This window comes from Barbus barbus (assembly GCF_936440315.1).
Source record: "Barbus barbus genome assembly, chromosome: 14".
NCBI classification, from domain to species: domain Eukaryota; kingdom Metazoa; phylum Chordata; class Actinopteri; order Cypriniformes; family Cyprinidae; genus Barbus; species Barbus barbus.
Window position 1 is genome coordinate 12,131,045 of NC_136742.1, and position 144,103 is coordinate 12,275,147.

The window sequence follows — 144,103 nt, forward strand, 5'->3', positions numbered from 1 at the left end:
TTCTGTATTGTTATTAGCTGTGGCATGAACGCGCGATTTTCTTAGACGGAGATACATTTTTCAAACTTTATTGGGAAATGTATGTTTTTGGTGTGACCAATCCTAGCAATGAGATAAATGAAACGAACTAAATAGCAATAACTTTATGTTTATGTGTTTTGAAAGTTGTCAGGGGCCCTAATAGCGCCCAAAGTCTGCTTCTATTCTGGGTTTAGGGTCCGAGTGGGACTCGAGCACACTCTTGACGGGCCATTTAACAGCAGCCAAGTGAACACAAGAAGCTCATCATGAATGGAGAGGAGCGGGAACACCTCCTCAACCCCATTGTCCCAACGTAAAAATCCACTTAGGCACCCGGCGGTAATCAATTTAGCCGCAGATGCGCGAGAATAAAAGATGAATGCGATCTGTAATCCGCAACACCTGCTCCGCCGCCGGATCGGTAACGGCACTCCAAACAAAGGCTCGAGCTGGAATTAAAGTGCTTAATTAAAGGCCACTGATCAGTGCGCTATTTATAGGCGCACGGCGGGGAGACTCTCCTGGGTTATTTCGGTTTTAGCGAGTCGAAAGGAAAACATCGTTCGCTCGTTTCATAAACGCGGAGGCTGCCCTACCGCTCGCCGTTTTCCCATTTAAGACGAGCCCTGTCAGAGCTGCTGCTGTCTTGTCTTATCTTTTTTGAGGACTGGAATACGTGCCTGGGTTCTCAATCTCGCGCTGACATTGCGCATGCGTGATCCGGCCGCGGCGCCGAGATGCAGCTGTGGGATGCGGAGAGGGGAGTCCCGACTCTGCGCGGTCGATGTTAACCTCTTTCTGGGGCCGAGCAAACGCAGCGGGTGGTCTGTTCCTTGGAGACCGCCTTGAGGAGGGAGGAGAGAGAAAAGCGAGGGAGAGAAAAGAGGAGGCGCTCGTTACAACAGTCACCAACCTGTGGATAGTGGCGGCGCGTGCTGCGGATTAGAAACAGTCTCGCGCTGGGGTCAGTGCGCGCGAGCCCGTCTCGAGGCGCGACGGTTGCAGCCAGGACCGCGACCACAAGTGCCAGACATGCGCTGCTTGTGAAGAAGATCTCTGGCTGTATGAATGGCCCCGCTATGGACGAAGTTCCGTTTCCCAGAGTCCGCACGCGGCGGAGGAAAAGTCGCTGCCTGGCCGGATCGTGCGAGCGCGAGTTTGACTGCAAGGAGCTCGAGACTCTCTTCCAGAAGTACAACCTGAAGCTTGAACAGACCGCGACGCTCAAAGCGCTGGCCATCCTCATCCTCGCCGCGTCCGCGCTGGCGCTCGTGGAGCTGCTTTCCGCCGGCTCGCGCTTCACCGTGTCCAAGGGCTCGCACCCGGTCCACTGCGTCATCTTCACCTCACTCTTTATCGTCACCAACGTCAAATATCTGCAGGTCACGCAGCTGCAGCAGATCGCGCGGCTCGCGCTGCTCTTCAGCTTCACGTTCGCGTTGCTCTGTTGCCCGTTTCCTCTCGTGCTGGGTCACGGGACGCAGGGCGCACAGGGGCCTGACGCACCGAGCGCAACACCTGAGCAAGGTGTCTGGCAGCTGATGCTCGTTACGTTCGTTGCCTACTCTCTGCTACCGGTCAGGACGCTCTTGGCGGTTTTGTTCGGCATTCTTGTGGCTGCGTCGCATTTAATCGTGACGGTGACATCGGTAACGGCGCGTAGACCTCGCGCGTGGACACCGGTAAGTTGTGTCATTGCACGTTCCATCCCTAAAAAAAATCGCATTTATTGCTTTTGGGGTGTCATATGCACTAGCGATTAGCGCGCTTGGTGGAGCATGAGGGCTGTGGGCGCACGCACTGCACGTGCACACAGGTGGCGTGAAGAATGCGCAAAGACCAGTCTGACTTAAGCACCACTGAGGATGGACAGCTCAGAGAGAGCAGTCAGTCAGAAACCCATCAGAACTTATTTTATGAAATATATACCAGAAAAATCAAACAGAAAGTCAGTCAGTGGTTAATTCAAAAATATGTGAATGTGAAAATTATCTGAATTGTGTGCATTTTAAATCACTTTACAACATTGATTTAACCATCAATTAACAGCCCCCCCCCCCCCCCCCCCCTCAAAAAAAAAAAAAAAAAAAATTTATTAAGAATATCAGAACTGAAATTATTTGGATGTTTCAATAGCTTGCACAGCTTCTGTGCCAAAATTAGCATAATAATACTGTAGTAAAAACTAAACATGTTTATCATCGGCTTTAACACTCAGAATTTTACTGCGAGATGACATGCTATTTTATTTTCTGTCCTGACACAAGAAATGACTCTAAAAATAGTGGAATAACCTTTGAATTATTTATTTATGTATTAATTACATGCTTGGCCAGTTGGACATTTATGAAGATGTGTACAAAAAAAATATATTCAGAATAAATAGAGCTTCAGTGATAAAGCTGTAAATTGTTTTCATTTAAAGTTTCCCTCTAACTGGGACTATATTCCTCTCCCCCTTAAATAAATTTTGTTCCAGCCAGTGTAATAGTGATACAATTAAGCAGAAGCATGTGCACAAGAGTGCTGTTGTGCTAAATGTCAGCACAGCTTTGACCATAAACACAAGGCTGCAGGTCTGATATTCAGCACAACTCTTTTAAACAGTTCAGTATGTTTCAGACAAAAATCGGTAAGGAACATCATGCATGAGTGTAGCTACAGAGATGTACCTTTACTACAAAATTGTTAAGAATCCATTGTAATACTCCTAAACATTTTAAATGTTGTTTTACATTTAACATTTAATGTACTGTTTGGGGTTTAATTGTATGCAGACCTTTCAGACAGACCTGAAAAACCTCTTCTTTTTAGTTTCCATTTAGGTAATTTTCATATCTCAATAAATACCCCACATTTTAAAAAAAGAAGAAATTCTGTCATCATTTATCCATATGTCATTCCAAAACATTTACTTTTTTTCTTCTATGGAAGATAAAATAAAGTTTGGAAAATGTCCGTACTATGTCAGTGCTGACCAAAACGATTTGATTATCTACATTCGGCAAAATACTTTATTTACTTTTGTGTTCCACAGAACAAATAAAGTGATACAGGTTTGGAATAACATGAGCGAGTAAATAATGACAGAACCTCAATTTGTGACATTCTTCTGCCAGCTGTTTATGTTTGCTATGTGTTTTTGCTGAGGTCAGACTGATTCAAAACAGAAACAACATTACTGAAATAGATACCAGTCACAGAGGGATAAGGCTCCACAAACAGAAGCGAGATATGATTAGGTTAGAGAAACATAATTAAAGAAATTGACATGAAAATAAGAGGCTAATTTCAATATCACTACTGATATTGTTATACATACATCAATGGTGTCTCTGAGAACAGCGTAAATCTAAACAGAACAAGAAAGATCAAATGAAAAGAGTGAGGCTGTAAACAAGATATTAATCTTGATATCAATATGGAGAGTGACCTTTCATTTAATCTGGCAGACTGACAAAATGACACATTTCAGTTCAGCTTGTAACCTCTACACCTCTGATTTACTGAACGCCGTGACAGTTGCACGTCTCGCTACATCCTCGCTGGATGCTAAATGATGTTTGTGACAAACGCTCACACAGGAATTGCAGCTTCCATCATCAGAAACCAAACCTGTGAGAACAGGGATTTGGTAACCTACTAAGCCTTGATTTCATCAAAAAGACTGGTAGAGTGCCTAAAACCAATCAAAATAATCCAAAGACTTTAAGCAAACAGCATATACAGTATTTCATTATTGCTCTCCAAACTTCAAGAGCACTTCACATCTAGACACAAGTTCACATGCTGAGTTAATGAGGTTTTTTTCACACTCTCTCACTCAGACTGTCACAGCATAACCTTGATGCACATCACACATTATATACAGGACGGTCAGCCGTCTATAAGCCAATAACATGACTTTAAATCCTTGATCAATGATAACTAATCAATAGCCAAAACCAATGATCAAACTGGCTACTATGGAAGATTGTTTCCACCACTGGATAAAAAATAAATAAATAAAAAAGGTAATTGTGTGACTTTTTAGCTCACAGTTCCGACTTTTTTTGCCCAATTCTGAGGAGAATTGTGAGATATAAACTTAGAATTGTGAGATATAAATGCAGAGTTATGAGGTATAAACACAGAATTGTGAGATATAAATTCAGAATTGCAAGATATATAAACACAGAATTGTGAGATATAAACTCAGAATTGCAAGATATAAATGCAGAATTGTGAGATGTAAACTCAGAATTGCAAGATATAAACAAAATTGTGAGATATAAACTCAGAATTGCATGATACAAATGCAGAAATGTGAGATATAAACGATAAATTGCGAGATATAGTCTCAGAACTGTAAGATATGAACACTTCTGAGAATAAAAGTCTGAATTGTGAGATATAAACGTGCAGTTACGAAAAAAAAGTCTGAATTGTGAGATAAAAAGTCACCATTTTTATTTTTTATTCTGCAGTAAAAACAACCAAAAAAAAACTGAATTGCAAGATGTAAACTCAGAATTCTGAGAAAAAAAGAGAAAGTTGGAATTATTTGTTTATATCTTGAAATTCAGACTTCTAAAACTCGCAATTATTATAGAAAAAGTCAAAATTGCAAGTTTTATATCTCTGAATTCCCTTTTCTCAGAATTGCAAGGAAAAAAGTTTTCTTTGCAAGAATTGCAAGATATAATTGCGAGGTATAAACTCTCCATTTTAAGGATTGTGAAATACAATATTTGCAATTGACTTTTTTTTAAAACAACAACAACAACACTGAGGGTATGCTTACACTAGTGCTGTTTTCTTTTTAAAACACATTTGCTATGGTAACGCCAGTCGTTTATCCTCGAAAACGGAGACTTTTGAAAACACTGCAGACCCTGTTTTTGTTTGAAAACTCTGTGGTTGTATTTCCGTGTAAACGAACCAAAACGGAGAATTTTGAAACCGATGGCATGGCTGCCCACGTTTGCTTTGCATATCCTTGACGACCGTGTAAACAATAACACCATGCTCATTGTTTTACTGGCACAAAGTTTTCTGTTGTGTAGTGTGGATGGATATCAGGATCATTTTCATTTTAAAAGGCGGTTTTAAAACAAAAACACACTAGTGGATACAGGGCCTGAGTTGCAAAATGTAAGGTCAGAATTCTGAGGGGAAAAAAAGAAAGGAAGCTTAAATTCTGAGGTTATATATCTCATATTTCATATTTCTTTTTTTTTCTCAGAATTGCATGGCAGAAACAGGCTTCCATATGCTACATTGCTTATTAGCCTTGTTAGATAATTTGTAAACCTCATAACCTTGCTAAGGATTTGTAATAATGTCACTGCTTTGTGCTATTTAGCAAATGGCCTTCACTTTAATTTACAAAGGGCCTGTTAAAAGAATGCATAGACCAATTGAAGGGATTCTGGGTAATCTATTTTTCTGTTGCTTATTGAATGAACAATACAAAGCCCTTAATAGGTGCCCATTTGAAGTGGCGTGTCTCAAAAGCCAGGCAATTGCTGATTCTTCAGGTCACAGAGGCTAATCCGTAGAGATTCTCAGGCTATCTAGCATGGGGGGTTTGTGTCTGTCTTCGTGCTCGAGTTTATCATCTCAGGATGGATTGAAAAAGTTAACTCGCTTCCCCCGTTCTCGTCATCTGTTTCTGTCTCTCCTTCAAAGTAGTTTCACTCTTTGGCCCCGTTTTTCACTCTCGTTCACACACACACACACACACACACACACACACTTACCAGTACGCCATTCCTAATCACCAAAAGTTCATATTCAGTCGCCGAATGTTGTTTAAATGTCAGAATCCTTCAGCATGGTCTGATAAACAGAGATGGTCACACAAACCCTGTTATTTTTCTCTCTCTCTGTGTTCGTAGCTGGTAGCAAATGCAGTGTTGCTGGTCGGCGTGAATCTGTCGGGTGTGTTTGTGCGAGTCCTTACTGAGCAGGCCCAGAGGAAGGCCTTCCTACAGGCCAGAAACTGCATCCAACAGCGCCTGCAACTAGAGGACGAGAATGAGAAACAGGTCAGACTTTCACGACACGTGCACTGGCATACACGCAAACAAACAGCTTCATGTTTTCGATTAAATTATCAGCTGTTTCATTTTCTCCCACAAGTTAAAGTTGCAGTTTTGACAGGTAATTTACCTTGCAAGATTGCTTTCATTACCCCCCCCCCCCCCCCCCCCCACCCCCCACCCCCCCACCCCCTGACTAGCTTAAAGGTCAAACTTTCTCTGCAAACACATACTACCACGCACACAAAAATGCATGTATGCTAAGACACACAAAACAGTTGTGAGATCGGGTCTCAGGTCAGGTGCTTGATTTAGTTGGTACATTACAGCCCACCAAAAACACTTCAGAACAGGCTCTCAATGCTACTGAGTGTGAGTAATGGCTTAGCGTTTTAATTCGGCTTACTAGCTGCAAATGTAAACTTCTAAGTCAACATGAAATCATTATAGATCCTTTTTAGTTTCTTAATGTATGCTTTATTGTGTATAATTTAACAGTAAATGTTTTTGCAAGAGAAAAAATACAGCTTGACTGAAAGTTGATTGGAATTTAAATTGGAACTGGAATTCAATGAATTGCAACTAAACAGGTAATGGCTTTCTGGAAATCAAGTGTTCTTTTGTCTGGTCTAAAAGACCAAAATTTGTGGTCAGTAATTTTTTTTGAAGAAATTAATATTTTAATACTTTGATCAATTTAATGCATCCTTGCTGAATAAATGTGACAGTAAATTGATGCAAAAATGTAAATAAATGTTTCTGAACTTTCTTTACCACAAAAATATTGAGAAGCACAACTGTTTTCAATGTTGTTGATAAATGTTTCTTGAGCAGCAATTCAGCATATTAGAATGATTTCTGAAGGATCATATGACACTGCCTTACATAAAAGAAAAACATGCATTTTGAAATACTGTTGTTACATATCTGTGGTTTTCTGTCTATGAGTTTTCCCCGTTCTATTTAATTAGTCATTCAGTTCACCTGTTGTCTGTTAATCATCTCATAAGTTCCCCTTGTTTTGTTTATGATTATAAGCCCTCAGTTCTCCCTTAGTCTTGGTCCGTTCTCGTCTATGTTAAGGTGGTTTACTTGCCTTGTCTCCTGGATTTTCTAATTAAAATAATTTTTTGTTGATCTCCTTCGTCACCGTGCGTATGTATATCACCAACATGTGACGCTTGCTTTGCGTTTTACATCTCAAGCCTCAGTGAGCGGTCTAAGGCAGGCTTCCCCGGGAGTGGTCCTCAGGACAATTTCGCCGCATGTGTGGAGTGGGTGCTGGAGAATAATGGACTATACTTCTCCGTCTGTCCCGCTGATGAGGACATCTCCAGCCCCACTCCCAAACCAGTAACCAGCCAGCTGTCATCCCGCTGCACGGAGGTATCGCCTGAGCCCACTGCAGACGGAGAGCCTCAGCCTGCTGTGACATGTGAGCCAGCGCAAAAACCCTGAGCCTCAAGAATGTCCTGACCAAGTGAGTGAGCCGGCAACACCGTCCGTTCCTGAGGGAGTTTTAGTGGAGAGGGTGAGCTGCAACTGGCCACTGGACTACTGTATATATTGAGGAACTTATGGACATCTTTGATATGGATTTGATTGAGTGGGTTGGGGAGGTGATTCCCAGTGTTTCTGTATCTCATGAGCCTCCGCTGGTCCCGTCCAGCTCTCTTCCGTCTCCTGAGTCTCCGCTGGTTCCACTCAGCTCTGAATCTCCTGCATCTCCGCTGGTTACGCCCAGCTCCTGTTCTCCTGTGTTCCCTCCCAGCCTCCCTCTCCCACCTCCTCTTCTAAATCCAGCCAGTTCCTCAGTTCTGTCTCAGCTGGTTCCTGCCAGTCCCTCAGCTAGCCCTCAGTCAGCGCCAGCTGGGCACTCTGATCCGCCGCCTCGGGGCTTCCAGTCTCCAGCTCCGCCTAGGTGTGAGGATCCCCTGTCTCCGCCTCCAGCCTCCGAGCCCTGGACTCCACCTCGGTCCTTCGGCTCCGCCTTGGCACCTAGCTCCATCGTCTCCACTGTGGTCCGTCATCTCACTGGCTCCACCGGGCTCCCTCGTCCCTTCGGCTCCGCCTTGGTCAGTCGTCGACCATTCACCGCCTCGGGACTCCACTCCTCCGGCTTTGCCTCGTCACTCCGTCCCTTTGGCTTTGTCAGGCTCCTCCTTCCCTTCGGCTCCGCCTTCGTCCTCAGTCGCTCTGGCTCCGCTGTAGTTTTCCGGATCCCCGACTCCGCCTCGGTCACCTGAGCCTTCAGCTCCGCCTTGGCCCTCCGGATCCTCAGTGTTGCCTTGGCTCTCTGTCTGTTCCGCTTCATCTAGGGCTCTCCTTCCATCGGCTCCATCTCCGTCAGTCGTCCCCAGGGTATCGTCTAGGCCAGGGGTCTCCAACCTTTTTTACACCGTGGAATGGTTACGGTTTGAAAAAAATCTTGCGGACCGGGTGGGGGGTTGTGGATGGGGTCTTTAAAACAGGTCAATTAATTTATACTGTTATCAGCACGTTGAAGTAAATTCGTCTCTTGTCTCTGAGAGAATATGCGCTGTTAATGCAGCGCTAGTAAAGTTTTTTTTTTTACTTTCTCTTTCTGTATGACTGAAGTTAAGACGTTCACTGGCATAACTATTGAGCACGTTGCTTTTGTGATATCCATTGGCTCGCCTTCATGGTTTAAAACAGAAATATTTCCAGTATTGCGACGTGACCGCAACCCCCATGCATATATATCTTAAACGCAGGTATACATGAAAGAGGAATCAAATCGGTATGCAGCGTTGTATGAAACACGTCTATATGCTTGTGCGCGCATCGGGTGTGTGCGAGAACAACAAGTAACGAATTGAGTTCTGTTTCGTTTCTTCTTCTTGTGGTTTTAAATAGCTTGAACATGTAAATTGGCAAATTAATCTGCGAATCACATGCCGAACGGTGGGGTCTTGACCTGGTCTGTATATCAACTGCGATCCGTTTAAAGCCCTAGCCATGACAGATGAGAGCAATCTTTTATTTACTAATTTAACATGAAATTGTCAAATTGTTACTCGATATCAATTGCATACAACTAAAATACAGAATAATTAGAAAAATAATTTACGCACAATAAATAACAGAGCGTCATATCTATTCACATTTTCCCCAGAACTTTCTCACGACCCGGTAGTCCTCTGGTCTAGGCCTTCGCCACCATGGCTCCTCCCTCCCTTGACTCTGCCCTGGGGTTTCATCCTGGCTGGTCTCTGGACCAACATCTGGCTCCTCCTGCTCCGGGTTTCCCCTTGGCCCCTCCCACCTTCCACTCCCCTTTGGACTTCTTTGAACTCTTTCTATTTCTGCCCCCTTCCTGTTTCACGTCCTCCTCCAGAGCTTCCACCCTCCCTCCTCAGTTGGAATATGTTGCGGCGCAGGGATGCGCCTTCTCGGGAGGGGGCGAACTGTTACATGTCTGTGGTTTTCTGTCTCTGTGTTTCCCCTGTGACCTAGTTTTCCCCGTTCTGTTTAATTAGTCAATCAGATCACCTGTTGTCTGTTAATCATCTCATTTGTTCCCTTTGTTTTATTCATGCTTATAAGCCCTTAGTTCTCCCTTAGTCTTGGTCCGTTCTCGTCTGTTAAGTTGGTTTACTTGCCTTGTCTCCTGGATTTTCTAATTAAAATATTTTTTTGGTGATCTCCTTCGTCCCCAAACATTTTAACGGTAGACTATAAAAAAAAACTAACAACTTTCAAACAACGCTGTCACACTAAAATTTAAAGTGTGTCTTGATATTTAATTCTACTTCATTCAATTTTAGTGTAAATTCCAATTTGTTCTTGCTATCTCAGATAAAATTTTAATTATCAGTAATTGAATTAGAACTTTAAAAGCATGCAGTTCATTTCTGAATGATGCAGAACATTGTTCAACATCTACAGCAAACCAATTTGATTCAATTTCCACCCCACATTTCATTTTTTGGAAATTTATTCTACAGTAAAATGAGTTGCAAATGAAATTCATGTTGATTTTAAAGTCAAACAAATTTTTTATTTTTTTTTCTCTCCCCTTTATTTTTGATTAATGCCGCCGTCTAAAAAAGGTTAATTAATAAAAGTGGTAAAAAACGGTATTTGTTTTTCTGGCAGAATAAATTTTAGGGCAGCATAACAAACAGTTAAGCCAAAGCCTGAATATATTAAACAACTTCCATGCCTCTGTCTAGAAACACAGCAGCACCTCTACTGTATAAGCCCAATCCTGCATGAAACAGGACTTTCTATACTTAGAGCAAACTCTTTGTCTTATCTGTTGGCGTATTTGCGGGATGGACATTTCTGGAAAAAAAATGCACACACAGCAGATTGTGGTGCACTTATTCAAAGATTCTTTTGCAGCGGCAACCAACTGGAACAAGCCAGATTCATCATCTCACTTTATTTCTCAGTGAGACTGCTTCATCTTTCGCTGTCATTGTGGATTATATCAATGATAAAGAATGTGAATCAAATAGCAACATTAGCATAACTTATCTCCCTTACCAAGCAGGTAGATTGCAGTGGATAATTACTGAATGGTTTATAAATGAAGTGGAGAGGGGCATAAGACGAAAAGATGCAAAACACACTCATACAAACTAAAGCGAAGAGGACACTTTCCCCTTGTTCCTTAGCGACTGAAAATTGGTTATAATTGTTTGCACATGACTCATCCACCTCCTACCCAACAAACTCCCTGAATAGAAGGTAACACCACCCACTCTATACATCACACCAAGCTGTACCGCACAACTCTCTCTCTGACACACAAACTCTCACACACGCGTGTGCACTCACTGCATAGATATGGACCGGTCTGTCATCTTTCCATTTGGACATACAGATGATCTGTAATTTATGTGCACTAAAGTGCACATTCAGCAAGAATGCCATATGTATTGATTTCAAAAGTTTGAGAGTTTCTTGCAAAGATGAATTAAATCACAAGGAGGGAGAATATTTGAGTAAAAAAAAAAATATATTTTTTTATTAAATGGAAAAGGGGAGGCCAGAGAGACAACCTCTATGACGTTTTTTGTACTTTGAATAATAGTAAGTATTATTTATAATACTAACAATGCTAATACTATTATTACTACAACTACTTCTACTGTAATAATATACAGTGGTGGCCAAAATTATTGGAACACTTGGCATATTTAAGAGGTTTCAGTTGTTTTTGTTGAATTGCAATGCCCATAAAATGAACTATTGCCAGAACTACCTACAATGAAGGGAATCTGCTGGAACATTGAAAATGATGGACTGGCCTCTTAAAAGACCGGACCTCAAACCCATCGAGCAAATTTGGGGCGAGTTGGAAAATAAACTGGACAGATCTATTGTACATTCAAAGGAAAGCCTTTGGCTTGAGTTTCAGAAGGCATTGGATAACATTAGTCTTGAAGTTCTCAGGAAATATATTGACACTATGCAAGAGAGATGTGCTGGTGTAATTGCTGCAAAAGGTGGACATACCAAATATTAAAGTTAAAAGTGGATAAAAGCAAACTCACTTCATCTGATATTTGTTGTGCTTAGAGCAACCATCTACATGTTTCATGAACATTATGAAGTGAAATCATGTTTTGGATGCAAAAAAAGTATACAGTGCCCTCCAAAAGTGTTGGAACAGTAAAGACAAAATTGCTCTGTTGGCAGTGGAGTCAAGACATTTACAAATATGATTAAAAGATGAATATGAGACAAAACTACAGAAAGTCACATTTTATTATTGGGTGATTCAACACATGGATGTTTTACCAGCTAAGAAGTTCAGCACTTTTAGAGTTTCATCTCTCTATCTGATGTGAGCATAAGTATTGGAACAGTTGCCTCACAGGCCTTTCTAAGTGATCAGCTGTGTCCTGTTGCATTAATTCTTCACATATTAAAAGCAGGGAATGTGTCGTATCAGTTATATCCATTACTTCTGCATTCTGAATCTTGCATTGGATGATGACACACACAAACCAGGATGAATATGAGGGAGCTGACTCTGAGAGAAAAGCAAGCAATTTGGATGCTAAAAGAAAAGGGGAAGTCAATTAGAGCTCTAGCAAAAACAAAGGGCATGGAGAAATCAAGAGTTTGGAAACCACCAGCGACACCAGCAACCAACAACAACCTGATCGGCTGAGAAAACAACAGTAGTTGATGACAGACAAATCATAAAAGCTGTGAAAATGAACCCCAAAAGACATGTCTGTAAAATCACCAACAACTTCCAGAAAGCTGGGGTGATGCTCTGACAATCTGTCCTCAGGAGACTTTGAAACAGAATTACAGATGCTACACAGCAAGATGCAAACCTCTGACCAGATTAGAGATTAGATTAGATTAGAGTTTGCAAAAAAGCACAAAGGTGAGCCAGAAGAGTTTTGGAACTGTGTTTATGGACTGATGAGACAAAAATGAACCTTTATCTAAGTGATGGGAAAGCAAAAATGTGGAGAAAAAAAAAAGGGAACTGCAATGATCCCAAGCATACAGCCTCATCTGTAAAGCATGGTGGAGGTGGTGTCATGGCATGGGCATGCATGGCTGCCTCTGGAACAGGCCCTCTCAACTTTACTGATGACTTAATGTAAGATGACAGTATCAGAATTAATTTGGAAGGGTACACAACCACCTTGCCTACCAATATTCCAAGAAAATGCCACCAGATTCATTGGGAAGTGCTTCATATTGCATCAGGACAATGACCCAAAACACCCTGGTAGTTCAGTCAAGGAATTTATAAGGGCAAAGAAATGGAAAGTCTTAGATTGCCCACGTCAATCTCCAGATTTAAATCCAAATGAACATGAATTTCACCAGCTGAAGAGGAGAGTAAAGGCAGAAACTCCCCAAAGCAAGCAACAATTGGAATTTGCTGCATTAAAGGTTGGGAAAAAACATTTCAAAGGATGAGACCAAGAGTCTGGTGATGTCTATGGGTCACAGACTCACTGCTGTGATTGTGTGCATGGGATCTCCAACTAAATAATAGCTTTTAATCTTTTATATCTGCCTTATGTTCAACTGTCCCAATACTTATGCTCACATCAATGAGTGGGATGAACTCTAAAAGTGCTGTTCTTTTTATTTGGTAAAACATGTGTTGAAACGGCTAATAATAAAATCTGACATTCTATAGTTTTGTCTCATATTCATCTTTTAATCATATTTGCAAATGTCTTGACTCCAGAGCCAACAGAGCAATTTTGTCTTTACTGTTCCAATATTAAGGAGGGTACTGTATATATAAATATTTGTACTGCTTTTTTTTATTGTACTATTTACAAGGTATCTGCAGACTTCTTAATTTAAGGCAATTTGAAAAATTATTTCTTATACCATTTAACGTATTTAAAACTGTCTAAGGCCTTAAAAACTCTTCAGTTTAGTTGTATCAAATTTAAGGACCCGTGGGGGCAATGTTCCCTCTCATTTTTTTTCTTGCTGAGCAAAACTTTTCTCTATTGGGCGGACATTTCGGGCACCTGAGCAAAAGCATTCTTTATACCAGACCTGTACAGCATGCACACAAAAAGTGTGTAACTTTTAACTTTAATGTGCTATTTATATTTGATTTGACCCTTGATGTAACTAAATGATGTACATTTTAGGTTACCTGAGAAAACATTTTACTGTACAATACACTGCAGTTCAAAAGTTTGGATCAATAAAGTTTTTTAAAGAAGTTTCTTATGCTCATCAAGGCTGTATCTATTTGATAAAAATACTAAAAAATATTGTGAAATATTATTGCAGTTTAAAATAAATGTTTTCTATTTTAATATACTTTAAAATGTAATTAATTCCTGTGAAGCAAAGCAGTATTTTCAGTGTCATATGATCCTTTAGAAATCATTCTAATATGCTGATTTTTAATCAATGTTGGAAACATTTGTACCGCTTTTTTTTTTTTTTTTAAAGTTAAAAAGAACAGTGTTTAGTCAAAATAGAGATTTTGTTACAATATAAACTATTCAAAATTTTGGGGTCAGAAATTTTTTTCTTTCTTTTTTAAAGATACTTTAAAAAAGTTTAAAGAAAGTTAAATAAACTTTATTCAGCAAGGATGTGTTAAATGGATAAAATTGATAGTAAATACTTCTATTGTTAGAAAATATTTATATTTTGAATAAATGCTGTTCTTTTAAACTTTTTATTGATCAAAGAATCAAAGAAAAAAGAAACACAGGTTACAAATAAATATGAAGCAGCACAACAGTTTCAACACTGATAATAAATCAGCATATTAGAATGATTTCTGAAGGATCATGGGACACTGAAGACTGGAGTAATGATGCTGAAAATTCAGCTTTGATCACAGGAATAAATACTATTTAAAAGTATAGGTATTAAAATAGGAAACCAATATTAGAAATTGCAATAATATTTCACCTTATCACTGTTTTTTTCTGTATTTTTGAAATAAATACAGCCTTGATGAGCAAGAGACTCAAAAGTCAAAGACTCAAAAACAAGGACAATTATTTATCAGGTTTATAATATAGCCCTAACATAATATATTATCAAAACAAACTATTTAAACTGATAGAATAGAATAGAATAGAATAGAATAGAATATAATAGAAACTGAAGCAAAACTTAAGCTGAGATCTGTAAGTTAAATGTTAAAAAAACGTGAACATATGAATTCTTCTATAGCTGTCTAAACATTGTTATGAAGTATAGTTTGTACAATACATTTGTGTGTGAATTTACGTGTCTTTGTTACCGTTCTTTGCCCATTCTCTGCTATTTCCAGCACTTAATCAAGCCACTCTTCTTTAATACAGAAGGACGTTTTATTTCACATGTCATTGTGTTTACGTTGTCTCTCGTGTTGAGCGCACTTCAACCATTGAAGTATTCAGCTTCTACAGCGACTCATTTGGTGCATATCGTTCTCTTTCTATAAAACCGGTTCTAACTCTGTCGTGACATCAGCTCTATAGCGGTTTGCCCGAGCATTGCTATTCTTTCCCTTTCATTAGCTGCATTCAATCAAATGGCTTCCCAACTCATTTTTGTGTGCGCGAAGCACATTATTTATTTTCAGCAGCCGCGGTGGAAGAAGAGTGCGGTCGCGCACGCGCTCAGCTTAGAGGGAACACTGCGTGGGAACCCTGTATTTACGGTAGCCCATCGGGCAGGGCAGTGATACATTTTGGTAGCCCGACTGGAAAACACAATAGCCCCGGGACGTCGGGCTAGCGATTTTGCGAGCCCTGATATATAAAATAGAGCCAAGCCCGAGCCCACCGTGACCGACAAGCCATCGCCGAATGGAGCAACAGAGCTGAGGATCGCTGCGGAGCTGGAGCTGCAATTAACGTCAGACCAGGTGTGAGTGCTGGTGACAACGCCCTGCCACAAGGGGAAAAGCCGTGAATAGCGAGAGAGCGGAGAGAAGCTCCACCCACTGCACCATGGATGAGGGTGAGCTTATTGTGGATCTGGGAATATGGAACGCTGAAGGGGATCCTGATTGGATTTATGGGCCGACCTGCCCTCTCTCTTCCCTCCTTCGTCAGAGCCCTCTGTAAGTCCTGTTCCCACGTCTGGCCCAGGGAGGGCCTCAGTTCCCGAGTTCAGCCCGGAGAGGGCTGCTGTTCCCGCGTCATGTCCCTGCAATGCGTTCTCAGGTACCAAAATGTGGTACCGAATGTTTTAATGTGAATCGGTACTCGGTAGTACAGACGCAATTCGGTATGTACCCTTAAAAGTACCGAGTTCAGTTCCCAACCCTAACTCACCCTCCTGCTCCTGCTTCCTCCAACGCTGTGAGCCCCTCTGCTCACCCTCAGCCCACCATCTGTTCGGGGTGAGCACTGCGGGTCTGCCAGTCTCCATCGTCGGCGTGGCTGGAGAACCCCTTGAGTCCCGGACTCTGCCTCAGCCCGTCGACCCAGCAGCTCCACCATGGCTTTTAACTCCATCATGTCCGCCATGGCCCATCAGTCCACTGGCTCCACTGGACTCCCTGGTCCCTCTGGCTCTGCCTATGTTTGTCGTGGACCATCCGTCGCCTCAGGACTCGACTCCTCTGGCTGCACCTCGTCCCTCCGTCCCTCTGGGTCCATCAGGCTCCTCCTTCCCTTCAGCTCCACCTTGGTCCTCTGTCGTTCCAGCTCCACCATGGCCTTCCGGATCCATGCCTCTACCTCATTCGCCTGAGCCACCTGTTCCGCCGTGGTCCTCCGGATCCTGCTCGTTACCCTGGCGATGAGCTCTCCGTCTCTGGCTCCTCCACCACCTGCTCCGCCACCGTCGATCAGCCCCTTGAGTCGTCAGCCCTTCCTCCACCATGGCTCCTCCCTCCATCGGCTCCACTGTGGTTCGCTGTTATGGCTGTGGCCTGGGTCCTGCTTGGCTCCTCCTGCTCCAAGTCCCTCCGGTCTCTTCCCTTGATCCTTCCTCTGTCTGATCCGCCCTGGCTTCTCCATCATGGACTCTGTCTGCAAGAGGTGAGCGCGTTCGTTTATCTATAACAAAAAAGCATCGGACGCATTTGTTAAAACAATAAGATATATTTATCAAAATCTATGTCGTACTTTTTAAAAAAGTTTGAGTTTATAACATATACAAAGTTAAATATAGAATTGTTTTATCTTACCGTGATGTGAAATAAAAATATCAGAGCGTTAAAACAATAGTATAAGATACTTGTAAAAATCTTGTAACATTACAATTTAAAACTAGTTGTCACAACACAACGGTAGAAAAGTTAAACAAATGTGTATCTTATGGCGATCGTTAAAACACCAGCATAAGATACTTGTCGAAATCTATCTTGTAGTCTATCATTAGCTACACTGACAGAAAGTCAAACAAAAATGAAAAGCCCTGACCATCCGTCAGATAACCTCTCACTTCTGTGTCAAACTGAGAATGAACTCACGAGCGCTGCGGTCAGGCCACACCTACATCACCGCCCCTAACGCTGTAAGGAGAGACCAGCGTGAAGATTTAAAAGAATTAAACAAAGTAACGTTTTTAAGTTATTTTTAATAAATCTTTAACATTTCTTAGTTAATGAAACCATTCAGTATTCATCTTAAAACTCTTCACTTTAAAGGTTACACAAGTTTTCTTCTAAACAAACGCCCACAGGAAAAATGTTGTTTGTTTAGTCTTATTTTATTTAAGTGCCATAAGTCCTTTTTTTACCCTTTGATTTTTGTGAAGCTTAAGACTTATATCGCACTATATAACCCAGACATTTTTCGTTTTAAAAATTAGGTTACACAAGTTTTCTTTTAAACATTCACCTCTAACCCACAGGAAAATGTTGTTTTATTTTATTTTAGTTTAGTTATTCACGCTTATGATCTTTTATTTACTCTTTGATTTGTCAATCTTAAAACTTCTAGTGTGATATGCCAGTTAAAATGCACGTGCGAGAACAAACTGAAATGAAAGCAAATGTTTTGGATTTTCATACGTAATTAGACGCCTAAACGTTTTTTACAACATCTTACGAAATGTAAATATTTGTCTCACGCAGAGCGACGAAATGAGAACGGTCGCTGCGCGTCTGGCCGTATGATCAGTGAAACGTCCTTATCTGATCAAGAAGGCCGTTGTAAAATATCTAAGTTTCTGGGATTCGACTCATTTGCAATCTAATGAGTTTTTGAGGGGATCTGGCGTCGTAAACTTTGTTAGAACGTTAGGTAAAAAGTTCATTGATCAAAACAGAACATCTTTCAAAGATGTTTGGCGATCAAAGGACAAAAATGCAAAATGGTTGATCTAGTTGTCAAACTGTCAAGCATATTTTCTACACATTTCTATTAGACTTTTTATAAATTTGCCATGAATGGTTCAAGTGAATCTTGACTTTCACTAATGAAGAGAATATAGATCAACCAATGACAAACCAGTTCTCTGAAATAGCTCAAAGGTACATCTCATGAACCTTAGGTTGTAAAGCATATATAGAAAGAGGACAACACAAGACTTACAAATTCTGATAGTGGACTTTCTAATTTGTATTTTCGTCTTTGTGCACATATTTCTTTTTCTTTTCTATTCACAATGACGTTGTAATGTTTTTTTGTTTTTTTTTGTCAGATCACTAGTAAAAGTGTAACTGTGAATCATATCCAGTCTTTTTCAATCAATATCCCACATACAGTAATGTGTACATTTGTACTTTTGAAAGGATATATGACATACATAAGAAGTACAGCCTTCTGTATTTCAGTACAGTAACCGTCATCCAAACTGTTCCCATAGTTTACATCAGGTAATACTAACAGAGTGCACTGTTATATTGACAACATGACAAAGCATTTTTCCTATCTTGTTTGTGAACAATGACACAAGTACATCAAGCATGCAAGATGATTTTACCCCCGCTGCCTGTCCAGGGCCAGTATAGCCTGTGATGTTGAAGAGGTTCTTAGGCCTGTCCCAGACCAAAGACGGGATACTGGGGCAGAATAATTATTTTTGTTGTTTGCTGTATTGTACTGTACTCTACATTACTTTAAATTGAGGAATCAAACATTTGGGGAGTACCACAAGCAACACTTATTACCGGTTTTTGTAGTATTGTTTTTAATTTATCTCATCAGTGTGTAAAACTCTGCTGTAGTGTGTGTGTTTTTGACTGTTTGTGTGTCATGTCTGAGAGCAAAGTTTGGTTTTTCAGCACGATTGAATTGTTTTGAGTGGATAGCTTAATTTTGACCTGAATATAGGAAGTTTGGGGAATTGAATTAGAAGTTATGGATTTGTGTTTACTGTTGGGGCATAGTTTCAAGAAATGTGTTTAAGCAATCGAGAAAAACTGTAATTCACCAGAACTTAAACAGTCTATAAATACAGTGAAAATGATATCTCTTAAATCCTTCCAAAAAGTTCTATAAAATTCAAATGGCAAGCCATCAGGGCCAGGACTTTTATTTAAAGGAGTTTTAGATAAAATACAATCTAAATCTTCTAAAGTTATGGGATTTTCACAACTATTGAAACTGTGGGAAGATATTTTAGGTATAAACGGATAAACTCTATCAAAAAATAATTCACATCCACAATCATTGAAGGATGAGGAGTAAAGGTTTTGATAAAAGTTAGAAATGTATGAATGTATAATTTTGCTGTCAGAAGTAAGGGTGTTATTTACGAAAAGATTTAGGATTTTTTTGAGAGACCACGATTTTTCTCCAAATTAAAAAATAATTGGAATTTTTTTCACCATATTCAAGCCATTTGGCTCTTGATCTTATAAAGGCTCCTCTTGCTCTTTCTATGTAGAGTTTATCAAGATTCTCTTGTAAAGCATGAAGATTTTTTAATTCCTCTTCACTAAGCAGTGTTTTTTTGAGAAGGTCATTAATTTTACCTAATGTATTTTTATGAATTTGTACTCTCTTTTTAGCCTGTTCTTTTCCATATTTAATTGAATAACTTCTACACTCTTTTTTTAATAGCTCCCATTTGAATGATGTAGATATATCAGTAAATTTTGTATTGCCACAATATACGGGTCTTGCTCTAAAAAAGAACAATTCAATTTCCAATACCCTGAATTTCTATTTTTTGTCTTCTTGGCATTTGAAAGGAGCAAAGAGATTCCAGCATGATCTGTTAAAGGAGCCGGAGAGATTTCACAAGAGTAGATGAATGGAGATAGACAATCTGAAATCAACCACAGGTCAATTCGAGACTTTTTAGACATATCAGATTTGAACCAGGTGAATGAATCAAGTGAAGAAGGGTGAAGGAACCTAAAAGGATCCAACAGTGATAAATTATAACAAAAATCAGTAATGATAGGGTTATAATATGACCAGTGGTCCTTGAGGGAAACCTGTCAATATTGTTATTAGGAGCCTCATTGAAATCACCACCCATAATCAAAAAAGCTGATGGGAATTTACCTTTTAACTGTGAGATCTTATATGAGGGCTCTTGCAATAGGGCTTTATTTGCAGCAGAATTATTGTAACCATACACATTTCCTAATATAAACAAAGTATCATCAAACTCTGTTACAGTTACAATCCATCTACCCTCAATGGAAAAATGAGATTCCAGAATATTCCCTTTAACATTTCTTTCAAAAAGAATAGCAACACCACCAGAATGATTAGTATAATGACTGAAAAGGACTTTGCCCCCCCACTGAATTTGCCAAAATCTTTCATCTGTGTTACTTGAGTATGTTTCTTGAATAAAGTAAATATACTTTTTTAAAGAATGACAAAATAAAAATAAGGCTTTTCTCTTTGTAATATCTCGAATCCCTCGAACATTAATTGAAAAAAAGACAACGAAAACATTAATGTAACTGCTTATCAAAAGAATAGAATGGTCTGTTAAACAAGTGCAAAATCTTAACATAACCGGCATTCATCGATGGTGATGTCTATGGTGCGTAAATATAGACTACCATTATTAACTTTACCCCTCCTCATTTATTGTTTAAACCCTTGTTTGTTTTTAGTGGACAACCCACTAATTAAAACTAAAGTGAAACTAACTGAAAAATTAATAACTCTGCTTCAACATTCACATAACAAAAATGTATTTTTATAGAACGTTTTATAGAGGAGCGTTTCCTCCACCAGAGGCCATAGCTTGTCTCTTGCATCTTTGACATATTGTGTCAAATCCTCAGTATTTTAATGTTCTTTTGTTTGAGAACCTCGTCGATCCAAATACAGTCACGTGTCGTGCGCGCCAAGAATTGCACAATGATACGGTGTGGTTGTGAGGAACCGAAACCCTTTTTTGGTCTAGGACCCAAGCGATGAGCAACATCCACAGAATTTTGCAGAGTATCCGCAGTGGCAGGAGAGGTGCGTGATAGAAGATCAATTACCGTCATCTTGACATTCTCGTCGTCCTGTTCCGGAATTCCAGAAATTTTCAAATTCCAGCGCCTTTGATAGGATTCAAGTTCATTCACCCTGTTTCACAGCATCTTATTCTCCGCAGTTATCGTTGATAATTTCTCCTCCGTCGTATCCATTCTGTCGTTTATCCCACTCACTTGTTCTTTGATTTCTTTCACAGCGCTCTCTACAGACATTCATTTCTCAAGAAATGACTGTTGTGTTCCTCCGATTTTGTTGATTGCAGCTAGAAGGGTCTTGTTAGAGACCGTATCAGGTGTTTCCACTCTTATTGCTTTTTTGCTGGACTGTTCACCGGAGTCTCTCCTGACTGTTCTCCAGGCTCGAAGGTGGATTGTTTCATATAATTGTGGATCCGTTTAATTCTTTCCCCCTCAATTTCCATTGACGTGGGTTTCTGTAGATTCTCCCTCGAGTTTCCGACACTTGCCTTCACCTTTCTATCCGAGAAAGTATCTCAACAGTGATCACGATCAATTCGACTGAACTTTAAGTTCTCATCAATAAAGTCACAAAATCAATAGGGGAGTGGGTACTTCCTTTTTTTTTTTTTTTTTTTTTCTCTCGATTTAGCAAGACATTAATAAGAAAGTCTTTCAGCACCTACAAGTGTAAATTTTAGTAACCGAGAGCTAAATTTTGCACAAAAAAAACTATGTCTCTCACAACACGACTTTCCTCGGTGCCATCTTGGAAGGTTATATAGGTTATATAGTGCGGCAGAAGTCTTAAGCTTGACAAAAATCAAAGGGTAAATAAAGGACTTATGGCACTTAAATAAAATAAGACAAAACAAACAACATTTTTCCTGTGGCAGTTTGTTTAGAAGAAAACTTGTGTAACCTTTAAAGTGAAGAGTTTTAAGATGAATACTGAATGGTTTCATTAATTAAGAAACGCTAAAGATTTATTAAAAATAACTTAAAAACGTTACTTTGTTTAATTCTTTTAAATCTTCACGCTGGTCTCGGGGCGGTGGTGGTTTAACGATCACCGTAAGATACACATTTGTTTAACTTTTCTACCGTTGTGACAACTAGTTTTCAATTGTAATGTTACAAGATTTTTACAAGTATCTTATACTATTGTTTTAACGGTCTGATATTTTTATTTCACATCACGGTAAGATAAAACAATTCTATATTATTTAACTTCGTATCTGTTATAATCTCAAACTTTTTTAAAAAGTACGACATAGATTTTGATAAATATATCTTATTGTTTTAACTAAAGCATCTGATGCTTTTTTGTTATAGATAAATGAACGCACTCACCTCTTCTTCTTTTTAACTTTGTCAAACTAACTAGTTTTAAATTCTAATGATAGAAAAAAAACTGACGAATTAACATGTCAATGCTTTTTTGTTTTATTTTCTAAGTTTTTCCTAAAACTGTTTTAACAACACTAGCACGTCTTGACTTGTTGGGAAAAACAGTCGTTGTACATTTTACGTACATGTTTGATCTTTTTTCTTGATATGAATGAACACTTTAATAAAAACTTCCCTTCCCTTCCCTTATCCCATTTAACACAATTTCACCATTTCAAGTTTAAACAACATAACATTGGCCCCACACACATTGCCATAAATTCCTTAAGATCACTGGGGTGGATGAAACAGATGGCCACTTAGATGGGTGGGGGTGTACAAAACAGGTGTCCAGTTATGGGAGGGGGGTGGTATTTTTAAGAGGGGCAATAAATCAAATTTTGGACACATAGTACACTACTTCCTCTCTTCAATACACAACAGTAGTCTAATTTGTTGGATAAAAAAATTCTCATATTGAAAAAAAAAAAGTTCCAGGTCAAGTTGGTTGAGCAAATGTCTTAATCTAAAATATGAGAGAGAGGTTATTATAATTTGTTGGTTATTTTTGGTCACTGCAGAATTCTCCTAATCACATTTGTGTTATTTCAGTTTGGTAACACATTAATATAGGGACCAATTCTCACTATTAACTGCTTATTAGCATGCCTATTATTAACATATTGGCTATTTATTAGTACTTATTGTCACGGTGCTCTGGGGACGAAGGAGCGAGGACATGAGGAGTTCTTCAGAATACAATATATTTTAATAACAATCAACAAGGAACACAGGAAGACATATAACAGCAGACAAAGAACAAAGGGAGAGCACAGGACTTATAAAGACAGGGAAATCTAATGAGCAAATGAGATGAATAGTACAAGACAGGTGATATGAATGAACGAAGATTAACTAATGAATGAACACAGGAAACTGACCAAATAAGGAAAACCAGGAAACAAAACGGGAACATACATGTGACAGATCGGGTGGGCGCCGATTGGGGACATAGAGGAGGCCTCCAGGGCAGATCAGGCAGACTCGGGAGGCCATGGTGGGTCAGGGGATTCAGGAGGCCATGGCGGGTCAGGGGACTCAGGAGGCCATGAAACACGAAACCGGGGTTGTGTTAGAAAGCTCGCGGGGCGAGTGGAAGCACTGTATGTTAGCAAGGGTCCCGTCTCGCCGATTAACGGGGAGTGTGAGCCTGCTGCTGAATATGTGGGCGACACGGACGTGCGTATGTGTGAAGTGTTGAGAGCGAGCCGTGGCTGCGGGGTTCGACACCTTCCACAAGGGCGTGAACATCGCCAGATACACAGGGAAGCTGCCAGCCCGGCTCTATTAATCGTTTCATGGCCGAGCGTGAAGCCGCTATTGCTGGAGGAGGAGAAAAAGGCTCTTTTTGTGAGGGTGTCACAGACTTTATTGCATTCTGAACATACACAACACAAATGTTCTCGTAGTCGCCTGCAACCGCTAAGGGGACTTCGTGAGAACATCTCGGGCGCTTCGTAGCGGGCCCACTGCTCTGCGCCCTCCTCCTCTGTATCTCCCTGTCAGAAACGATGCTTCTGCTTCGACGGAGGAGTTCCTGTCTTCTTTGTGGCTTTAAGTGCAAAATCCGTCGCTGCGCGAAGATCCTTAAACGCCTCGGGATCTGCCCCACCCTCTTCCAGGGATTTCAGGAGCTGTGTCTGAAAAACCTGGAGCACTGCCATCGTGTGGAGCGCCGAGACCGCTTCTCCCAAGGCGGCATACGCTTTGTCCGCGACATGTGCGGTCTGGGCTTCCGCTCCGTCGACTCTGGTGAAAATCTCCGGCCCGCCAGCGTGATTGCGAGCCGATTGGGATGCAGCCCACACCTTAGCAACCTCGTCGTGCAGGTCCGGGAGGAACGGGGCTTGCTTTCTCTGCGCGGCAGCTTGGCGGCCCGAGTGAAGGAACCACGAATCCAGCTTGCTCTTAGTCGGGTCGTCAGTGGACTCTCACTCTAGACCGAGATTGCTCACGGCCTTGGTGAGAATCCTAACGAGTCATCCTGGAATGCGGCATGTCCCTAAACTTCAGAGCGCTCCTCTGAAATGTGGCCCCAGTCCTTCTCGGACACCGTTAGGGACAACGCCTCATCGTCCCCCTCTGCACCGAACAAGATAATCTCTGAAGTGCCAGGGGCGGGCCGAAGACTCTCTTCCGCAAAGCACACCGGAGAGCGGGGGGGGTGAATCGCGCCTTTCTGCGTGGTCGCCCACGTGAGGCTGTCGTCCCACCAGCGGCTCATTGGCAGCGGTGGGATGTTGCAGAGGGAAATCACCGAGGGCAACACTTCTCCAGGCCCTAAGCGAGGAGTTCTCAGTGTGGGCAGCTCGACCCGTTGAGTGCTGCCTCCGCATGGGCAAGACCCAGGCACAGGATGCAGAACTCGTGAGTGTCCGGGGCCTCGATGGGACGAACACAGCATGCAAATGTTGGACATGCTGGAACGTCTTGGCTGGCATTGGCCAGTGAGAGTTGCAGCTTCACTGGCGTTGTGCAATAAGATTTCAGGTAGGTTAGGAAGGAAGGTCCCCAAGGCGTTTACGCCGTGTAGAGAGACCGCTCTTGAGAGGGAACCAGGAAACAATACGGGAACATACATGTGACCCTTTTAAAGCACATATTCTGCATGACCATATTCTACATCCCTAATCTAGCCCAACAACTACCTTACTAACTATTAAAACTAGGAGAAAACTAGGAGTTTATTAAGGCAAAAGTCATAGTTAGTGGCTTGTTAATAGCGAGAATTGGACCTTATAATAAAGTGCTATCCATATTGTTAACAACTTTATAATGTTTTAAATTATGTGGAAATAGTAATGTTAAAGAATGAGTAAAGTAATTCTGCAGGGTACTAGAATAATTAATTTTTTTTTTTTAGTTCAGTTTAACTCTTTTCCCACCACTGACAGAATATGGTTATACAGTAGAGGGCGCTATTAGACATCTTCTGAAAGAGTACTGAATCTCCGGATCAAAACACAGATGAAGAAGAAGCAGAAACAAGTGATCGCATATGTAAGCAGATGCATACGTAAAATAACATGATTAAACGTTAAACATCATATAAAACTGCCCAGCGTTAGCAAATGAAATGTTGACCCAGGAAGTAGTATAGGATTGTGTAAGATTTGGGGCAGGTTTTGGAAGCGATCTACTCCATCTATGCTTTGATGTTTGATCTGAATCCCTTTCGGGCTTAATCTGAAAAAATGCAAATTTTTTTTTTTTAATGAAACTTACCCACAACTTACCAAATGCATTAAAGGGATAGTTCACCCAAAAATGATTTTATTACTCACCACCACGTCGTTCCAAACCCATAAGACTAATGAAGTTATTGAAGACTAATTAAGATATGTTTGATGAAATCTGAGAGCTTTCTGACCCTGCATAGACAGCAACGCAACTGCCCAGGCCCAGAAAAGTCCATGGGACATCGAAGACTGTCCCGGAAGAGAAGAAATCGTTGAATAAAGTTAATTTTGTTTTCTTTGCACACGAAAAGTATTCTCATAGCTTCATAAGATTAAGGTTGAATCACTGATGTCACATGGACAATTTTAACAATGTCCTTACTACCTTTCTGGGCCTTGAACATGGTAGTTGCGTTGATGTCTATGGAGGGCCAGAAAAGTCTTGGATTCCATATTAAGAAATATCTTAATTTAAGTTCTGAAGATGAACGAAGGTCTTATGGGTTTGGAATGAAAGGAGGGTGAATAATAAATGACATAATTTTTGATGAACTGTAAGCTAGAATAAAACTTTTTTTGTGTATTTTCTGTTGACACTGGTTGTTCAGATATTAATACATTTTGTGAAAATGATCAATAATGTTGGTGGTGGCTGGCAACCTTTTTTTTAAATGCTGTCAGGGAAAGAGTTAAACTTGACTGAAGACATTCAGAAACTTGCTGTTTATCCTAAAATGTAATGGAAACATTACAGGAACGCCTTCTCATGAGCCTGCTGCCCAGAAATGTTGCCATGGAGATGAAGGAGGACTTCCTGAAGCCACCAGAAAGAATCTTCCATAAGATATACATCCAACGACATGACAACGTCAGGTACAGAAAGAACAAGAGAGAGTGTGTTTCAACAATCAAGCCATTCATGTTGAAAACCCACACTTATTCCATGAATGAAAGATGAGAGCACTACACATAGTTTTTTTCCAGACTAGACAGACAGTGTCAGTTCCATTGTACTTAAATTGTGATTGCGAATACTGAATCAGTGAGTCAATAAGAGTCAACAACTCTCCACTCACGCACAGTCGTCTAAGTTCCTGAGTCTGGCTGCCAACCAAAGCTCGCACAGCGTGTATGGCTCCCACAGCGCTAGTGCTATCAACTCGAGCTGCTCAATAACCCACACTTCCCACACACGCAGAGAGACGGAGAGCGAGAGATGGAACAAGGCAGTGCTGGGGGGCAAATTCACACAATAGCACATACACACTTATACACACATATGCCATCTCAAAGACCCATTCCAGCCAAGAGATTGGTGAGTGAAAGATGATGCATACAAGTACCTTTTCCATGACTAACTGACTGTCTAAAAAGATGCAGGCCCAGCTCCAAATCAAAGATGAAGAGAGGACTTTATCTGTGAGCACTATAAAAGCTATATGTTTGTACTCTCATTCATATCTTGCTGCCATGTTTGCTTACTTTCGAGATATAGGTTTTATTGACTCCATAACCTGAGTCAGAATGTCATTTAACTAAAGACTCTGGAGCCATTAGTATATTACTGTAGTTTTGAATTTAGATCCACTATAAAATGCACTATATTTTCTAAATTCATGTAATCTGTCTTTTTTCTTTTCTTTTTGACCTTGTAATTTTTTATCAAAATCTCATAATTCAATCTTCTGGTGAAACAATACTTCTCTCTGGTGGCGTGCACTGAAAAAAAAAAAAAAAAGTGTATTCACTCAGAAATTGCAAGTAAATTTCATAAATAATTACAAAGAAATGACAAATGACACGCTGAAGTAAACATAAAATGTAAAAGACTGAAACAGTATTTTCTTCTAAAAACTCCTCCAATAATCTTTGTTTTGTTTTACAACTTTGAAAAATCTATATACCAACTTCTCTAATTATTTGTCTGCTTAAACTCACACTTTTCTTAGAGTCGACTGGAAACTCGCATTCAGATTTGCCTCCATCTAATCAACTAACAATGTAGAACCAAGTCATTGCCCTACTGTACTTTTTTTTCGAGAAACTGTTTCACTTAAATGTTCATCAAAACATAGTATAAAAGATCTGTTGCTACTTCTGTCATTGTATTTTTATTAAGTTTTTGTTAATATTAATACCTCTACCAACATGATAATCGAATGATACCATGCTGAGTGTTTAATTGGACTATACTAACCAGCCAATCCTTGACCCCTCAGTTGGGTCAAGCTAAATACCCCATGGACCCCTGGCCTGGGCTAATCTGACTGACTTTAATGTTTTCATTAAAAAATCCAATCGATTTAGTAGACCCAATATACTGTATGTTTATTCAAAAGCATGTTTCTGATAAAACAGTTTTTGAGTCATTCACATGCTGTTACAAAGAGCAGTGTAGGTGTAACTGTGTAAGATCTCATGTGAATCACCATTATCTGTTGTCCTCTCGTTCTGTGCAGCATCCTGTTTGCAGACATTGTGGGCTTTACCAGTCTAGCTTCACAGTGCACGGCACAGGAGCTGGTCAAACTGCTGAATGAACTCTTCGGGAAGTTTGATGAACTCGCTACAGTAAGTAATGCTATTGACACGTATGTGTGGAGAGAATCTTAAATCACTGGGCATATGCGGTAACTTATATGATTGCTCACAGTCTGACTGCAAAATGCTAATTAACATTATAATTATAATCCCCATTAGTGGCCACAGTTTCTCATAAAACCCCTCTGTCCCTCTGTGCACTGTGGGAGAGAGGAAGCGCTTGAGCTGTATTAGCATCGTAAAAATCAAAGTGGACTCAAGACTTCTGACTGAGAAAAACTCAACATGAATTTACATACACTACTGTTCATAAGTGACAGTCAAAACATTTACAGTATAATGTTACAAAAGATTTCTATTTCACAGTTAAATGTGGATCTTTTAAACTTTCTGTTTAATCACACAGAATCCTTTAAAAAAAAATCCACAAAAATATTAAGCAGCACAACATTGTTAATTATAAATTTCTTGAGCAGCAAATCAGCATATTAGAATGATTTCTGAAGGACCATGTGATGTGAGAAAGAAGACTGACGACTTACCAAAATCCAAAATTTCTGAACTCTAGTATATGTGAAGTGATTTAGTATAACCACTGTACACCAATCCAGAGTGTGCAGTTGCTGAGATTAGAATTGCTCAAATCAACTTAACGACTACAAAACAGAGCATTATATGTACACACACACACACAAACAAACAAGTACAGTCTCTCATTCATTTTATTGTCTGCGACATACAAATCATAAATTTGATCATTTAGAAAAATGTTAGCACACCTTATCCTGAACGAACTGCATTATTTGAAGTGATATCTGGTGTCTTTAATGTTCACAGAACAAATTGTGCAAGACAGGTTGTTCACAGAAGTTTAATAAAAGCTTAAGAGTTTGTTCTGATCCCTAACAATAGTAATAGAGATACTTGTCTTAGCAAACACTAGTAAATATTTCAGCAGCCCCTGACAGTAAATGCTAAATTGCCATCCTGACAGCTATGATTGTGTTTGCACTTTTCAAAGGTGCTGTCTGAGATCCTACGTGAGTGTCTTTGATGTTGAATACCTGCAAATTACAACTGCAGCTTTTACTAGAGGCTTTTGCATTATTTGGATCTTTGTCATGCATTGTAATTATCAATCCTCCAATAAGTAAAACTGTGGTTTCTCGTGTATTAGAAAGAGATAAAAGTGTCACGTGTAAAAGCAGATTAGCTTCAAATTTTCACCTTCGTAATTTTAACCTGTCTTCTAACACTTTCAAAGCTAACTTTGTGTTTCTGTATCCCCAAATCAGCAAGTGTAAATCTTTGGCTAAATACAGTCTGTTCCAGAAAAAAGTTAAGCTTTTTGTGAAATGCAGCTCTGTCACAAAAGCTAAAACTTTTTTCAAGTTTGACATTAGTTTGAAATTCAGACAACAGTTGGAAATGATTGGCACAGATGGTGTGTGTGTGTGTGTGTGTGCTGTGACAGGGGGTTTCCCACAGTCTCATCCTGCCCTGTGGTGCCAGATGGTGCATTCCTAATGAAATAGAGCAATCGATCTGTAGAGTTTCTTCTTTTCTGTCTTTCTGTTTGTCTTGCTCTCTTTAGTCTAAAGTATTTTATTGTTGTGTTTAATCATTGTGAAGGGTCTAATCCTGATAATATATTTGCAGAAGGTTATGTTTCAGTATCTGGGTGTGTATGTACTTAACTAAAGTTTAGGGAAAAAATGTCTAAATCTGACAAAGTGTTTCTTTTGGACCCTTTGGTCACATGATCCTTCAATAATTAGTCTAACATGCGGATTTGGTGTTCAAGAAGCATTTCTTATTATTATCAATATTGAATATATTTGTGCTACTTGATATTTTTATTAAAACTGATTTTCCCCCTAGTATTCTTTAATGAATAGAACATTTAAAAGAACTGCTTTAGATCTTTTGTAACATTATAAATGTCTTGGCTGTCACTTTTGATTAATTAAATGCATTCTTGACGAATAAAGGTATTTCATAAAATAAATAAAATCTCACTGAGCCCAAACATATTTATTTTAAAAGTGTAGAAAGTTTAGTTTGGTTTTAAAGTTAAGCCACATAAGCAAGTCAGTGACCATTTTAACAGTAGTGCTGCAGGGTTTTTTCCCCTCAAAACAGAACACATTGAAAACTCACTATAAACCTGTTTATCAATAAATCATTTTGCTGTAGGCATTTTGTGACTTAACGCAAGCTCCAAATTAAGTGACAAGCACAAAAACATAGAAGTGTATATAATATTTATTCATTTTGATAGGTAAGTAAACTCTCATCTGCTCATTTATTAACTGTCAAAATAGGGGAAAATCCTAATAGTTTGTTTCAGCAGTGCTATAATCATTCTTTCATTCACTCATAAACTGTGTACATATGTAAGAAATCAGATTCTGTATAACCTGGAGGATAAGTGACATTAATCATCAGACTTGCTTTCAACTACACATCCAATTTATTGGCTTTGTGTGCTCTCTTAAAAATCTCCCATCGTGCTTTTGTGTGTCTGATTGGCAGGAAAATCATTGCAGGAGGATTAAGATCTTGGGAGACTGTTATTACTGTGTGTCCGGCCTGACCCAGCCCAAAGCGGACCACGCTCACTGCTGTGTGGAGATGGGTCTGGACATGATAGACACCATCACGTGAGTGTTTGTGGCCAAATCTCATTTTGTTTTAACAGCAGTCACTGAGCCGGCCAGCAGCAGCAGCTGCGATCACCTGACAGACTGTATTTGAAAGCTATAGTGATTTTATTTGTGTGTGTGTGTGTGTGTGTGTGTCTGTGAGACCTGCTCCACTATATTCATTTCTCTGCTCTGAATTCTAAGGCAGCTTTCACTGCTGCAGTCTCTTATCACCTCACACAGGTGCTAGAATATGCACACACACACACACACATGGACCAGAACTCACACTCACACAGAAACATCTCTCTCTCTCTCTCTCTCTCTCTCACACACACTTTCTGTCTCACATTAGTGTAGATCTCCTGCTTTGTGCTGGTAGCAAACAGAGAAGAAATCTGTCCTGCCAAAGCTCTCTCTCTCTTCAATCATCAGATCCGGCATTATAATAAGGGATGAGGAGAGAATAAGGAGCTTTTGAAAAAGAGGCAAAAAACCTGACTCTAGTTTTCTAGATGGGAACATATAGTGTTCAGGGTTTTCATCAATGAATTTTTCTAGGACCATTCTTGTTATTTGTGATTTTGTTTGTTATGGTTATTGTAACAAAGTTCGTAGAACGGGAAGAAGGAGGTGGGAACCGGCAAACATTTAAAGAATTTTATAAAAATAAACAAACACAAAAGTAAAGCGGCAGCCCCTCACGGATGACTGCCGCACACAAAACACAAAATAAAGTCCAGGCCTGGTCCTCTCTCCTCTTCCACTGTCGTCACTCCTCCTTTTATCCTTCCGGAGCTCCTCCGTGGGACTCGAGACCGGTGAGTGTCGCAGGTGTCGCTCATTATCATTAGCTCCACCGGCCTCGCTCCGTTCCCACGGCTCTCGGCCCCGCCCCACTCACTACAGTTATTTTACGTGATTATTTATAATATTTAATATTTATATAACATTTAAGATCTGTTTGCTACAGAACTGATTGTGTATGATTCATCCATGCATATGTTTAATTTTTTATCAAAATGTCAAAACTCACTGGACATCTCCAATCATTGGCTTAGTTCACAATGCAGGCTAAAGTGGCCCAAATCCGATTTTTTTGCCCAAATGTGTGACCCATATCTGATTTTTTAATGACAGTCTGAACAGCACAAATCCGATTTTTTCAAATCAGGCCCAGGCCACTTTCATATGTGGTCCTGAATTGGATACATATCCGATGTTTTGCAATGAGACTTCAGTCTGAACGGCCATGTCGCATTTCATGCGATTTTTACGTCATTGAAATGTGACAGACGTCACAATTCTGTGCTGGAGGAGGTAGGAAGATTAAAATCACAATGGCTTATTTAGGCTCCGATTGCACATTGACTTAAAAATTGCTAAACACACGCAAACACAGTGCGCTGCACCTACGGTTCACACATGAGACTGATGGCAGTCGCATTTAAATGACAATGTGAACAACAGCGCAAAACAATGTGAACAACAGCTGCAGTGTGAACTAAGTAATTTAGTCCATATAGTTTTTAGAAATGTTTATTTTAAGGGTTAGTTCACTCAAAAATGAAAATTCTGTCATTAATTACTCACCCTCATGTCGTTCCAAACCCATAAGACCTCATCTTCAGAACACAAATTAAGTTCATCTTCAGAACACAAATTAAGATATTTTTGGTGCATCCCGTGAGCTCTGAGAGATCTCTGACCCTCCCATAGACAGCAAGTGTCTCAATCAAGGTCCAGAAACGTTGCAAGGTGATCGGTAAAATAATCCGTGTGACATCAGGGGTTCAACCGTAATTTTACGAAGCTACTAGAATACTTTTTGTGCACAAAAGAAAACAGAAATAACGACTTTATTCAAAAATGTGTCTCCTCCGCGTCATTCTGGTGCCATTTTGGAGAGTATCCACTGAACGCAAACAGCATATGCTGTTCTGTGTCTGTGTTTTTTTCGTTTTGGTTTTTTTATTGCACAAAATGTAATCTCGTAGCTTTGAAAAATTAAGGTTGATTGCCTGATGTCACATGGATTATTTTACCGATGTCTTTGCTAGGTTTCTCGACCTTGATCGTGGTAATTACATTGCTGTCTATGGGAGGGTCAGAGATCTCTCAGATTCCATCAAAAATATCTTAATTTGTGTTCCGAAGATGAACGGAGGTTTCTTACTTGTTTGGAACGACATGAGGGTGACATAATTTTTATTTTTGGGTGAACTATCCCTTTAAGTTTTAGGTATTTTAGTACATTGAGTTAAACAAAATGAATATGATATAAAAATGAATATAATATAAAATATGTTTTAAATTATTTTATTTTATTTCATTTAAAGTGCCCCTGTTATGGGTTATTATGATTATGAAAGGTTCATATTTTGGTTTTGGGAGTCCCCAACAACAGGTTGACATGCATTCAAGGTCAAAAAACACATTAATTTTCTTAAAATATGCATTTATTTTTACCTTACTCGCTCATCCACTCCCAAACTATTCACTCAATGATTAATTTTTCCAAACCCCTCCTCTGTATGACCCTAATCTGAGTGATTGGTCCGATTGGTCGATTTCAATTAAAGCAGTGTTTGTGAGCACACTGCTGCTTTGTGTAGACTAGAGCATTACCGGGGAAACCGCTATTTTTACCGCTCCAAAAGCAGCATCTAGTGGCAAAGAATGAATTTGCATTTTCATTCAGACCAACGCGAAAAGACCAACTAGTGGGCGGGTAATCTGCTAATGTTTCATTGTTGACATCAACATGAAACGGTTTGGGATTCGTTTTAAAAATGACTAATTTCAATGATTCAGAGTTGACTCTTTCTTTTGAGAGACAATAACTTTATACATGGTGCACTTTCAGATTTAAAACTTACAAATAACAGTTTGTTCACAATTTGGACATCAGTATAGTTTACAAGCAAATTTTATTTTAAGTAATATTTAGACAATGAGATATTGTACAGCAGATTATAACAAAAATTATAACTGAAATTTCACTATTTCAATGACCTTTCCAGTTGCTTGGTTTGGAACAATTTCTTGATATTTGCACATTTTCTTGTAAATTAGTTAATTTACTTTTCTTTTTTTTAGTTTAATTTAACATTTATTTATTTATTTAGCACTTAAAGGGGTCATCGGATGCCCATTTTCCACAAGTTGATATGATTCTTTAGGGTCTTAATGAAAAGTCTATAACATACTTTGGTTAAAATTTCTCAGTGGTAGGGTTAAACAACACCCTTTTTACCCTTTCAAAAACAGCTCTGCACACAGCAGCCCGTTTTAGTGCATGTTTTTTTAAATGCTAATGAGCACTGCTCACCCCGCCCCTCTCTTCTGTGTGGTGACGAGCCATTCTCATGAGACTGTTTACTTTAGGGGCAGTTTACACGACAACGTTCTCAGCCAAAAACGTTTTGGGGACTGAAAATGCATAAATTTCAAAACGGGTTTCAAAGTGGAAGTTTTTGAAAACGTCAACGATATTGTTTCCGTGTAAACACCCAAAATGGGAATCTTTTAAAACGGTGACGTCATGTGCGTGCATAGTACGTGTTAGGTATGAAGACATGCGCAGTACGTGTCGATTTTAAAGGCAAGCGCGAACAAGCAAACACAACAATGCCGGAGTACATGGTACTGTTGTTGTTGCTGCTCAAGAGTTTGCTAACGCTTCTTCAGCAAAGTGTGGATTTACTTCACTAATATTAAAACCAACAGCGGAGACGCATCATATACATCAAATAATCGTCACAGGTGCTGTTTGCTAACAAGGTGACAGCACCAACTAGTGGCCTGGCATACATAATACAGTGTTTTTGGCCGTTTTCACAGATATGTGTAAACGCAAATTGTTTTGAAAACGTTGTTGTGTATACATGACACTTTTTAAAAAAGCAAGGGAAAAACCTTTCCGTTTTTGACTACATCGTTGTCGTGTAAACATAGCCTTAGCCGCATTTAGCCATGAAACTTGCTAACTAGCACATTATTAGGAAAGGCAATTTCATAAAAAAAACCCTCACTGAAAAAATGCTTTTTTTATGCTTCATCCAGACCAGTAGGTGTCAGCATAAAAACCACTCATATATTGAAAATGAAAAGTTAAATTTTTTTGTGAATATATGTAATCAGGTCTGTTGTGGAAGCGACTGAGGTGAACCTAAACATGCGTGTGGGTTTGCACACTGGCCGTGTGCTGTGCGGGGTTCTGGGACTCCGCAAGTGGCAGTATGACGTCTGGTCCAATGATGTGACACTGGCCAACATGATGGAGGCTGGAGGACTGCCTGGGTCAGTCAGTCATCACATTTAACAACATATTCAAATATTTATGCCATTTCTTCCTAACCTTCATATAGCGAGGACTATATGAGCAGAAAGGTGAGAGTGTGATTGTTTGCCCCTCCCCCAACAGGAAGGTTCATATCACCAAGGCAACGCTGGAATGTCTGAATGGAGATTACGAGGTGGAGCCAGGATTTGGCCACGAGAGACACGCTTTCCTTAGCAAACACGCCATAGAGACGTTCTTCATCGTGCCCTCACACAGACGCAAGGTACAAACACATCATCATCACGTCATAGACAACATGAAACCACACTATACTAAAGCATTTCACTTCTGGAATGTGGTGTTTTTTATTAAACTAAATTAATAAAGTAAAAGGGAAACTTGATTTTATCCAGAATTTGACTGGATTGTGAAAAGTCAGCATATTTTAGGCAGTAATATTATTGGGTAGTATTATATTTCTCTTCCTACACGACTACATTGGCAGTAAAGATTTGGTCATTTTAAATAAATTACACAATAAAAAAGAGCCATTTAGCTCTGTTAAAGCAGCTCTGAAATCGGTTGATGAGCAGCTGTCTTTCCTCTATTGATATATTATGATATGTAGTAGTAATAGGGAAGTATTCATTCTTAAAGACGTTCTTAGCATGCAACTGGACAAACATTTGTTGTGAACTTTGAAATTTGTATTCATCAAATAATCCTGAAAAACATCTATCATGGTTTATACAAAAATATTAAGCAGCACATCTATATTCAACATTGATGATAATAATAATTATAAACAGTCCTTGAGCAGCAATTCAGTGTATTAGAATGATTTCTGAAGGATCACGTGACTCTGAAGACTGAAGTAATGATGCTGAAAATTCAGCTTTGATATCACAGAAATAAATAGCATTTTAAAATATATTAAATTAGAAAAACATCTATTTAAAATTGTAATAATATTTAACAATTAGGGTTTTGATGCATTTTTTCATCAAATAAATAAAAAGAGACTTTTTTTTTTTAAAAACATGAAAAAATGTTACCAACCCCAAAGGTTTAAATGGTTGTCTATACACAAGTCTCTCTCAGGTCTGATAACCTTAACACCCATGAGCTGTCTATTTCTGTTAAAGGTTTGAGATTCTATTTTAACTGTATCTTCCAGATCTGAGAGATGAGTGCAATGCAATAAAATGATCCACAGATGCACAATCAAAAGCCTTACAAACATCCTTGTCCATCTGGAGTTCTTTACAAATGGATTAGAAGCGTCTTCTTTCTATCACTTTTTTAAGTCAGTTCTTTTTTTCAGCCAACAGTCACTGCAGCCATTTGCTCACATTCAGTTAATCTCTTCTCTTTCCTCATTCCACATTTCTTCCCACCCCCTCTTTTTCTCTCTCTCTGCAGATTTTTCCTGGGCTGATCCTATCAGACATAAAGCCAGCGAAAAGGATGAAGTTTAAGACAGTCTGTTACCTGCTGGTGCAGCTCATGCACTGCAGAAAGATGTTTAAGGCTGAGATCCCTTTCTCCAATGTCATGACCTGTGAGGATGATGACAAGGTGTGTGATTATTTTAGTAGATTTTTTTTAGCTTAGAGGATATTAAACATGTTTGATATTTTGAGACAATTTTAGAACACATTGTTTTCATTTGTCATGTGTCTCCCAGCAACAAGGCGTAAGTTTCTGTGTGAATTTGTTGTGCTCAGAACAACTGAAGTGTATGATGCCTTGTGTTTTAAAATCTTTTTGATTTTGAAAGTCATGTAATGTATTCCAGCCTTACAGTTGTAACATCTGATATTACTTCAAAGAGCTAACTATTTAAAAAAGAAAATAAGACAGGTGTCTGAACTAAGCATCTACCCTGACCCACAAAATCTCTACATCAACACCAGCAAATTTATAAAAATAATAGTATATTTACTATTATTATACAGTACAGTATATTATACAGTACAACAAAACACTAATGAATATTAAGAAATATTTATATAAGTGTATATTAAACCTGGCTATGAAAGTAATTGGGTTTTATTTTGTCCAAACATAAACAGATTTAAGCATAAAATTTTATGATGTTTATGAGTTTATGATGTAAAATTAACTGTGGTCTGATGTTCAGTCGAATTGGCATATCAGAATGGTCTGCCCTAATGTAGTCAAGTGTATCTGCACAACAAGCAAATTTACAAAGGTTTGGCTCATAAATATTGATGACTCAATTGATATTTATGAGGTAAGACATCACCATGTTATGATGTCACAACCAGTCAGTGAAAAGTTCCATTGCTGCTGATATATTGTGATTGCTGTTTTTTTAAATCCTCCAACATTTATTAATCCAAGATCCCAAAATCACCCTAAGTCACCTTTCACACCCACACGAATCACATTCACTGTGTTAATCTAGTGCACTCTCTAATGCCACTCCTTCAGATGAGCGGATGATTGCACACAGATCCAATCACTACTGCAGATATACTGTTCTCATCGTGTCTGACACTGTGTGTGTGTGTGTGTTTTGACTTGTATCAGTGCATAATTAAACATCTTATTACCATTGCATGTGTGAGAAAATATGCTGAGATGTGTTGAACACCCATCTGTCACCATGTACTGTTGATGTGTGTGTAGATGAGTTTAAAAGTACATGTGAGTGTTGTTCTTTCTTTTTACCTAATTGTAATGGGATAGTTTACCTAAGAATGAACTTTAGTAATCATTTACTCATCCTCATGTCATTCTAAACCTGTATGTACAAAAATAGTCATTTTGTAATGTTAAAAAAAAGCATGTGAGCACTGCGCTATATTTTAAATCTTCTGAATTCATATCATAGCTTTGCATATAGAACAGACCAAAATTTATGACATTATTTACTGAACATCTTCATTTCAGCTGAACTGGAAGTTATTTGTATCTAAACTTGAATTTTGAAATTTGGAATCTGAGATACTGTAATTCAATGGAAATTTTCCTGGGTTTCCAGAGACGAGCGCTACGAACAGCTTCTGAGAAGCTGCGCAATCGGACGTCATTTTCGGCAGGCATGGTGCAGAACTCTCCCGGGACCAGAGTGAACCGTTACATCGGCCGTCTGATAGAAGCACAACAGACGGAGTCAGAGACGGCAGACCTCAACTTCATTACCCTCACATACAGGAGCAGAGAGAGAGAGCAGAGAGTGAGTACACACAGATGCATGAGGGGTAAACATCTAGGTGAAATTTTAGTCATCATTTTTTTTTTTTGCTATAGCTGCTGGGTAAATGAGTGATAACCAAAAATCCACAAAGACTTTAATGTTTAAAATTTTAAAATAAATGTCTAGTTTTAAATGTTATTTATTTATTGAAATGATTTTGATTAATTGATTAAATGATTAATTGCAATGTTTGTTGGCCAAAACAAAGGTATGATAAAGTTACCTTTTACATTTTTGCTGTGCCATGAATTTGTTTTTTTGTTTTTTTCTGTTCTGTTACATAAATGTTTACTGTTTAAATACAGCTGAAAAGTTAACAATACAGTGTTTAATGGCAAGTTGAATTGTGACAGCTTACCCCATATAGTGTGACAACATGCCCCACTATTGACCAACTGTATCAAAAAGTATTTCAAAAGCCAAGACTTTAAGGGAAACTACCATTGAAAATCCCCAGTCTACCAGTCTTTTTTTAATGTGTTTGAAAGAAGTCTCATGCTAACCAAGCCTGCATTTATTTGATCAAAAATACAATAAAAACTGTAATATTGTGAATTATTGCAATTTTAACAATATTAAATATTTAAGAAACATTTATTATTATCAGTGTTGAAAACAGTTGTGCTGCTTCTTATTTCTATGTACACCATGACACATTTTTTTAGGATTCTTTGCTGAATGAACAGCATTTATTTGAATTAGAAATCTTTTGTAACACAATATATGTCTTTAATGTCACTAAAGATCCACTTAAGACTCCTTTCAGACTAAAAGTATCGATTTCTTAAAAAAAAATCGTACTGACCCCAAACTTTTGAATGGTGGTGTATGGCTATGCAGAAACTTGAACAAAATAAACCTACTCTAGGAAATATTTGCAGACGTGAAAAGTGTGACAACGTGCCCCGGTGTCCCTAATACAGCAGTAACCAATCCAGGGCATTGGCAGGAGTGACTTGGCGAAATGTGAGAGAGATGGATTGAAGAATTTCCTCAGATACACACACATCCCCCTCATTGTTCTGTTGTGCTTCGTGACTCCCTGTCTCCTCTCACTTTCACCATCCTCTCTCCCCCTCATCTCTCTCGCTCTCTCCTTTCTCACTAGGTTTCTCCATTGCTCTGTTCTCTATTTCTTTGCCTATATTCAGTCCTCTCAAATTCCTCCCATCTTCGATTCATGTAAGACATCCGCCTACCCTAACAGAATGGGAGCAACAGTAATGATTTGGGAAAATCTGTCAGATTCACGACTTATATTCTCTCTCTCTCTCACACACACACTCACACTCTCTCACACACACAAACACACACACACTCGTGCATGCAGGAGCACAGTGGCTTTCCCTGCTCTCTCTGGGAGTATAATGACATTGCATCTGGCTCTTATAGAGAGGGGGATGCTGGCTTTTATATTCTAATGAAGCTGATGCACAAAGCAGCGTGTTGCATTGATCTCCTGCAGGCTGCACTGAAATGACAAAAATACATGTTACTTGTGACACTTACAAGAGATACAACAAAGTATATGCTTACTTGAACACACACAGGTCTTTCTTCAACTTTGAGCACTTTTGCGTATTGATTTTTATGAGAATTGAACTATTTAAATGTTTTTTTAAATACATTTTTACAATTTCCAAGAAACTTTACCATGTCTCATTGTTTATGTTTGCTACTTTTTAAAATGCCTGTAGATGTAATAGTTTTACTCATGTCCCAGACTTACAATATTAAAATATTAAAAACATCTTTAATTTTTTTTAAATTTGACAAATTCTTTGACAAATAATGAAACTGAGAGTGAAATGATTACAGTGTTGAGAAGGTTACTTTGGAAATGTAATAGGTTACAGATTACAAATAAGTTGTGTAACTATTTCAAATATTTAATTAAAGTAATGCAACTGATTACATTTGATTACTTTTGATTACTTTTCTAAATTTATCAATCAAAAAAGGATTTGCAAAACAGAAAAGTTTGAGTTCTTTAAAGTATGTTAATTTATGCATTGACTCTGGACTTAAAACACAATGGGCCAACACCAGCAGACGTCACGGCACACTGACTGTGGAAACTTCTCACTGAACTTCAAGCAGCTTGGGTTCTGTGCCTTTCCACTCTTCCTCCAGACTCCAGACCTCGATTTCCAAAAGAAAAGCAAAATTTACTTTATCTGAAAAGAGGACTTTGAACAACAGTCCAGTTCTTTTTCTCCTTGGCCCAGGTAAGATGCTTCTGACAATGTTTCTGTTTCAGAAGTGGCTTGGTAGCCCTTTTCCTGAAGACGTCTGAGCGTGTTGACTCTTGATGCACTGACTCCAGCTTCAATCCACTCCTTGTGAAGCTCTCTCAAGTGTTTGAATCAGCTTTGCTTGACAGTATTCTCAAGCTTGCGGTCATCCCTGTTACTTGTGCACATTTTCCTACCCAATTTCTTCCTTCCAGTCAACTTTGCATTTAATATGGTTTGATACAGCACTCTGTGAACAGCCACTCCTTTCAGTAATGACCTTCTGTGACTTACCCTCTTTGTGGAGGGTGTCAATGTTCGTCTTCTGGATCATTGCCAAGTCAGCAGTCTTCCCCATTATTGTGGTTTCAAAGAACAAGTGATACCCAGAATTTATACAGTAGGGATGGTCATTTATTTAAACTCAAATGTAAATATTCTAATATTTTGAGATACTGATTTCTGACTTTTATGAGCTGTAAGATCTAATCATCAAAATTAAAACAAAAAAACTTTTGAAGTGTTTTACTTTAAATGTAATGAATCTAAAATATATGAAAGTTTCACTTTTTGAAATGTTACAAGAAAAAATGAACTTTTTCACCATATTCTAATTTTCTGAGATGCACCTGTACATAAATCCAAATAGGAAATACAACAGTTATCAAAATAAGCATGTGTTCTATTCTGTGTCCTAAAGTCCTGAAACATTCGTGTCTCATATTTTAAAGCAGTCACTGCAATTTATTAAAGAAATCAATGAAAACTGTACGTGGATGTGTGTGATTTTTATATATTAGCAATTCTATTATTATTATTATTTTTACTCAAACTTTCCATCAGTTGTGGCATTATTTTCATCACAGCCAACAGTTCTGAACTTCATAAAGTTTGTTAAAGTGTTATTTGTTACCAAGGAGACAACAGAGTTGATGAATAGCACAGTTGTAATATGAGATGTAAAGAACACAAAGAAAAATCATAAATATCATTTGAAGAGAACAGAATATTTTTGTGTGTTTTCATTTTCAATCAAGCTGTAATTTTATCGAATTTTGTGAAAATATGTAATTGTCTGGAAATTGTATATAACTGTGTGTGCGTTTAGGATTAATTGCTAGTTGTTAAATTAGCCACAACAAGACAAAATAAAATAAACAACTAAGACATTCCATTGTTGTCATTTCCATCACAAAATAAACTGTGGAATAAATATAGTGGAAATTACATTCGTGCATGATGGTGCAGGAAAACCCTCTTTTAGGAGATTATTTTCCAAACCCATACAGTAGTTGAATAAACCTTTACACACATGTACTGTAGAAAAACTGGTTGCATAATTGCTACAACCTATCAAATTGTCTCTGTCTCTCTCTGTCACACAGTATCAGCAAGTGTATGACGATGCCTTCATCGGTGCGGTGGTTATCTCGCTTGTCCTCACTTCATTTTTTGCAGTGGTCTATTTTCTCATCATTCCTCAGTATGTAAATCACACACACAATACTTGACACATCAACATAACACACCTTTTCTTTATTTGACAGACACACTAAATTGATCACACATTTTACATGCTCAGGTCACTGCATCACAACACACATGCATATAACATTCCCTCTTTTTCTCTCTTTCTCTTGCTGCAGAGGTCTTCTGGTTGTGATTCTGCTGGTTCTCTGTTTGTGTTTCCACATGGCAAGTGTGATGTACCTTCAAATCACTCATGTGCAGGTAACACTGGTTTCCAGGTTTTATGGAGACTCTCCATAGTCATAATGATTTTCACAACTGTACAAACTGTATTTTCTATCCCTTACTCAAAACTTTCTGCAGTTTTAGATTTTCAAAAAAGATGATTAATTCCCACTGTATATTAGTTGGCCTTAACTACTATGTACTTACATCAAAAAATATGTACAATGCACTTATTGTGTTTATATTGTAATGAAAAACACTTTTGCTGCTATTGAGGTGGGGTATGGGTAAGGTTAGGGACAGGTTTGGTGGTATGGGTAGTTTTAAGGGTTGGTTAAGGTGCAAGGGATGGGTCAGCATTGTAATTATAAATGTAGTTACAGAAATTAATTACATGCAGGTATTTTTTTTAAATATCAGTACAATGTAAAAACATATGTGGACATGAATGACACCTAAAATAAAAAAATAAATAACTTGGACCAGTAAGCAACCACATAACAACACCCAAGTATCCACCCCGGGAACTCTAGCACTACCTAGCAATCATCCAGAATTTCTTACAAAAAGAGCACCATGGCACCACCTTAGAAACACACAGAACATCCTAGCAACATTAAAGCAACCACATAGCAACACCCTAACAACAACCCAGAGTAACTTAGGAACCATCCAGATCACCCTGGCAACATCACACAGAAACACCCTAACAACCGCCCAGAGTTCCTTAGAGCCACAATGGAATCATCCAGAACACCCTGGCTACATCAAAGCAACCACATAGCAACACCCTAACAACCACCCAGATTTCCCTAGCAGCCATCCAGAACACCCTAGAAATACCCTAGCAACATTGTAGCAATCACATAGAAGCACCTCAACGACCAGCCAGAGCTCGTTAGTACCACCTCAGAACCATTCAAAACATCCTAGCAACATCAAAGCAACCATACAGCAACACCCTAACTACCACCTAGAGTTCCCTAGCAACCATCCAGAACACCCTATAAATACCCCAGCAACTGTCCAGAACACCCTAGCAATATTGCAGCAATCAGATAGAAACACCCCATGAATACCCAGAGCTCCTTAGCACCACATCAGAACCATTCAGAGCATCCTAGCAATATCAAAGCAATCACTTAGCAACACCCTTACATATCCACCCAGAGTACCTTAGCAACCATTCAGATCAGCTTAGCAACAATGTTGCAATCACATAGAAACACTCGAATAACCTCCCAGAGCTCCTTAGTGCCACATTGAAACCATCCACAGTACCCTGGCAACATCAAAGCAACCACATAGAAACAATCCAGAACAACACTGTAGAAACTTTGCAGTAAACACAGAGTATCAACCTAACAACCACCAAAAGCATTCGCCATATTCTAACTCGCACCACCTAACAACTATCATAACAACACCTTAGAAAGCACCCAGTTTGGCGTGCCATCACCTATAGTAACATCCAAACAGAACATCTAAGCAACCAAATGACAACACATAGCAACCATCCATAACTTCCTGGCACCACCTAGCAACCACCCAGAATGCCCTGCCATCACCGAACAATCACCCAATGCAACCTAGCAGCACCTAACAACCATCCAGAACACCGTGGCACCTCCTAGTAGCTACATAGCACCTTAACAACCACTTAGAGCAATCTAGCACAACCTAACAACCATCCAGAACATCCTAGCACCTCATAGTAGCCACATAGCAACACCTTAACAACCACCCAGAGCAACCTAGCACCACCTAACAACCACACAGAACACCGTAGCACCACCTAGCAGCCACATAGCAGCTTAACAACCATCCAGAGCAACCTAGCACCACCTAACAACCATACAGATCACCCTAGCACCACCTAGCAGCCACACAGCACTTTAACAACCATCCAGAGCAACCTAGAACCACCTAACAACCACCCAGAGCAACCTAGTACCACCTAACAACCATCCAGAACATCCTAGCACCACATAGTAGCCACATAACACCTTAACAACCATCCAGAACACTATAGCACCACCTAACAACCACACAGAACAGCGGAGCACCACCTAGCAGCCACATAGCACCTTAACAACCATACAGAACAGCATAGCTCCACCTAGCAGCCACCCACAGTGCTTTAGCATCATGGAAGTCATTTTCTTCAGGAAATGTCAAACTCTAGTTGTTTGTGTGCATTTGCTCTGCAGGTTTTCTGAATACTCTTTCCTCTCTTTGTGTTCTCAGTGCTCTCCTGACTGTCTGACCCTGCAGATCAGAACGGTTCTATGTGGGTTTCTGGTGCTGCTGATGTACTCCGTGACCCAGGGGTGTGTGGTGAGTGTGTGTGTACAGTAGAAGAGAGTGACAACTGTATGACTGAGGGTGTTGCTTATAGAATATACACTGGTAAAAATATATGCATTATATATATATATATATATATATATATATTATTCCAGTATTTAACCTCCAAATATGTGTTCATCTATTAGTTTCTTTCTGATGTTGAATGTGTGCGTGTTTCTGTACCTACACAGGTGGAATGTGTACCGTGGTCACTGGAGGGGAATTCCAATGTCTCCATGGTGACAGTTGTCACAGTCAACGGGACCAGCGTGGGCTCCGGGGTTTGCAAATACACTCCGTACGTATTTTTATCATGTGTGATGGCATCGCTATCTGTGGCTCTGTACCTCCGTGTGTCATCACTACCCAAGATCCTCCTGCTTCTCCTTCTCAACATTCTCCACACTGTCGTCATGGAGACTAGTGGCTATCGGAAGGCCATAGGGTGAGTTGAGCTAAACGCAAAGATTATAGGAGTGTTTGTAGTTCATATTTGTTTAATTATCTTAGGGTTACCCAAACTGGGATTTGTGAGAAATATTTTGTTTACCTGCAAGTAATGTCTCCATTAACTGACAATAGAGAACTGTGAACATGTAAATGTATTTTTAAATAATTGAAATGTTAATTTAAAAGCTCAGGAGCAAATTTAAAAGTAAATGTTTTCAGTCAAAAGGCTGAATCCCTGTTTTATATGATAATCTGATGGGTGTCATTGTGTTTGTGTGTGTAGAGGTGGATTCTTTCGCACATACAGCTATGACCCGGTTCTGGCAATGCTTCTGTTTTCTGGAGCTCTGGTGCTTCACTGCAGACAGCTGGATCTCAAACTCAGACTGGACTACCTCTGGGCCACCCAGGTGAGTGCACCTGTGTCTATGTGCAAATAATATAAATACATTTATTTCATACCAAGTATAGTTCAAAACTTGATTTCATACAGTTCTTTGCTAACTTTTAAGTACATTTGATAAAATTGCTCCCCAAAATTCAGTTATATGAACATGCAAAACAGTTCACAGATTTAGTCTGTGCCTGTATATGAGTAGTCTTAGCCTCGGGCCACATGTCAACAGAATCGCCCACATTGCATGTTACACTCAAAAATGGCAAGTGGGGGAATAATTTGACTGAAATGATTTTGACCGGAAATAATAGTAATACTAATGTAAAAGAAATACAACAAAATGTATAAACACACACACACACAACTGTTCAAAAGTTAGGGGTCGGTAAGAATTTTAATGTTTTTGATTGAAGTCTCTTCTGTTCACCAAGGCTGAATTTATTTATTCAAAAATACAGTTGCAACAGTATTGTAAAATAATATTATATATATATATATATATATAGTGCCCTCCATAAGTATTGGAACAGTAAAGACAAAATTGGCTGTGGAGTCAAGACATTTGCAAATATTATTAAAAGATAATTATGAGACAAAACTACAGAATGTCACATTTTATTATTAGCCGTTTCAACACATACATGTTTTATCAAATAAAAAGAACAGCACTTTTAGAGTTCATCCCACTCATTGATGTGAGCATAAGTATTGGGACAGTTGAACATAAGGCAGATATAAAGCTATTATTTAGTTGCAGATCCCTTTCACACAATCACAGTGTGAAAGGGATCTGAGTCTTGGTCTCATCCTTTGAAATACTTTCCCAGCCTTTAATGCAGCAAATTCCAATTGTTGCTTGTTTTGGGGAGTTTCTGCCTTTACTCTCCTCTTCAGCTGGTCAAATTCATGTTCAATTGGATTTAAATCTGGAGATTGACTTGGGCAATCTAAGACTTTCCATTTCTTTGCCCTTATAAATTCCTTGACTGAACTACCAGGGTGTTTTGGGTCATTGTCCTGATGCAATATGAAGCACTTCCCAAAGAATCTGGTGGCATTTTATTGAATATTTGTAGGCAAGATGGTTTTGTACTCTTCCAAATTCATTCTGCTACTGTCATCATACATTAAGTCATCAGTAAAGTTGAGAGGGCCTGTCCCAGAGGCAGCCATGCATGCCCATGCCATGACACCACCTCCACCATGCTTTACAGATGCGGCTGTATGCTTGAGATCATTGCAGTTCCCTTTTTTTCTCCACATTTTTGCTTTGCCATCACTTAGATAAAGGTTTATCTGTGTCTCATCGGTCCATAAACACAGTTCCAAAACTCTTCTGGCTCACCTTTGTGCTTTTTTGCAAACTCTAATCTTGCCTTTCTATTTTTGGTGCTGGTCAGAGGTTTGCATCTTGCTGTGTAGCATCTGTAATTCTGTGTCAAAGTCTCCTGAGGACAGTAGATTGTCAGAGAATCACCCCAGCTTTCTGGAAGTTGTTGGTGATTTTACAGACATGTCTTTTAGGATTCATTTTCACAGCTTTTATGATTTGCCTGTCATCAACTACTGTTGTTTTCTCAGCCGATCAGGTCGTTGTTGGTGTCGCTGGTGGTTTCCAAACTCTTGATTTCTCCATGCCTTTTGTTTTTGCTATACCTCTGATTGACTTCCTCTTTACTTTTAGCATCCAAATTGCTTGCTTTTCTCTCAAAGTCAGTTCCCTCATCTTCATCCTGGTTTGTGTGTGTCATCATCAATTGCAAGATTCAGAATGCAGAAGTAATGGATATAACTGATACGACACATTCCCTGCTTTTAATATCTGAAGAATTAATGCAACAGGACACAGCTGATCACTTAGAAAGACCTGTGAGGCAACTGTCCCAATACTTATGCTCACATCAGATAGAGGGATGAAACTCTAAAAGTGCTGAACTTCTTAGATGGTAAAACATATATTTGTTGAAACGGCTAATAATAAAATGAGACATTCTGTAGTTTTGTCTCATATTCATCATTTAATCATGTTTGTAAATGTCTTGACTCCACAGCCAACAGAGCAATTTTGTCGTTACTGCTCCAATACTTTTGGAGGGCACTGTATAAATATAAATACATAAAGTAGGGGCAGTCATGGCCTAATGGATAGAGAGTCGGGCTTGTAACCCAAAGGTCGTGGGTTCGAGTCTCAGGTCCGGCAGGGATTGGAGGTGGGGGGAGTGAATAACCAGCGCTCTCTCCACCCTCAATACCACGACTGAGGTGCCCCTTGAGCTGCTCCCTGGACGCTGCAGCATAAATGGCTGCCCACTGCTCTGTGTGTGTGTTCACTGCTGTGTGTGCACTTTGGATGGGTTAAATGCAGAGCACAAATTCCGAGTATGGGTTACCATACTTGGCCACATGTCAGGTCACTTTCACTTTCATAAAATGTGTCACATGGTCCCTCGGTAATCATTCTAATATGCTGATTTGGTGTTCAAGAGACATTTCTTAATGTTGAAAACAGTTCTGCTGATGAATATTTTTATGGAAACTGTGGTACAATTTTTCAAATTGTTGCTGTGGTTTCCAATATTTGTCTGATATAGAAATATTTTGTAACATACTGTGAATTTAATGTTCTGACTTTACCATGCTGAATAAAAGATTAATTTATTTTATAAAAAGTCCCCGAACTTCTGAACAGTAGTGTATATTTTCATCAGAAAACACTAAATAGTGGAATATCATCAGCACTGCGATAGCAAGCTATTTCAACAGTAACAGTGCCCTCTAGTGGATGTTTTATTTTCAGAATACAATTCTATATTAAAACAAATTATTTTTATTACTACCCTTTAAAATATACCTAGTGACTGTAGAGGTAATACAGCTAGTATGAGTATATAGTTAATTGTTAACATGTCAGTTTGTGTGTTTTGTCCACAGGCTGAGGAGGACAGAGATGACATGGAGAGAGTGAAGTTGGACAATAAGAGGATTCTGTTCAACCTTCTGCCTGCACATGTAGCTCAACACTTCCTGCTGTCCAACCCACGAAACATGGTCAGATTTCATTTACAGATCACAAAGTATAACCTTAAAGACAACGTGAGATACCAATTAACTTCCAATAATGTGACATATGTCTAAGCAAAATAGCATATTCAGATGAAGTGAAGTGGGGTTTGTTGGGGTTAGTCAGATGTTGTAGTTCCTAAAGTCACGACTTCATGGCAATGTTGTTACGATCCAGCTGCTAATTAGGTGAGAGGTCAGTGCAGATGTTTTGATGATAGCGTGTGTTTTGATCATGCAAATGAGATAACATTATGTTTGTGTGTAGTGTAAATGCTCCGCCGCTCCGTCTGGCTTTGCGATCTCATTTGCCAGGCTTCATTGTGAGGCCTCATGAACACAATGAATGTGTGATTAGGCCTACACTCCTGTTATGCGTTTTTGTTTTTCTATGTTTGCAGCATGCTCAACACATGCTGCTTGCCTCTTTTCCTGTCCAAGATCATTCACAGGAATTGATGCAATCAGACATCCTGAAATCTGTTGCAGCAGCTCTGAAGCGAGCATCCAGTCCACTTATGGTGTTAGTCATATTTTCTTCAAAAACATTTTAATTTAATTTTACAATGACCAATTTTTCCCCCCTCTCTGACTCTTCTACCATTCAAAAGTTTGTGATCTTTTTTTTTTTTTCAAGAAATTAATACTGTTAATCAGGAAGGATGCTTTAAAGTGCCCCTATTATGGGTTATGAAAGGTCCATATTTTGGTTTTGGTAGTCCCCAACAACAGGTTGACATGCATGCAAGGTCAAAAACCAGTTTAATTGTCTTGTAATATACATTTATGTTTACCTTACTTGCTCAACGACTCCCAAATGATTCGCTCAACAATTAATTTTCAAACCCCTCCTTTGCTTGATGCTAATCTGCGGTGATTGTTTGGTCCGATTGGCCTCATTTTCATTTCATCATAAATGAAATTTACATTTCATCCTGTAATGCCTGATAAAGCAGTGTTTGTGAGCACAGTGCTGCTTTTGTGTAAACCGCTATTTTTACCGCTCCAAAAGCGGCACCTAGTGGCAAAGAATGGATTTGCATTTTCATTCTGACCAACACTAAAAGACCAACTAGTGTGCGGGTAATGTTTCATGTTGACTTCAACATAAAATGGCTTGGGATTCGTTTTAAAAACGACTCGTTTCAATGATTCAGAGTCGACTCTTTCTTTTGAGAGACAATGGGCCTCATTCATGAAACACGAGCAGAACAAATTTTGTAAAATGTGCATAAAATGTTCTGTGTTCTTTTTGGCAAACTGATTACACTGAATTTTGATGCACTGTCATCATAATATTTATATAAAGTTTGTTTGTTTTTTTTTGTAGCTGAGAGTTGATAAACCGTTTAGCTTTGGGTAAACGCAGTGCTTGTCACCATCACTTTTTACCCAGCCGTCCAATCAATGGAGGAGGGGCGGGACAAATATCCTACTTGCAAAACAACTGAACAACAATAGAGAAGTTAATTTTGCTGGTTACTGCATTTTTATATTCAGTAATATTCTTCAAAATACTAGTAATACGTTACTGCCGTGAATATTCCACATCATAGCAACCAAAGCATTGGTCTCAAACTCAATTCCTGGAGGGCCACAGCTCTGCACAGTCTAGCTCCAACACTAATCAAACACACCTGATTCAGCTAATCAAGGTCTTCAGGATTACTAGAAACTTCCAATCAGGTGTGATTTGGGGCTGGTTGGAGCTAAACTCTGCAGAGCTGTGGCCCTCCAGGAATCGAGTTTGAGACCACTGAACCAAAGCGTCTCAGCTGGAAAAATGCTGTGCCACCAAAGTGTTCAAGCGCCACCAGCTGGTCGTTTTAAGAAGAGCACCTGACATTTTTCAGCTGGCTAAAAACACTTTGGTGGACACACTTTATTGAATATTTATTGTTAGGCAAATGGCCTATTAGTCTTTTTTGCATTTATGCAATATACTGGGGCCAAACCTGAGAAAGTAAACCAGAATATTCCACTGCGTTCCTGGACACGTAGCTGTAATTCATAGACGGGGATTATGCTAATTGTGAATGAGCATGCAGGAGCGCCCTATTTACGAATGATTGGAATTCATTAACATATGCATGTTTAACTTTCAAATCGGAAGTTTACGAAGCGTTTGTGAATCCAGAGGAGAGTTTTCGGGAAGGTCCGTTTTACGCGCAAATTACTCAGAATTTACTCATATATTTACGAATGTTTCATGAATGAGGCCCAATAACGTTATACACGGTGCACTTTCAGATTTAAAACTTTGCAGGATGTTTTCATTCACTTAGATCTGTGTTACATACTGCATGAAAGGTAATTTTCAAAAATCCATAGGGGCACTTTAATGCATTAATTATACCTTGTAATGCACTTTATAATGCATTACAATTTCATGAATAATTGTAACCACAGTTAATAAATTCTAGCACTTATCAATTTATTGTTACACTATGCATTTGTAATTCTTTAAAAGTTATAATTATTTACGACAAGATATAATGTATTACAACGCACATTATGAATAATTATAATGCATTATATTATATATAATATAATTTATAATGCTCTAATAACCCTTTAAATGCAGTTTTACGTGTTATAAAACATAAATAAAAAATAAGAGGCACAAAAAGCACAATGTTCAACACTCATAATAAGAATAAATATAGCTGCAAGCAGCAAGTCATTTTGGCACCATTACAATAGGCAAAATTCACAGAAAGCTATTAGCATTTATTTGAAATTTCACTATAACTTTTGACTACAAGGTGGCACTGTCTCAAAACTTTTTGATTACTTTCAGGTCATGGTACATACAAAGTTTCGTAATGGTACACCAATGTATTCGTAAAATATAGCATTTTACATCACAATATTCTATTGTAGGCAATGGCAATTTCATATTGTTTTTTCAATTATAGCGTCACCAAGAGGCACAATCACATCTCACATCTATCTAAAAGAGTCTCACAAAAAGAGCCGCGGCATTTGAAACAACATCATTGTAAGACGTGCAGGGCTCCCCTGCATGCTGATGACAGTCACGCTTAGTGCATGCTTGGGGAAATCCCACGCTGATGCTGTGCTCAGCGGGACTGACTGCGCTCATTGCGAGAGTTTCAGTCTCGCCTCTCTGCACTCGCGGATAGCTTTCTTTTCAGAAAGCGACTCCGCCCCTCGCGCCCTCCCATTCTCTTCCTCCCAGGGACCTGCGAGGAAGAAACAGTGGGGCAGAGGATTCGAGCAGCCGGAGACGAGCGAGCTCACGTCGGCTTAGTGCCCGCGTGCCTCGCCGTCACTGCAAAGAGAGGATTCGCCGGTCCTCTTCACTCAACCTGATCTGCATCCCTCTGCGGCTGCGAGCGACATGATCTCGTTCGGTGGGAGTGACGACGGCATGGATGACAGCCTTTCTCTGGCAGCTTCGGACACGGAGGAGTTATCGGGCTCGGTGACTGACCCCGCCCTCTTGCCGCCGTCCTCTTCACGCAAGGCTGTCAGTGAGCTCGGGCTCGAGTGGTCTGAGGAGCCATCTCGCAGCAGGCTAGACGGACAACCGGCTTCTGCGCTGCACTCCATGGCTGTGCTCCAGGTCTTCCAGGCCAAGATGCTCGCCAGCGAGGAGGCGGGTCTCCATGCAGCTTCACTCAGGGACCTGAGGAGCACGACGGACCTGGCCCTGTGTGCCACCAAAGCCACCGCCCAGGCCATCGGAGCGGTTCACGGAGGCACAGAAGTCGTCTCAAGCGATGCGACACTTCCTCCCAAAATGCTCCAGATCTTCTGCTGCTTCTAGTCGTCCCAAGCCTGCGTCGACTCAGCAGCCTGCTAAGCCAACGCCAGCCACTCCCGAACCCCGACCTCCTAAGGATCGGCAGGATAGAGGGCGTTCCCGCTCGGCAAGACGCTACCCCTTCCCGAAGCGCCATGGACCCCAGCCCAAGATACCCTTGGATCCGGCGCCTCAGATGTCCTCCTGAAGCCAGGCAGAAAGAGGAGGGGCCCAAGTCTCGCTACCGCCGGACCAACCTGCAAACAGCTTCTAATGTGCCTCTTGTCGCCCTGCTCATCGCTGGGAACAGAGGGAAGTGTGTTATTGGTTCCCCACGGGCCCGCTCTAGCGCCTGGGTGTCCGACTGCTGTGATAGCGGACAAAATAAAACACATTCATTTTCAAAAAGAGAGCAAATATCCTCTTATGCCTACCATAAGCGTCCTGCCCTTATGCAGCCACTTTTACGCGATGCATGGATAAGGCTCTCTCCCCTCTGCGACAGATGTGTATCCGCATCCTCAACTACCTCGACGACTGGCTCATTCTGGCCCAGTCAGAGGCAGTTTTAACATCGCACAAGACCCTCCTCCTCAGCCACTTAGATTGCCTGGGGCTCAGTGTCAACTTTGCCAAGAGCATACTGTCACCCAGCCAGCGAATGTTGTTCCTGGGGACAGTTATCGACTCAGTGCAGATGACAGCAACTGTCTCAGCGGAACGAGCCATGACTATTCAGTGCGGTGTGGCCTCCTTCAAGGAAGGGACCGTCCACCCGCTCAAGGCTTTCCAGAAAATGCTGGGTCTTATGGCAGCAGCTTTGCCAGTACTTCATTTGGGCCTGCTTCACATGCGACCCATCCAGTTCTGGCTGAAGCAGAGGGTTCCATCTGCGGCTTGGCGTCACGGTCGCTATCGCATAACTAATAATAATACTCGGTTACTTTCATAACCTCAGTTCCCTGAGATATGGGAACGAGTACTGCTTTCCTGGCCGTGCTATGATCTGCACGCCTCAGTCGCGTCATTCAAAGAAATATGAGATGCGGCGACGGAGCAGCCGCTTATATAGCCAGAGGCCCCACCCATTTTGGCGGGCTATGGCGGACTGCATAGCCATAGGCTCGCTCAGCGCCGCCGCCGAGCCATTGGTTCGATTTTATAGCACTGCACGAACCAATGGACGTACAGTTTCACTGCGTGATTGAAAAGGCTTCAGTTGAAGAGGCAAAAAGGAGTTTTTTCCCATACAAGCGTCTCACGGCGCAGTACTCATTCCCATATCTCAGGGAACCGAGGTTTCGAAAGTAACTGAGTACGTTTTACATTTTATTTGAAATTGTAATAACATTTCATAATATTATTTTGTTTCTGTATTTTTGATAACATTTTTTATTTAAATTTGATGACTTTCAAAAACCCTACCGACCCCAAACCTTTGAATGGTAGTGTAAAATGACTAACCTCTGTATATGATTTCAGCCAGACGAAAGCATTTATGTGAAATTTAAAAAGACAGATTATTGCTTTTTTATTGACAAATTAGTCTGACTAAAATCAAACATGCATGTAAACTAATATTAGTTTGATAAACAAAACTACACTGTTATATTAATCTTTTGGTGCCATGTTTCTTGTTTACAGCCATAAGACACCAAATTGTTGCTATGGTTATGTCCAAAATCATAATTTTGGGAGTGACTCCTATACTCCATGCATATACTGTAGAATGATAATTAAAGGGAGTCATTTCTGTATTTAAATGCGGTTGTCACTCCCAAAACTTTGCAGTTGCAGTTTGCAGCCCATATGTCTACATAGTAAATAAAATCCTTCTATTTCAGAACAGCATGAAAACCCCCTTTTTATGCGCATAAACCACTGTGATGTGGTTTAATCTTTGATTTGAGATGGGCGGGTCAATCTAATGCACTCTACCTTTTAATATCGAAAGCAAGTTTAGCTTTGACCGAAATCAACGTGTACAATTCATGCGTGTCGTGTGTCGTGACTAGTTACCGTAGACTTAACTTCTCTAACCGCTGATATATTCCAGCTCAGACTGGATCAGTGGTATCGTCCCCTGAGGGTCTCAAGGCTTTTTCCTTTCCTGGTCTTTCACTGTTCCAGGACCTGTATTATCAGTCTTACTCTCAGGTGGGCGTCCTGTTCGCCTCCATCCCCAACTTTAATGACTTCTACATTGAGCTGGATGGAAACAACATGGGTGTGGAATGCCTCCGGCTGTTAAACGAGATCATCGCTGACTTTGATGCGGTGAGAATTTCTTGCCTCCCAGCCTGAGATATGTATGTTTTGGCTCAGTGTGTGAGTTACCTTAATCCCACTCTAGGCTTCATTTATTTCTCCATCACATCACCTCTCTTTCTCTGTCTGTAGCTGATGGATAAGGAATGCTACAGAGACATTGAGAAGATCAAAACTATTGGCAGTACTTACATGGCTGCGGTCGGACTCGTCCCCACTGCGGAATCCAAGGTACACAGAGTGTGTATGTGTGCAAACACAGCAAAAATAATTGCCTTGTTTTCCAGTAAAATTATCTAAACGACTTTAAAACAAGATATATTATTTGAGAAGCAAAAAAAAAAAATGTTTTTAGAGAATGCACTGTTCTAAGGTTTGAGGCCTGTAAGATTTTTTTTTTTAATGTCTACCAGAGCAGCATTTATTTGATAAAAAAAACTATAAAAAAATCTGTAATATTGTGGAATATTATTATAATTTAAAATAACTGTTTTCTTTTTGAATATATTTTCATATGTAATTAATTCCTGTGATGCAAAGCTGAACTTTCTGCAGTCATTCAGTGTCACAAGATCCTTCAGAAATCATTCTAATATCCTGATTTTCTGTTCAAGAAACCTTTTTAGCATTATAAGTGTTGAAAACAGTTTTTCATATTTTTTGTGGAAACTGTGATCCATCTTTTTCAGGATACTTTGATGAATAGAAAGTAAAAAGAACAGCTTTTTCTTTTTCTTTCTTTTTTTATTTGAAATATAATTTTTTAGAAGAATGACTTTACTGTAACTTTTTATCAATTTAATGCATCGTTGCTGAAAAAACACTTTTGAATGGTAGTGTCTTCAATTAAGTTTGATATTTTTTGTTTAAGTATAAATCTAACCAAATTTAGTGAGGTTTACACATAAAAAGATAACATTTTATTTTACATAAAGTTATGCAACTGTGTTTTTCAAATGAATTTATTTTAAGGATGTTTAGATATTTTTAAAGTAAACTGTACAAATTAATCAGATTAGTCTGAGCCCTTGTGTGTGTGTGTGTGAGTGTGTGTGTGTGTGTGTGTGTTTGTGTGTGTGTGTGTGTGTGTGTGTGTGTGTGTGTGTGTGTGTGTAATTGTGGTTGTGCGGTCTTGAAAATGAGAGCATTAAGAGAGAGCTTGTGTGTGTGCATGTGTGTGTTTTCAAGCTAATCTCAGCTTGGGTGTATTTGCATTTGGCCTTGAAAGATGAAAATCATGTCATGGCACCACTCAAACCTGACACTGCTTTGAAAGCAAAACTAATATCAAATGCAAACGCACTTGTGTGTTTGTTTTTCTGTCATAGTGGAGACTTTCCATTGACTTCAGTTATTTTTATACCGACCTAATGATATTTTCTCCCAACCCTAATGCTAACATAAACACAGCACACGGCTTAATTAAAGGGATAGTTTACATAAAAATGAAAATTCTGTCATAGTCACCCTCATGCTGTTCTGAATCTGTATGCATGCCATTCTTTTGTGGAACACTGAAGAATGTTGGGACACAAACCATTTTGGAGCCCATTGACTTCCATTGTATGGACAAAAAAAAGACATTTCTCAAAATATTGTCTTTTGAGTTCCACAGAAAAAGACAGTCATACAGGTTTGGAACAACATGAGGGTGATATCAGTGATATGAAAATTATGAATGTGTTAGTAATATGAAATTACGATCTATCATAATGTATTCACCCTCATGTCACTCTAAACCTGTAAAATTCCTCCATTGAACACAAAAGAAATTTTCCATGCACCAAAAGCAAGTGAACCTGAAATCATATTTGGACTTCCTCATATTCAGACACATGATAACCAGATTGACATCAAGATTTTGAGAGAGTAACTATATCAGTTTGTTTTGACACAAAGCTATCATATGACTTCAGAAAACTTTGTTTTTGAGCATGACAGCTTCTGGTCATTATGCTATGCTGATTGGAGGGAAAAAAGAGCTGCATGAACATTCTTCAAAATATCATCTTTTGTGTTTCACAAAAACTTCAAATGGTTTAGTTAATGATAACAGAACTTTTTTTTTCTTTTTCTTTTTTTTTGCAGAAAAACTCCCATATTCTGATCATAAAATTATCCAACAATTACTCTGTTCATTATCTTATTACAAGTGCAGAGGTGGTAGTATATGAATAATGTCTTTCTGTTTTCTCTCTGAATAGGTAAAGAAGTCCATTTCTGAGCACCTGTGCAGAGTGGCTGATTTTGCCATCGAGATGTTTAATGTACTGGATGCAATCAACTACCAGTCTTACAATGACTTTGTGCTTCGAGTTGGTGAGTGTTACACCTTGTTAAAGCGAGGTGTAAACTGTGTTTGTGTGAGTTAGTGTGTGTAAATGAGTGTGTGTGCTTCTGTATAAGTGGAGGAAATACGTCAGTAAGTGTGGACATTGTGCCGGACATCCCGCATCCAGTAGGATGTCCTGAGTGTAACATGTTTTGTAAGGAACAGATTACATATAACAAACACACAGTTACACACATGCACGAACAAGCTACACTACATACAAACTTCTTAACAAAATGTCATGAATTTAAACATCTCACTATTAAGACATAATTGGTATGCTGCTGTTAACACAATACCCATACCTTCAGCTCTGATGGCCTCTAGTTGCTGGGTAGATTTTTTTCTTAAGCAGACAGCAGAAAGTGAAGGTTTAGCACAGGGAGCTGCTCAGAAAAACATACCAGCTACAAATCATTTTTAATGAGAAGGGCAGACAGAATGGAGAACTGGCGCAATCCTCTAAAACTGGCCCAAATGAGCAATCTGTAATTACATTTTTAAACCACTTGACAAGTTGCATTTGCAAAATTTAAAATTGCAGTTATGAGAAGGAATTTTGCAATATACTAATGACAAAATGTAATAGCTTTCTCCACCTCTGAAACATTTTTCTGCTGATGTAACCAAGGCCACATGGTAAGAAAAAATAATAAGATGAAATTCTGCTATTTATATTAGTATTTATTGCTGTTTTTTAAACAACTACTGGCCTCTTTCAAGGCCACACTACCTTTTTAGCGAATTAAATCACGGTTTCCACAAAAATATTGAGGAGTTTAAATATATATATATATAAATATATATATTTACATGTTTTAAAACTGTTTCAACATTGATAATATGAATTGAATCTTTACCAGCAAATCATCATAGAATGATTTCTGAAGGATCATGTGACACTGAAGTAATGATGCTGAAAAATCAGCTTTACCATTACAGTAATAAATTACATTTGAATATATAAATTGAAATTGTTGTTTTAAATTGTAAAAGTTTTTAATTGGATTTTTTTGTAGTGTGTGTGCGCATGTGTGTGTGTATACGATATACGTTAATATGAATAATTTTTTATTTAAAATAATTTCATTTGAATTTAAAATTAATTTTTGATATTTTTTACTAGTGGGTGCAGGGCACTATAGTTAATTTATGTAAGTGAGGATAGCAAAATAAAGTAAACTGTGACATATTACACCCCAAAATTCCTTATACAGTGGAAAACCAGTAAAACTTTATTCAGACACTTTGACCTGACCATGTCAATTTTAATTGCTAATGTTACCTTTTTGCACCACAGACTGAACAAAATTAAGCATTGCTTAGTATAATTGGTTGACCTAAATTGGTATTGCCTAATTGTGTACTTAAATTTAACAGCTGACAGCTATTCAACCTAATTCATTACATACCTTTCTATCAAAATTATCTGACATTATCAAGATGAATATGTTCTGACACAGTTTAACTCTAAATTCTTGTCATATCTTATTACCATTTTCTAAACTATAGTGAACAAACTGTGATAATGTGAGAAATGTTGAAGGTGTCTGAATAAATTTTGGTTTGACTGTGTGTGTGTGTGTGTGTATATATATATATATACATATAGCATCTATAAATGATTTTTGATACCTACAGACTAAGAAAAAATATGTAATATTTCACAATATTATGGTTTTACCTGTATTTTTTAAATAAATACAGCCTTGGTGAGCATAAGAAGCAATAAACAATTAAATTAAACATTTAAAAATCTTACCAACCGTAATTTTTAAACGGAGTCTGTTTTACATGTAAAAATGGCAAATGCAGGGACGTTAAATCTGATTACTTAATGATCTTTGTTGATTAGGTATCAACGTGGGTCCAGTAGTTGCTGGTGTAATCGGGGCTCGCAGGCCTCAGTACGACATCTGGGGAAACACAGTCAACGTCGCCAGCAGAATGGACAGCACTGGAGTTCAGGGTAAAATACAGGTAAAACAAGCACACCATCATTTAAACAAACCAGCACACCACTCAAAACAAATCTGACTTCATCGCCCTCTTCATCCCAGGTGACCGAGGACGTCTTCCGCCTACTCTCCGGTTATTATCACTTCCAGTGTCGTGGCCAGGTCAGCGTGAAGGGCAAAGGTCAAATGCTCACCTACTTTCTGGAGGGCCGAACTGTGCAAGGCGTGCAGCACACGCGATCCAAGACCCCCGAGCGCGCGTCGAGCCCCTGCATCCGGACCAAACTGGGATCAGCGCCCGCTGTCAGCACCTACGGGGTGAAAAGTCACACCGTAGGGCACGTTAGCACCCCAAACAACAGCATTCTGTACCTGCCCTCTGTATCCGTCAACATGGAGATGGAGGTGTGATCGCCAAGAAGACAGGTTCTACGGTGATCAATCAATGCATTAGTAATTCAGAGGCAGGGAGGGAAACCAAGTACAAGGTAGGAAGCGAGATGAAAAATGAGGAGAGACGAGACAGTTTTTGCACATGCAAACGTGCCAAACCGAGAAAGGCCCTCCCCCTTTCACGCACGTACATAATAAGCATGTATGCCTTTCTGTGTGCACGTATGCGTGTGTTTTAATGAGTCTTCCCCGAGCAACAGGATATCAGGGTCTCCTAAATGGGACCATGCGATCTACTGCAAAAAGCTTCACACCAGCCGTGGAGACACGTACCCACCGTGTGTGTGTGTGTGAGTGTGTGTGTGCGAGTGTGTGTGTGCACGTCTGTGTTATCTTGCATCTGAAAATGTCAAGAGATGCCACGGCGATTAATATTTTGAACATGTGAGGACCAAACGTTTCGTTTAAAACAGCGCTGTATTTTGTACGAGACTGAGTCAGGCCAGTTTCTGAGACGACGGAACACGTGTTGGGTTTTTCCCACCAAGACAAAGGAAAAGCTGGTTGCTCATATTGAGATTTGCTTCAGATAAATTGTTTACATGAAGAACACGTCACGGGTTTACAGACCTGATAGCAGAGTTATTCCCAGCTCTTTGGGTTTCAAGCACTCGTCTGCGGTTGCAGAGAGAGAGAGAGAGAGAGGCAGAAATACTAAACAACCGCAGTGAATCAGAGACTGCAATGATTTACTAGCGAATGCAAACGCTATCCTGTTTTGTAATCATTTACAGAAAATCGGTCGAGTCTGTGACGTGGGTAAATGTTTAACTTTGCGTGGGTTGAATCATCACAGTTTTCCTGTATGTGATGTGTGTACGCTCTTGGTGCTTGGACAAAACATCTGTATGCACTTGCTGCTGCCCTTTGCCCTCTGGGATCTCCTTTCCAGTAAGAACACGACAACTAATCCCATTGCGTTAAATAAGCGTCGAGGACGTGAAATATCGATACAATTGAGAAGCCAGCACAATCGAGACTGTCACTGATAATACTATTTACAAAAAGCAACCAAATTAGCTTCCAGTATGTGATCAATTGGTTTAATATACATTTATTCCACATCTATTTTGTAGGTGGTTGCACTTCGCTTTCAGATTCTCCTATCAATGGTAGCATCTCTCACTGTGCTTGCAGAACGATTTTTACCACGCGGTTAAACACTCATGATATTTTAGTGCTGGATGTTTCATGTGCTCTCTAGATCTTAGGTTAAACATCTGGATTTTAGTGCATTTGTTTCAGAGCATGCGAGCGTCTCAAACCTGCTCTCGGTTTGGAAAGCCTCACAAGCCTCATTTCGGATTTCAGAATGATCTTTTGGTTTTCTTTCTGTGCTATTACTGTATCTTTGATAGATTTCCCATGATGCCTAGCGAAAGAAGTTTGGCTTCAAGCATGCCGTTCTGCATGTCCCTCTCAGCATGCCGTAATTCTGTCAAGTTGCTCTATTTGATAACTGATTTGTGTCTCTAATGCATGCCTACTGCAAAAATACAACCAAGGGTGAAAAGTGTCGAAGATATGTTGCGAAACATGCTTTAGTAGCACTGCATGAGCCCAGAATAATTGCCTTCATGAAACGAACCATCTTTTTTTTCGTTATCTGACAGCGTATCCGCTTACCTGGTCCGTGCGTGGTGCTGTGGGGAAAGCTTTCTGGGAGTTTTGTAGCATTGGCGCTTTGTCGAGCTTTTGAAGTGACTGCCTTTTTATCCAGGGTCTGTTGGAGAAAGTGTATTTCTTTACACATACGGTTACCAACATATCAAACTGTGTTCTTTTCTAGCGTAACTTTGCGACATTGTGTGCATTTGGTTCCGTTTCGAACTTTACTCTCATATGGACTGATCAAACCACGTGGGGCTCATTACCGACTCGCAAATGGGCTATTTCTTTTATTCGTGTGAATTCGTTTTATTCATGTTTTAGCTACGTATTCAGGAACGCTTTCTCTGATTCTATTTTTCGCCTCATTTAGCTTCATTTGCCATGTATGGAATATTGCATATTTATTAACGTAAAGTGAGGAGCTGTTCGTTCGAGTTTCATATATGTAGATTTTTGTTTTTTCTTTAATGAATATGAATGCCAAATGCCAAAATGCTTATCGTATCACTGAATTTCAGATTCTATGATCCAACAAATGTAGCCAAACAGCTAAATGGTTCTGTTTGATATGGCTTAATATGATCTATTTTGACTACAGTGGCCTAACTTACTGCTGTTATGAACATTAATTATATATTAACTTTATTAATGCATAAAATGTGCACAGTAAAATCATAGAATAGATTTTCATGTCGATTAGATATTTTCATATTTGATACGGGTCAAAATTATTGTACGTATTAAATATATTGTAGAGTAAACGAAAAGAGTATTTTATTGATGATTTGTAATATTTGTGCTATTTTTGGGGTTGCAATGTATTTATTGCGATGGTTCTATGTGAATGTAAATTTCATATTGAGATCTTTTATACTTGTGTTTGCACTGTTCGGGAAATAAAATAACAATGAGAGATGACGTGAGGCTTCTGTGTGATGTTTGCAATGGTTGTGTTGTCGTGGCTGTGGCCATGACCTTGAATAAGGAGACGTCAATCTATGGACTGATTGTGAGAGTGAATGACCTGGGAGTTCTGACATTGTATAGCTCGAGAAAAACAAATGGGGCAAACAAGGAAGATTCAGACCCTCTCATGTGATTTAAAAAAAAAATATATATTTTAGTTATTTGTTTTTGTTTTTGTTTTGTTTTGTTTTGTTTTGTTTTGTTTTGCTTTGCTTTGCTTTGTTGAGTTGAGATAAGACTGATTGAAAACCAGTTTCCTCTACCACAAAAAATACATGTCTCCTTTTTATTATTTAAATTAAATTAAATTATATTTTATTTTTCATTTATTTTATTTTACAGAGACTGATGGAAAACCAGTTTCCTCTACCACAAAAAATACATGTCTCCTTTTTATTATTTAAATTAAATTAAATTATATTTTATTTTTCATTTATTTTATTTTACAGAGACTGATGGAAAACCAGTTTCCTCTTCCAGAATAGTCCATGTCTTTCTATTTTATTTTATCTTATTTTTTTATTTTATTTAATTTTATTGAGTTGAGTTGAGATTAAACTGATTGAAAATTAATTTCCTCTCCTACAAAAGTACATGTGTCCTTTTTATTATTTAATTTAATAATATTTTATTAGTTTTATTTTACAGAAACTTATGGAAATTTTTCCTGTTCCAAAAAAGTCCATGTTTTCATATTTTATTTTTATTTTATTTTGTTGAGTTGAGTACAGGTCCTTCTCAAAAAAATAGCATATTGTGATAAAGTTCATTATTTTCTGTAATGTACTGATAAACATTAGACTTTCATATATTTTAGATTCATTACAACACAACTGAAGTAGTTCAAGCCTTTTATTGTTTTAATATTGATGATTTTGGCATACAGCTCATGAAAACCCAAAATTCCTATCTCAAAAAATTAGCATATTTCATTCGACCAATAAAAGAAAAGTGTTTTTAATACAAAAAAAAAGTCAACCTTCAAATAATTATGTTCAGTTATGCACTCAATACTTGGTCGGGAATCCTTTTGCAGAAATGACTGCTTCAATGCGGCGTGGCATGGAGGCAATCAGCCTGTGGCACTGCTGAGGTGTTATGGAGGCCCAGGATGCTTCGATAGCGGCCTTAAGCTCATCCAGAGTGTTGGGTCTTGCGTCTCTCAACTTTCTCTTCACAATATCCCACAGATTCTCTATGGGGTTCAGGTCAGGAGAGTTGGCAGGCCAATTGAGCACAGTAATACCATGGTCAGTAAACCATTTACCAGTGGTTTTGGCACTGTGAGCAGGTGCCAGGTCGTGCTGAAAAATGAAATCTTCATCTCCATAAAGCTTTTCAGCAGATGGAAGCATGAAGTGCTCCAAAATCTCCTGATAGCTAGCTGCATTGACCCTGTCCTTGATAAAACACAGTGGACCAGCACCAGCATCACTGACTGTGGGTACTTGACACTGGACTTCAGGCATTTTGGCATTTCCCTCTCCCCAGTCTTCCTCCAGACTCTGGCACCTTGATTTCCGAATGACATGCAAAATTTGCTTTCATCCGAAAAAAGTACTTTGGACCACTGAGCAACAGTCCAGTGCTGCTTCTCTGTAGCCCAGGTCAGGCGCTTCTGCCGCTGTTTCTGGTTCAAAAGTGGCTTGACCTGGGGAATGCGGCACCTGTAGCCCATTTCCTGCACACGCCTGTACACGGTGGCTCTGGATGTTTCGGTCACACTTTATATTAGGTGGCCTTAACTTCTATGTACTTACAACAAAAAATAAGTACAATGTATTTGTTGTGTTCATATTGTATTGCAAAACACTTCTGCTGCTGTTGAGGTGGGATACGGCTAAGGTTAGGGACAGGTTTGGTGGTATGGGTAGGTTTAAGGTGTAAGGGATAGGTCAACAGTGTAATTATAAATGTAATTACAGAAATTAATTACAGAGGTAATTACATATAGGTATTTTTAAAAATATAAGTACAATGTAAAAACATGTATGTACACAATAAGTGCATTGTATCAAATGATTAATTTCAATGTAAGTACATATTAGTTAAGGCCACCTAATATAAAGTGGGACCGATGTTTCTACTCCAGACTCAGTCCACTGCTTCCGCAGGTCCCCCAAGGTCTGGAATCGGTCCTTCTCCACAATCTTCCTCAGGGTCCGGTCACCTCTTCTCGTTGTGCTGCGTTTTCTGTCACACTTTTTCCTTCCCACAGACTTCCCACTGAGGTGCCTTGATATAGCACTCTGGGAACAGCCTATTCGTTCAGAAATTTCTTTCTGTGTCTTACCCTCTTGCTTGAGGGTGTCAATGATGGCCTTCTGGACAGCAGTCAGGTCGGCAGTCTTACCCATGATTGCGGTTTTGAGTAATGAACCAGGCTGGGAGTTTTTAAAAGCCTCAGGAATCTTTTGCAGGTGTTTAGAGTTAATTAGTTGATTCAGATGATTAGGTTAATAGCTCGTTTAGAGAACCTTTTCATGATATGCTAATTTTTTGAGATAGGAATTTTGGGTTTTCATGAGCTGTATGCCAAAATCATCAATATTAAAACAATAAAAGGCTTGAACTACTTCAGTTGTGTTGTAATGAATCTAAAATATATGAAAGTCTAATGTTTATCAGTACATTACAGAAAATAATGAACTTTATCACAATATGCTAATTTTTTGAGAAGGACCTGTAAATGAAGGCTGATGGAAAAGCCGTTTCCTCTCCCACAAAAATCATGTCATCTTTTTAATTATATTTTTTATTTATTTTATTGAGACTGATGGAAAACCAGTTTCAATTTAATTTTATTTTATTGAGTTGAGCTGAGTTGAGTTGAGTTGAGATTAGACGGATTGAAAATTTGTTTCCTCTCCTACAAAATTATGTCTCCTTTTTATTATTTAATTTAACAATATTTTATTTTATTTTACAGAAACTGATGGAAGTGTTTCTTCTTTCACATAAGTCCATGTCTTCATATTTTTTTATATTTTATTTTATTTTATTTCATTTTGTTGAGTCGAGACTGATGGAAAACCAGTTTCCTCTCCCACAAAAGACTGTGTGTTCCTGCATGGGTATTTGCATTATATTAATGTGTGAAATAAACAGCAGTGCTTCAGAATATCGAGGCTTTAGGAACTGCCGTAGATCCGGCCTATTGTCCCACTTCTCTTTTCTGCATACTTCCACGGCTTTCCGACCGGGAGCTGCATTTTTTCATGTACAGGATGTGCCCGTTCCGAAGCATTTTGGGGAGCAGGGGAAAACAAAGAAGTCTTATCAGGCTGGCATGTGTAAGCAGCAAATAGACAGGATGTGACACATCGTACTGCCGGATACAACTTGCAAATGTTATTTATGAGAGAAAACTTACATATACACAATCACATCAGGGTGTCAGGATGGATGGACCTTTCAGCATGACCCACACTCAAATGTCATTCTTAACTTTACATAGTGTCAACTTGACATTACCCTGCAATGTAGGGCCTGCATCTTGTAGTATAAACCATCCTTCCCTACCCAACAACCAGTGGCGGTGTTTCACAAAACCATAGGGTATGGCAGTGGCGTAAAGAGCCGGCGTTCTGACGTAGAACCCAGATGCGCTGCTCCATGTGTACAAGCAGAGGAATACATGCGTCATGGTACTCTCATGAACATGAAGACTGACATGGAAGAGAAGAAATTGTTGAATAAATTGTTATTTGCGCACAAAAAGTATTCTCGTAGCTTCATAATATTACATTTGAACCACTAATATCACATGGACTATTTTAACGATGTCCTTACTACTCTTCTGGGCTTTGAATGTGGTAGTTTCATTGCTGTCTGTGCAGGGTCAGAAGGCTCTCGGATTTCATCAAAAATATCTTAATTTGTGTTCTGAAGATGAACGAAGGTCTCACGGGTTTGGAACGACACGAGGGTGAGTAATTAACGACAGCATTTTCATTTTTGGGTGAATTATTCCTTTAGAAATGATAGTTTTGTAATTATTTACTCAACCTCATGTTGTTCTACACCAAAAATAAGTCACACCACCTACTGCAATCTTGACATGCGATATTTGAATGAACATGAATGAGATTTGAAAGATTTCCAGCAAGAAATTACTTTTTGGTCTGTTTGTCACATAAAGGTTTATATGGATACAGAACACTTATTCGGTTTGATGTAAATGAAAAGTTTAGTCATTATCTACCACCCTCATGTCACTCTAAAATTGTATAACTTATTCAGTCGAACAAAATGTCTAAGAGGCTCTTTTTCATTCAATAAATTTGCGCATTGCTCATGGCTGTCAAGTTTCACATTTTGCTTGATTCAAAAGTTTGGGTTTGGTAAGATTTTTAAATGTTTTTGAAAGAAGTCTCTTATCATCACCATGCAAGGCTGCATTTATTTGATTAAAAATACTGTAAAAACAAATATTATAACAATGCAAAATAACTGTTTTGTTTATTAATATTTTATGGTAATTTAATATATTAATGTATATTGAAATGTAATTGAATACTGTGATGGCTGAATTTTAAGCAGCCATTGCACCAGTCTTCAGTGTCACATGAAAACAGTTGTGCTGCTTGATATTTTTGTGGTAGGTTGTAGGGAGGTTTTGTTGGATTCCTTTTTACCTGTATCAGAGCATGATATTTGTGAGATTGTGCAACAGTTGAAACCTTCGAGTTGTTTTAATTGACATGGTTCCTGTAAGACTGTTAAAAGAAGTGGCAACTGGAACTATAGGTCCTATTCTACAGTCTAGTGAACAGTTCTCTTATTTTTGGATGTGTTCCAGAGGAGCTAAAGATTGCTACGGTCCAATCAGTCCCGAAGAAGCCTTCACTAGATCCTGCAATTGTAAATAATTACAGACTTATCTCTAAACTACCTTTTATTTAAAAAATTATAGAAAAGGCAGCAGCCAAGCAATTATTGAAGGTCTTAATATTTTTGAGAAATATCAGTCTGGTTCTAGAGCTGACCATAGCACTGAAACTGCCCTTTTACGAGTGACCAATGATTTATTGATGGCAGAGGATGCTGGTGAATGTTCAGTTTTAGTTTTATTAGATTTGACTGCAGCTTTTGATACAGTTGACCATTCTATTTTAATTAATACGTTGGAAACATGGGTCGGGATTTCAGGTACGGCGTTGGATTGGTTTGTGTCTTATTTGTCAAATAGAACATTTGAAGTGTTAGTTGCAGGTGAAGTATCCCAACGTTCTGAAGTTGCATGTGGAGTTCCACAGGAATCCCTGTTAGGACCAATTTTGTTTTCAATTTACATGCTTCCGTTAGGTGCGGAAAATTGTTTCATCATTTACTCACCTTCAAGTTGTTCTAAACCTGAACACAAAAGAAGATATTTTGAATAGTGTGTTTAAGTTGACGGTAGCCATTGACTGCCATATAAATTTCTTTCACAACATGGAAAGCAAAGGCTATCGTCAACTTTTTGATTATTCTTAAATATATATTTTATTCCCAAGAGAAGAAAGAAACTCATGCAGGTTTGGAACAACTCGAGGGTGAGTAAATGAAGACAGAATTTTTGACTGAACTTTCCCTTTAAGCACTACACTCATGGCCAAAGGTTTTGGCAGTGACATCATTTTTGTGTTTTGCAAAGTTTGCTGCTTAAGTTGTTGTGGTGTTCATTCACATCGTTTCTAGATTATTGTGTAGAGTGATCAGATACATTTTAAATAATTGCTAAAAACTTTATAGGCCCAAAAATGAACTTTTCACACAAAAAAAACTAAACACATTTCACTGTTTTATTGATCCCGACACAAAATGACCAGCTAACATTAATTGACTAATCATATCAGCAGCACATGTGAAAGTGTGAATGAGTACTTGTCAGGTAAAATACTAATTAGGTTGTAAGAGCAGACTGACTGCTATAAAAGGAGGCAAGAAGCGCTTCCAATCATTGTGTTCTTGTTAGCAATGGTTACCTCCAAAGAAACACGTGCAGCCATCATCGCTTTGCATCAAAATGGCCTCACATGCAAGAAAATTGCTACACAGAATATTGCACCTGAAAGAACCATTTTCCGGATCATCAAGAACTTCAAGCAGAGTGGTTCGACTGCAGTGAAGAAGTCTTCAGGACGTCCCAGTGTCCAGCAAGCGCCAGGACCATCTCCTCCTGAGGAGTCAGCTACGGAATTGTGTCACCACCAGTGCAGAGCTTGCTCAGGAATGGCAGCAGGTTGGTGTGAAAGCATCTGCACGCACAGTGAGGCCAAGAAATTTGGACAACGGCATGGTGTCAAGAAGGGCAGCAAAGAAGCCACTTCTCTCCAAGAAAAACGTCAAGGACAGACTGAAATTCTGCAGGAAGTACAAGGTTTGAACAGCAGAAGACTGGTGCGATGTTATTTTCTCTGATGAAGCTCCCTTCCGACTGTTTGGGACATCTGGAAAATGGATTGTTCAAAGAAGAAAAGCTGAATGCTACCATGAGTCCTGTGTTGTGCCAACAGTGAAGCATCCTGAGATCATCCATGTGTGGGGTTGCTTTTCAACCAAGGGAGTGGGCTCTCTCAAAATTCTACCTAAAAATATTGCCATAAATAAAGAATGGTATCAAAACGTCCTGCAAGAGCGACTTCTTCCAACGATCCATGAGCAATTTGGTGATGATCTGTACATTTTCCAGCATGATGGAGCACTATGTCACAAAGCAAGAGTGATAAAGAAATGGCTCGAAGATCATTACATTGAAATTTTGGATCCGTGGCCAGGTAACTCACAGGATCTCAATCCCATAAAGAACCTGTGGTCAGTCCTCAAAAGGTGAATGGACAAGCAGAAGCCCACAAATTGTGATCAACTCTGAGAACTAATAAGGCAAGAATGGATCGCCATCAGTCAGGATTTGGCCCAGAAGCTAATATCCAGCATGCCAGAGCGAATTGCAGAGATTATGAAGAACAAAGGTCAACACTGTAAATATTGACTCATTATATATTTTTTGACAATAAAAGCCTTATGACTTGCTTATGACATGCGTATCATTGTTTTTCAGCATACCATACTGTAAAAAAAAAAGGTTTTCTTACATAGATTTTTTGTCTTGTTTTCAGCCAAAATATAAAAAAATTCTTAAATGAGGGAAGTAAAAAAATTTGTCAAAAAAAAACAAGTCAAAATTAAGTGAGTTTTTGCTTAGAACAAGCAAAATAATGCCAATGGGGTAAACAAAATAATCTAATTTCAAACAGAAAATAAGATTATTTTTCTTTGGCAGATTATTTTGCTTGTTCTAAGCAAAAAGCATTTTTGCAGTGTAGAAACTTGTGGAAAAATAATCAAATACTGAAGCAGCACGCTTTGCAAAACTTTTGGCCATGACTGTAGACTAACACATTTTACACTTGTATAAACAATTCTATTATTAGAAAGTGGTGTTTATTTTTCTTTTGGTCATGTCTTCTCTTGCTCAAAAAAAAAAAGTTCTTCACATCTTGAAGAGTGTTCCATGCAAGAAAGAAACTGATACAGGTTTGAAACTGCATGAGGGTGAGAAAATGATGACAGAATATCTTTTTTTGTGTGTGTGCAAACTATCCCTGTTGAATTACTACACAGGAGTGAACACAATGGAATAATCAGCCCAGCCTACTGAACCCTTTGTGAGTTAATAAGGAGGTTTGCTTATGGAAAATCTCCAGTCTGTCCTGTAGCTCACATACTGTAGCGGTGTCAGATCAGGCCTGGGCTTGCTTTTCCAGTTCTTAACCAAGCCCATTCCTTTCCTCATCTCTCAAATGATAATCTCTGCCCTCCAGCACATCAGCGCTCACAATGACTTTCATACGAAGATGCTCTCGCTCACTCCCATTTTTCCTCCCATCGAACGCCTTGCCAGAACTTGTCTTTTCCCCCTTTTTAACCGTCAGTCCCCTCTTACTGGAAACTGTAAACGTTTCCTGCTAAATGAAGATGTGTGTGTATTCTGTGTACGTGCTTATGAGTAAGGCGTAGGAGTGTTTATTACCTGCGGGGAGGAAATGACTCATTTTTTATGGCTGACATACCAAGATAAACAGCAGCGCTGACAGGTCATCAGCTTGCACACTTCAAACCCATCTGCTGTTGAGATCACAACGACACAGCTACTTGACTGGATAAGATGGCCTCAGATCAGCGTGGGGCTAATGATCAATTTCCACTTCGAGTTAGCCAACTGAACAATCGTGACAAAACACTTTCACAACAGCTTTCAGGCATACAGTACAAGGCTATTCAGTGCAGACAGCATATCTGATAAGAGGATCCAGCGGTGGTCTCAAAGACTGGATTTTTGATGGTTTGTGTGCACTGATGAAAGCGTTGTACTTTGATTTTACGCAAGGTATGGCATGCTCTATTTTAAGATCATAAACACAAATAAAACTGTCAAGCACTGATTGTGTAATTAGTGTTCAGATAAGTAAATGTTGAATACACATGCATAATAAACGAGTTTCATATGTTGCTATTTGATGTGTTGATAAACTTTTACCTAATATAAAATTAAGCCATGAAAAGTAGCTGGTTTTAAACATTTAAAGCTCTTCAACACTTCAACCCTGCTAGAAAAGTTACTGATATTCAAACAAATGTTTTTCTTAAATTTATGGAAAAAGTTTGTCAATTAGAAAGAACATAAGTTCAAACTTCCAAAGCTCAATTTAGGCTAAATTTCTCAAATCTGTTACCAATCTATCATAGTTTTTGGATTATATTTGGAATTATAAGGTTCTATCTGACATTTTTGTCAAAATTGAGTTGTTCACATCTTCTTATTCTGTGACTTATTTTACATTAACTGATGTTTTTTTTTTTTCTTAGTTATGTACATTTTGGGACTTAAATTAGAAAACAAAAAGGTTCTTTGTAAAAAGTATATGGAATGCAAAAACCTTGAAGCTCAATATCTCAAAACCATTTTATTTTATTTTGAAAAAACAAAAAAATAAATAAATCAGGGTTTTGGACAAATTATTGCAAATTTTAGTAACTCAGAACTTTGACTTACATTCTGGTGAGTTCTCTGAAAGTTATTAACAACCCTTCTTTCATAACATTAATAGAAATTTATTAAAAGTTATCTGGTTTAATAAAGTTTTCAAAATATTATCAAAAAAACATTATTTGAACATTCATGGAACCGTTTTTCCCCTTAAACGTTAGTTGGATGTTTGTCTAACTTGTTACTACAAGATTACTCCTTGTTTTAGAATGTTCAGAGAAAACTAAAAGTAATAATTAAAGTAACAGTTCCATAATGTTTGCAAAATAATACAACTGCATGTTCCCTTAATATTTGTGTAACGAAGAAAAAATAGAAACTCTCTCTCTCTCGCTCACTCACACTCACACACACACACACACACACACACACACCTCTTTTCACAGACCATTTGTTTTTAAAAAAACAAATAAAAACATTTTCACATTTTTCATGAGCCTTGTACTCTTTTTGTGAAACATGCCACAAGTTCCAGTTTGCCCTCAAAAATTCAATGAAGGCTTTCGGCGATGTCTCCTTGTTAGAAAGTGCAATCTGCTTCATCAATCACACTCTCAAACAATGAAACTCAGTTGCACGGATTAACTAGCTCAAACTTGGCAACATGAAAGACACCAAAATAGCATCGAAACAGACTCCACCATTAATTTCAGAATACGATGAGCTCTGCACAGCAGGTCACAATGTAATGGGCTTTTGGCATATCATCAATCCACTTTACTGCCACCAACAAAAAGGATGACTCACTAGTATAATAATTACATTTAAGACTTTTAGTTGTAAAATTGTACTGAGGCAGGTGATCAAGAATAATCAAAGAAATATGTGGCACAAGAGGTCATTGTCATTGAAATGGAATGTTTTATGATGATCACGGCAGTAAATGTGAAGAAATGGCATTCTTTATGCTGCAGTCAGAGCTTTTAAACAGGAGGGAGGTATTTTTATAAGTGGTTAAATTAGTGTCAAAAATTACTTAATTGAAAGGTTACTTTTTCAATTTATTTGTCCTTTTTATGCCTTTTAATGAAAACAGTAATAGTGAAAGATTGTAAAAAGTGGGAAAGCTATGTAATAAAATTAGGAGATTAACATGGTATCAAATTCCAATAAACACCACAGATTTATAAAATAAATAAACAAATAAAAATAGAATATTATGGCTAATTTAATAATGTCACTGTTGTCGAGAACATGCATTAAATTATTATTTATTTATGTTATTTATTTGAAGCTCTGGTTTGCCAACTTTTTCTTCTTGCTATTAATTTAATAATGTCATAGAAATGCTAATTGTTTCTCAAAAGAAAAAAAAAAACGCTGCAGAAATGCAAAAAATGTTCAAAAATTTGAATATTTTTTTTTTTGAAAGATGCAATAATGCATTAAATTCAAAAGTGACAGTAAACACATTTATAAAAATACTATAGCAACACAACTGTTTTCAACATTGAAAATAGGAAATATTTACTGTATTTTTGTATTTTTCAAATAAATGCAGCTCTAATGATCATTAGAGACTTCTGCCATAAACATTAAAAAAAATCTTACCAACCGCAAACTGTTTATCTGCAGATTACGTTCGGCCTGCGTCATGAAACTTGCATCTTGCAGGAGTGGCTCGACTCTGACGTGTTAACATCATTGTACTGTAGTGCAGGTTACTTAAATTGTGTCAGGTTTAACAAGTGAATCTGTAACAGATGGAAAACAAGTCAAAAGTTAAGCTAGCATTACAACATCTGCCAAAAATCTGTCCATCTCTGGTGTTAAAGGTGAAGACACAATCACGTTTGCTGAATCCAAGAAATGTGGGATTGCTTGAATTGACACAGACGAAGAGACTGTGTGTGTGAGTGTATGTATATAAACGAGTGTTAGATATGCCTGGACTTTACCGTTGACCAAATAAACACCTCTCGTTTGGCCATTTCCATGCTGGCTGGAGAGACGAGCCAGAGGAAGCCACACACAATGGAGGCCTGCGCATGAGAGCACATACGAGAAAGTTTTCCCACACACACACATATAAAATCATTTTGACACTTTGACTTCTATGCATTATGCACACATAACCACAAACACACACTACATCCAAGCTGATAATGGAGTCAAACTGCCGTTCACTTACAAACCACAACGATTTCCTCAAGTACATGGTGTATGTAACATTATCCACGAGAGAGAAAGAAAATGATTCGGGTCCAGCGAGGCAAGAATCATCCTATATGTGTGTGTACATCTCGGGAATAAAGGCTTGCATGAGAATTGATGGAAATGCATGCTGTGACAGGAGATCTGGCACCGGAGCAGCTGCTTCTTTAAACAACAAACATGTGTGGTCACACCCACAATCATCTATGATATTTCTGATCCAAAGTCATGTATTCGTAACCAGCAAACATTTCATTCAACTCTTGGTGGACAAAGCAGAAGAATATTTTACTTATCCCACTGGCAGATCATTTTACTTGTTTTAAGCAAAATGCACTTAATTTAGTTTTTGTTTTTTGTTTTCCCCTGAAAACAAGACTAAAGGTCTTAAGTCATTTTGCTTATCTAGTAAAAGTATTTTGATTTAAGTATCTTGATTTAAGAATTTTTAGATATTTTGACTAGAAACAAGACAAAAATACTAAGTAAGATAAGCTATTTTTTGCAGTGGTGGGTGAAAGGTGGCGAGTGTGTGACGGACTGTGTGTGTGTGTGCACGTGAGCTTGTGTATGTGTGTCACTTCTTTCATCTCACATTTCAGTTCGGCTGGTACGTACTATGCTAAACTGATAGATCTCTTCATATGTGTGTTGCACAGACATCTGGAAGGATTTAAGATGCACTAGATTATCATCCTTGGCCATGCCTGACCCTTAAGAACATTCTACAATCATGCTTTTAAGGAGAAGGAATGGGAAAAATGTTTTCACTCACATTACCTTACTTAACCTCTCCGGTAGAGTGAACATGGAATGCTATATATAGAACAGATAGAGGTGCAGTTTATCATGTCACACAATCGTGTGAAACAAAATTGTTGATTCTCAATCTGCAGTATCGTCTTTCTTTTTCTTTTTTTAAATACCATTGTAATGCACTGTAACTAAAGAGATAAACACATCATTGGCAAAAGTGCCTCTATTTACATTTTTGCAAAACTCCAAAAATACAAATGTACTGTACATAAAATTCACTGCAGTTTCCAACTGAAATTAACACTGTGGTTACTGTAAACAACTAATTGTATTCATTTTACACAAATTATGATAATGGGGCAGAGTACTTATTAATAAAAAATTATTTTCACTCAGCTGTTTGCACATTACTATGTCATGATCTCAAGACACTTTTATCATAGTGCAAACTATGATTTGAAAAGCTAATGCATTTTAACTGTTGGAGCCACATAACTGACAAGAGCAAGAACCAGGTGAGCTCATGAGCAAGTTTACTATGCCAAAAAAAAGAAAGAAAAAAAAGCCATATATGCCATATGTGACCCTGGACCACAAAGCCAAGGTCAATAAGGGTCAATTTTTTTCGAAATTGAGATTTATTCATCATCTGAAAGCTGGATAAGTAATCTTTCCATTGATGTATGGTTTGTTAGAATAGAACAATATTTGGCCGAGATACAACTATTTGAAAATCTGAAATCTGAGGGTGCAAAGTTGTCCAAATGAAGTTCTTAACAATGCATATTACTAATCAAAAATTAAATTTTAATATATTTACAGTAGGAAATTTACAAAATATCTTCATGGAACATGATCTTTACTTAATATCCTAATGATTTGTGGCATAAAAGAAAAATGGATCATTATGACCCATACAATGTATTGTTGGCTATTGCTACAAATATACCCCTGCGACTTAAGACTGGTTTTGTGCTCCAGGGTCACATATATAATTTACTCATCTTCAAGTTATTCCAAACCTGTATGATTTTCTTTTGTTCTGCTGAATACAAAATATATTTGAAGAATGTTGGTAACCAAGCAGTTTCCGGTAGCCATTGAGGGGAAAAAATACCATTGAAAGCAATGGCTACTGACAACTGTTTTTGTGTTCAGCAGAAAAAAAAGTAACTCATACAAGTTTGGAACAGCATGATGCTGAGTAAATGATGATGGAACTTAAATAACCTTGTACTATTCCTTTAAGTAAATAAGTTTTTATCTCACATTTACTTTTGTTAACACTACCGGTTAAGATTAGGGTTTAGTGTAGGTGGTGCATTATTTTTAAACACCATAGAACATTAAGATTTTAGCATTACTCACTGGACATTTAATTTCCAGACTGTCGTTTTATGTACAACAACCAATTTAATAAAATGTTGTCAGATTCATCTTCATCTGCTTTGGATACAACCTAAAATCTGTAAATGTTGGGACGTTTTTTAAATTTGAATAAAATTAAAACTTAAAGACTTTCAAATCACATGAGCCAATATTGTATTCACAATAGAATATAGACAACATAACAAATGTTTAAACTAAGAAATTTTACACTTTTATCCACTAAATGAGCTCATTTCAAATTTGATGCCTGCTACAGGTCTCAAAAAAGTTGGCACGGGGGCAACAAAGGGCTGAAAAAGCAAGAAATTTTAAAAAGATTCAGCTGGGAGAACATCTAGCAACTAATGAAGTTAATTGACATCAGGTCTGTAACATGATTAGCTATAAAAGGGATGTCTTAGAAAGGCAGAGTCTCTCAGAAGTAAAGATGGGCAGAGACTCTCCAATCTGTGAAAGAGTGCGTAAAAAGATTGTGGAATACTTTAAAAATTCAACGTCAAATTGCAAAGGCTTTGCAAATCTCATCCTCTACAGTGCATAATATCATCAAAAGATTCAGAGAAACTGGAGAAATCTCTGTGCATAAGGGACAAGGCCGAAGACCTTTGTTGGATGCCTGTGGTCTTCGGGCCCTCAGAAGACACTGCATCACTCGTTAGCATGATTCTGTCATTGACATTCCTAAATGGGCCCAGGAATACTTCCATAAACCTCTGTCAGTAAACACAATCCGCCGTGCCATCTGCAGATGCCAACTAAAGCTCTATCATGCAAAATGGAAGCCAGATGTGAACATGGTCCAGAAGTGCCGTTGTGTCCTGTGGGCCAAGGCTCATTTAAAATGGATTGTTTCAAAGTGGAAAAGTGTTCTATGGTCAGACGAGTCCAAATTTGACATTCTTGTTGGAAATCACGGATGCCGTGTCCTCCGGGCTAAAGAGGAGGGAGACTTTCCAGCGTGTTATCAGCGTTCAGTTCAAGGGCCAGCATCTCTGATGGTATGGGGGGGGTGCATAAGTGCATACGATATGGGCAGCTTGCATGTTTTGGAAGGCACTACGAATGCTGAAATATATATAAAGGTTTTAGTGCAACATATGCTCCCCTCCAGACGACGTCTATTTCAGGGAAGGCCTTGTGTATTTCAGCAGGACAATGCAAAACCACATACTGAAACAAGACAAAAATACTAAGTAAGATAAGCTATTTTTTGCAGTGGTGGGTGAAAGGTGGCGAGTGTGTGACGGACTGTGTGTGTGTGTGTGTACACGTGAGCTTGTGTATGTGTGTCACTTCTTTCATCTCACATTTCAGTTCGGCTGGTACGTACTATGCTAAACTGATAGATCTCTTCATATGTGTGTTGCACAGACATCTGGAAGGATTTAAGATGCACTAGATTGTCATCCTTGGCCATGCCTGACCCTTAAGAACATTCCACAATCATGCTTTCAAGGAGAAGGAATGGGAAAAATGTTTTCACTCACATTACCTTACTTAACCTCTCCGGTAGAGTGAACATGGAATGCTATATATAGAACAGATAGAGGTGCAGTTTATCATGTCACACAATCGTGTGAAACAAAATTGTTGATTCTCAATCTGCAGTATCGTCTTTCTTTTTCTTTTTTTAAATACCATTGTAATGCACTGTAACTGAAGAGATAAACACATCATTGGCAAAAGTGCCTCTATTTACATTTTTGCAAAACTCCAAAAATACAAATGTACTGTACATAAAATTCACTGCAGTTTCCAACTGAAATTAACACTGTGGTTGCTGTAAACAACTAATTTTATTCATTTTTACACAAATTATGATAATGGGCAGAGTACTTATTAATAAAAATGTATTTTCACTCAGCTCCTTGCACATTACTACGTCATGATCTCAAGACACTTTTATCATAGTGCAAACTATGATTTGAAAAGCTAATGCATTTTAACTGTTGGAGTCACATAACTGACAAGAGCAAGAACCAGGTGAGCTCATGAGCAAGTTTGCTATGCCAAAAAAAGAAAAAAGAAAAAAAAAAGCCATATGTGACCCTGGACCACAAAACCAGTCATAAAGGTCAATTTTTTTCGAAATTGAGATTTATTCATCATCTGCAAGCTGGATAAGTAATCTTTCCATTGATGTATGGTTTGTTAGAATAGAACAATATTTGGCCGAGATACAACTATTTGAAAATCTGGAATCTGAGGGTGCAAAGTTGTCCAAATGAAGTTCTTAACAATGCATATTACTAATAAAAAATTAAATTTTAATATATTTACAGTAGGAAATTTACAAAATATCTTCATGGAACATGATCTTTACTTAATATCCTAACGATTTTTGGCATAAAAGAAAAATGGATCATTATGACCCATACAATGTATTGTTGGCTATTGCTACAAATATACCCCTGCGACTTAAGACTGGTTTTGTGCTCCAGGGTCACATATATAATTTACTCATCTTCAAGTTATTCCAAACCTGTATGATTTTCTTTTGTTCTGCTGAACACAACATATATTTGAAGAATGTTGGTAACCAAGCAGTTTCCGGTAGCCATTGAGGGGGAAAAATACCATTGAAAGCAATGTCTACTGACAACTGTTTTTGTGTTCAGCAGAAAAAAATGTAACTCATACAAGTTTGGAACAGCATGATGCTGAGTAAATGATGATGGAACTTAAATAACCTTGTACTATTCCTTTAAGTAAATAAGTTTTTATCTCACATTTACTTTTGTTAACACTACCGGTTAAGATTAGGGTTTAGTGTAGGTGGTGCATTATTTTTAAACACCATAGAACATTAAGATTTTAGCATTACTCACTGGACATTTAATTTCCAGACTGTCGTTTTATGTACAACAACCAATTTAATAAAATGTTGTCAGATTCATCTTCATCTGCTTTGGATACAACCTAAAATCTGTAAATGTTGGGACGTTTTTTAAATTTGAATAAAATGAAAACTAAAAGACTTTCAAATCACATGAGCCAATATTGTATTCACAATAGAATATAGACAACATAACAAATGTTTAAACTAAGAAATTTTACACTTTTATCCACTAAATGAGCTCATTTCAAATTTGATGCCTGCTACAGGTCTCAAAAAAGTTGGCACGGGGGCAACAAAGGGCTGAAAAAGCAAGAAATTTTAAAAAGATTCAGCTGGGAGAACATCTAGCAACTAATGAAGTTAATTGACATCAGGTCTGTAACATGATTAGCTATAAAAGGGATGTCTTAGAAAGGCAGAGTCTCTCAGAAGTAAAGATGGGCAGAGACTCTCCAATCTGTGAAAGAGTGCGTAAAAAGATTGTGGAATACTTTAAAAATTCAACGTCAAATTGCAAAGGCTTTGCAAATCTCATCCTCTACAGTGCATAATATCATCAAAATATTCAGAGAAACTGGAGAAATCTCTGTGCGTAAGGGAAAAGGCCGAAGACCTTTGTTGGATGCCTGTGGTCTTCGGGCCCTCAGACGACACTGCATCACTCGTTAGCATGATTCTGTCATTGACATTCCTAAATGGGCCCAGGAATACTTCCATAAACCTCTGTCAGTAAACACAATCCGCCGTGCCATCTGCAGATGCCAACTAAAGCTCTATCATGCAAAATGGAAGCCAGATGTGAACATGGTCCAGATGTGCCGTTGTGTCCTGTGGGCCAAGGCTCATTTAAAATGGACTGTTTCAAAGTGGAAAAGTGTTCTATGGTCAGACGAGTCCAAATTTGACATTCTTGTTGGAAATCACGGATGCCGTGTGGGAGACTTTCCAGCGTGTTATCAGCGTTCAGTTCAAGGGCCAGCATCTCTGATGGTATGGGGGGGTGCATAAGTGCATACGATATGGGCAGCTTGCATGTTTTGGAAGGCACTATGAATGCTGAAAGATATATAAAGGTTTTAGTGCAACATATGCTCGCCTCCAGACGACGTCTATTTCAGGGAAGGCCTTGTGTATTTCAGCAGGACAATGCAAAACCACATCCTGAAACTATTAAAACAGCATGGCTTCGTAGTAGAAGAGTCCAGGTGCTGAATTGGCCTGCAGTCCAGATCTCTCACCTATAGAGAAAATTTGGTGCATCATTAAACGAAAAATACGTCAAAGATGACCACAAACTCTTCAGCAGTTGGAAACCTATATCAGGCCAGAATGGGACCAAATTCCAACACCAAAACTCCAGAAACTCATAACCTTGATGCCCAGATGTCTTTAAACTGTTTTGAAAAGAAGAGGAGATGCTACACCATGGTAAACATGCCCCCATTCCAACTATTTTGAGACCTAAATAATAAGACCTAAGAAATAAGCTCATTTTGAGCATAAAATTTAAAACTTTCTCAGTTTAAACATTTGTTATGTTATCTATGTTCTATTGTGAATAAAATATTGGCTCATGTGATTTTAAATTCTTTTAGTTTTCATTTTATTCAAATTTAAAAAACCGTCCCAACATTTCTGGAATTTGGGTTGTAAAACTGAACACACTTTTAACACCACTCACTGGACATTAAGTCACATGCAAGAATATATTTAGCAGAAATATCACTACAGGAACATTTTTCCAACAAGCCCTGGTTGGACAACTAAAGTCTGCATCTGGAGAAAGCTTCCCATTAGCATACTTATTCATCTAATTGGACTTTTACTAGTCCAGGACCTCCTGGAAGTATGCAATTCGATTTTTGGGACCACATAACTTTTTAAGCCAATCACACAAACCATACATGTCATGTGACTACAATGGCATGATGTCATGACAACATTTAATGGCTGATATAAATCAGACTACCCCAAGCCCTTCACTAGCGACTATCCTGAGCTATGATGTGAGTCAACAAACATGGAAAAGCAAATCTACTATATTTACTATACTATACATATGAAACGTAAGCAATATTATATATATTATATATTGCAGGTTGTGTGGGTCAAGATGCTGTAATTACAACATCTACCAGTAGGGGCTAACCTGCCATCATGGGAACCAGCTAAATTTTCATCCCTTGATAATAAAAAAGAGAATCATGGCCATTACAAAGGCAAAGACTGAAAAAAAGTCAGTGCTGCATCCAAGCATCATAATTTGGACTCTCTGTGGCAAATGAAGCTTAAGACACTAACATTAGGTCACACTAAACTTTTGTTACACTGACTTTCATTTACATGTATGTGAAAGTGGGAGACTCAAACACAAGCTCAGGTGAATTTCTACGCATTTCATAGTTTAGGTTTAGTGAACTCTGACCTGCGAATTCGTAACACGTCAGGATGTACGACTAACAGATGAACAATATGTCATAGCGTGACAAACTCTTAAGCTGCAGGTTTACAGTGTTGCATGGAAGTTGATATTTTACTTTGTTATAAATCTATATATAATTTGTTATGTGCTGATTTTTTTAATTCAGAGTGGTCATGATTTAAAGTCAAATGCTTGTTCATTTTTGTTTGTGCGAGTGATCTGCACTTCTGTTATTCAATCAACAATTCTCCTGTGTCATTCTGAATGTTTTTGTCTTCTTTGATGGCTCTTTTGGAGTTAAACATGAGAGCTTTTGCAATGCACATGACCATATATGTCCTGCTGTTTATGTTGGATCAGCTGATGTCATTGTGGGTGTGCATGTTGTTTCTCCCTCTTTCAAAGTGGCTCTGGCCCTGACCGTAAATGACACTATTTTGATAACTTTTTTTTTTTTTCAGACTCTTTGATGTCAAAGTTATGAAAACATAAGTGACACCAGCATCCCGTGATCCTCGAGACATGGCTAAATGGCTGTCTTTAACAACGGATTTACTTCATTAAGCTTGTCATGGAAAACCAAATTCAAGAGTCTGAGGATATTCTGTCAGTTCTTGCACTCCCACAAGGCTTAACACACTTCCACATTCTTTTATTCTGAAAAACAAGGTCATTTGAGTAGGCTGTTAATAAAGGTGGGCTTGTCGGGGGAGGAGTGGGGGTACTGCATGCTGATGGTTATTTAAGGACACGGACCTGATGTTTTCATGATTTCATTGCCTCAAGAGGGTTACATTTTTTGAAGCTAAATGTCTGACTGGTTTGTTTTGTCTCATTTGAGCTGAAAACACAAACATAGGAGCCCTACCGTGAATGGAAACATAGATGCCCATGGCTTCTGCCGGACAATAAAATTAACACCTGTCGTACTACGGCAGAAACACCACTTGCTATTTAGTGGCATGCACAAGTGCAGCCTTGTTTAAGTTACACTGTATACATAACCCCAGCTCTTTCCAGCGGCTGGACATATCTTTTTCTTAAAGATTTAGGAATGTCAGCAAACAAAAACAAATATATAGTAAGTTTACTGGTGGTGATGTAAGGATTAATAAAGAACAAAAAATAAACTAAAACTAACAAAGGGGTGTAAATATTTATAACTCATATGGAAGGTCTCGCATTGAAATTTTATCATAAAAAGTTGCTTTTTTAAAATATTTTCATTAACGTTGCCATTACAAAACAGTAGTTTTCAGATCACAATTATTATTATTTTTTTAACTTGGTCTGCTTTTATCAAAAATCATTAAATGCAATTGTCAAAAGTGACAGTAAAGAAATGTTACAAGAGATTTCTATTTCAAATGAATACTGTTCATTTAACTTTCTATCATCTTTTTGTTTTTGTTTCTGCAAGAATATTAAGCAGGGACGACTGTTTTCAACATCGATAATAATAAGAAATGTTTCTTGAGCAGCAAATCAGCATATTAGAATGATTTCTGAAGGATCATGTGACCCTGAAGACTGGAGTAGCCTAATGATGCTGAAAAATCAGCTTTGCATCACATGAATTAATTATATTTTAAAATGCATTATTATTGAGTACCAAAAATTGCTGCATCACAGATGAGCAAATGTGTTTTTTTCTTTTATCTGAAAAACTTTTAAAAAATCACTTAAGCAAAAATATGTCCTCAGATGTCCAAAAATGTGTTCTTAGTGATAAAGCACTTCCAAATCAGTGTCTGACCGTTGAGAAGTAGACTGCAAAATTATCTTCATAGACATTAGCGACCACCAACATGAGAAACTTAGACGTTTGCATGGTTATTGCATGATAAAGAAAGAACATGATGTGACCTGAGGGGGTGGTATTGTAAAAAAAAAATGTTTTCCTTACAATTGAATTAAAAATTCACTTAAAAAAACTTTGTGTGTGTGTGTGAAGGAGATGCTATATGTATTTATTTGTTATTCGTTAATAGGTATTATTTTTATGTGGTTTTACTGGCTTAATAACAACTGAAGGCTTTGTAGAAAACTATGTTTTGACACTCTAATAAGCTCCTATATAGTCTGGCAACATGTACACTTTCAGGTTATTAATTCTAAATGAATTCTTGGCATTCATACCTGAGGCTTTTGTTAGAGGAGTAGAGTACTGTTACCGGTGTGACGCGCGTGCATCTTTATCTCCGTCAGCGAGCTTCCACACGCGCGTGAACGGACATCTCTATCACGTGACACGCAGATAAACTCTCCACGTGCTGGAAAAAATAAAATAAAGAAAAATAAATGATACAACTTCGAAAGACAATTGCGTGGATCATGTGATCTCACAAAACTCCCCTCAGAGACATTTGAGAGCCCCGCGGTTGACACTTTATTAAAGCACCCTCCCCAGCTGAGTGTTACATCCTGTAGCCCATTCATAAACTCCATAGAGAAACCAGGACAAAAGGCCTCGCGACGCGCGTCAGGGAGAGGAGGAGACGTGTAGCTGGCCATGTCTTTTTTCCCGCGCGGCTATTATTATCTCAAGGAAAGGGGCAATGACAATAGCGGTGGTCTCGAGCTGTCCTAAACGGCGTCCCGTCCTGACCTGAGGGAGGTCACGTACCACGATGCGGGTGCACGCGGTGCCACAGAGATGTAGGAGCGCGCGGTCTATCATCTCATGTCTGCCCCAAATAAACGCGTCAAAATGAATCCCAGACCAAAGGAACGGGACGCGACAATTTGGCATTAGAAATTTGTTGTATAAGAGTTTTCAAGAGGGAACTTAATGAGTGAGGAGCTTTGTTCAAATTAATCACAAATTGCATTACATAATTCTTCAGCTTCAGTAAACCCACAACATGAACCTGAATAGAGTGCTCTCCAGTCTATCAAAGCTGCATGGAAAATTCGTTTTGGAAAGAGTTAGAAACAGGCCTACTTCCACTTTTTGTTGTAATGAATGAATGAAACATGGTCCAGAATGAGGTTGTGGAATATACTTCAAATGAGTTCAACTTCATTATTACTTTACTGCCTGCTTTAGCTCAGTAAGACCATCACGTTTTCTTATAGTGCATTTGCATTCATGTATAAGGAATTTTGACAAAAAATATATACATATAAGGTAAAGGTAAATTATTTTCACTTAATAAATACTGCAGTTGGTATTTATCCTGCAAATACCGACTGGCTGGATTGAATCTACGGAGAAGACGCCTTATTATTGTTATTTTCGACATGATACTTTGGGGTAGCCTATAAGCGCACGTTTTCACTATTATACACATTATGTTCCGACACAAACAGTGACGCATTTTACGCGCTGTGTTCAAGGAAACACCTCGGACTGGATCTCCACCAGCCAATGGGAGCAGAGGGGGATCATTTAAGAAATCATTGATATTGCCAATGCGTCAAACACGAGCGTGTCAGCGGGACCCAGTGCGCGTATAAATACCGCGAGGCGACCCGGAGAGAGCTAGTCATTTTGGCGAGCGCAAAGCCAGCGAGGAACTCCTCATTTCAACTCAATTCAACTGATATTTATTTATTTATCTATTTATTCTGAGCCTTGCTTTGGGATGAACAGACTGCTTCTGAACTTTTTCTGGGTGGCAGCATTCAGCGCACTCCTGTCAGCGCCGGGGCTCCGGGCTTCTCCAGTGGTTGGTCAGGAACCTATTCGCTGCGCCCCGTGCTCCCCGGAGCGGCTGGCCGAGTGTCCCGCGGTGGATGCCGGCTGTGAGGAGGTGCTTCGAGAGCCGGGCTGCGGCTGCTGCCTCGCCTGCGCGTTGAAGAGAGGCGACTCTTGCGGGATCTACACTGCGCCCTGCGGCTCGGGGCTCCGCTGCTTGCCCAAACCTGGAGAAGCCCGGCCCCTGCATGCGCTCACCCGAGGACAGGCGGTGTGCACTGAGACCCCCGAGCCTGATCAGAACCAAAGCGACAACACGCCAGGTACCAGCGTTTAATAGGACTGCACCGTAGCTGTCCGTCCAATAGTGCATTGCATCATGAGATCTCGCTGATTCAACTGTTGGCGAGATTTCATCGCTTGATACTTTTAGATGTTTAGACATGCATCTTCAGCGAATAAATATAGCGAACAATAGGATCGACTATTGTAACAGAATTTCAGCTCTAAAATAGAAATTTTCACATCTAAATAAATATCTGCTTTATTAGCTATAAAATGTAAAAGGGCGCGCAGTCTGTCGAGGTTCGTAGCGCAAACGTCAATTATAGCTATTTAGCAAAAAAAAAAAAAAAACTTTCTTTAAAAAACACCTAAGTTTTGTGGTATATAAATGTATAAAGAAAATTATAGGCTACAAAAGATAAGATTTTTTGACCATTTACCGGCCAAAAGAATCTGGGCGGAAAGCGCGTGAGAGACGTTCCGTTGTCATGGTTACGTATTCTAGCTATCCTGATCGCCTTTTTTGGGCGACGCCAAGTTAAAATATGCGCTCTGACCTCGCCAATAATGCCCTCCTTGCCTTTTCTTTCAGATCACCCGGAGTCACACAACGGGCCAACTGCAGTGAATGAAGGCAGCTCAGCGGTCTTCGTGCCCGGCCACGGCAAGCCCTTCGACCCGCGGGTCATCACTGCTAAAGAGAGCATGAAGGCCAAAGGCAACGCAATACGCAAGAAACTCGTGGAGCAGGTGAGTCTAAAGCGCCTCAATTTTACGGATATGCATAAAGGCTTAGTAAAATGACACTCTGTTACACCGTGCGGCCACAAGAGGGCAGTAGAAGGTTTCTTGATTTTTTTCGTATGCTGCATGGGGATTTGGGATGCATAATTTGATGCATATTTCAGAGCAATTGCATTTAAGAGTGACTATATATAGCCAAAAAACAAAAAAAAATGTTCTTGAGGTTGTAAATAATAATAACAATGGATTATTAAATAAAAAAAATCATAATTAAATCATAACAAATAAAACTATATTTATAACGATAATCATTATTAGTAGTAGTTGTTGTAAAAGTAGTTGAAATTTATTATTATTACAACTGTTAATAATAATTTCCTAAACAACTGAAACAATTGTTAAAATATTAGCAATAACCATCAAATAAATGTTTGTGTTTTTAGAATTTCTTTGAAAAACTGTATTTAATTTGAAAAATGTTTCTAAATACCTATATTTGATCTTTTTAGGGTCCTTGTCATATTGAACTGCAGACAGCCCTTGACAAGATCACTAAATCACAGCAGAAACTGGGAGACAAAATGACCAGATTCTACCTTCCAAATTGTGACAAACACGGCCTCTACAAAGTCAAACAGGTAAGAAGAAGAGTTTTGTGTGCAAGTATGTGTTACAGAAACGTCTTGAGAGTTTGTTTGTAGGTATCTAAAGCTTAACGTGTGATATTCATCAACACGATGATATACGTGTGATGGCCGAGTGTTAGAACCACACTCCACTGAGAACTAGGCTGTGCATGCAAGCTTGTGTTTCTAGAGAATGAAGTAACCCATCTCACGCTCACTCTCTCTGTCTCGTTCTCCCCACAGTGTGAATCGTCTCTGGATGGTCAGAGGGGGAAGTGTTGGTGTGTGTCATCCTGGAACGGGAAGAGGATTCCTGGATCAAGTGACCTGCCAGCAGATGCCGAGTGTCCCGAGGAACTCAACCACTGAGCTGTCTCACACTTACACACACACATGCTGGGGGATCTGAAGTGTTCAACCACTGATCTCTCTCTCACACACATACATATTATACCACTGATTTGTATCATTATATTTTTTTATAAATATCTTAGTATTTATTTATTGTTAGTGGTGGTATTTAATTCAGGTACACTGTTTTTGATTGGTAAACTCCCTAAACTCACCAAAAAAGAAGAAAAAAAAAAAGAAAAATATTTATTTTTCTGTAAAGAAAATGAATATGTATTTTACATGAAGTACCCATACTTATTTATTTAAACTGAATGTATTCATTTCGATATCTGGATAAGAATATTTATTCTTTATGCCTTATACATATTTTTGTATGGTGTAAATCTGTATATTTGCTGTATATAGATGACTGTGTCTCTCGTCTTAAATTTCCTTCAGGCTTGCTTTGTTGGAAAGGACTGATATGGAAAAAAGCACTGCATGACCAAACCTCTTTGACACTGTCCTTACATTGCCATATTTTTATACTGTATATGTTATTATTATTATATTTTACTAATTAATTTTTAGTTTTTGTTTATAATTATTGAGATTAGATGGGCATAAAGGTGGGAACCTTTTCCCCCCACAATTCTGTTTTTTTTATTTTACATGCAAGAGTATTGATTTTCACAGCTTTTGAAACGGGTAACTGCCTGTTCCTACCTCTCTGTCTTTTAAGTTAAGATTTAGTTTTTTTTAAATCAAGTGTTTGTAAATTGCTTGTCTGTATGATCAAAGTGAGATTACAGTCTTACTGTGTTTGTCGATCATATTTGTGTTGTCTAATACTGTGGTCCATTTATTATTTTTTTAAGTGATGAGGAAAAGAGATTCAGAAGTTGCTTCACTCCAAAGCAGTCGCTCATGTGTATAATATATTTTTCATGGTTTGTAATTGTAAGTCATTGTGGGTAAAAAATAACTATTTAATAAATCATCTTTACAAGCACCTCAGTGTCAGCTATTTAAACTCGCCCTCAGGTCAGACGAGAAGCTGCGGTGAACTATGAAGCAAGATTGAATCAAACTCAATTAGTAATGTCAGGACAAAACAACAACACCTGAACGTAATGGGAAGCTGGTTAACAAAAACCACAAAGTGCAAAAAACTCGATTTCTCCTGCCAAGCTTGATTAAGTTCTGTCTTGTCTATATTTAAAACTGCCAGCAGGCAGAACCGTGTTTGTGTGCACATATGTGTGTCCTTATCGTGGTAATCTCAAATGGGGCGGACTAACTTTAGCTTGGTATTTTGGGGAACCGGGCTCATCCAGCTAGCGGTACCCCCTCCCATGGCACCACCCTTTACACCGTTATCTCAGTTTTGTAAACCACAGGAGACAAAATTTAGATGCTTCATTGAAATAATCCAGCCCTGCTTGACATTAGGGGTGTCTAAATGACTTGATTAGTAACAAACAAACACAATATGGAAGTAATTGTAGCACCTTGTTTGTGGTTTTACAATTAGGATTTTCATGGAATTTTAGAATTCATTATGGACACCTAAAATTAAGTTCGGAGGGAAAAAAAAGTACCTTCCTGAATGTTTGACCTCATCTATATGAGCGATTTCATTTCATGAATTGTGGCATCGCAGCTTCTTTTTTGAGAGTTGGCTGCGCTGACATGGCTCAGACAAGCAAATAACTATGCTAATGTGAATGGGGTCTCTGTGTGTAGATTTGAGGAGTAATGACCTGTGTGGGGCTCAAGCTAGAGTGTGAAATGAAGCGGTTCAAAGATGTTGACCCGTTACACACATGAGATTTTTAAATCTCCATTGCTCCCGGCACTCTGTTATACAAATGACAAAATTACTGTAGCTAACATATACGCGTTCTGTGAAAGAACCATTGTTTTGAAACTCTTGACAGTGACTCTAGTCACCTTATCTAAAATGAATGAATGGGCTCCAAATGTAAAAAAAAAAACAAATCAGAACTGAATACTTCAGAAATAGTTAATCCATGAAAATATGACATTTACGCACCCTTGTGTCATTCCAAACCTATATTTCTTTATTTTGTGGAAGAAGATATTTTGAAGAATGCACAAAATGTACAGAATTTTCAGTTTAGGGTGAACAATCCCTTCAATTTTGTAGAAGTTGTGAAATTACAGTCTGTCATCGTGTAAATAAAATAGTGTTTACATTTTTTTTATAAAAAAAAAACAAGGCATTAAATACAAATTATATTTGAACAAAAACATTTCCTTTCTTGAAGAAAGTGATAGCTGTATAATTTCTAGCTTAGTAACATAAAAATATTTTTAAAGAATCAAAATTTTAAATGAAACAAAAAAAAAGTAATTACCCGTGAACGGAGGGATCTTTACGGGTGAGAGACCCTGGCATTGCACAGAATGAGGGTGGCAAGCTTTCTTGAAGATCAACTAGCTTGAACATTGACCTTGATGTTCTTTGAAACACAAGCTTGGCCTCAGCTTTACTGAATCTTTGCGTTCACTTTACTTTAGCTTAGTTTAGTTTAGGTTAGCTAAAGTTAAGCTTAGATTTAGCTTAATTCATACCATAGAAGGCCTACATAACCTGAAGATTTAAACTAAATCTTACGCAAAACGATTTGAGGACAGAATCTTCGCTAAGCTAACAAAAGACACGTCGTACTCCGCACTGTAGATAAACAAAAAACAAAAACAAAAGACTTTAGTGATTATATTCCCAAAAATATGCTGAGATCTATGTTTCACTACTGTGCAATCAACGGGTCACTGAATTGTTCTCAAAGACATAGTTTGGATCAGCTTATATTTCTTTCTTGGATAAATAATCTTTTTAGCATAAAGTTCACATGCCTCTTTAGCTGGCCTGAAACAAAACATATATTCATATAACATTTTTTTTTTACAAGACAAAATTACAAGTTAAGGAAGGGCTAATAGCTTAGCACACTCATATGCTCTTTCCCCATAATCAAGTCAGATAAGGTGTAGCACCAAACATTTTTGTTTGTCTTTTCTTTAGCTGTTTGGGAAAGGGGTGAGCTTTTTGATGACGCTATGCTAATAAGCTAACGTGTGGGCTACCTCTCTGGCACCCTCCACCTTTCAAGTCTTTTCTCAGGAGGTCAGTTTTGAGACAACAACACTAGCCCTGGTTATCCAACATGGACGCCATGTTAGCCTGAAGCTTTCCTACTGGGGTGATAGATATGGATTTTTAGAGAGACAGAGGGCAAAAAAAAACCTGCGACACATATCCGCACGGGTTTTGTTAAGGCATCGATTTCACAAACTGCCATAGCTACACTCATTTTGCAGCGGTAATTAAGGGCACTGTAGCTTTACGTTTACATTCAAACCCATAAACAAGACGTTGCGCAAAATACATGCTTACAGCAAAGACTTAGAAATGTGATGGACAATGATAGTCAGCACCTGGAGCATCAATCTTATATTCAAAGTGCTTCATGATGTTTTGAAAGTGAGATAATGCCCACAAGGAGCATATCAATGCTGTCCCGACAACACAAGCTAACAGCTCTGCGTCTGATATAAACAAAACGGGCGTTCATCTAAGTATGTCCTGGTATAGAATCGTTTATAATTGGTCGAATTGTTTGATATATCTGTTGGTCGTAGTGACAGGCTGGAGTACATGTTCAAGAGGGGCCAAAGTGCATGAAGTGCTTGTGCTTCAGATGGAGTCTATGGCTAGAGCCACCTAGTGCCACTGAGCATGCCCAGTTTAAACGACCCTACACCAGGAGGGCAGAAACAGGAAGTAGGACTTAGAGAGAGCCGCTGACAGAGAGTGATACACGCTGTAGCAGAAAGAGAGACGGAACAAGTACACAACGTCCCTCGTGTACACAAGAGTACATATGCTCAGACATAGCGTGCCATTACGGAATTAAAATTTGCTTGCACTTTTGACTATGTTCACACTTCCCTCTCAGGATACAGTCCAAAACTAAAGACATGACATTCTCTCTGTCTCCTCTTCTCGTTCTCCCCACTCTCCTGAAGTGTAAAGTGAGTTGCTGGTCATGTGAGTCCATGCCTCAGCATACAAGTGGGAGGTCAGCTTTGGGACAGCACTTTTGAATTTGTATTCATGTAGTTCTTCTGGGGAGATATCCCTCTTTGTCTCCATGTTTCCACCACTCTGCCTCTCTCTTCCCTTCACTTTGTCTCCATGTTAATGCAGTGGACTTTCTCCTTTCCGTCGTAGCCGGGTATGGGTTCTCCATACTTGTCCACACACCAGCAGTAGCCTCTTCTGCGCCCTTTGGATGGACAACACTGCAGAGAGAGTGGGTGAGACAGAAAGAGTAATGCATATGAGATTTGGACATGTATATGCAAAACAGACAACATGCTCCGAATGGAAGAGAAAGTGGCATAAACACACATTTCTCATCGCATCACACTTAGGTGAGAGAGAGTAACACGGATACTAGAGCCAGAGAGAGAACAAGGGAGAGAGATTGGGGTAAAGGAATGCCAGAGAGGATTTAAGGGGAAGTATGTAAGGAAAAGACTCCATAGCAAGTGAAATCTGTTGAAATATATATAATTTGCACAACTATAAAAATATCCCATTTAATTTATATTCAGTGTGTGAATCATTCAACAGCTTTTGGGGAGTGTCAATTTGAATTTTTAGGGTGCAATTATTTATTATTATTATTTTTATGTGAACCCCAGTATCCCCAGTAGAAGGATCTATCCGAATGTTCAAATTAAACATTTCCCGTGTTTTCAGTTAGCCTTTGGTTAGAAATCTATCAGCTTTTCCCACATTTTTACACGCACACTAGGATGCATGTGAAAAATGTGTTCATAAATGTGTCATCATCAGTATAGTACTCGCTTGATTTTTCTTGCACTAGAACAAGAGATGGAACAACAATAACATCAGCAACAAACTACTGGAAACAGCAACAACAACAGATGCCTGCATTGACGAGCACTTGTGTGAATACAAAGACATTTTTATTGCTTTTGCAGAGAAATAGCGCAGACACTGGACAAGGATGAAATGAGCACATGCTAAGCGTTTGCATCAAAATTTTATATACTTTGGGGCGGGCTTTAGTCTACTAGCTTAGCCCTAGCAAAAGCTAGTTAAGAAAATATATTTTGATTAGCTACAAGATATTCTTAGTTGCGATGAGCATGTCTGTGTATGTGTCTATGTATCTATCTAATATGGATCCCTCAGACTGATTGTATCAGTTTTACTAATAGTTATCAAAAATTTTAAAATATTAAAAAAATGAATAGGCAATAATTTTAAATGTTTTACCATTACAATAACTAAGAACGAATGTCACGTTGAATATCAAAACATGCTTAGGCCTATCTCATGGCTGAGTGTAGTTATTTGTCTCGTGCTTGTCTTTCTCTCCTTTTTCTCCATCTAAGTTGGAAGAATGCATGCCTGCCACTCACAGTGAGTGTGTTTATATGTTTATGAGAAATAGAAAAATCAGTGCATCAAACAAACTGTCTTCTGTGGTTCAGAGGAATTTAACGGACACAGCAAGGTGTACACACACACACACACACACACAACAGTACTGTAAAATGATTTGCAGTGCGTACTTCCTGTGTTTGCATTTGCTGGTTATTTACATGCAAGTTTTGACAACTTGAGAATATCAAAATTCATAAACATACACATACAACCAAGTTTTGCTTTTATGAGAGGCTTAAATGTCTCTGTCAGCCTGCTGTTGATGAAACTGAGATTTTGTGTTCATAAAAACAGTTTAAAATGAGAAGTTAAATTTGACCAAGCTAAAATATTTGCCATGGACTGTTAAAGGGCTTCTAGGACTATTTTAGGAAACTGGCATAGACTGAAAGTCATCTGGAGCTTATTATACTACACAGGCAAAACAAACACACACATACACACACAAACAAACACGCACACCCACTCACACACACACATCCTCATGTGGTACATTCATTAGTGAAAATCTATTCTTTCAGACACAAGGGAAAAGAAGGAGGTAACAAACAAGAAAGAAAGAACGAAAGAAAGAAAGATAAACAGACATTGTGCGAAGAAGGAGTGGATGAGTCAGAGAGAGAGAAAAAGAGATCAAAAGCGGTTTTATTGAAAGAGTACCAAATTAAAATACCTCAAGCAGAACAAGAGCAGTCTGGGAATGAAACCTGGCCTCTACAAGGGGCTCCTTCAAATGCTACACTCATCCTTTCAATTTCAATTGTCTCTGCACCCACTTGATGTTTTTGCTATAACAAATATTTGTATTTGACTAAATAAGTAACATATCACTATAGACTTTTCATTTGTTTGGTTATGAGTTTATCTGCGTCTGAACAAAGAGAAAGAATGAGTGTACAGGAAGCTAGTGCTTAATTTGAAAATTATGAAGTCCCGGAACTAGGACTGGAATAAATAAATGGTATGAAATAAATTAAAAACGTGCGTCACAATCTTGCTTATAAACGTACATTAGGAAAAATGCCTTTCCTAATAATTAATGAATTACGGTTACCTTTTGTACTTTTTTAATATTTCAAGTTATCGACCACATTAATATTATACTTGCTTATTCATCAAACACATGGTCATTGCATCAATTTCTTGCAGGGGCGTATAAGGTGGGCGATCCACTAAAATAGGTGCTGGATCCAATTCCAGAGGAGGTGAATCCGGATCCTGCTTGTTCCGGCACAAATTAAGCCCTGCAGGAAACTACTAAGTGCTGAGCTGCTATGTATTATGGGAATGATCCATTCAGACTGTACAGGCACACAGGATGCTTTCTGTTTGATGTAAGAGGGACTAATAATGACTAAAGTTAGGTATTTCATTGTACCGCTGTGTCCTAACCAGGCAATAAAAGTGATATTTTTATTTTCTATTTATTTGCTGCCCCCGAGTGAAATCTAATTAGTCCCAAATCTTGTTCCATATAACAACATAGTGAATGTCAAGTTCCATATGACCAGAGTGTCAAGTACATTACATATTACAATACTGTACATACCCTCAAAACGCATAGTGGCATGATTGATGATTGATTACCGCATGTCTACACATATGTGTGTATGTGTCTGCACTGTAAAAAAAAAAAAAAAAAGTTGGGCAAACTTAAAAGTTTAAGGCAAAAGTTCTCAACTTATTTTTAGGAAATTTCTTAACTTTTTGTTGCATAAACTTAAAACAAGAAGTTGAGAAAACTCAAAAATCTGCTGAAGCTGGATGCCTTGAACTGTTAAGTTGGCTCAACTTTTTTTTTTTACAGTGTGTATCAGAGAAAGACAGAATGGCATAAGTAAGGTGTGGGGTACACCCTTGTCAGCATGGCGATTTCTGGAGGTTGCAACACAACATACCTGTGTTGTGAATGTATATCTATGTAAAAGAGGGAGAAAGAGAATGTGTATACATGTCTAACTGTATATATATATATATATATATATATATATATATATATGTGTGTGTGTGTGTGTCACAAAGCAAGCCTCAGTCAACGTTGGCCCATAATGATGCCCTTATGGGCAGCAGGAAGGCAGAAGGGCATTAAAAGCAGCCACAGGGTAAACACAGACTCATAAAACACACACACACACACACACACACACAATATGAGAATGCAACAACTGCATGTGAATTAGAATGGTGGTTGTTTTCTTTGCCAGACTATACGAGCAGTGTGTGCATGTGTGCTTGTGTCTGTTAGGTAGTTTGCCGTTTGTGATAGAAGATGCCCCTGGAGTACATTATCATTATATAGTAATTTTGGTGCAACTGCAAGCACAGATACTAGACAAATAACAAGTATGAATATATATCGACAGAGTCTCCAAGTCAGAATCAGAGAGAACTGATAGTCCGAGAAGACCTATCCTGGAAAAGTCTGTGTCTTTGCAAAGTGTAGTTTGAAATATTTGTACTGTGTGTGTTTGGTTCTTGGGTGACCATATCTGTTTATTGGTGTTTGAGTGGAAGTGTGTGCACCCTGGATCATTCCCAGCATGCCTGGCATTCTCTTCTAGTCTCTCAACCCGCATCACTGAGATCCTATTCAGCCTGAGAGATTAAGTGGACTGCCTGGCCCTGGGAGAGCAAGGAAAGCCAGTAGATCAGGGGGCCGTGCAATGCTCCAGCCCAGCGCAGGAGTACAGTAACCTGGGTGAGAGATGCGTCTGGATTGGGAAGGGTAGAGGGGGGGTTGGCGGTACTGGGGCCGGCATGCCTGGCCTCCGCTAACACACTGAGCCAATTCATATAATCAAGGCTAAAATTAGCATGGATTGGACTCTGCTCTCCCCAGGAATGGCCTTCAGACACACATACCCCCACATACATATACAAACACTCCCATTACAGATCTTATTCCGGGGAGTGTAGGGACCCCCAGGCATCCAGGACATCTACAGTTCACTTGTGTGAGTATGTATGCACAGGAGTTTGTGCATGTTTGTTTTTGATGCCAAAATAAAAATGAATGACTGTGATCTTAGGGTTGACCAAGACTTAGGCTTCGGCTTAAATTACCACGATGGAAGCAAATAAATTTCAGTTGGAGTCAGTCGGAGGGGAATCTGATCAGATTGATCTTCATCATGTGCGGACACAGCCTGTCATACAGATGTTCTTCTACTATTACCAGAGATCCAAGCATAGGGGTTTGATTTTACAAAACAAACTAAACTATATTTGTGCAAGCCAGATACAGGAAAGGATGTGGCATGGTTTGAATTTATGTTGTTTAAATAACATAAATTCACTCACGTATACGGTTTGTCTTTGTGAAAACCACTAGACATTGATTAGTTAAATTGTTAACCTGTCACTGTCCTTTCTCTCAAAAATGGATTTTAAATGGACATAGGATAATAATGGACAGAGGGCAGGAACAGGATTGGAAAATGCCAAAACCAGATTTGCTCCTACATTTACTGTTGGAGCATAAGAACGGTCTCCAAAACTTTATTTGATACAGGTGCCACTATGAATCCCTCTTAGATACTCGTGCAAACCATCTGCAAGACCCTTGTCTTTCCCCAGAAAATGAAAATTTTTCTTGAGACCTGAACTTATCACTTTCTCTTCACTCTGAGTTCTTATCCCTAGAGCACAGCCAGTTTTCTCCATAAACCCAGGGTCCCTTCAATGGGCTACATGTTCAATGGAACCATATGCTATTAAGCATGTGTGTGGGTATATGTGTGCATATCAGGGTAGACTTCATACTCTATAGATTCAGCATAAAGCAGCTCCTAAGCAACATTTTTTTAACATTGATTCTAAATCTGATCCTCTTTTTGAAACATTTCCAGCTCTATCTCTCCAGTGTTGTCATTAGGCCTTCGGGGTCACTGTGGTATCTGTCAGAGAGGTTTTCCAAATTCACCCATACTCATTAGGGCCATTCAGACAAGGCTTTTTGACGCATGTTCTTAATAGGGGGTTGCGGGTGACTCACAAATTTCCGAGAATTGCATTTGCCCCCACCAGCCACTTTGTTCAGACTCACTCATGCACCCCGTCAGTTGAGGAAACATCAGATACTTTCAAGAATCAGCATGCACATACAAATAGGCCCCCACCTACTTTTCCAATACTGTTGTGACAGTTGCCATGACAGTTACGTATCATCTTGTACACGGATGGTGGTAGAATAATAGTTTGAGAATCTGGGCTGATTACACAAAGGATGTTTGATCCCAGGTAAGGATGGTCTAAAAATAGGATGTCTATTTCCCCCTTGAGCAAGGTACTTAGCCACATGGGGGATAGGCCCTGTAATTGGTGCAAAGTAAGTGACTTTAAATAAAAAGTATCTGCAAAAGAAAAGTCAAGACACTCGGGTAAAAGTTAATTACCTGCTTTTTCTTGTAGAAACCCTTTTGGTCACAGTTTGGAATGCGGAAGCCTCTTGGGTTCAGCACATTTGAGATCTTTAAAATCTTCATAACACTCTCCATCTCCCGACGACACGGGCCCTGTGCACACACAGAGAATGCAGAATTACAGGAAATATCCTACTTGCAAACATGTGAGGAGGTTGGATATGCAAACAAGTAGAATGGGAATAGAATGTACTCCACTCCAATACATGCTTTGTCTTAAAAATGCATGTTGGCGGAAGAACAGTGCGTGCTTACATATTCAGTTTCTCTCTTTGACCCCAGACTGAAGTTGTGAATATCTGTATGAACCTCACTGGAAACTGGTTCCCCTTTAAAGGTCTGACTTTTCTTGAATTGATCTCTTTTTATCATCTCCTCTTTGGGGTGTGACATGGGATCTATGGGCTCTATTGCCGTCCTCAGCCCTCCTTGCGTGTCTCCGGAAACAATTGTTGTGTCCTGGACTGTCTCAGCTCCCCCGGCACCTGTTTCCCTGGTACCATTGGAGATATGTTCCTCTCCTTCCTCTTCAGGGTTATCTGAATCAAAAGATAAGTGTATTAAAGGGGTCATCGGATGCCCATTTTCCACAAGTTGATATGATTCTTTAGGGTCTTAATGAAAAGTCTGTAACATAGTTTGGTTAAAATTTCTTAATGGTAGTGTAAAAAAACACCTTTTAAAACCTGTCAAAAACAGCTCTTGTCAGAGCAAGCCGTTTTGTAGCATTTTCCTTTAAATGTTAATGAACTCTGCTGACCTCGCCCCTCTCTTCCGAGCCGCTCTCTGAGGGACTGTTTACTTTAGTGAACAGTCCACTAAACAGTCCACAGTCCACTTTATTCATCGTGAAACTTGCTAATTAGCACATTATTAGGAAAGGCAATTTGCAAAGATTCATTAAAAACCCTTATACTCAGTTCTTCTGAATGATTTGCACGCATTTAGGCAGATCAGGGGGCGCATTCCCTTTAAAAACAAACGTAATTCACTGCGTCTTCGGCGGCTCAGATGTCGGGAGTAAATGACGACTGCTATATTCATTATTACATCCAACAACTAAACACTCCAATCGCTTAATCTGAGACATCTTGTCTTCCCCTGCACCGGAGTCGACACAATGGTGGACAGCTCAGGGCGGGTCTAAGCTAAGATGGCCTTGTCAATCAACTATCGTGGGTGGGAGCGGCTTGTGCAGAACTATGTCATTCTGACAGGGCTCTCAGAACAGCCTGATTTGAGAAAGGGGATTTTAAAATAGGGTTTTAAAAAAAACACTTGGGTGGATTTTTATCATTATAGGATAGATGTGTACACACACTTCCAACACACATTTATGTTCAAACAACTTGTAAAGTGAATTTTGGATCCGATGACCCCTTTAATGCATATGTGCAATCTGACTATTAACAAAAGCAGGATTCGTACAACTGCATCTTTTCACATGAAACAGAATAGCACAGGGGGATCCAATCCTGCTCCTGGAGGGCCAGTGTGCTGCAGAGTTTAGCTCCAACCTGCCTCAATACACTTGTCTAGCAGCTTCTAGAAGACCTTGATTAGCTGGTTTAAGTGTGTTTAATGAGGACTGGTCTAAACTCTGCAGGATAGCAGCCCTCCAGAACTGGACAGCCCAGGAATAGCATAAGGCTAAACATCTATTAGCATATAGAGTAGATCACTGATGACATCAATTTGTAGGCCAGTCATGATGGCTATTTTGCTATCGGTTCCCTGGGAATTTCTTTTAGCATAATGGTTTAAGTAAGGTGTGTGCTTACACTACTTGAAAAGACTTATTGAGTCTTACCTAAAACCAGAATTGTGAAGTTGTTGTTTTTATTTAAAATGCTTTATTTAAAAGTTGCTACAATTGTTTTCCGATTCGTCAACCCTGTGGTACTTGTAATCATTATTTAGCAACATTTGCTTCTGAAAAAAGCCAGAAGCTTCCAAATTCAGTTTTGAGCTATGACTCTGTAATTTATGGAGTAGAATAAAATGTGAAAGTCTCTGCAAGTAATGTTTACCACAGGCCTTATTTCACTCATAAATCGAAAAACCGCTATTCTAAAAAACCATTGGAAATTCCAGAGGGAACTCATGGCTAGAAAATGCTAATTCTCTTCCAGCTTTTAGGACAACAGACTGAACAGCTCTATTCTAAGATTCTTCCCCACCAGAATAGGCTTTTTACTTGCTTTTACAAGCAAGCATTTACAATAGAAAGTGTAAAAGGTCATCAGAAAGACACAAAAAAGTAGCAGAAGAGAAAGAGATATAGAAAGGGGGGTGGGGAAGCAGGGGAGTGAGAGTATTTATAGTGCACCAAGTTACAATCGTTATAAGCAGAGGACAGACCACCTGACCCGAAACCCAGAAACCAAATACGGCTACAGAACGGAGCATTTGACTGCCTTCAACTAACATGGTCCGATAGGATTGTCTAACAAACAAACATCACATGCTTTCCTCACTGTGCCCAGCTGAAGCTTTGCTGTGGGTGCTCACAAAATCTATTCAATGCAAATGTGGTTTCATTGTGGTCTAAATGTCCTTTCCTCTCATCCCACACCATTCCTCAATACGTGAACCCTATACTTATCCTACTAAATAACATTTAGATGTATTATTAGTGCATTTGTATCAACATCCCTATTTCACTTAATTATTATTTACTTTTAACTACTAGAGCCATTATGAGAAAAGTTCAACCTCTGTCATCATCTACTCATCCGCATGTCATTAAAAACAAGTGGTATTTTGTAACTCAAAATAAATTATTGAGGAAAATGATAAGGCTGCTCTTTTCCATACAATGAAAGTGGGAGGTAACCAGTGGCTGTGAAGCTTCGAAAATGTGACAACACTTTGTGTAATGTTTCGGTATGAAATAACTTCTTTATAAAGCATAGCACACTTGACACCACACCCAAATTCCATTGGTTCCTACATATACAGTATCATGAAGGTGCAAAGTTGGAATGTGCAGAAAAATGAAGAGGATTAGAAAGCTCTTTTTTTAAGTGAATAGCAAGTTAAAAGTCGTTTTGTTCCTCCCAGAAAACATTTGTATGCCTTTTTAAGCACAAAAGTCATATAGACTATGTTTATGGTGCCTTGTTGAAGCATGACCATGTCCAGTCACCAATTTTCCTTTTAAGAAAAAGAGCAGCACGGACACTCTTAGATATCTCTAGATAACGTAGGGGCTTGATACGTTTCGAGCAAGGATACAGTAAGTAGATGTTGATGCAAATTCCCTTTTATTTTCCCAGACAAAATATTTGCTCTTCTCTTGTATGTCGTTTTGATAAGAAAAACTCTGCCAATAAGCTAAATGTAGAGAGCTCGTCGCCGGCACAGATTTCGCAGGACAACTTCATCACTTTTTTAAATGTGCCTTTGAGCAGCCATTTACTGTGGACAAAATGCAAGCACTTGAGACACAATGTCCCAAATTGCACTCTAGTTTCTGTTTTTACTAAATGCATGGTAATTTCTCAAATGCAAGCAAAAGCAGTTGACTAGTAAAGGGTCCAGCGAGTAGTGCATTTGTCAGCTTCAACAAATGCCTGGTGAGAGCGTTGGGCGAAGATGAATTATGGCATTGTTTAAACATGCTGTCCTCTTGGGGTTTTACAGCTCTTGTCTGTTGAATAAATATTCAGTCTCTGGCCGTACAAAACAAAGCAGAGCTCTCGCAGGAATGAGAGACTAATAAACAGCTAGAGCAGAAGAGAAAGAGATATTTAGAAAGAAAGACAAACAAAATGGGCTATTAAATATGGAAAGTGAGAGAGAAAGACTGGGAGAGAGGGTGGTGGAACAGGACTGGCATCGAGAGATAGATGAAGGTGCACAAGATCTGAATATTATGACGAACTGTAGAGATAGTGGACAGGATTCAGCAGAGTGGAAGAGTAAAGTGAAAACAGATTTTCCATGTGTGTGTATGCGAGTAAGTGCGCACTTGTGGCACACCAAACACTCCTCTGTAGCCATGAAAGCTGCTCTCCAAACCAGAATTAAACTATGCCTTCATTGACGATGACATAACAACAACAACAGCAACTTCTGCAACATAACAACTCGATCAAGGTAAGCAATTGTAATGATCGCATATAATGATGGCTTATAACATGTGCGACATGTCGATGCCTGCTTCCCTTGCATGACCCACCGTACCTTCCACATAAACAAATCCAGGACAGAGGAAGAGAATGGAGGGCTATCTAATTCAGGAACTTGAAAAACATCAATATTTAACCCCAATATAAACTTTTAGAACTTGTTGTGCCTTTTTCCAGCACCTAGTGGCCCATTTTGAGTCACTCAACCTCACTATTTGTTCAATCCCAAATGAGCAAACAATTTATCATTCTGGCAAAATGGGTAGAACGTAAATGAGAGGGTGAAACAGATGCAGAGTTTTTCTTCTCAAAAGTAAAAATGAGTGACTGGGCACAATGCAGGTGAATTTCACTATCAAGGCTCGGGACGAGAATGAATCCGCCTCTTCGGAGAAATCTGCATGATTAAGTATATAACTGCATACGCACAAACAACGTCATAACTCATAACCTCATGATCTTTCATTCCTCTTGCTCCGCCACGTTCCCACCCAGAATCATGCTGGGCCACACTGCTACCAGACCAATCAAGCCCTGCAAAAATATAATAATTCATGTGTGGCAGAGCCATGGGGTGGAGCCACGCACACCATGGCAATGGAGCCCTGCTCTCTGGTTGGCCAGAGTGTGTAATTACCATAAAGTGTGGTATGATGGGAAAGGAGCACTGAAAAGCAGCATGGGCTCAAATGAAAGGGCAGCGGAGGGAGAAAACATGAGGTAAGGCACTACTGTAAAACAGTTGGCGCCCCCAAACTGCTTTTTAAAAGTGACTCTGGGTCCTAACAATAGCCTTTGTGTGTGTGACAATGTCATGGTTGATTGCTTCAACACACCACAGCGGCTCTGTCAAATAACTAGAGAGGGTAAAAACAAATTCAGTCGGCTAGCTTGACGTCAGTTATGACCAAGAATGCTACTTATTTTGGTTGTGTGGGTCCACAGCCTTCCCTCTCTCAAGGAATTCACTAGGATTTAATGTCTTGGCTAGGTGAAAGCTAATAAATGCGTACTAAGTGATGCAAAACCTTCGACACGGTTGCCGCTGGATCTATTTTCAGCTCGCCCGCAAGGAAATGGCTTTGTTAGAAATCCTATGCCAATCATTTCCATTTCGCTTGTTTCTTGACCCTGTCAATGGAGAGCGCGGAGTTCCTGAGCCAGTAAACAGCTAGAGAGCATCATTCACAAAACGGTGGTCTCCGCTCTTCTGCAGAGACTATATATAAACGAATGTGGCATTCTTAACGATTGGGTTGGTGAAGCCAAATTTTAGTGCACACACACAGATACACAGAGCTGTTTCTCTCTCCATCTGTGGCTCTCTCTCTCACACACACATACACACCACACACATAAAACAGCATAGAGAGGCTGCTGTAGCGCTGAACCTCGAGAACAACGGCGGTAGTGTGGGGCCGTCTCTCGGTGGCTGGACTTCATGACGACTGCCTGTTACCGGAGGTCGCTGCGTCATGCCAGTGTTCTGAAACTCTGACCTACCTGCTCAGGATGACCTACCAGTAGTCATGTTTAAAAATATAATATCTCATCAGGCAGAAAATAACCTGTTGGGATGTATTACCAGCGTAATGCCTTAAAAACACAAGCAGAATGTGTTGTCATGCAGAAAAAACATATCAGGATGTCAACACGGGTAGCTTATCTTGTTTATCTGGAGTAACCCACAACCCTGAAAAAACCTGTTTAGAGATGCTAATGTCTATATTGTGGCATGAGTGCAGTGAAATGCTGTGGTATGTGCTGCATCTTATGAAAAGTCAGTGAAAAAGCCCCCACCCCATACACAGGCCAGGCTGTAAATTACGGGGGATTTGGGTGTCTGACACCACAAATAAGGCTTCACTGCTGAAAAAAAAAAAAAAAAAAAGTTTATTGATGCTACCTGGTCTCCCAGTCTAGATATGCTGGTCTTTATCATTTTTATCCAATATATTAGCCCAACCAAGCTCGGGGACCAGCTAAGACCATCTTAGGCTGGTTTAAGCTGTTTTTGTTGAAAGAATGTGTGTACACAGTATATGTGTGTTTATACACCTACTAGTATGTATAAATGTTTACTAACAACGTTTCAGTGACCAAAAAAGTTAGATTACAAGTTAGTCAGAATGCACTTCTGAATAAATCTCCTTCGCCTTAAGAGGTAACCATAGCAACAGTATGCTGCCCGAGTGTGTATCGGACGCAACATCTACGAAACGCAAGTCCGGTCATTATTTATCATTTATTAAACAAATCGCAGGTATGTAACAAAAAGTTTAAATTTAACTCACAAAAATTCTGCCCCCTATTAAAGTCACCGAATAAATAGCACACTGCTCATACTGTACACTAACAGACGCTCACGCTGAGCGGTGAAATGACGGCTGTGCGTTATTTACAGACAAACCGTGCGCGCTTACCGTGTCCGTGCGATGGATTGCCGCTGGGCTTTTTGTCCGGTGCCTTCGCACACACGCCCCGTCCCTCCAGCAGAGCCTGCAGAGGTTTGCTCTCCCCGGGGCGATGTTGACAGCTCAGCCCGGTACCGCAGCGCCCTGTGTACACTCCGCACGCCTGGCCCTCGGTTAACGGGCAAGTCATGCAGCAACCGCAGCCCGGCTCTTTTACCGGCTCGGCGCAATCCTGGGGCAGCGGTTTACACAGCACCATCGCCCCGTCGTCACATGGCTCGCAGCGGACCACTGGGCTGACGCTTGCAGCCCGCCGGACGAAAGCTGCGAGCAGCGCGGTCAGGCAGAGCGCACACAGTCCCGTCATGGAGCCGAAGCGCTGGAGGGGGTAGATGCGTGGAAAAACGGTGCGTCAGATCACCTCACCTGGATATATGATTACACTAAAGCCTGAGCTCTCAACATATGCCTTGGGAATGTAGCGGCGCTTTGGCTTAAATGCTGCTGTCACGTCGGTTTGACTAGACTGTGGACGAAGCGGCTGGGTCTCTCCATCTGTAAGTGAGTTTAAGTGGAACTTCAGGTTTTATACAGGCAGGAAAAGCACGGGCACTAAGTCACTCCCCCCGGTATGAATTATGTAGTCACCGGTCTCGGTCTTAAGGGACCGCGCGCATCCTTAATGAAATCATTCAACACAAGAAACATGGGTGGAAAACAGGGAAATCTTGCGAGGGCTTTTAGACCGGTCATTATTGTCATTTATGGACATTTGGAAAGCTGAAAAGGGTAGCGGAGTAACACCTGTTGACGCCGCTAAGGTAATGTAAGCAAAGCAACACATCATCATGTACATCAAAAATAGCCTATTATGAATTTATGTAGACTAATAAAAATTAGCAAAATTAAACTGCTTGGATGCCCCAATAATAATAAAAAAAAAGTATGAAAGGCCCCTATGTTTCCTGGTCACAGTTGTAACTGTTGAATCAACTGCTCAAGAACAACAATTTCACTTATAAACAAATAAAGTAACAATTCAATATGTGACCCTGGACCACAAAACCAGTCACAAGTGTCAATTTCTTGAAATTGAGATTTAGACATCATCTAAAAGCTGAATAAATAAGCTTTTGTTAGGATATGACAACATTTGGTCGAGATACAACTATTTGAAAATTTAGAATCTGAAAAAAATCTAAATATTGAGAAAATTGCCTTTAAAGTTGTCCAAATGAAGTTCTTAGCAATGCATAGCCTATTACTAATCAAAAATTAAGTTTTGATATAGCCTATTTACGGTAGGAAATTTACAAAACTATTTTCATAGAACATGATCTTTACTTAATATCCTAATGATTTTTGGCATAAAAGAAAAAAACTATAATTTTGACCCATACAGTGCATTGTTGACTATTGCTACAAATATACCCATGCTACTCATGACATGGTTTTATGGTCCAGGGTCACATATATTCTGATTATATTAATGTCTGAATTTATTTTAAAATGAATAGTCAGGGTTGCGCTATATTTAATTCTTCAATAGATTGCAAACGAGGCAGTGAAGGATAGAATTAGCCTAGTACAGTGCATTCAATGGACTGTACTGTTGTTTAACAAAAAAACATAATTATGGAAAGAAACATTGTAAAACAATTTGAAAGTTGTGTGTTGCAAAAAGTACGTGATCTAAACCCTTTATACAGTGTGTGCCATTGAAAAGACTGTAAGCCTATCCCTCACAACCTCATTTCATCCGCGTTAAATTCAATATGGCATCTAACCTGACTAGGGTCTATTGGATACACCCATCCATCTATTCACTTGTCCTCTTTAGGGTCACGGTACATTCAATACAGACAAAAAGAAAACTGTTAACAATAGAAACATCAGCTTAATAATTATTGAAAAAATAACAGCAAATAAAATGTGCACAAAACATTTTGTAAAAAAATTATTAAATTCACTGTATATATTTCCAAAATATTACAGAAATATTTTAAAATTATAATTTTTTTTTTCTGAGAAATACTTTTAGACTTGCCTCAAAATATCCAAATAGGCTGTTGAAATGGCCTGATGGATGCATCCGTTTATTTTTAGAACAAAAAATTACAATGGAAACCTAATGCAATGGCCTAATACAATGACAGTAAGGTGTGTTCTAATATAAACATACAAAACATTAAAAAACCAGCCCAGACTAATTTGTACCAATGAATATTAGAGGAACTCTCTGAACACTGCAGAATTATGTGGAAAATGCACTTTGGGTGGTCAGGCATTAGCGGTCTCATGACACCTGCTGTACCAAGATCAGCCCATTCATCCATACAGAATATTCACTGACCATTTGCAACTTTTCACCATCCATTCATCTATCCAACTAGTAACCTTGAGCCCCGTGACTCCTCATTGGGCCTGTGGGAGAAAAATGTTGACCCGTGAATTTTCACGACAGGCCTGCATCCTTTCTCTTTTTCAGTCAATCTCTCCTTCTCACTGGGTGGTAAGAGATGATTAGAGTGTGGGTTGGATGTTGGATTGTGCTGCTTCAGCGCCGAACACCCCTCCTGCCTCTGCTCTGTAATAACACAAAGTCTGTACAGGCTGTACAGCTCGGTGGCTCCAGCTTTGGGAAAATAAAGGCCTACAGGCCTGCCTGCAGACCCCAGTGTTGAGACTGGCCCACTGAAAACAAGCAGAGGGGGTAAGGAAATACCCCCCAGCACACACAACCCCACTAACAGCACCCTCTGCTACTAAGATTAGTTTTCTTATGACTCTGCATATTTCTCCCTCGCTCTCCTGCTCTTGATTTCTTATCGTCTGTCTGTCTGTATACCTCAGGAATTCCTTCCGTTTAGAGAAGCGGCACGTGAGGGCTCTCCTCTGGTCTCCAGGAGCATTTTGGGAATGGAATGCACAGCGCCTGCCTAGTGTTTCTGCACAGAGCGGCAGAGACCAAAAATCAAACTGCGCCCGACTGTACAATCTGATAAGATAGCGATTGATGGTGCTATCCATGAATGGGTTATTGACTTGGATCATATCGACAATTCGTTATCAGTGCAAGCCAGTAAACGTGTAACCTCTCAAAATCATTGGATTTCATTTAGAAGCGGCTGTTTGCTGGTGTGTGCGAGTCTGAGTGTTTATTTCTGTGAATATTATTGCAGCTGGCTGAATGTTTATTGAAAACGCTGCGCTCCAAAGGACGGACGCCAAACTGCGGGCCTACATTTTAAGCATCTCTTAGTCTTAATATCCTCTATAATCTATCTGAATCTCACACTTTTTATTTGAGTTTCAGCATGTCTCCAACACTCTTGTCTCTCATTCACATTCCTCTGGCTCATCTCAGAGTTGGATGGTAAATCATTAATTGTTTCATTAATTGTTAATTGCCTGTTTCTGTTATGCACATGTTTTCTTTTGTGAAACAGCTGGGAAGCACATTTTCTGAAAGTATCCAAATTTCACTTCTTTTAGGATACCATGTGTTTCTAATAAGATTCGATTTGGCTTCAGTCGTCATGTTGTGACACAAAGAAATCGTAAAAAAAGATTTACAATGCCTTGGGTTCAGAATTCAAAGAGCATTTACCTCAGACCTGCACAGCACTCTCTCATCTACCAGCCAAACAAATGTCTCTGCAGATGATCAGATGTTCTTGTTTAAAAAGAGTATTTGCGTCAGTCTCACAAAATGTAAAATGTTATTTAAAGAGTTATTAAACCTTACAACTGAAAGATGAGAAAAGATAAGAAATCATATTTTGCATAAAGAAAATGTAATGTGTTATTTATGTCATTATTTTCAGGACAAATTTCAGCACATGTACATTCTTTTTTTCTTATATAATAATCAATAATCTTATTCATATTTCAGTAATGCAAATGGGGTTAAAATATGTCCTTAGTGTAGAAAAAGTCCTTAAAGTAGACTATATGTTATATAAATAATTAATTATATTTATTTAAATATTTTAAGGAACGTTAAGTGTGCTGTTTTTTATTTATATAATATACTTTATTTAAATTAATTAAAATGCTTAAACCATACACAAGAGTTTACTGATTTAACTTAAACAGTAAAAATAAGTACACAATGCAATAAAAAAAATCTATTTAAAATTATTTTAAATGTAAAATTAAACATCTTGTGGCTCTAAAATGTAAACTAAAAACACACACCACCTAGATCTGCAGTCGTTCGAGCCAGAACGAATGTGCCAAGAATAAACAACTCATTCTAAACAGCACCTAATAAACTGGTAATTTAAGTTATAAAGGCATATCAAATAGAAATACTGCATAGAAACATACAATACTTAGGCCTATATTCAATAGTTGTTTTGCATTGCACAAGGCCAAATCTACGACCATGCCTCTCGCACACTCCAAGTTAAGAAAGCGTTCAATGTGAGGCCTCTGTGCCCATTTGCAGGCTAAAAATGCAAACAACATTATAAGATAAATGGCCTCATTGAATCTAAACTCACAAAGACATTATTTTTCAGATCTGGCTCAAACAAACTCATTGGCTGTGAAGAACAACATCATCTTTCCATGGCACATTTCCCAAAGCCTCTCCAGATTTTGATAGCAACTGTAATTCAACCAGGAAGGAAACCAAATGCACACTGCACTTACAGGCCAGAACTGAATATGTCCTGAATGTTTCTGTGCTCTGTTCTTCTGTTGTGCCTCTCTCTCTTCAGGAACGAATAATTACAGTCACAGCATGTGACTTAACAGCGCAGAGATCAAATTCCACCGTGTTATAATCACTTGCTGTTTGGCTATTGCAGCAGCAGCAAAAAAAAAAAAGGGTGAAGGTAATGGGTAGGGGGGTAGCAGAAAATATTTGCTTTTGCTAGGCTACAGAGCAAGATCAGATGGAAATGGAGGGAGCTCAGACCGATTTAAAGAAAGCAGGCGTGACACAGGTGGTTTGTCACTATGAGAAATTTCAAAACAGGCTGAACATAATCATTTTGTGTTTTTGCGATAAGCTCTCTGAGCTTCACTATTTTTGGAAAAGCTTCTCCGTGAGAGCAGTTCTGACGATGGAAATAGTGAGCGTATAAAGCTGAAGGAATGTGTGAGATCCGAGCATGACTTTGCACTGCATGGTTTGAGTATGAGCCAAAACAGATGGAACAGACCCAATAAAGGTTTAGCCCAACACTGTCCCCATTCAACACATGCTCTCTCTTACACACACACACACAGACACACACACCTTGCAAGTGCTAAGTTCACTATGGCTCTAGATGTCTCCTTGCCTACAGCCTACATAGGCAGTTGCCTTCAAAGGCAGCATCAAAACAGTCATGGAACCTCATAATTGACCGATTTGGAACTCTACCAAGGCAGCATAACACAGATAGCACCTGCAGAAGAGATTCCATCTAGCATGTTACTAAACTAAAAGCATACAACTCTAATAAGCATACAATTGCATAGCACAGACAAATATTATTACTAAAATTATTTATTCTTTCCGCCATTGAAGGAACCATTTTTTGAAAATTAATCAACATTTCTCTAACCTTATCCACCATCTTGGTCATGGAACTCACGTGAGCAGTGCATCTATAGGGTTTGACATTAGCATGTTGCTAAGCTAACAACACACTACTCTATTAAAGTCTCTGTAAAGACCATTCAGAGAATTGTTTCTAACACATTATAAATGTTAGAAATGTATTGCTGAAAACACATTACAAAGATTGTGAACTATGTAGTTGCCTACTGAAACAGTTAAAGGGGTGGTTGATTATTTTTTTTCTAGGCTTGATTGTGTTTATGGGGTGCAGTTTATGCAATGCTTCGTAAAAAAAAAAAAAAACATACATAATTTTTCACATAATTTACCTTCATTCTACACCACTCTGTTCCTTCTCCTTAAACGAGCTGATAATTTCCTGGTTTTATGAAGCACCTCCCTCAGATTGGTTAGCTGGCCCAGTGTGTTGTGATTCGCTAAACCGCCAGTGCATGTCTAAACGCCATGCCCCCCAACTCAGTGGCTCGCCTCTGGTTGTATTGTAAACAATAATGTCATTAATATCGCTTATCAATTTGAGCCCGATTGAGACCCAGAGGATATCAGTGAAGAGGATTGCGCAGAAGCTGTGCAAGCACGGCTCTTAATGGTATGTTTTTTTGTTTGTTGTTGTCTCATACTTTTAGATACTCTGTTTACTTTATTTGTAAATGCTACTGCTTCTGTAAGCTTTTAATATACGATTTTATCCTGATTAAAGCTTTAATACAGTACGACAACCACACGCGTGTGCATGTTTAACGCTTCTCATAGCTATGTGAAAATAAGTGTATAATTGGAACAGTTCATTGTTGGAGCCGAGCTGATGATCTGAATGCGAGAGAGAGAGATGCAGAGCGTGTGCAGAGCAGGGGACACGAGAAACAGTATTAAGAACTGCTGCTTTAGAATATTGATTTTGAACCTTGTGAATCCAGAAATGGTAGAAGACACACTTGCTATTCATTTATGAATAGATTTTTACGTGCACCCCTAGTTTTCTCTTCCTCTTCTCTAAAGCAGCGGAACTTGGCCTCGCACCCTTTGCTGCATGTTCCCAGGGGCAGTGTTTATGTGGGTTTATGATGTCACGAACCCGGGAAGTAACTCGTTGTAGTCCCTACGAGCCATAATTTTAAATGACGTATATATATAATTTTAAAAATAATGTATATTTTTAAGAGCGCATTAACATCAGTGGTTTGCCCGCTCAATCGCGAGTTACTGTTACTACCATTGCCTACAATTAGCAATGCCTTTGACACGTAAATGCATATTACCAAACATGTATGGCTGGGTGAATTCAATTAAGCTGCTAGAGGGAGTATCCATTCAGGTTATAGTGGTGACCGTTGAGGGTCGCCGTGATTTTGCCATATATATTTTGTTGATCCAGGATCAACATTACTGTCTCCCAATCCCTACCCCCTACCCCTACCTAAACTTAACCCTACCCATAATTTATTCCTAAAATAAGTGTGAAATGATAGCTGATAAACAAGCCTGTAGAAACGCCTAACCCTGATCGTGAGCCAAAAACAGATATTTTCTGAAAGGTTATCCCTCAATTCTGGATGTTTGGGATGTTGATCCAGAAACATGTTATACTTGGTGAAATCACGTTCACTAAGAATACTGCATATTTTTTCAAGATTTTGATAACTTATTTTATTTACGTGGAGATTTTCTTTTTTATTCAAATTTGGCCGGGTGGTTAATAACACATTTTAATAACACATTGGTGTGACAAACTCAAAAGATATTTAATATTGCTTTACACGGACTGCATGAAACAAATACTGAGTAAACAATACATTTCTTCTACATATTTTCTTAAATATCAACTATTAATTGAACAATTTTTTGGTATCGTTTGAATTAACATATATTTTCCACAGTCACCACATGCTCAAACACACCTTTCGAGTGGTACATTCTCTATAGCCCTAATCCAAAACTTAGATGACTGCCACCTAATGCCAACCAAGGCTGTTCCCTTTTAAGATTTGAAACACGCTACATGGTCAGCGACACAGACTCTACTTACAAATGATTTCAAAAGTGTGTGATCTTAGTATGTTGCTAAGCTAACAGGATGGCACTGTTGCAAGCATAAAAACACGCACACACAAATATTACGCATGAAGCATTTTTAACTCACCATTTCTCTCTTCTTGTCAGCCATCTTAGATTTATGTTTACTGAAACATCTCAGTGCATTCTGGGATTGCCTATTGCACAAAGGTTACATGTGATGCTGCCTCCTAAAATGCTAATTCTCAGAACATCTCTTGGTTACTGAGGTTGCTGGTGTGGAGGGTATCTGTACATGTGTGTATGTGTGTGTGTAAGTATTGTTTGGCAGTAATGTTATGCCAGAACAGTGTAAATAACACTCCCACGCAAGTCACTTTTATCCCCTGCCAGGCTCTTTTGGAGGAAACAAAGTCTTGCGCTCCCTAACTCACTCTCCGTGATGACAGAACCGACAGTCTCTATCACTTACAGGCTGACAGCCAGCCAATCATGACAGGAATTTGAAGGGAGGAAGAGAAGGGATGGGTTTGGGGTCGCACATTAGCTATGGGACACTGGAGTCTGCAAATGCACTTGAGAATAAGCGTGCCAACGCAGTCTCCAGGATGTCCTTATGTCCAAGTAGCTGGGGTAGTAAGCAAAAAAAGCCACCTCAGCGAGATCTACAAATTCTTCTCGTGTACTTCACTCGTAGAGGCAAGCAGCGGGAGCATAAGAGGAGTATGAACTACTTAGGAGTGAACAGTGTGGTGAAAAATCATGGATAGATGCTAGTGTTTCCTGTCATAGTTATGCAAAGATTTTTTGACAGTACCATAGCTATTAAACTAGATCTTGTTATGAATTTAAATCTGTTTTTAACCTCAGAACGATCTCAGAGTAAAAATGTGCTAAATGTGTATACTTTAAAATCATGTTTTATTTATGATATTTTATGATCAAAAGTCTATACTGTAAGGTTAACCCTGCCTGCTTTAGGCTAAATGTTTAAAAATGATTAACAGTTGAAAACATTTGTTAGAAAAAGTAATCAAATAGTAATCAAATGTAATCAGTTGCATTACTTAAAGTAATTAAAAGTTACTTTATTACATTTGGTAACTCGCAATCTGTAACCTATTGCATTTCCAATGTAACCTTCTAAACACTGGTCTAAAATCACAGTATTCATAAAACAGTTGGCTAAATGTCATCAAATAAAATAAAAATATATATAGAATAGTACTATAACTGAGCATATATCCAGACATGTAGTGCATACGAGGGCAGTTTCAGCATTCAATTTTGCCAGATGTCCCATTAAAGTATGCCAGACTGTAGAAATCATCTTGCATATTTTTTATTACTATTTAAAATAGGTGTTAATAGTATAAAATATTTTGCATACAATAAAATAAATATTAGTTAATTTTAGCTTTTTACCTCTTTTCTGTCAAAGTTTCTGCTAGACAGATGGGAATTATGCTGTGTAAATTGATTCAGCACAGAGTTTGTGGATGATTTAACAGATATTGCTCCTGATTTTGCACAGTTAACTAATTTTCATAAATGTATTAGTGTGAAATTAAATGCCGTACATTCACAAAAGTAAAAGCTAAAATAAAAATTGAATGCAAAAATAAAATTAATATAAGAGCAGTGGTATAGTGAATTCCTATACCACTGGTAACACTTTGGACATGAAAAGCTGGCTTGACAATAAAAATGTATCTATTTATGTAAGTGAGTATTTGAGATGGCTCAGGTTTTCTACTAGGTTCTATGAATTAATCTGGCATCTCAATTTCTTAAAGTCTTAATGTTTTTTTCTGTAGCCGCTCTATAAATGGGAACCAGTTTGTTCTGCTCTTTAACTCACCAGCTTTTGTTTGCTTTTATTTTATTTTTCCTTCTTGCCACTCCATAAAACATATTTTTCCAAGTCGCCATCCCAGCCTGGTATTTTTGTTGCTGTTTTCTTGGCCGAAGAATGATTGTGTTTCACTTTGGAGGGCATTCACCCTTTCTCAGGGTTTCCCATTTATGGTTAAAGTCACACCATGAATGTGTATCACCCCTCTCTACTGTAAAACCAACAAATCGGAGTTTATGCAGTGTGAAATTGTCCATTTGTGCGCTCTAGTGTCATTAGTGGTTCTTGTTATGGGCTTTCTAAAACCCCTAAACTTATGTACTAAACTTTGCCTTGTAACTTGCCCCTAAATTCTTGTGCTACAGACATGAATGATATGTCAAATCATGTGGTGTGTTTGGAAAAGATTCGCTATTACTTTTTCTTGTGATCGGGCTCATAAAGGATGATAAAATGCATAAAGGAATTAAAATACTAAAACATTTAGAGACCAAAAATCCTCATTTGACTTCGTAAAAATCTAGTTTGTTACTGTAATTCAATTATAATACAACTTTATAAGGCCTGTTAAAGTCCAGACAGCTGCATAATTCAAACTATTGCCTACTTGTTCTCAGAGAGCAGCTGCTTTTCAGGAACAAACTGGAACAATGCCTGTCAGTAAATCTATAGCAGGGGTTCATCCATGAGGGATGCTGTGGGTTAGTGTGTAAAGGGTTTCTTGGGAAACATCTGGAGCTGAATTCCATTAAACACTCAAATGAGGTTTTGGCTATTTCGGAGTCAGCAGGAAGCACATCCCTTAACCTTTTATCTTAGAGAGCAAAAGAGAGGGAGGGGAGAGAGATACAGATGTGGGTAAAATGAAAGAGTGTGGGATGGAAAAACAAAGGCGAAGGGAGGAGAACGTGATCTGGTAGGGGTATCTTGTGGTAATGGTGGGCCTAAAGCAAACTCAATGAAAGAATTCAAATGCTTTTTATGAAGTGTGAAATCAAGTTAACATGTGAAATTTATAATGCAACACCAGTATATGCTGCTGTCTCAACCACAAGGGACGCTTTCACCGGTATTCATTGTGCATCATAATGTTTCTTTGTTTTAAATTTCCAGCCTATATGATTTTCAGCCTGTGCCTTGCTAAGAGACTCAGCTTGGTCAAACATGCTCAGCAAGACCCCTGGACTGAAGATCTTTCAACACATGACCAGACGGTGCAAACAGTCACGCTCTGCCCAAAAACAAACAACCCCCAAAGGAATTACACACACTTATATGAGCAAACACACAAATTCACACATGCCAGTGTGCATACAGTCCCATTCAAAAGTTGTTGTTTTTTTGGGGGGAAAGAAATTAATACTTTTTTTAGCAAGGATGCTTTAAATTGATCAAAAGTGACAGTTATGAACATTTACAATGTTAAAAACTATTTATATTTAAATGTTCTATTTTAAAAATGACTCTTCTTTTAAACTTTTTACTCATCAAAGAATCCTGAAAAAAAGTGTATCACAGCCTCCACACAAGTATTAAGCAGCACAAATGTATTCAACATTTTTATTAATAATTGTTCCTTGGGCAGCAAATCAGCCTACTAGAATGAAGGAGACAGGAGTAATGATGCTGAAAATTCAGCTTTGCATGACAGGAATAAATGACATTTTATATACATTATAATATAAATTATAAAAATGACATTTTATTACATTTTAAATATATTAAAATATAAAACAGTTGTTTTGTAGTTTAATAATATTTCACAGTATTACTGTATTTTTTAACAAATAAATGCAGCCTTGAACAGAAGAGACTTTCAAAACTAAAACATCCTACTGATCCCAAACGTTTGAATGGTAGCGTACATAGTGAAATCTGCTCTAGATACACATTTAGTTTACAGCAAATGTTTCTTAAATTTATATCCTATTATATTTTGCTCCTTAACTATTTATTGAAAAAAAAAGTTACTAAACTGAAAAGACTTCACCGGCCACTACAGATAATATCGGTCATTATCAAAACAAACCCCTTCAGCATAAAAAAAAATATCCTGTTCAACTCTGTTGTTTATTTATGTATTTCTTGTGTTAATGAACAACTAACTGTACATTCCTAAGTCATACCCATTACACACAGTAATAAAACCAATAATAGCCTAACAGTGTTTTAATAATCACCACACATCCATGGAAATGACTACTCACAGGATAGAAGTGGATGCTGATAGTTGGCAGAACTGAAAAAAATAGCTTATATCTAATGATTTTCTGAGCTGAAGACTCAAACAAACTAAGCAAGAGAATCAAGTGCCCACTTTCTAAAACCTCTCTGCACAGACACCCACATTCATGCTCAGCTACATCTGAAATATTTCGCTAATGTTTAAAAAAAGTACAAAACTGAACAAACTTAAGCCTTATGTCTGTGAAAATGTGTTGCCTGCATATGTGTGGAATATGTATAGGCTGTTGTCTTCATTAGTGTGTGCAGATGTTTCTGGAATTGATTCAGTCAAACCCGCTTCACTTCACACTGTACGTATATCCCAATACATCAGCTAAACGATTCTGGTTGTGAGGATGTTATGGTGGGGGGGGGGGGGGGGGGGGGGGGGGGGGGGAGGTTTAGTTGTCGGTTCCTGGAAAAGCAGGTTCAAATCTCATGGTGTGCTCAGTACAATAAGATATCCAGGACATACTGTTCTGCCGCGAACTATAACAATGATCCTCATCAAAGGACACCTTATTAAAGGATGTTCTGTGCATTTCGTGGAAAATACAGGAACCAGATATACGGCTCAAGGGCTGATCAACTCGATATTATTCCCTGGGAAAAACAGCACATTTTATTGTGCTTGAAAATTGAAGTGCATTTATTTACTTTTATATGTAGGCTACTGTATATGTATGTATGTGGTTAGTTAGCAAGTTAGTACATAGTTTGTTAGTTTAATAGTCATTATAAAGTTCCAAAGATTATTTTCAGTTACCTCAGAAAACGTTTTAAACATGGATTTATTTAGTTTAGTTTAATTTAGTTACTTTATAGTTTGTTAGCTCATTAGTCAGTATAGAGATTATCCACAGATTATCATAAAAGTTAAAACCGCATTTATTTGTTTGTTTGTTTAGTTGGTTGGTTTATACTTTGTTAGTAGAAAGTTCCTCAGATTATCAGAAAATTGTTAGAAAATTTAAAGTGCATTTATTTATTTAGTTAGTTAGTTGGTTCATAGTTTATTAGTCAGCATAAAGTTTCATATATTGTCCTCAGCTACTTCAGAAAATGTCATTGAAAGTGCATGTATTTATTTAGTTAGTCAGTAGAAAGTTCCACAGATTATCCATTCTGTAGATTCTCAAAATCTCAAATCTCACCAAAAAAAGAAAAAAAGAAGATTCACATGCTGCAAAAAGCAACTAAAATATGTTGTAATTCTAAATGCATAGAGTGTGCATTTATGGTATATATGAATATAGCCTAGTAAAAGGCAGTATATAGTAACACCAATGACCTCGTCACCATTCACCTCACAGGCGCCCTATTCATCTCCTTAGTTTACACGTCTAAATTTTGGAACTGGAGTGTTTAAGCTTCACATAAATCTCTTAACTGTGCTGCATGCATGACAAATTTGGCTCTGACATTTAAATTTTATCAGTATTGGATCAGTGCTTGCTAAATTATTTATAATTATGTGTAACCATCAACTGTTATTTCTGAAATCAAAACAATTTGGCTGTAATAAAAGCAACTAAATGCAAACACACAAATGAATGGCTGTGGAAAGCTGGATCTAATGATCGAGTAAAGAAGGATAGCTCATCTGTGGGCAATAAAACTTGATTACTTTGTATTGGATTTACTTTTTTTATTAAAAGCATTCCACTAGAAATACTTCTTGCACATGATTTATTAGATCGTCAGAATTAATTACGGAGGAATATCTACAGTGTGATTCATTAGAATGTAGAAACATGTGGCTATATATAGAAAACATTCTTCCTAAATCCAGAATATCAGCACCAAATGCCCTTAGGAAATATTGTATATCTTGTTAGATGGAAATTCAGTTAACTTTGCGGCCAACCAGTGTGTTTGACCTAATGAAGTTACCCGAGGTGTGAGGGGACGCAGTCGTGCAGCAGGTGGTCAGGGTCGTACAGTTTAGTGCTCTGCATCATGTACCCTCACTGACCTTCTTTTTCGTTCTGTTTTTCAGCATTCAAATATTTCACACTCTTGGTTAAACCTGAATTGATTAACTCTAAGCAAATACTAAAAATGATTAATGGACATGCACACAAGCAGTTAAGCACACACATGCTAGTCCAAATTTAGCAAATCTTTGAATTAAAGTGATCGTTCACCCAAAACTTATTTGCAGTCAAGACATTCTTTCTTCTGTGAATCTCAAAAGAAGTTATTTTGAAAAATGTTCATGATGCTCTTTTTAATACACTATCATGTTTGGAAAGGGCAACTATGAAAGGGCACCTAATATACAAAGATGACTTTTACATATTTTTTGAACATAAATGTGTGTTGGCATTGTGTGAACAACCATATAATGATAAAAATCCACTCGCTCCTTTTTTTTTAGCCCAAAAAAAATCATAAGCAGTGTCTCAGAACCATTCTGTTTTTTCCCGGGATTCTCCCGTATTTTACCATTCTGTCCCACCATTATCCATTCTAAATATTTTCTTGTATTTCTCCCGTATTTTTTATCTTTCTATAAAAAATTCCACTGGCCGTTTTTGATTATCATACTCGAAGCTGGAGGGCGCGCTCATACAGAAAGTCCAAAACTGACTCATAATTTATGACGTGCCAGGAAATTCCTAATATGGACAAAGGCATCCAGCTATCGCTGTAGCTAAGCTTAATAAAAATGTGAAGACAATACCTGCATGATTGAGACAATATACAGTCATGGTCAAAAATATCGGCACCCTTTGTAAATATGATCAAAGAAGGCTGTGAAAATTAATCTGCACTGTTAATTGTTAAAATTCACAAAAATCTAACCTTTCATTGGATAATAAGAATTTAAAATGGGAGGAAATATCATTATGAAATAAATGTTTTTCTCTAATACACATTGGCCACAATTAACTGCACCCTTTTATTCAATACTTTTTGAAACCTCCATTTGCCAGTTTAACAGCTCTAAATCTTCTCCTATAATGCCTGATGAGGTTAGAGAACACCTGACAAGAGATCAGAGACCATTCCTTCATCCAGAATCTCTCCAGATCCTTTAAATTCACAGCTCCATGTTGGTGCTTCTTCTCTTCAGTTCACCCCACTCATTTTCTACAGGGTTCAGGTCAGAGGACTGGAATGGCCGTAGCAGAAGCTTGGTTTTGTGCTCAGTGACCCATTTTTGTGTTGTTTTTGAGGTTTGTGTTTGGATTATTATCAGGTTGGAAGATCCAAACATGGTTCATTATAAGATTTCTAACAGAGTCAGTCACTTATTGATTTTTTTATCTGTTGGTATTTGATAGAATCCATGATGCCATGTGTCTAAACAAGATGCCCAGGACCTCCAGCAGAAATATATAAGTATATAAGTATATATAAGTATATTTCATTGTACACATGGGGTTCTTTTTATCCCTGTGTTCACCAAACCCATCTTGAGTGTTTGCTGCTAAAAAGCTCATTTTTTAGTTTCATCTGACCATAGAAGTCAGTCCCATTTGAAGTTCCATTCGTGTCTGATAACTGAATATGCTGGAGTTTGTTTTTGGATGAGCTAGGAGAACTTCTCTTGAAACCCTCCCAAACAACATGTGGTGATGTAGGTGCGGTTTGACCAATTTTTTTTAAAGGTTTTCTAATCCCGAGACTCAACTATTTTCTGCAATTCTTCAGCTGTGGTCTTGGAGAGTCTTTAGCCACTCAAACTCTCCTCCTCACCGTGCATTAGGACGATATAGACACATGTCCTCTTCCAGGCAGTTTCGTAACATTTTCTGTTGATTGGAAATTCTTAATTATTGCCCTGATGGTGGAAATAAGAATTTTCACTGCTCTAGCTCTTTTCTTAAAGCCACTTCACTAATTTGTGAAGCTGAGTTATCTTTTGCTGCACATCAGAAATATATTATTTGTTTTTTCTCATTGTGATGGATGATTAAGGGAATTTGGGGGTTTGTTTTCCCTCCTATTTATATTTCTGTGAAACAGGAAGCCATGGCTGGATAATTTCATGTTCATAATCACCCTGTAGTGCTCAAAATTGTAAATATCTCTGAAGTATATTCCCATTCATATTTTACTCATAATAATTTCTTGGGGTGCCAATAATTGTGTCCAATGTGTATTTGAGAAAAAAAATTTTATTTCATAATGATATTTCCCCCTATTTTAAATTCGTATTATCCAATGAAAGGTTAGAGTTTTGTGAATTTTTTTAAATAAAAGATCAACAGGATTAACAATGCAGATTAATTTTCACAGCCTTCTTTGATCATATTTACCAAGGGTGCCGATATTTTTGGCCATGACTGTATGGTATATGTGTGTTTTTCAAGTCATCTCCATGTAATAAATAAAGTATCTGGATGATGCAGTGAAAACAACCTATAAACTTTAAAAAAATGTGTAGTAAATACAAATTAGAAATATAGGAAAAATAGTACAGAATACAAATTCCCACTAATATTTTATAAAAAATTATGAAAAAAGTATCACAGTTTCATAAAAAATATTGAGCAGCACAACTGTTTTGAACATTGATAATAATAAATGTTTCCTGAGCAGCAAATCATCATATTAGAAATTCTGAAGGACTGTGTGACCCTGAAGACTGGAGTAATGTTGCTGAAAATTCAGCTTTGCCATCACAGAAATAAATTACATTTTAAAACATATTAAAATAGAAAACAGTTGTATAAAACTGTAAATATATTTTTAAATATATTTTTACTGTGTTTTTGATCAAATAAATGAAATCTGGGAGAATGTTTATTTCAAACACATAACAAAATAAAAAAAAAACGTAATAAATCTGACCAAACTTTTGAACGGTAGTGTGCATTGAAATTTTTGTCTTCCAAAAGGACAAAATAAAAAAAATAAAAATAAACACAATATAAGTAATGTTTGCACTATATTTCAAGTCTTCTAAAGCTTTATGAGGAAAAGACTGAAATTCAAGTCATTATTCACATTTGCATCATTGTAGTTGCCAATCATTTTCAATGTGTGACTGCTTTTGTGCTCCATGAGGGTGACATGAGACATGAGAGTGAATAAATATTAGCATATAAAATATTAAATATTTTTGGTTGAACTTTTCTTTAAAGACTACTCACTCAGAGCTGATAATATTCACAGCCTGGCCAAAGGACTTTTTCAAGCAAAAATAAAAAGAGAAGATCCTATGCAGAACCACTACATTAGGGGTAAATGAAGAGTTTCACAGGACTGCACAGCTATAGTTCAGCAACACCACTCAAGATCAGCATCCTTGCAAAAAGCCAGTATCTAAGAAGTGCATATGTAAGCCACTGAGTTAATAGCATGTATGTGCGTCCGTGTGTCTATTAAAAATGGCAGGGTGTGTATCTGAGGGCAAGTATCTGCGTACGAGTGGAAGAGACTGAGCCTGTGGTGTGTGTAGAGTTAAGCGAGCGTGGGTGTGCACGTCTGGATCTGGTTTAGGCTTTTCTGAAGCGATTTGTAATGATATGCTGCTCTGTCTGTACAACGTGTATTTGTGCCCCAGTGAGACATACAGAACATACTCTCATTAAGTTAAAAGGACGGCGTCCAACCACAGCGACTTTAGGGCAAACGCACACACATATGCCAGTGCACTGGCCAGCACAAATTCAAATGGGATTGCCGGCACAGACACACAAACACACATATTGCCAGTGCCATAAAAAGCAGAGAATTTGGACAAATAACATTTCCACCATCATATTAGGGTTACTTGAAAGAGACTGCAAAGAGCTACGCTACTAAAAGAAAAGCAACATGATGAGTTTCAGAAAGTTGCTTTTTGATGGGATTTTCTGTTTGAAGAGATTCAAATCAGTTTAATTATGTTCTAGTCATTTTAAGGATTCAGATTCAACTAATAAAACTCATTTAAACATTAATTTAAATAACAACTATTTTCTTAGCTGCCCAGATGCTGCCGGAATCGATTTGTTCTAGGTATTATTCATGCTAATATTGATTGTATTGATATGTGTATGTGCTTGTAATTGCATGTGCGATTTTCACACGTCATATGGTGTGACATAGGTCCTGTGGTCCACGGGTATCAGGAGATCGAATCGACCAATCAGAGGGACTTGAATAAAACAGATGCAATCTGTCAGTCAGCCCACTGTGGCGAAAGTAATCAGAACCCTCCTCCCCCATAGCTGTGATGCTGCAGGGTTAAATAATTGTGTGCTCACACACAAACACACACACACATTGGCACAGACCGCTTCACTCTGTTGACCATTCCTTTTTCAGAATGACATATTAAGTCTTTATAAGACCTTTAATAATGTACATTATTATTATTATTGGGATTCTAAAATTAAATAAGAGTAATAATAAATGAGAATTCTTTGCAGTTTGAGTGTCATAGTCTGAGCCAACCTTTTATAGACCCTTTACCTATATAAACACAATTAATATAATTTGTAAAACATTATTTATAGATAGATTTTCAAATTGATTGACCTTCAATAGTATGTGATCATTTTAAAAGTAATATTAATGTAATATTTTGCCTCAGTATAATATGCTAAGACAGCTGTAAGATAACAGGCTGATTGTTCCAACCAATGGTGTAAATTTGGAGGCGGGACTATCTGTTTGTTGACTAATTGAAGATGGTGAGAGTGTTTTGGGAAACTTGTTTGATTTACAAAACACTTCACTGAAAGGATCCACACGCCAGCCCAAAAGCTGAATCCAGCGGCCTGGTCGAAGGTTTAATGTGTGTTCAGTCTTTTACTTGCGCTTCTGAATTTATCAGTATTTAGTTTCAATTTTAGTTTAGTTCTGTGCTTTCATGTTAACTCCGATTTCAAGTGATCATTAAATTTAGGCAATATTTCTAATTAAAAACTGATCACAAATATCGATTATATATTAATTTAGATATTTGATTATTCTGGAAATCCCATACTTTCAATTATTCGTTCATTAACGACCCAGTGTTGCTTAGCAATTCACTCGGCCAACTGTGAACGCACGGCACAAACTCGCCAGTTCTGGACTTACTCAGAGGATACAGGGTGATTAGATACCTTTAAGTCATCTGCACCCTGCTAGCCTATAACAAAAAGAGTACTTTTCCCAATCACGAAAACTTTAACTGGTTAAGCAAGCGATAGTCAGAAATCAGAAGGTCCCTAAAGATGGTCCCCCGTGGTTCATTCATTGCTACTTCAGTATGATCTATCCTGGACGCAGATATGCGGAAACACTAGACTACGATTTTAATCTACTAGAAAAAATGATTTCAGAAGAGATCAGAATAAATCAAATATAACAATTTATTATTAGTCTGGTAAAGTCATGCCAATTACATAATGAAACAATTAGAAGCCCATTTAGAAAGGATAATGCAATTGTAAACGTAACTAGTCTATGTGCATATGAATTAGCACAGACAACTATACAGTGCGCTCTATGGGCACTGTCAAGGAAGCAAAATAAATCTTAAACACTCTATCAAATTAAAATTTCAGTTTTAATCTGTGTGTTAGCACTGATCTTTATATCAGTTTACTACTAACATTAGACAAGATATATGCTGACAGATACAGTATACACATTTAAAAGACTATCTTCTGGAAAATGAGCCCAAAAATTTGATCAGTCTTCTGATTTTGACACTGATATTGACAAAAATCCTGCAAAATCAAATGTTCTCTAGAGTGGGAATGTCCACTTGCCTTAAATAATAAGTACAGCATAACTTCAATTAGCAATAGCAAGTAAAAAATGAAAAGGAGTTAAGGTGCGTTAATGCTTAGTCAAAATTACCGTAATTATGTGATTCCGTAAAAAAACATTCATGTTCTAGAACTCGTGATTACAACTTGTAAACTGATTTTCGGAGAGCTCTGACTTGTCCCACCTGACCGCTGCAATGTCATGTGGAAACACTTAAAATGGCATCGGATTCAGCAGTAAGATGTAAGCAGTTATGTCATAATATATGTGTGTATAATTCCTGTAATTAATTATAAATGGTCCTTTCACATTTATGTGGAAGTTGAACTGGCACTGTCATGTTATCTTGCGTTCAGATGTGTGATGTTTGGGAATGCAGTTATTAGAGACAGTTATGGGAGGTGATTACCAAATCATTTTGATGAAGGACTTTCAAAATTATTAAAATAACAATCAATATAATGTGGGATGAGATCAGTGCCCTGCGCATTTATCCAATCACATGATCTGTTGAGGCACATTGGATCCACATTGAGGTTTTTTTTTGTTCGTTTTTTTTTTGGTAAATGTGTTTCCAACGTAGCTTATGTGATTCTTTTTGGATAAAAATGTATTCGACTGAGTTGAGCACAAATCTTTTTTATGCACATCTTAGTGTTTCCATCCAATGTTTTTTTTTTATGCGATATCCCAAAATTCACGTAGCTAGTGAGAAATATCCCTTATATATGAACACATTCCTGAGTATCCCAAGTAATGAATGAATTGAAAAAAAGTATAAAGTTGAATGCAATGCAAAGCTGCTTTGGATAAAAGCATCTGCATAATGTAATTTACATGTTTTTTCATAACTTTTGAGTTTTTACCAAATAACAAACAAAGAGGCAGTACACAGTTAAATAAATATGAAAAAAATGCTATTACATTATGGAAACAACACTGATTTCATTATGCTGTTCCAAAGAGCCAGTGAGACTTGCACCTTTCAGAGTACTGCCCTTCCAAGTGAATAGGTCACAGTGATGCTAACAAGGAATTTACCTAAAGTGTTTATGCTAGGGTATTACTTGTGTAACAGCTAGAATGTGTCACAGGATAAGTGTGTCGGGGTGAGTGTACGCTATTTTTGAATGTGTCATGCCTCTCATGAGCGGCCAGCGAGTGGCCCTCATGCTCGATCTGTCCACAACGCTGATGCAATTTCCCTCTGCTGGTTGCAAACCCATCTGGCTCTTCATTGAGAGCTAATGCACGTGTAAAGAACTTGCCTGTTAAGCATATGTATGAATACACATCAAACATTCATACATAACCTATACGTTTCACAACCCATTTGTGGAAGGCCTTCGGCCCCTGTAAACTACAGTATTCGAGGCTGGCGTCAAAGTCACGTCACTGAACGACCAATAAAAACACACAGACGTCAGATCAGAGATTAAACACTCAAATGAGGATTTCCATCACCCACTTCATAAGAGAATTTACTTATGTACATACACACATATCTTTAGCACCTGAGGTAACATCATCTAGTGTCGTGTGAGAGTTCTGTATGGTTGTGCGAGGTCATGAAAGTTTGTGTTTGTATATCATTTACTGAACTGGGTAATGAAAGCTTTATTACTCACCCTTGACCTTTGAACTCTAGACACATTCTCCCTCTGACCTCGTTCTAGTGCCATCACAAACATACACAAGCCTAACCTTGACTTTTGTAAATGCTGACTCCAATAAACTCTGGGTATCTGGCTACCAGACAGTAGAGCCGCCACATACTGCAGATGGCTGTTTAAAACAGAGAAATGTCACACAGACCGACTGAGTGTCATGGGATGAACCTTTATAGCATCTCACTTTACCGTCACTGCATCCAGATGCTCTTCAGCGTGATTTATGATTCATGAGGGTTCTGTATATAAAATGATTCTTAAGTTCTTTTAGTTAAATAATATTAAACAAATGTTTTGACCTAATACAGCTTTCAGGAACACAAGTAATGCATCTGATTGCAACTTTTCTAATTAAATATGCCAGATGTTGTAATCATTATGATCACAAGCTGTAATCATTGTCTTACATGTTCATTATGTCTGCTTAACTGAATTCATGATATTTACTGACCACATAACTTACATTATTTTATACGCTGTGTATTACTGACATTGCTTTGACACACTCATCTCTTTTAAAAACAGAATAAACTATACAAAAAAACTTGAACTGAATTTAATTGAAAATATACTGTATAAGTACAAGTGTACAGTTATAACATTTTGCACACTACTCAAAATTAAATATTTAATTGTTAAATACATAATTTAATAATTAACTACATAAACAAATGCATAAATAAATATGTATAATATTAAATGAATGAATGAATAAATAAATATATAAATGAACGAATGAATTTTTTATGCATTTATCTGTGTATTTAATTATTTAATTATGTATTTAACAATTTATTTATATAATTCAACATTTATTTAATTATTTGATTTTGAGTAATTTGACCCTCCATAGACACACATAATGTCTATGTGTGTGTGTGTGTGTGTGTGTGTGTGTGTGTAATGTGTATATATATATATATATATATATATATATTATTTCCTATAGCAATTTTTTTATTGTTGTCTAGCCGTCTCACTCACTCACTCCCTCATAAATAAATAAATAAAAGAATGAATGAATGAATGAATGAATGAATGGACGAACGAACGAACGAACGAACGAACGAACGAATGAATGAATGAATGACTGTTTCTCCATGCCCAAAAATTCTCAATTCTAAAAATTCTCAAACCCATCCATTTCTTGGTTTCTGAGTCCTTGGTTTGTGAATTTTCTTGCATGTTTTATTATTTGATATTGAATGGTTCACTTATGGTTATATTAAATGTTGAACTGACATATTCATCAATTTGACAGCAAGTGGTGCAAATGCTCACAACACAAACAAATAAAGAAACACACTGCAAATTAGAGTCCTGCATTTCGGCCCGGGCCCGACGGGCCCTGACTTTTTTACGCCTCTAGGGCCGGTAGAGCCCTGCACGGGCCTCAAAGTTAGGCCCTAGTCCGGCCCTGGCCCGAGACGCTCAGGCCCTAGCCTGGCCCACGTCCGACAGCTTATCAGAATTACCGGCCCGAGTCCAACCCGAGCCCGTCTTTTTTCCCCCCTTCTCCTAAAACAGTTTATACTACTGTTTCGGCTATTAAAATAGTTCAGTTTTGTGTGTAATGGCAAAATTATTATATTTCGTTTCGTTTTGTTCCTTAAATAGGCTAAAAAAGTTGTTGTTTTTTTCTAGTTTTTTTAGTAAGTAACGACCAAGCGGCCAGCGGCATGAGCTGATCATAGCCTATGTTTGATAAATTTAGCCTTCTCATATCATCATGACTTGCCTAAAATAAAATCTATAGATATACTAAAACAGTTCAAGCATATAACAATGTTTAAACGTTAAACCTGCGCTATAATAATAATGTGCGCTAGCCTATATGTAAGTTTGTGCAGAGAGTGGAAACTAAAGCGCGCTCTGCAGGACATGGAGGCACCAGCGTAAACACTTGGATTGTTTTAAGTGGAAACAAATTAAAATAGCCTACGCCGTCATTTTTAATTTTTTTGATAAAGCTAAGAGTAATACATCATCCGGACCTGTAAAGGGTCTACTTGTATTTGTGTGCACTCACAATACCAACAAAAGGTAGTTCTTTTATAAAACAAAGAAAACAAACATGATACGCTTTCTGCCGTCTTGAACAGGAGCGCTACACAATAATGAACCAAAGCTGAGCGAATACATGCCTCACAGACATGATAAATATATCTATAGAAAGCTTTAAATTATCACTTAACGAAATAAAAAAAAATTGAAAACAAAAACTCTTTTATTATAATCTTAATCATAATCAATAAATATGCATTTCTCTCTAAAGGCGCGTCTAATGAGGAGACGGCGAGTCAGGATCAGCAACTTCATCCTTGCGACACAGACTCAGAAAACATTTGTTTATTAGTAAATAATTAAAATATCTCCTTACTATTTCCCGCAGACACATTCATGGTTATGTTTGCTGGGGTTTTGCAGCAAGCTTTAGCCTACTGCATGCATTTGAACGCAGAACTCTTCAGCTGCACTGAAGTCACTTGCGCACGCTGCTGCGGGACACTAAACACCATCGAGCTGCTCTAAAGACGCGGCACGGTCTCGTGTTGTTTCCACCAGCGCTGCAATTTTTTTCATCACTAATCGATGGATGTCTACAATATAAAAATAAGGAGAAACCCAAAACAGGCCCGAGGCCCGGCCCGCGTCTGAACTATGACGTGAAAATTGGCCCAAAGCCCAGCCCTTAGAGCCCTGGATTTCGGCCCGGGCCCAACGGGCCCCGACTTTTTTACGCCTCTAGGGCCGGGCTTCGAGCCAATTTTCACGTCATAGTTATCAGGGCTCTACTGCAAATGCTCACAATACAACCAAATACATTTTATTTGCAGTGCGTTTCTTTGTTTGATTGTGTTGTGAGTATTTGCAGTGGGCCAAAAATTGCAGTTGTAAAATTGAGGAAGTTGTTTCTTAATTTGCAGGTGTTTTTTTCTATTTGCAGCGCGTTGAGCTCTCTCGGCCACCGTATGAAGCTGCATAACACCCCCAAAACCAAAGCACACCCTCCACTGTGCTTCACAGTATTTAAAAGTGGCCTCAAGAAAGAGAGTGAGGTTATATGTAGGAGAGGCTGTAATGATGGAGTGCAGAAAACAAGAAGAGAGGAGATGGAGAGATACAGAAAGCAGAAGCACATTCTGATGGTAAGCTGAGCCCAGACAGCAGAGATTTACTGTTGAATGAGTGGAAGTCTCATTGCATTCACAGAAACAATGCATGGGGGCACAAGAAATGAATGGCTGTGTTTAGAATGACAGTCTTATTACACAATTTTATGATAACGAGGAAAAAAGGAAACAAAAACACTCATGAGCCCAAGTAAATAATTTATATATACATAATGTGTATATATAGTATTTATAAAGTTTTAGCTTTTAGCTTTGGATCTGTTTTTAGTTGTTTTAATACTACAACTGATTGCTTCTGTTGTCCTCATTTGTAAGTCGCTTTGGATAAAAGTGTCTGCTAAATGACTAAATATAATATATATAATATAACACACACACACACACACACAGAGAGAATCAGTCAGGAGGAAGTGAGGAGATGAGCATTTAGAACATTTCAGGAATCTAAATACTGTGCCAGTTATACATACACACAGAGGAGCTCACACACATACACTTTGTGAAAAGTGGGGACATCCCATAGGAGTAATGGTTTTTATACTTTACAAACTGTATGTGCTATTGCCCTACACCAACCCTACACCTAAACTTAGCCCTCACAGGAGACTGCATTTCTACTTTCCCCCAAAAAAACTTGTTTTGAAAAGTGGGGACATGGCACAATGTCCTCATAAGTCACCTTCACCTTGTAATACCTATGTCATACCTGTGTCATTATACAAATGTATGTCCTCATTTGTTACAAAAACGCACACACACACACACACACACACTGGTTTAGAGGCAGGGGTTCTGAGAAATGCTGCTTCAGGGCCAGCTTCCCTCATAAATACAATGAATTCTGGGAAACTGTGACACCCAGAGCAGAACAGAGAGTTTGTGTTAGCGTGTTAGGGATTCACGTTGCTCTATTTCGCACCTTATATTCCTTTGTGAAAAAAGAGTATGATTAACTGTATCAAATGTGTACTTCAAATCTTAAAGGATATTAAAAAGTACTAGCAGATAATTAAATAAATTAAATAAAAGGCCACTTAAGTGTACTTAAAGTGTTTTAACACACAAAAAAAGTTATCTTTGTAGTAATGACAAATAATTGAATTTTTAACAGTTATGTTTTAATAACTTGTGCACGGAAGAAATACACTTATTTTGATGTGTTGACTAACATACTAAAGCAAATGTATTTACTGTAAGTATTATTTTAGCCATAGTTTTTGATATTACATTTAAAGTTAGTACATTACTAAACTGCAACTCATTACAAATGTGTAATTAAAAATGTATTTAAAAACCATGACATACAAGTTTCAATAAAATCCAAAATACATTAAAAACAACAAAAGTAATTATGAAATTACATATAAAGATGTAATTATGTCCTAATTCAGTGGGTCAAAAAAGCAACAACAAAAAATGTAAAGTAAAGTAACAGCAGTGTAAATAGTAATATTAAATAAAAAAGAACAATAATAAATAATAAATAAATATTAACACATTTAACAAAGGAGAGTCAATTAAACTCATTAAAAAGTCATTTAAAGATACTAAAGATAAAAAAAGACTTAATGTTTCTATAAAATAAAAACCATAAATATAGCAGATCACTCTCTTTCTCTTGCTTGGTTAATGTGTGAAGATTCTGATCTGTCATTGATGCTTATGTTTGGCCTCCACCCCTGTCCCCCCATGCCCACTTATGCCTTTTCCTCACCCCCTTGGCAAATGATGAGGCATCAGCTGATTTGGTGGAAGGGATTTGATGTTCCATGAAGTCTATTTAAAAGTGCCAATGCATTGCTTTCTCTCTTTCTCCCCCTACTCTCTGTCTTAGGCTTTTTAACTTCTACTATCTCTCTCTTTCTCAGCTATATTTATGCCATACAGTTTTTTTTTTTGTTTTTTTTACTTTGTTTTTATGTCTTCATCTCTCCGCCCTGCTGCATATGGAAAAACCTCACAAAGTCCAACTCACCAGCTATTTAAATCTCAATCTGAGCTATAAAAAGCCAGAAACAGTAAGTACCCTGGAGTGTATTCATAGACCAAACCTCTGCTTAGCTGATTTTAGCCCCCGCTCATGCTTTTAACATACTCAAATTCATGCACAAACCATACAGACCATATCATGTTTTCTATATTATTATTCACCAGATGTCTTTCCTTACCATGTATCCCAGCAATGCCAAACTCAGAAGTAATGATCTGGTAGAACTGCAAGACATACATACCAGCCGTGACTGTGGATGTTGTACAACTTTGCAAACACTGATGCATTAAGCAAGACTGATTATCTGTGATATAATGCCTTAAATGCAAACTTCAAATTTGATATCGCTTTTTTGGCCTCCTTTTAAAATTTTTCTGGGTGTCTTGGAATGTCTGCCTGGGTTTCTAAACATTAGAAAGCATAGTTTTACACTGCGGTTCAATGTGGCTTTTATTTTGACAAACCATGTGTGACTGATGATTACAAAACAGTCCAAATACCAGAGATCCTTCCCTCTCTTCTTTCCTGTAGCTTCAGATGCTAAAAGGGAAGTATGTGTGTGTGTGTGTGTGTGAATATCTGATCGCTGTTAAGTAGACGTTTTGTACAGATCTGAAAACCATTGATGCCACCAGCACATTTCCTCACATTTTCTTGTTCATAAAAGCCCCTCAGGAGATTTAGATCACTTGTTGGTCTGGAACTATTTCCTCTTTCAGCGCCAACTCCATCCATAGGAGAGCTCCTCACCGTGAGATAGAAAAGTAGGCCAGTGTAAAAGAGGATATCTGGCATGGCCATAAAAAGATGGACAGGAAGAGCGAGAGAGAGAGAGCATGCCAGGAACATCTAATTAGAGGAAGACATAGAAAAAGAAGAAGAGAGGGAGTAAATCATGTAAGGCGTAACGTTGCAGCTATTTAAGTTTAACTGTATTTTTTAGTTAAGCATATTTAATTAATTATTGGTTTATTAATTGTGAGACATACTGTTTTAATTTATGGATTTATTGTGGTTTTGATTATGAATTTATGAAAATATGTATGACTTTTATTTTGAAATCATGTGGATGTATAATGGGCGTATATAAGAACAATATGAGAAAGGTAAGTACAGGTGTGACTATATAGCTTTTTAACACTTTTGCTTTCGGAGTTCTTTGGAAAATGAATCATTTTATTATCAGCTGCTTTTTGTGGGTCATTATTATTTGCAAAATGTTTCACAGTTCCAAATATGTGTGTATATGTGTGTGTGTGTGTGTGTGTGTGTGTGTGTGTGCGTGTGATGATGCTGAAAATTCAGCTTTGACATAACAGGAATGAATTACATCTTAAATATATATTTAAATATATTTAAATTGAAAACAGTAATTTTAAATTGTAATAATATTTTTAAATATATCAGTTTTTAATGAATTTTGGATTAAAAATGCAGCCATTGTGAGCAAATACTAAAAAAAAAAAAAAATTTACAGACCACAATCTTTTGAATGGCAGTGAAAGAAAGCTCACTAGGCGGGAACCAGGGGCTATAAACCTCTAAAAAAAAGACAAAAAAGGCTTTGTTATTCTCCAAAAATCCAGTTTGACAGCCCTCATCATCATTAACTTTCATTGAATGGAAAGTAGCAGCTTGTACATTCTTCTAAACTTCTCCTTTTGTGCTCTCAAAAAAAAGTTGAGCAAATGATAATCACATTTTCATTTGCTTGGTTGAACATTAATATTTAACATGAAATATTGTCTACTTTTTGTCTGAATGCATAAATAGCTCTTAATTTCACCTTTAAAACTTTAAAAGTTCCATTTATTTTACATACATGCAAAAAATAAGTAAATAGCTAAAGTGCAAGTCAGTCTTGTCTACATGAGCGCTGCTACCTGTGTGTGTGTGTGTGATGAGGTAATGGCTAATGAGAGCTCTTATCAGCTGAAGAGGGGGACCAGGTGCATTTCCTGAACTCTGGGCTCTGGTGCCACAAAAGCTCCTTTGTCCAAGCCTGTTCACTGACTCTGCACTAAAGCGGTGATTCAGCCCAGCTCCTTCCCCTCTCCAACCTGGTCCTTCTCTTTCTCTCTTCCTGCTCCAGAGAGACCAATTAGAGACAATGCAAGTAGGTTAGACTGCCCATTAACTGAGGGCATTGTTAAGCACAATGCCAAGAGGATTGTACGCTAACAATAAAACCCATAAGCCAGTACTAGAGTGTCACTGACATTGTTGGGCTAAACCAAGAGTGCCATTTTGTTCCTATGGAGCGTGTGAGTGTGTGTGTGTATTGGAGAGAGACTGTGCACTGGGTCACAGACTGCACAGACGAGTTTCTAGTCACTTAAATAGAATCTCTGTGTTCCACTTTTCTATCCTATCTCTTTATCCGTTTCTGCTCCTGGACATCTCCATCTCTCACCCACTGACCCCCGCGCACACAAAGACAGAGAGTCAGTCTCTCTGCACCCCTGATAATGATGGGAAAAGGGTGATGTAATGCCCCCAGCTGAGGGGATTCGAGTGAGATGAGCTCGCTTTTAAAAGGCAAACTCTCGTGGGCCTGTCTGGGGGTCTTGACCTCTGACTTCGGGGGTCACTGGTTCGCCCACTATTGAGGGAAATCGATTTTGATAACCACTTGCTTGGGCATTTACAGCACAAATACATAAACATACAGTCCTCCTCCAATCATCTGAGAATAATGCATGCTGTGTCTTTCTCATATTTAAATGTCTTCATGGTTTTGCCCCTACATACCTCAGAAATATTGTATCTACTCCAGCTAGATCACTCAGATCATACAACAGCAGAAAACCATGGGTTGCATCAAAACACTTATTCTGTGAGATAACAAGTAGCACTTTTTTAATATAAAAGTAATCGTTTACTAAGGGTTTTTCTTAAATTTTCTTAGAATTACTAATAATCTTATCACAGTTATCATTTTACTTCTACTATTTCATACCTGCAATGTCCTTTCTCCTTTGTATTGTGTTCACTTAGAGTAGTCACCGTATGCATCTAAATTTAAAGTGCCTTTAATTGATAATTTTTTTAAATGAAATTAGGAAAATTAAAGTAGAATTTCAGTTTCAAAAAGTAAAATCTAGAAACATTAATGGTTTTGAAAGAGGCCTCTTATGCTCATCATAGCTGCAGTTATTTGTTAAAAAATGCAGTAATAAAAAGCAATATTGTGAAATATTATTACAGTTTAAAATAACTGTTTTCTATTTAAATATATTTTATTATGCAATTTATTGCAGTGATAGCAAAGCTAAATTTTCAGCATGCATTACTGCATTCTGTAGTGTCACATGATCCTTCAAAAATCATTCTAATATGCTGATTTTTTATTATCAATGTGGGAAAAAGTTGTGCTGCTCAATGTTTGATACTTTGATGAATAGAAGGTTTACAATTAAAACGAATTTACTTTTTTTGTAACATTTAAAATACTTTTACTATCATTTTGAACTATGTAATGCATCCTTGCTGAATAAAAGCATTAATTTCTTAAAATAAATAAATAAACAAATAAGAAAAAAAACTGACCCCAAACTTTTAAACAGTCTGTATATATATATATATGAAGAGTTCGATGCAAAAGCTTCTAAGTACGTCTGACGTTTTTCTTTAAAATTAGCATTTCTTTCTGGCTACTATGTATAGGTTTCTATGTAAGTACTGGTACTTCTGAATGTGCTGATCCACCATCTGATCTGGATACGAACTGGATCTGGAGACTGCAGTGACCATCTGGGCTGGATACGGACCAGATCGGGTGGCTACGGTGACCTCGGAATAAGAAATAAACAGTGTAAATATTAGCGTAGATGTCAAACTTCTTACGATGTAACAAGTACATTGTGTGTTATGGGAAGTGTTCCCGGTTCTGGTTGACCTAGTTAATGCAGCCTAACAATCCTTTAACGGATTTGAATATTAGAAGTGTATTAGTGTGTTATGTGTATGCCAAGTTCCTGAACAGTGTTAGGTAGATTGTTCCAGAGTTTGGGTGCTAAATAGAAAAAGGATCTGCCCGCCGCAGTTGATTTTGATATTCTAGGTATTATCAAATGGCCAGAGTTTTGAGAACGTAATGGACGTGGAGGACTATAATGCAATAAGGGCTCGCTCAAGTACTGTGGAGCTAAACCATTAGAACTCTAGCTGCTGCATTTTGAACCATCTGTAGTTTGTTTATTAAGCGTGCAGAACAACCGCCCAATAAAGCATTACAATAATCTAACCTTGAGGACATAAACGCATGAATGAACATTTCTGCATTTTAGATATATTTTTAAGATGACAAAAAACAGTTTTACAAATGCTAGAAACATGGCTGTCAAAGGAGAGATTGTTATCAAATAGCACACCGAGGTTCCTGGCTGATGACGAAGAATTTACAGAGCAGCCATCAAGTGTTAGACAGTGTTCTAGGTTATTACTTTCGGGGGTTTTAGGTCCGATAATTAACACCTCTGTTTTTCTCAAATTGGTGTGTTTCACCGGGCCGTGAAGAAATATAGAGCTGAGTATCATCAGCATAACAGTGAAAGCTAACTGCGTGTTTCCTGATGATATTTCCCAAGGGTAACATGTAAAGCGTGAAAAGTAATGGTCCTAGTACTGAGCCTTGAGGTACTCCATACTGCACTTGTGATCGATATGATACCTTTTCATTCACTGGTATGAATGAATGAATGAATGATGCATTTATGAATGAATGATGGTATGAATTGATGGCGGTTAGATAAGTACGATTTGAACCATGCTAATGCACTTCCACTAATGCCAACAAAGTTTTATAGTCTATTCAAAAGAATGTTGTGATCGATAGTGTCGAACGCAGCGCTAAGATCCAGTAGCACTAAAAGAGATATACAACCACGATCAGATGATAAGAGCAGGTCACTTATAACTCTAATGAGAGCAGTCTCAGTACTATGGGATGGTCTCAATCCCGACTGGAAATCCTCACATATATAATTTTTCTCTAAGAAGGAATATAATTGTGAGGATACTACCTTTTCTAGTATCTTTGACAGAAAAGGGAGATTCGAGATCGGTCTGTAATTAACTAGATCTTTGGGGTCAAGTTGTGTTTTTTTTAATGAGAGGCTTAATAACAGCCAATTTAAAGGTTTTGGGGACATATCCTAATGACAATGACGAATTAATAATAGCCAAAAGAGGATCTATGACTTCTGGAAGCACCTCTTTTAGTAGTTTAGATGGAATAGGGTCTAACATACATGTTGTTGGTATAGCTGATTTAACATGTTTATACAATTATTCCTCTCCTATAGTAGAGAATAAGTGGAACTGTTCCTCAGGGGATCTATACTGCACTATCTGATGCGATTCTGTAGCTGACGGCTGCATGGTTACAATTTGATCTCTAATAGTATTGATTTTGGAAGTAAAATAGTTCATAAAGTCATTACTGCTGTGCTGTTGGGAAATGTCAACACCTGTAGATGCTTTATTTTTTGTTAATTTTGCCACTGTATTGAATAAAAACCTGGGGTTATGTTTGTTTTCTTCTAAAATAGACGAAAAGTAATCAGATCTAGCAGATTTAATGCTTTTCTGTAGCTCCAAATGCGCTCCATTTTCCGGGCTGCTCTCTTTAAGGCGCGAGTGTGCTCATTATACCACGGTGTTTGACACTTTTCCTTAATCTTCCTTAAGCGTAAAGGAGCAACCGTATCTAAAGTGCTAGAAAAGAGAGAGTCCATAGTTTCTGTTACATCATCAAGTTGTTCTGCGCTTTTGGATATGCTGAGGAATTTAGATCAATCAAGAAGATTACTTACAAAGCAGTTCTTTGTGGTAGAAGTGATGGTTCTACCATATTTGTAAGAAGGAGTTGAATTTACAGCTTTAGATATATAGAGTTTACACAAGACTAGATAATGATCTGATATATCATCGCTTTGCTGCACATTTTCAACATCATTAACATCAATTCCATGTGACAGTATTAAATCTAGAGTATGATTTCGACAATGAGAAGGTCCTGACATGTGTTGTCTAACCCCAATAGAGCTCAGAATGTCTATGGATGCTGATCCTAATGCATATTTTTCATTGTCGACATGGATATTAAAATCACCCACAATTAAGACTTTATCTGCAGCCAGCACTAACTCTGATAGAAAGAGTGGTGCCCTGGTGGCCTGTATACAGTAGCCAGTACAAACATCACGGGGGATTTATCATTAATACTTTTTTCTCTAGATAATGTTATATGAAACAGCATTACTTCAAAGGAGTTATACTTAAAGCTTCAGTCTTCTGTGAAATACTGAAAATATTGCTATAAATTGTAGCAATACCTCCCCCTTTGCCTTTTGGACGTGGCTCATTTTTATAACAGTAAACTTGGGGGGTAGACTCGTTTAAAATAACGTATTCATCCGGTTTTGGCCAGGTTTCTGTCAAACAGAGCACATCTAGTTTATGATCAGTGATCATATCATTTACAAAAAGTGCTTTCGTAGAAAGGGACCTGATATTCAATAAGCCAAGCTATATCATTTGTTTCTCTGTTAGATACATTTTTCATTTGTTGAACAGCAATTAAGTTGTTACTCATAAATTGGTTTGGTTTGGATTCTTTTTGTATTTTCTAGTTCGGAGAACAGACACAGTCTCTGTAGTTTGATATCTAGGTGAAAGAGTCTCTATGTGCTGAGAATTAACTGACTTCTGTGACGTGTGTTAGGGGTCTGGTGTGTATACAACAAAGCGCACGACGAAGGAGTCAAAATCAAAGAGTTTCTTTTAATAATCCAATGGATCCAATGAATCCAATGAAAAGGGCACAACCAAACGTAAATCCGAAATAATAGCAGACCAAGGAACATGGGAGAACATGGGAGAACATAGGCTTTAAATGCTAAACGTAATCAGGGAGGAACAGAAAACAGGTGTGTAACTAACTAATCAAAAACCATGGAAACAAACGAGGCAGGAAGACAGAGACATAGAAACTAAACTAAAACACATCATGCATGTAACATATCGCCCCCCTCCCGGAACGGTGCGTCCTCGCACCGACAAAAGTCCAACAGAGGAGGGAGGGTGGGGGTTCAGGAGGCGGGCGTGGGGCAGACGAGGGGCAGGCAACAGAAAAGGGGCAGAAAAAGCCCAAGAAATAAGTCCATGGGGGAGTGGAGGGTGGGAGAAGCCAGGGAGGAGCCCGGAGCAGGAGGAGCCAGGTGGAAATCCAGAGGCCAGGCAGGATGAGGCCCCAGGGCGGAGTCGAGGGAGGGAGGAGCCAGGGTGGAGAAGGCCTTGACGACACCCTGGGGACGACTGACGGAGACTGAGCCGATGGACGAGGAGCCCAGGATGGAGCCGAGCAGATGGAGAGCCAGGGTGACATCGAGGGTCCGGAGGGCCTAGGCGGAGCCAGCGGCTCAGGCGACTGAGGCGGAGGCAGGGATCCGGAATGCAGCGGCGGAGCCGGAGTGACGGAGAACGAAGGTGGAGCTGAAGGGAAGAAGGAGCCTGACAGAGCCGGAGGGGCGGAGTGACAAGGCATAGCCAGAGGAGTGGAGTCCCAAGGCGGCGGATGGTCGACGACTGACCAAGGTGGAGCCGGAAGGACGAGTGAGCCGGTTGGAGCTGGTGGGAGGATGGGCCACGGTGGAGATGAGGGAGCTATGAGCCAAGGTGGAGCCGATGGTTTGGAGGACCAAGATGGAGTCCAGGGCTCAGAGGCTGGAGGTGGAGACAGGGGATCCTCACACCTTGGCAAAGCTGGAGGCTGGAAGTCCCGAGGCGAAGGATCAAAGTTCCCAGCTGGTACAGACTGAGGATGAGCTGAGGGGCTGACAGGCACCAGCGGGACTTGGGCTGAGGAACTGACTGGTTTGAGAGAAGGCGGGAGAGGGAGGCTGGGAGGGAACACAGGAGGATTTGAGCTGAGCGGAACCAGCAGAGATGCAGGAGATTCAGTGCTGGACGGAAGCAGCGGAGACGCAGGAGATTCAGGGCTGGACGGAACCAGCGGAGACACAGGAGATTCAGGAGCAGAGGATAGTACTTCTCCAAACAGTCAATCAGATCCATTTCAAAGATGTTCATAAGTTCCTTAGTATAGTTCTCAGACACCATTTGCAGCTCACCCTCAGTCGCGGGAGTGTGGGTGGGGCTTCCCTCCAAGCCCTCGACCACCACCAAAACTCCCTCGGGGACGGATGATGTTGCTGGCTCACACACTTGGTCAGACGATACATGAGGCTCAGGCTCTGTGGCGATGATAGGCTCAGTCGGGGCGGGCTCAGGCTCTCCGTCTGCAGTGGGCTCAGGCAGTAACTCCGTGCAGCAGGATGACGGCTGGCTGGTCTCTGGTACGTAAGTATGTTTTCTTCGGCGGGGCAGACGGAGAAATACAGTCCATTATTCTCCAGCACCCACTGCACACAAGCGGCGAAATTCTCCTTTGGACTGTCTGCTGGCAGGCATGCCTTACACCGCTCGTGAGTGAGTGAGCGTAGCAGGTGAGTGACTTGATGCTTTGTCCAATACTGAATGTCACGGCTGGGAACTGAATAGCGTCTCTTCCACAGGGTTAATGGAGATCGTGAGCCCGGGATAACAGGAGTCGAGTAACTCTGGAGAACAACAAGGTACGTATACACAGGTTAGTGCATATGGGTTCTGGTAACTGTTCGGGGTAGTGAACCATAGACCGGACGATGAGTGTCTGAGTGATTTAAGGGATTTAAGGTATGTAAGGGAGTGCTGATGAGTGACTGCAGGTGCGGGTGATCAGAAGTCAGGTTATCTGTGACTGCGGTGACTGTGACTGAGACTCCCTGACAATATATATATATATATATATATATATATATATATACAGTGGTGTGAAAAAGTGTTGGCCCCCTTCCTGTTTTTTTGTTTTTTTTTTGCATGTTTGTCCCACGTTTCAGATCATCAAACAAATTTTAATATTAATCAATTATAACACAAGTAAACACAACATGCAGTTTTTAAATGAAGGGTTTTTTTATGAAGGAAAAACTAAATCCAAACCCACATGACCCTGTGTGAAAAAGTGTTTAACCCGTTAGGTTAAACCCCCCGTTAAAACATAACTGTGGTTTATCACACCTGAGTTCAGTTTCTCTAGCCACACCCAGGCCTGATTACAGCCACACCTGTTCGCAATCAAGAAATCACTTAAATAGGACCTGCCTGACAAAGTGAAATAGACCAAAAGATCCTCAAAAGCTACACTTCATGTTGAGATCCAAAGAAATTCAGGAACAAATGAGAAAGAAAGTAATTGAGATCTATCAGTCTGGAACAGGTTATAAAGCCATTTCTAAAGCTTTAAGACTCCAGCGAACCAGAGTGAGAGCCATTATCCAGAAATGGCAAAACCATGGAACAGTGGTGAACCTTCCCAGGAGTGGCCGGCCGACCAAAATTACCCCAAGAGCACAGCGACGACTCATCCAAGAGGTCACAAAAGACCCCACAACAACATCTAAAGAACTGCAGGCCTCATTTGCCTCAGTTAAGGTCAGTGTTCATGACTCCACCATAAGAAAGAGAGTGGGCAAAAATGGCCTGCATGGCAGAGTTCCAAGACGAAAACTGCTGCTGAGCAAAAAGAACATAAAGGCTCATCTCAGTTTTGCCAGAAAACATCTTGATGATCCATCTTGATGGGAAAATACTATGTGGACTGATGAGACAAAAGTTTAACTTTTTGGAAGGTGTGTGTCCCATTACATCTGGCATAAAAGTAACATAGCATTTCAGAATAAGAACATCATACCAACAGTAAAATATGGTGGTGGTAGTGTGATGGTCTGGGGCTGTTTTGCTGCTTCAGCATCTGGAAGACTTGCTGTGATAAATGGAACCATGAATTCAGCTGTCTACCAAAAAATCCTTGAGGACAATATCCGGCCATCTGTTCATGACCTCAAGCTGAAACGAACTTGGGTTCTGCAGCAGGACAATGATCCAAAACACACCAGCAAATCCACCTCTGAATGGCTGAAGAAAAACAAAATGAAGACTTTGGAGTGGCCTAGTCAAAGTCCTGACCTGAATCCTATTGAGATGCTGTGGCATGATCTTAAAAAGGCGGTTCATGCTCGAAAACCCTCCAATGTGGCTGAATTACAACAATTCTGCCAAGATGAGTGGGCCAAAATTCCTCCACAGCGCTGTAACAGACTCATTGCAAGTTATCGCAAACGCTTGATTGCAGTTGTTGCTGCTAAGGGTGGCCCAACCAGTTATTAGGTTTAGGGGGCAAGCACTTCTTCACACAGGGCCATGTGTGTTTGGATTTTGTTTTCCCTTCATAATAAAAAACTTAATTAAAAAACTGCATGTTGTGTTTACTTGTGTTATCTTTGATTTATATTAAAATTTGTTTGATGATCTGAAACATTAAAGTGTGACAAACATGCCAAAAAAATTAAAAATCAGGAAGGGGCCAACACTTTTTCACACCACTGTATATATATAGAACCATGTATTAATCCTTAGCCATTCATAAAAGGAGCCTTATAAAAACTGATTATTTTATATAGAGCGTGATGCCTCATGGGAGCCTCTGATGGATGTTTTCCTTCACAGAAGAAATTAATCATGGCTGACTGCATATAGAGCATCTTTACAATGTCACTGATAACCGAAAATTTTGCATGATGCTAAAAATCACACCACTAGGTGTCAGTAACTAAAATACGACTGCCATAACTAGCGCAACATAAACTAAAATCACCATGTGCACTTTTAATCTAAAGCTATGGTTTTCTCTGCTCTCCAGTGCTGGATTTCTCAGAAGACAGTTTTGACCCCAAATAAGTTTGTAGGAATGAATGGTTGCCCTTGGCAACAATCGTTTTGAGCCTGTGACAATGCTGTCATCCCAAACGGCCTTAAGGGTATTTATAAACACACCTCATCTGTCTCTCACGCACCTCTCCTCTCTCTCGCTCTCGTATCTTTCTGATCTCTTCATTTTTCCCTCAGTCTCTCTCTATCCTCTCTTTCACTGGCTGATTAGCTGGTTTCTATGCTCCTTCCTCTCAACAAGCCATTGGAATCTGGGTCAGAACTCACAGCTGCTCCGGATCAAGGGCGAGTGTTGGACCAGCGCTGAGGTCGATATTAGATTTTCATCAACTATAAATCAGTAGTGACAAAACAATGATTTAGCTCCAAATCCATTGCCAAAGTAACCACACACCAATCCAGCAATGCAATTATAAATCTCCATTATAGACAGACCAGAATGTAATGTAACATAAATCAGCCGACTAATTTAGAGTTACTAAACAACATTTGAACTGCTTTGGGAACAATATGTGCTGAATATGAAAATATTCTCTTTTTTGTCTTGCTTTCCTGTATATATATATATACGTGCACGCATGCACACACACACACACATATGCTTAACCAAAATAATAAAAAAATAATCCAAAAGTAATTAAAAATAAATAAATAAAAACATGCCCCTTTATGAACTAAACAATACTATTTAAAGGGGACCTATTAGGCCCCTTTTTACAAGACGTAAAATAAGTCTCTGATATCCACAGAGCGTATATGTGAAGTTTTAGCTCAATATACCCCACAGATAAATTTTTATAGCTGGTTAAAATTGCCACTTTTAGGGTATGAGCCAAAACGCACTGTTTTGAGTGTGTTGCTTTAAATGCGAGTGAGCTCCGACCCCCGGAGAAGAGGGCGGAGCTTCATGAGCTCCAGCTCCAGCATTAGCAGTGCTAGCCTTTATAAATAAACATACAAATAAACAGCTTCTCACTTAGGGCTGTGTTTATGCTAATAAGACAGAGAGCATCACAAATGGGTGGGACTTTTCCCCCTCAGTGATGTGCACAGAGGGAGAATCTGAAACAGCTCGTTTGGAGAGACTGTTTATGATTTATTGGTTTTATAAAAAAATTAGTTGGTGGATTTTTAACATTATAGGCTGGTTGTTTTCACACACTGCGGCCACACAACTGTGTTCAAACACCTTACAAAAGTGATTTTTGCATAATAGGTCCCCTTTAAAAATTAAAATAAATAATAAATTATCTTAAATAATAAAAAACAAAATAATAATAAGCAAAGCAACAAAAAATATGTAAACAATATCATTTTATGATCCTATATGATTAAATAAAATAAATGTAATATTTTTTTATTTAATAGTATTATTTAGACAATTTTATAAATAATAAATTATCATAAATAATAAAAAATAAAATAATTAATAAAACAAAAAAAGTAAACATGAATAAATAAATAAACATGAACTGTCAGCAGTAAAACTGTATGATCTTAGATTGAATAAAAAATTTATAAAACAAAATAAAAATAAAATAAAATAAAAAACACTGTCCAGCACAGAATTACTGGACCAGGCAGTGGTCCAAATCCAAATTCATTTCAAATGTGAATCAGCATAATTACAGCTCTATGTGATAATATATCACAGTTTCACATCTAAACAAAATGGTGGATAGAGAGAGAAATAACAGAAAAGAGTAAATAAATAGTCTTATAATTACTTCAAGTTAGTTAAATTAATAGTTAAATTAATTAAATTAATATTTTGTCATTAGCTTAGTAACATGCTAATGCCAAACTCCACTGTACAACCCGAATTCCGGAAATGTTGGGACGTTTTATAAACTTGAATAAAATGAAAACTAAAAGACTTTCAAATCACATGAGCCAATATTTTATTCACAATAGAACATAGAGAACATAACAAATGTTTAAACAAATACATTTTTACACTTTTAGCCACTAAATGAGGTCATTTCAAATTCGATGCCTGCTACAGGTCTCAAAAAAGTTGGCACGGGGGCAACAAGGGGCAAGGCCGAAGACCTTTGTTGAATACACGTGGTCTTCATGCCCTCAAACGACACTGCATCACTCATCAGCATGATTCTGTCATTGACATTCCTAAATGGGCCCAGGAATACTTCCAGAAACCACTGTCGGTAAACACAATCCGCCATGCCATCTGCAGATGCCAACTAAAGCTCAATCATGCAAAAAGGAAGCCATATGTAAACATGGTCCAGAAGTGGCGTCGTGTCCTGTGGGCCAAGGCTAATTTAAAATGGACTGTTTCAAAGTGGAAAAGTGTTCTTATTGGAAATCACGGACGCCGTGTCCTCCGGGCTAAAGAGGAGGGAGGCCTTTCAGCGTGTTATCAGCGTTCAGTTGAAAAACCAGCATCTCTGATGGTATGGGGGTGCATAAGTGCTATACGGTATGGGCAGCTTGCATGTTTTGGAAGGCACTGTGAATGCTGAAAGGTATATAAAGGTTTTAGAGCAACATACAGTATGCTCCCCTCCAGACAAAGTGTATTTCAGCAGGACAATGCAAAACCATATACTGCAGCTATTACAACAGCATGGCTTCGTAGTAGAAGAGTCCGGGTGCTGAATTGGCCTGCCTGCAGTCCAGATCTTTCACCTATAGAGAACATTTGGAAAATGCGTCAAAGATGACCACGAACTCTTCAGCAGCTGGAAACCTATGAGACCAAATTCCAACACCAAAACTCCAGAAACTCATAACCTCGATGCCCAGACGTCTTCAAACTGTTTTGAAAAGAAGAGGAGAAGCTACACCATGGTAAACATGCCCCTGTCCCAACTATTTTGAGACCTGTAGTAGGCATCACATTTGAAATGAGCTCATTTTGTGCTCAAATTGTAAAATTTCTCAGTTTAAACATTTGTTATGTTATCGATGTTCTATTGTGAATAAAATATTGGCTCACTTTAGTTTTCATTTTATTCCAATTTAAAAAAAAGTTCAAAAATTTCCAGAATTCAGGTTGTATTTTAGTGTGTCTAGTCTTTGCGCTTTACATGATGAGAACTCGCTGTTTGTTACATGCAGGTATCTACGCACAGCATTTCAAAACTGTCATTTTTGATTTGATAAATTGAATTTCACATTCAGTGTTGCCTATGCATACAGGCAGTAGAAAGCAATGCAGCTTTGGAACAGAGCTTGACGCCACTAAACCATTAATCCAGCTAACACTGACACAACTCAAACCACATACCTTGACACGTTGTATCTGAATTCGTCCTCACAGACCCAAAATACCAGAATCAAATTATCCATACCTCATATGATGAACTGCATCCAAAAAGAAACATTATGAGAGAGCAAAAATAACAAATAGGAAGAGACATTCCCCAATAATTCACTCACACAGGGACTCCCTCATTAACAGTATAGTAGAAATGCTGATGTCATGAAAACAAACCTGTAGGCCTCTTTTTGGCTGAGAAGTGAGTATGATCACGCTGCCCACCCCCACAGACAGGTTCATTAAGTCTCTGTGTGAACGTGTATGAGTGCATTTCAAGTCACAGACAATACACAGAGGGAGCAGATCACAAAAGTGCACCGAGCATGTGCTTTACGGCACGTAGGCTACAGCTGAAATGGAACGTGAGAGCGAGTGGGTGACGGTCCCGTTTCTGAGCGAGGAGAGGAGAAATTGCTGAGCTCATTGTCACAAGAGAGAAAGGGCGTTACGGAGGGAATGTTCTGAAAATTGGGGGCGTGTGTGTGTGTGTGGACTGTGCCCTTCAAAGCAGGAGCCTCTGGGTATCTTAACACCCAAAGGCCCAGGTCAATGAGAGGGCCAAATGTCCACTTACACATACACACTCATCATGCTCATCTAAGTGCACACATGCTTTTGACTTCCTGAAGCATTTTTAATGTCAAAGAGATATTCAAATAAAGAAACTATTTCGTTCTGAATCTAATTACACCATTCAAAAAGGATATTTCTTCATTGACATCCATTCAAAATTAACCTGACATTTTGTTTTGCAAGCAACATAAAATTAATCAAAAATAAACTTACATTTATGAATTTGACAGATACTTTTATCCAGCTTACACTGCACGTTTTATCAAGTATTGACTTGAAGTGACCCTGTGAATGGACTTTTTAATACCATGTATTACTTCTTGAGAAACAGGTCTGCATGTATCTTAAACAGCTCAATTAGCTCAAATGCAGTTATTTCATTATATTATAGCACTTATTATGTTATAATTTTACTTGTGTCTATTTTAGGGGGCTGCAAGCAGCTTGCACACCTTCAGGGGGTCCTGTGTCAGCCAAGCAACTGCCATTGAGATGAATAGGAATGCCAATGGTATTGGAGACCTCCAGATATTGGAGACCTCATTAAACCAAACTATTTGCACAAAATGAGTTGACAGAAACTATAAAAAGCAGGCATTTTATTTTATTTTAATAATATTTTCTTTGAATTGTTTGTTTATTTATTTTTGGGATGTCAAATTAATTAATTGCGATTAATCACATCCAATATATATATATATATATATATATATATATATATATATATATATATATATATATATTTGTAGTGCATGCATGGAACTAGGATCACCAACCTAATGGGTTTGATTCCAAGGAAACACAAACCATGACTTGAGATGCTTTCAAGAGCATCTGCCAAAT

General features: G+C 38.5%; 3 protein-coding genes across 3 annotated transcripts; 2 read left to right on the plus strand and 1 right to left on the minus strand.

Annotated features, from left to right (window-relative positions):
- Positions 1-1,085: 1,085 nt before the first annotated feature.
- LOC306880611 (adenylate cyclase type 1-like) lies at positions 1,086-59,158 on the plus strand (the record flags this gene model as incomplete). The annotated part of the gene is made up of 20 exons (XM_079434243.1): positions 1,086-1,703; positions 5,901-6,050; positions 26,218-26,336; positions 27,923-28,034; positions 30,540-30,667; positions 34,793-34,951; positions 35,076-35,217; positions 36,357-36,512; positions 37,945-38,139; positions 41,780-41,877; positions 42,041-42,125; positions 44,337-44,426; positions 44,630-44,883; positions 45,172-45,298; positions 48,217-48,333; positions 54,245-54,391; positions 54,515-54,613; positions 56,587-56,701; positions 58,570-58,694; positions 58,775-59,158. The coding sequence occupies 20 exons, from the start codon at positions 1,086-1,088 to the stop codon at positions 59,081-59,083; spliced, it is 3,345 nt and encodes a 1,114-aa protein (XP_079290369.1). The 3' UTR covers positions 59,084-59,158.
- A 24,417-nt stretch (positions 59,159-83,575) lies between these two features.
- Positions 83,576-86,158, plus strand: LOC306880609 (insulin-like growth factor-binding protein 1). Its single transcript, XM_079434241.1, has 4 exons — positions 83,576-84,259; positions 84,814-84,971; positions 85,475-85,603; positions 85,835-86,158. The coding sequence occupies exons 1-4, from the start codon at positions 83,884-83,886 to the stop codon at positions 85,958-85,960; spliced, it is 789 nt and encodes a 262-aa protein (XP_079290367.1). The 5' UTR covers positions 83,576-83,883; the 3' UTR covers positions 85,961-86,158.
- Positions 86,159-87,984: 1,826 nt separating this feature from the next.
- LOC306880607 (insulin-like growth factor-binding protein 3) lies at positions 87,985-102,961 on the minus strand. The gene is made up of 4 exons (XM_079434239.1): positions 102,411-102,961; positions 96,110-96,393; positions 95,828-95,947; positions 87,985-90,256 (listed from the first exon to the last, which is right to left on the minus strand). The coding sequence occupies exons 1-4, from the start codon at positions 102,766-102,768 to the stop codon at positions 90,137-90,139; spliced, it is 882 nt and encodes a 293-aa protein (XP_079290365.1). The 5' UTR covers positions 102,769-102,961; the 3' UTR covers positions 87,985-90,136.
- Between the last annotated feature and the right edge of the window lie 41,142 nt (positions 102,962-144,103).

Bases quoted from the DNA above. Each gene is read 5' to 3' on its own strand.
- LOC306880609 (XM_079434241.1), top strand. From the start codon at position 83,884: ATGAACAGACTGCTTCTGAACTTTTTCTGGGTGGCAGCATTCAGCGCA. The intron at 84,972-85,474 runs GTGAGTCTAAAG...TGATCTTTTTAG, and splicing joins GCAAGAAACTCGTGGAGCAG to GGTCCTTGTCATATTGAACT. The intron at 85,604-85,834 runs GTAAGAAGAAGA...TTCTCCCCACAG, and splicing joins GCCTCTACAAAGTCAAACAG to TGTGAATCGTCTCTGGATGG.
- LOC306880607 (XM_079434239.1), bottom strand. From the start codon at position 102,768: ATGACGGGACTGTGTGCGCTCTGCCTGACCGCGCTGCTCGCAGCTTTC. The intron at 96,394-102,410 runs GTAAGCGCGCAC...CTTTTGATTCAG, and splicing joins CAATCCATCGCACGGACACG to ATAACCCTGAAGAGGAAGGA. The intron at 90,257-95,827 runs GTAATTAACTTT...CTCTCTCTGCAG, and splicing joins GTTTCTACAAGAAAAAGCAG to TGTTGTCCATCCAAAGGGCG.